General features: G+C 41.5%; 1 protein-coding gene and 1 long non-coding RNA gene across 8 annotated transcripts in view; one reads left to right on the top strand and one right to left on the bottom strand.

Moving 5' to 3' along the window:
* The first annotated feature begins 34,622 nt into the window (after window positions 1-34,622).
* On the top strand, window positions 34,623-107,870 carry LOC110537449 (uncharacterized). Of its 7 annotated transcripts, none has more exons than XR_016485031.1 (4): window positions 34,623-35,093; window positions 85,489-85,540; window positions 105,097-105,151; window positions 105,703-107,870. It is a non-coding gene; the product is annotated as an uncharacterized LOC110537449 (long non-coding RNA). The 7 variants fall into 7 exon arrangements; XR_016485028.1 differs by lacking the exon at window positions 34,623-35,093 and adding an exon at window positions 84,438-84,704; XR_016485034.1 differs by lacking the exons at window positions 105,097-105,151; window positions 105,703-107,870 and adding an exon at window positions 103,447-103,552.
* A 34,705-nt stretch (window positions 107,871-142,575) lies between these two features.
* Window positions 142,576-144,179, bottom strand: part of LOC110536848 (sialate:O-sulfotransferase 1-like) — a 25,646-nt gene continuing 24,042 nt past the window's right edge. Inside the window, exon 9 of the mRNA XM_036937400.2 lies at window positions 142,576-144,123. Coding sequence (XP_036793295.2) covers window positions 143,777-144,123 — 347 coding nt within the window. The 3' untranslated portion in view covers window positions 142,576-143,776. The remainder of the gene's footprint in view (window positions 144,124-144,179) is intronic.

Raw genomic sequence — 144,179 nt, forward strand, 5'->3', positions numbered from 1 at the left:
TGAAGGTTATATGCTGCTTTTTGACGAATCGCTCAACAAACCACATCAGCTCAAACAAATGGATGTCCACAAGATTTTTTGACCCCACAACCAACAAGGTTACCCTTCATGGGACATGGCACAGCTAAGGACTGTCTTTCTCACTTCACAGAGTTGATTGAGAGAGAAACTTAACATGTCCCATACTCTACAAATTTGATTGATGGACCAAAAGTTATACACAAGTTTTACGAGAATTCACATCTGTCCTTGCAGAAGCCACAGATTTAGAGCTAATTGACACTGGAACATGTTCCTTGCAGTGTCCATAAAGCGTTTCAAAATGCATTTGACTTCATAAACTGGGGTGTAAAGGGCACTTTAAATACTTTCTATAGACTGATGATGCATGACGTTCCATCAAGACGGGATGATATTATGACAATCGCAGGTTCCTCAGTTTTCCCTAAAGTTTTGTTGACATTGCTGGGTAGAAAACAGAAGTTGCAACTAGAGCCTTAGAGGATTTGCCAAACCCAGTAACAATTGTACAAATGGTCGAAAGCGATAAATCCTACAGAACACCGACATGCATTACATTCACAGCTGTAAAATAAGCAATAGCAGACCAACTTCTCCCAGCAACCAGTTTGGCACCTTCAAAGCTACCAAACTGAGTCCCATAATCACATTCCTGACAGGAGACTGGGCAGACTTATTGACCAATGTCATGAGTAGAGTCTTGAAGAAAGAGGTGAGACACACTGACACAGCCCCCAAAACTCTCAAAATGCTCTGTGACAGAGGTTGATGTCGTGGACATTGGGATTTCTACATGTAAGTTGCTAAAACAAGTAGCTAGCAAAGTGAGAGGATTACTTTTTTTGTTTAAGTGACACAAAGTACCTCTTTCAGTTGTTGAGGCTCAAAACCACAATCAAGACCAGTTTTGTGAGACAGGCTGCTTGTCCCGACCCACAACAGATGGCATGGAATCTTGCATTTTGAGAGCAAATTCAAACATCTTTTCACACGCTTCATTGACCTGAAGCGTTTTCCTCAGACATGATGTCACGATGCCCAAATGCAGGTGGAGTGTTTCATACAGCAGGAGGTGTTGAGACATCACAGACATCGCGAGTATGATCTGCAGAGGACTTCTCTGGACACCTTTTTTTTAGAGCATCTGAAGGGTAAGGAGAACTACAGAGACCTATGACAAGTAAATTGTCAAATTGTCCTTGTGCTCTTCCACGGACAGGCCTCAGTAGAAAGGGGGTTTGCAGTCAACTCCGCTCTCACTGTTGTCAACAAAAAGGAGCAGTGCTACACAGCACAGAGACTGGTGAACTACTTCCGGCGCCGACAGAGATGGCCGCCTCGCTTCGCGTTCCTAGGAAACTATGCAGTTTTTTGTTTTTTTACGTATTATTTCTTACATTAGTACCCCAGGTCATCTTAGGTTTCACAACATACAGTCGAGAAGAACTACTGAATATAAGATCAGCGTCAACTCACCATCAGTACGACCAAGAATATGTTTTTCGCGACGCGGATCCTGTGTTCTGCCTTACAAACAGGACAACGGAGTGGATCCTATGCAGCGACCCAAAAAAACGACTCCGAAAGAGAGGGAAACGAGGCGGTCTTCTGGTCAGACTCCGGAGACGGGCACACCGTACACCACTCCCTAGCATTCTTCTTGCCAATGTCCAGTCTCTTGACAACAAGATTGATCCGAGCAAGGGTAGCATTCCAGAGGGACATCAGAGACTGTAACGTCCTTTGCTTCACTGAAACATGGCTCACTGGAGAGACTCTATCCGAAGCGGTGCAGCCAACGGGTTTCTCCACGCATCGCGCTGACAGAAACAAACATCTTTCTGGTAAGAAGAGGGGCGGGGGCGTATGCCTCATGGCCAACGTGACATGGTGTGATGAAAGAAACATACAGGAACTCAAATCCTTCTGTTCACCTGATTTAGAATTCCTCACAATCAAATGTAGACCGCATTATCTACCAAGAGAATTCTCTTCGATTATAATCACAGCCGTTTATATCCCCCCCCCAAGCAGACACATCGATGGCTCTGAACGAACTTTATTTAACTCTCTGCAAACTGGAAACGATTTATCCGGAGGCTGCATTCATTGTAGCTGGGGATTTTAACAAGGCTAATCTGAAAACAAGACTCCCTAAATTTTATCAGCATATCGATTGCGCAACCAGGGGTGGAAAGACCTTGGATCATTGTTACTCTAACTTCCGCGACGCATATAAGGCCCTGCCCCGCCCCCCTTTCGGAAAAGCTGACCACGACTCCATTTTGTTGATCCCTGCCTACAGACAGAAACTAAAACAAGAGGCTCCCACGCTGAGGTCTGTCCAACGCTGGTCCGACCAAGCTGACTCCACACTCCAAGACTGCTTCCATCACGTGGACTGGGAGATGTTTCGTATTGCGTCAGATAACAACATTGACGAATACGCTGATTCGGTGTGCGAGTTCATTAGAACGTGCGTTAAAGATGTCGTTCCCATAGCAACGATTAAAACATTCCCTAACCAGAAACCGTGGATTGATGGCAGCATTCGTGTGAAACTGAAAGCGCGAACCACTGCTTTTAATCAGGGCAAGGTGTCTGGTAACATGACCAAATACAAACAGTGCAGCTATTCCCTCCGCAAGGCTATCAAACAAGCTAAGCGCCAGTACAGAGACAAAGTAGAATCTCAATTCAACGGCTCAGACACAAGAGGCATGTGGCAGGGTCTACAGTCAATCACGGACTACAGGAAGAAATCCAGCCCAGTCACGGACCAGGATGTCTTGCTCCCAGGCAGACTAAATAACTTTTTTGCCCGCTTTGAGGACAATACAGTGCCACTGACACGGCCTGCAACGAAAACATGCGGTCTCTCCTTCACTGCAGCCGAGGTGAGTAAGACATTTAAACGTGTTAACCCTCGCAAGGCTGCAGGCCCAGACGGCATCCCCAGCCGCGCCCTCAGAGCATGCGCAGACCAGCTGGCCGGTGTGTTTACGGACATATTCAATCAATCCCTATACCAGTCTGCTGTTCCCACATGCTTCAAGAGGGCCACCATTGTTCCTGTTCCCAAGAAAGCTAAGGTAACTGAGCTAAACGACTACCGCCCCGTAGCACTCACATCCGTCATCATGAAGTGCTTTGAGAGACTAGTCAAGGACCATATCACCTCCACCCTACCTGACACCCTAGACCCACTCCAATTTGCTTACCGCCCAAATAGGTCCACAGACGATGCAATCTCAACCACACTGCACACTGCCCTAACCCATCTGGACAAGAGGAATACCTATGTGAGAATGCTGTTCATCGACTACAGCTCGGCATTCAACACCATAGTACCCTCCAAACTCGTCATCAAGCTCGAGACCCTGGGTCTCGACCCCGCCCTGTGCAACTGGGTACTGGACTTCCTGACGGGCCGCCCCCAGGTGGTGAGGGTAGGCAACAACATCTCCTCCCCGCTGATCCTCAACACTGGGGCCCCACAAGGGTGCGTTCTGAGCCCTCTCCTGTACTCCCTGTTCACCCACGACTGCGTGGCCACGCACGCCTCCAACTCAATCATCAAGTTTGCGGACGACACAACAGTGGTAGGCTTACCAACAACGACGAGACGGCCTACAGGGAGGAGGTGAGGGCCCTAGGAGTGTGGTGTCAGGAAAATAACCTCACACTCAACGTCAACAAAACTAAGGAGATGATTGTGGACTTCAGGAAACAGCAGAGGGAACACCCCCCTATCCACATCGATGGAACAGTAGTGGAGAGGGTAGTACGTTTTAAGTTCCTCGGCATACACATCACAGACAAACTGAATTGGTCCACTCACACAGACAGCATCGTGAAGAAGGCGCAGCAGCGCCTCTTCAACCTCAGGAGGCTGAATAAATTTGGCTTGTCACCAAAAGCACTCACAAACTTCTACAGATGCACAATCGAGAGCATCCTGGCGGGCTGTATCACCGCCTGGTATGGCAACTGCACCGCCCTCAACCGTAAGGCTCTCCACAGGGTAGTGAGGTCTGCACAACGCATCACCGGGGGCAAACTACCTGCCCTCCAGGACACCTACACCACCCGATGTCACAGGAAGGCCATAAAGATCATCAAGGACATCAACCACCCGAGCCACTGCCTGTTCACCCCGCAATCATCCAGAAGGCGAGGTCAGTACAGGTGCATCAAAGCTGGGACCGAGAGACTGAAAAACAGCTTCTATCTCAAGGACATCAGACTGTTAAACAGCCACCACTAACACTGAGTGGCTGCTGCCAACACACTGACACTGACTCAACTCCAGCCACTTTAATAATGGGAATTGATGGGAAATGATGTAAATATATCACTAGCCACTTTAAACAATGCTACCTTATATGATGTTACTTACCCTACATTATTCATCTCATATGCATACGTATATACTGTACTCTATATCATCGACTGTATCCTTATGTAATACATGTATCACTAGCCACTTTAAACTATGCCACTTTGTTTACATACTCATCTCATTTGTACATACTGTACTCGATACCATCTACTGTATCTTGCCTATGCTCCTCTGTACCATCACTCATTCATATATCCTTATGTACATATTCTTTATCCCCTTACACTGTGTACAAGACAGTAGTTTTGGAATTGTTAGTTAGATTACTTGTTATTACTGCATTGTCGGAACTAGAAGCACAAGCATTTCGCTACACTCGCATTAACATCTGCTAACCATGTGTATGTGACAAATAAAATTTGATTTGATTTGATTTGAGAATTTGGGTAGACTTTTAAAAAAAAATTTTTTTAAGTCAACCTCACCAATTACATCCTCCTCCAAGGCAGAAATATCAAGACTACCTAGATGCACAGCAGAACCACATGATGGCAGAGAAAATAAAAGAGGAAGAACAAAGACCTGAAAGAAAGAGACGCCTGGAAAAGGACATAGAACTCCTGCATAAAGAAATGGAAAAGGTAGTTGCAGAGGCAGACCTCAAAGTCCAGAGAATGTATAATCAAGTTTAGCAGCTTCTGAAGATTAAAGGTTGAGCTTGGACTGTTGTGAGCACACTCTCTAGTATAATTGTATTAACTTTATTGACATGGATAAAAAATAATGTATTCAGAGAGAGAAAGGTCTGAAGGATCTATCAGGTGAGCGGTGAAGTTGATCTTTGCAATGTCCACACTCTATTCTCGCCTTCATCCACCATTTGCTTTCAAAGTCTTTCAACCATTATGACTATTAGCTAAACAGCTTGTTGCATAGTCTCATCCCTCTGATATACTGTTCAGACTGCCACCTGTTATACTTTATATACAATGTCAAGAATACATCTGAACGTATTTCTCTCTCTTCCCCCTCTCTCGCTCCACTTCAATTAATTTTATTGACATGGACCTTTTTTAGATTGTTGCAAATGGTTAAACATAACATTTTGGTCTGTAACTAGTGCTGAGCAATTAGTGCTTTTTGAGGTTGGTTCGGTTTCAGTCAGATTATAAAAAAAATAATCACGGTTTTGATTTTTGTTTTTTTTAAATAGACATTAAATGCACTATGCATTATGTGAGTTGAATGCTGTAACAACACTGAATAAAACAATTCATAAAAGGCCCATGATGGTGGTGGCTGCCGATTTACTGGTTATCACTTATTAACGATCGTTATTCACATGTAAAAAAATATATTTGATAACTTCATTATTTCGTTCCAAGTCATCTCATCTCTTTAGAGCTGCTGCCTATGCTGTTCTTCAAAGTAAATGAGGAATACTTTTATGATTGTTGAATACCAACTATCAATCACTTAGATCATGTATTTTCAGGCTCACGAAGCAACTGCTTTCTATCCTCGATTGAGCATTCTCTCTCCTCTTAGTCTGTCTGCTCCGCACCGACCAGACAAATTTAAGCGGGCTCGCAATGGATTATGGTCAATGTAGTTAAGTAGCATGTTTTCTGTACTAAACATTGTAGAACATTGGCCTTTTGGAAACTACAACTCTCATCTACATCGTACAGTTCAGGCTTCATCTGATTTATCTGTACAGAAAATGCACATTGTGCTCACAGAAAACCCTCGAAATAAATGGAATTCCAGTAACTGAACTGATGTCGGGTCAATTGGTTGTTTAAAAAAACTAAAAAATATCAAACATTTCAGTTTAATCGCTCAGTACTACTGTATCTGTAACCTAAAATATATATTTTTTCGCTTGCTTGTTTGATTGTTGTCACTGAGTCTTAGTTTAAAAACATATCATGTTGATCTCATTGACTGTCCTGATGGTTGATCCATAGCTCAATTAATTAACTAGAATTCTCCAGCAGCAGTCTGTTGTGGCTTCAAAAATGATTGCGGCTATAGTTTATAAATAGAATAAAACACATATTTGGATATCAATTAAACAATATTACATAGCATGAACACAATTGCATAGTTACCACACTACTTAGTAGCTATTCATTCTTCAGAGTCTAAGATGGGGGGGGGGGGGGGGGGGGGGGGTGCTAAACTGACAAATGGAATTGTTTTCAGATGGTCATACTATGGATTATTTAGCTATTTCGTTTTAATTTTAGGACCTTTAGGTATAAAACATCTACATAGAATTTGGCCTTCTAAAGCCCATAGACACGCATTGAATAACACGTTCATGAATGGCAAAAAGAACAGTAAAGAATAAACCATATATATATATATATAATTTTTTTTTTTTTTTGAGGGGTGGGGATTCAGCCTTTGACTAGGCAAGTCAGTTCATAAAAAAATATTATTTACAATGACAGCCTACCCCGGCCGACGCTGGGCCAATTGTGCACCGCCCTATGGGACTCCCAGCCATGGCTGGTTGTGATACAGCCTGGAATCGAACCAGGGTCTGTAGTGACACCTCTAGCACTGAGATGCATTGCCTTAGACCCCTGCGACACTCGGGAGGTCAATAAGAAATATATACAGTACCAGTCAAAAATTTGGACACACCTACTCATTCAAGGGTTTTTCTTTATTTTTACTCTTTTCTACATTGTAGAATAATACTGAAGACATCAAAACTTTGAAATAACGCATGGAATCATGTAGTAAACAAAACAGTGTTAAACAAATCAAAGTATTTTATATTTGAGATTCTTCAAAGTAGCCACCCTTTGCCTTGATGATAGCTTTTCACACTCTTGGCTTTCTTTCAACCAGCTTCATGAGGTAGTCACCTGGAATGAATTGTTAAAAAATGTTTTGTGGAATTTCTTTCCTTAATGCATTTGAGTTGTGTTGTGACAAGGTAGGGGTGGTATACAGAAGATAGCCCTATTTGGTAAAAGACCAACTCCATATTATGTCAACCATCCAGCGCTATGATGAAACTGGCTCTCATGAGGACCGCCACATGAAGGGAAGACCCAGAGTTAACTGGATCTTAGATTGCAGCCCAAATAAATGCTTCACAGAGTTCAAGTAACAGACACATCTCAACATCAACTGTTCAGAGGAGTCTGGGTGAATCAGGCCTTCATTCACGAATTGCTGTAAAGAAACCCCTACTAAAGGACACCAATAAGACTTAGAGACACGAGCAATGGAGATGTATTTATTTTATTTTTATTTAACCTGGCAAGTCAGTTAAGAACAAATTATTTTTTACAATGACAGCCTAGCAAAAGGCAAAAGGCCTCCTGTGGGGACGGGGGCTGGGATTAAAAAGAACAACAACAAAAAATATATAACAAAATAGGACAAAACACACTTCACGACAATAGAGACAACACTACATAAAAAGATACCCAAGACAACATAACAAGGCAGCATGGTAGCAACACAACATGACAACAACATGGTAGCAGCACAAAATATTGGGCACAGACAACAGTACAAAGGGCAAGAAGGTAGAGACAACAATACATCACGCAAAGCAGCCACAACTGTCAGTAAGCGTGTCCATGATTGAGTCTTTGAATGAAGAGATTGAGATAAAACTGTCCAGTTTGTGTGTTTGTTGCAGCTCATTCCAGTCGCTAGCTGCAGTGAACTGAAAAGAGGAGCGACCCAGGGATGTGTGTGCTTTGGGGACCTTTAACAGAATGTGACTGGCAGAATGGGTGTTGTGTGTGGAGGATGAGGGCTGCAGTAGATATCTCAGATAGGGGGGAGTGAGGCCTAAGAGGGTTTTATAAATAAGCATCACCCAGTGGGTCTTGCGACGGGTATACAGAGATGACCAGTTTACAGAGGAGTATAGAGTGCAGTGATGTGTCCTATAAGGAGCATTGGTGGCAAATCTGATGGCCGAATGGTAAAGACATCTAGTCGCTCGAGAGCACCATTACCTATAAATGATGTCTCCTTAATCTAGCATGGGTAGGATGGACATCTGAATCAGGGTGAAAGAGGTGCAATTACGATAGAGAAAACCAAGTCTAGATTTAACTTTAGCCTGCAGCTTTGATATGTGCTGAGAGAAGGACAGTGTACCGTCTAGCCATACTCCCAAGTGCTTCTATGAGGTGACTACCTCAAGCACTAAATCCTCAGAGGTAGTAGACATACCTGTGGGGAGTGTAGCATTCTTCTTACCAAACCACATGACCTTTGTTTTTGGAGGTGTTCAGAACTAGGTTAAGGGCAGAGAGCTTATTGGACACCAAGAAAGCTTTGTTGTAGAGCATTTAACACAAAATCCGGGTAGGGGCCAGCTGTGTATAAGACTGTATCATCTGCATATAAATGGATGAGAGAGCTTCCTACTGCCTGAGCTTTGTTGTTGATGTAAATTGAGAAGAATGTGGAGCCTACTCCCTTGGTGACAGGCAGTGGCTGAGACAGCAAATGTTCTGACTTTGTACACTGAACTCTTTGAGAGAGATAGTTAGCAAACCATGCCAAAGACCCCTCAAGAGACACCAATATTCCTGAGTCTGCCCACAAGAATGGAATGTTCTACCGTATCAAAAGCTTTGGCCAAGTCAATAAAAAGAGAGAGAATACTACAGACATCAAGAAAGCCAGTCAGTTGATTATTGACACGTTTTTCCAACACTTTTGATAAACAGGGCAAAATAGAAAAAGGCCTATAAGAGTTAGGATCAGCTTGATCTCCCCTTTAAATAAAGGATGAACCGTGGCTTCCTTCCAAGCAATGGGAACAGGTACAGGCCGATGCTGATGGAGGACGATAGCACCCAGCAACATTCAACAAAGAGCTATTTGAAAGTTTAATGCTTAAAGCCATCAAATCAAATTGTCTGGGGACAGACTTGGTGGAGACAAGCGAGCACTGAAGGTGATCCTTGGTAAAGATTGCCACTCCCCCACCTTTGGAAGATCTGTCTTGCCGAAAAAGGTTATAACCAGAGAGATTAACATCCGTATTCAAAACACTCTTCCTTAACCACATCTCAGTAATGACCAACACATCTGGATTGGAGCTGTGAACACACACCTTCAATTTGTCATTTTAGGTAATAAGCTTCTAGTGTTAAAACTTATTTGGGATAGGGGGCAGCATTTTCATTTTTGGATGAATAGCGTACCCAGAGTGAACTGCCTCCTACTCAGTCCCAGATGCTAATATATGCATATTATTATTAGTATTGGATAGAAAACACTCTGAAGTTTCTAAAACTTGTTGAATTATGTCTGTGAGTGTAACAGAACTCATATGGCAAGCAAAAACCTGAGATAAAATCCAAACAGGAAGTGGGAAATCTGAGGTTTGTAGTTTTTGAACTCACCTTTATCGAATACACAGTGGGATATGGGTTATTTTGCACTTCCTGAGACTTCCACTAGATGTCATCCGTCTTTAGAACTTTGTTTCAGGCTTCTCATGTGAAGGGGGGCCGGATGGGAGCTGTTTGACTAAGGGGTCTGCCTGCAGCCTCGCCCTCAGTCATGCGCTTCAACATGAGAGCGACCTGCGTTCCATGGCTTTTCTACAGACAATGGAATTCTCCTGTTGGAACATTATTGAACTTTTATGATAAAAACCTCCTAAAGATTGATTCTATACTTAGTTTGACGAGTTTCTTCGACCTGTAATATAACCTTTTGAATGTTTCGTCCGACTGGACCAGATCGCGCTTTTTGATTTGTTTACCAAACGCCCTAACAAAAGAAGCTATTGGACATAAATGGACATAAATGATGAACATTATCGAACAAAACAAGCATTTATTGTGGAACTGTGATTCCTGGGAGTGCATTCTGATGAAGATCATCAAAGGTAAGTGAATATTTATAATGCTATTTCTGTCTAATGTTGACTACCCAACATGGCTGATATTTCTCTGGTTGGTTTGGGCTCTGCTTTTAACCGCTGTGTCTTTGTGAGACGCAGAGTAGGTGAACGGATGATCTCCTCATGTGTGGTTCCTATCGTGAAGCATGGAGGAGGAGGTGTGATAGTGTCACCAGCAAAGCACCCCCACACCGTCAGTGATTTATTTAGAATTCAAGGCACACTTAACCAGCATGGCTACCACAGCATTCTGCAGCGATATGCCATCCCGTCTGGTTTGCACTTAGTGGGACTATCATTTGTTTTTCAACAGGTCAATGACCCAACACACTTCCAGGCTGTGTAAGGACTATTTGACCAAGAAGGAGAGTGATTGAGTCCTGCATCAGATGACCTGGCCTCCACAATCATCAGACCTCAACCCAATTGAGATGGTTTGGGATGAGCTGGACGGCAACGTAAAGGTGAAGCAGCCAACAAGTGCTCGGCATATGTGGGAACTCCTTCAAGACTGTTAGAAAAGCATTCCTCATGAAGCTGGTTGAGAGAATGCCAAGTGTGTGCAAAGGGAGGCTACTTTGAAGAATCTAAAATATATTTTTCTTCCATGTAGAAAATAGTACAAATAAAGAAAAACACTAGACTGAATATGTGTCCAACTTTTGCCTAGTACTGTACGTTTTGAGATCCTTTACTCAGTACTTTGTTGAAGCACCTTTGGCAGCGATAACAGCCTCTTGGGTGTTACGCTATGCAGTGCCTTGCGAAAGTATTCGGCCCCCTTGAACTTGGCAACCTTTTGCCACATTTCAGGCTTCAAACATAAAGATATAAAACTGTATTTTTTTTGTGAAGAATCAACAACAAGTGGGACACAATCATGAAGTGGAACGACATTTATTGGATATTTTAAACTTTTTTAACAAATCAAAAACTGAAAAATTGGGCGTGCAAAATTATTCAGCCCCCTTAAGTTAATACTTTGTAGCGCCACCTTTTGCTGCGATTACAGCTGTAAGTCGCTTGGGGTATGTCTCTATCAGTTTTGCACATCGAGAGACTGACATTTTTTCCCATTCCTCCTTGCAAAATAGCTCGAGCTCAGTGAGGTTGGATGGAGAGCATTTGTGAACAGCAGTTTTCAGTTCTTTCCACAGATTCTCGATTGGATTCAGGTCTGGACTTGGACTTGGCCATTCTAACACCTGGATATGTTTATTTTTGAACCATTCCATTGTAGATTTTGCTTTATGTTTTGGATCATTGTCTTGTTGGAAGACAAATCTCCGTCCCAGTCTCAGGTCTTTTGCAGACTCCATCAGGCTTTCTTCCAGAATGGTCCTGTATTTGGCTCCATCCATCTTCCCATCAATTTTAACCATCTTCCCTGTCCCTGCTGAAGAAAAGCAGGCCCAAACCATGATGCTGCCACCACCATGTTTGACAGTGGGGATGGTGTGTTCAGCTGTGTTGCTTTTACGCCAAACATAACGTTTTGCATTGTTGCCAAAAAGTTCAATTTTGGTTTCATCTGACCAGAGCACCTTCTTCCACATGTTTGGTGTGTCTCCCAGGTGGCTTGTGGCAAACTTTTTATGGATATCTTTAAGAAATGGCTTTCTTCTTGCCACTCTTCCATAAAGGCCAGATTTGTGCAATATACAACTGATTGTTGTCCTATGGACAGAGTCTCCCACCTCAGCTGTAGATCTCTGCAGTTCATCCAGAGTGATCATGGGCCTCTTGGCTGCATCTCTGATCAGTCTTCTCCTTGTATGAGCTGAAAGTTTAGAGGGACGGCCAGGTCTTGGTAGATTTGCAGTGGTCTGATACTCCTTCCATTTCAATATTATCGCTTGCACAGTGCTCCTTGGGATGTTTAAAGCTTGGGAAATCTTTTTGTATCCAAATCCGGCTTTAAACTTCTTCACAACAGTATCTCGGACCTGCCTGGTGTGTTCCTTGTTCTTCATGATGCTCTCTGCACTTTTAACGGACCTCTGAGACTATCACAGTGCAGGTGCATTTATACGGAGACTTGATTACACACAGGTGGATTGTATTTATCATCATTAGTCATTTAGGTCAACATTGGATCATTCAGAGATCCTCACTGAGCTTCTGGAGAGAGTTTGCTGCACTGAAAGTAAAGGGGCTGCATAATTTTGCACGCCCAATTTTTCAGTTTTTGATTTGTTAAAAAAGTTTGAAATAGCCAATAAATGTCGTTCCACTTCATGATTGTGTCCCACTTGTTGTTGATTCTTCACAAAAAAATACAGTTTTATATCTTTATGTTTGAAGCCTGAAATGTGGCAAAAGGTCGCAAAGTTCAAGGGGGCCGAATACTTTCGCAAGGCACTGTAAGCTTGGCACACCTGTATTTGGGAAGGTTTTCCCATTCTTCTCCGCAGATCCCCTCAAGCTCTGTCAGGTTAGATGTGGAGCGTTACCCCATGCCACCGTATGTGTGTGTGACTTCTCAAGGCCATTAATACTTGATGAGGAACATAGTGGTGAAATCATCATTCAACTTATTTCAGCGTGCATCACACATTCTTGTCTTGATCCTAAGAATATTGGATCTATAGGCTACTCTCATCCAAGTGCTCATGTTTTTTTACAGAATTATCTGGTGATTGACTGTCTACACTAGGACTGTATGTGAGTGACCACCTAAGAAAGGCATTTTGTTATCTGCTCTCTGAACAGCCTTAAAAAAATGGCCAATCATTTCAGGTCCAGTACCATTGTTGGGCCACGGGTGTGAAAGATTCAGCAGACTGCTGACATTACACATCATGCCAGCAGCATACCACCCTGCATCCCACTGCTGGCTTGCTTCTGAAGCTAAGCAGGGTTGGTCCCTGGATGAGAGACCAGATGCTGCTGTAATTGGTGTTGGAGGGCCAGTAGGAGGCACTCTTTCCTCTGGTCTAAAAAATATTATAATACCCCAGGGCAATGATTGGGGATAGTCACTTTTATTGATAACTTTGACACCTTCTGGAAACAGAAGATACTCTACAGGAATGACGGAGTCCATCCAAATCATCTTGGCTCCTGGACTCTGTCCACGCAATGATCCAAGACCAGCTCAGTTAATCCCTACCATTGTGACAATGAGTTGTCATAATGCTGCATCAAATGTACATGATCTTAGGGGCATTGGCAAACACAATGTAAGTAATTTCATTTATGTACCCCTAATTGCACCGTATTCATCTGTTTATCCTCCAGCTATTGTAAGCAGTAATCATGAGCCTATAAACCAGAGTTACACTGTTAGCACTGGCACGGTGTGCAATAGTAGGAAGACCACTTTATGCAGCTCACGCTGTTCTATCAGCTCCAATGTAAATAACATGAGTAAGTCTACCTCTGATAAGCTTCCCAGTAAAGCATTAAAAACAATCAAGCAACCCAGAAAAGTGCTAAAAAATAGACCATATTAACATATGTAGCCTAAGAAACAAGGTCCATGAAGTCAATAACTTGCATGTAACATATGCCATTAATACTCTATCTCTGAAACTCACTTACATAATACCTTTGATGATACAGTGGTAGCAATACATGGTTACAGTGCCTTGCGAAAGTATTCGGCCACCTTGAGCTTTGTGACCTTTTGCCACATTTCAGGCTTCAAACATAAAGATATAAATCTGTATTTTTTTGTGAAGAATCAAAAACAAGTGGCACACAATCATGAAGTGGAACAACATTTATTGGATATTTCAAACTTTTTTAACAAATCAAAAACTGAAAAATTGGGCGTGCAAAATTATTCAGCCCCCTTAAGTTAATACTTTGTAGCGCCACCTTTTGCTGCGATTACAGCTGTAAGTCGCTTGGGGTATGTCTCTATCAGTTTTGCACATCGAGAGACTGACATTTTTTTCCATTCCTCCTTGCAAAACAGCTCGAGCTCAGTGAGGTTGGATGGAGAGCATTTGTGAACAGCAGTTTTCAGTTCTTTCCACAGATTCTCGATTGGATTCAGGTCTGGACTTTGACTTGGCCATTCTAACACCTGGATATGTTTATTTTTGAACCATTCCATTGTAGATTTTGCTTTATGTTTTGGATCATTGTCTTGTTGGAAGACAAATCTCCGTCCCAGTCTCAGGACTTTTGCAGACTCCATCAGGTTTTCTTCCAGAATGGTCCTGTATTTGGCTCCATCCATCTTCCCATCAATTTTAACCATCTTCCCTGTCCCTGCTGAAGAAAAGCAGGCCCAAACCATGATGCTGCCACCACCATGTTTGACAGTGGGCATGGTGTGTTCAGGGTGATGAGCTGTGTTGCTTTTACGCCAAACATAACGTTTTGCATTGTTGCCAAAAAGTTCAATTTTGGTTTCATCTGACCAGAGCACCTTCTTCCACATGTTTGGTGTGTCTCCCAGGTGGCTTGTGGCAAACTTTAAACAACACTTTTTATGGATATCTTTAAGAAATGGCTTTCTTCTTGCCACTCTTCCATAAAGGCCAGATTTGTGCAATATAAGACTGATTGTTGTCCTATGGACAGAGTCTCCCACCTCAGCTGTAGATCTCTGCAGTTCATCCAGAGTGATCATGGGCCTCTTGGCTGCATCTCTGATCAGTCGTCTCCTTGTATGAGCTGAAAGTTTAGAGGGAAGGCCAGGTCTTGGTAGATTTGCAGTGGTCTGATACTCCTTCCATTTCAATATTATCGCTTGCACAGTGCTCCTTGGGATGTTTAAAGCTTGGGAAATCTTTTTGTATCCAAATCTGGCTTTAAACTTCTTCACAACAGTATCTCGGACCTGCCTGGTGTGTTCCTTGTTCTTCATGATGCTCTCTGCGCTTTTAACGGACCTCTGAGACTATCACAGTGCAGGTGCATTTATACGGAGACTTGATTACACACAGGTGGATTGTATTTATCATCATTAGTCATTTAGGTCAAGATTGGATCATTCAGAGATCCTCACTGAACTTCTGGAGAGAGTTTGCTGCACTGAAAGTAAAGGGGCTGAATAATTTTGCACGCACAATTTTTCAGTTTTTGATTTGTTAAAAAAGTTTGAAATATCCAATAAATGTTGTTCCACTTCATGATTGTGTCCCACTTGTTGTTGATTCTTCACAAAAAAATACAGTTTTATATCTTTATGTTTGAAGCCTGAAATGTGGCAAAAGGTTGCAAAGTTCAAGGGGGCCGAATACTTTCGCAAGGCACTGTATAACATCTACTGAAAAGACAGAAATGCCAACGGAGGCGGTGTTGCGGTCTATATTCAGAACCCCATTCCTATAAAGTTTAGAGACTATCTAATGTTAAATAAAGTAAGTAATAGGTTACAGGTTCATCTGCCTCACCTAAAGCCCATTCTTGCGGGAAGCTGTTATAGACCACTAAGTGCTAACAGTCAGTATCTGGATACTATGTGTGAAATGCTTGATAATGTATGTGATATCAACAGAGAAGTATATTTTCTGGGTTATTTAAATATTGACTGGCTATCATCAAGCTGCCCACTCAGGAAAAAACTTTAAACTGTAACCAGTGCCTGCAATCTGGATCAGGCTGTCAGTCAACCTACCAGGGTAGTTACAAACAGCACAGAAATTAAATCATTAACATATATTGATCACATCTTTACTAACGCTGCAGATATTTGCTTTAAAGCAGTATCAAAATCCATAGGATATAGTGATCACAATATAATAGCCATTTCCAGGAAAACCAAAGTTCCAAAGGCTGTGCCAAACATAGTGTATAAGAGGTCATACAATAAGTTTTGTAGTGATTCATACTGATGATGTACAGTGGCTTACGAAAGTATTCACCCCACTTGGCATTTTTCATATTTTGTAGCCTTACAACCTGGAATTAAAATTGATTTTTGGGGGGGTTGTGTCATTTGATGTACACAACATGCCTACCACTTTGAAGATGCAAAATAACAAGAAATAAGAAAACTTGAGCATGCATAACTATTCACCCCCCAAGTCAATACTTTGTAGAGCCACCGTTTGCAGCAATTACAGCTGCAAGTCTCTTGGGGTATGTCTAAAAAGCTTGGCACATCTAGACACTGGGAGTTTTGCCCATTCTTCAAGGCAAAACTGCTCCAGCTCCTTCCTTCAAGTTGGATGGGTTCCGCTGGTGTACAGCAATCTTTAAGTCATACCACAGATTCTCAATTGGATTGAGGTCTGGGCTTTGACTAGGCCTTTCCAAGACATTTAAATGTTTCCCCTTAAACCAGTCGAGTGTTGCTTTGCAGTATGCTTAGGGTAATTGTCCTGCTGGAAGGTGAACTTCCGTCCCAGTCTCAAATCTCTGGAAGACTGAAACAGGATTCCCTCAAGAAGTTCCCTGTATTTAGCGCCATCCATCATTCCTTCAATTCTGACCAGTTTCCTAGTCCCTGCTGTTCTCGGGGTGATGAGAGGATTTGGGTTTGCACCAGATATAGCATTTTCCTTGATGGCCAAAAGCTAAATATTTGTCCAGAGTACCTTCTTCCATGTGTTTGGGGAGTCTCCCACATGCCTTTTGGAGAACAGCAAATGTGTTTGCTTATATTTTTCTTTAAGCAATGGCTTTTTTTCTGGACACTTTTCTGTAAAGCCCAGCTGTGTGGGGTGTACGGTTTAAAGTGGTCCTATGGACAGATAGTCCCATCTCCGCTGTGGAGTTTTGCAGCTCCTTCAGGGTTATCTTTGGTCTCTTTGTTGCCTCTGATTAAGCCCTCCTTGCCTGGTCCGTGAGTTTTGGTGGGTGGCCCTCTCTTGCCAGGTTTGTTGTGGTGCCATATTATTTCCATTTTTTAATAATGGATTTAATGGTGCTCCGTAGGATGTTTAAAGATTCAGATTTTTTTTATAACCCAACCCTGATCTGTACTTCTCCACAACTTTGTCCCTGACCTGTTTGGAGAGCTCTTTGTTCTTCATGGTGCCGCTTGCTTGGTGGTGCCCCTTGCTTAGTGGTGTTGCAGACTCTGGCGCTTTTCAGAACAGGTGCACAGTATATATACTGAGATCATGTGACACTTAGATTGCACATAGGTGGACTTTATTTAACATAATTATGTGACTTCTGAAGGTAATTGGTTGCACCAGATCTTATTTAGGGGCTTTCCAGCAAAGGGGGTGAATACATATGCACTCACCACTTTTCCGTTTATTTAATTTAAAAAAAGTATAAACAAGTCATTTTTTTCATCTCACTTCACCAATTTGGACTATTTATTGTATGTCCATTACATGAAATCCAAATAAAAATCTATTTAAATTACAGGTTATAATGCAACAAAATAGGAAAAACGCCATTGGGGATGAATAGTTTTGCAATGCATTGTAAAGAATATTTGCGGTTCTGTTGTGTGTGATGAGGAGCAACATGATTCTGCACTTGACGCATTTATGAAACTACTTATTCCATCTACTAATAAGCATGCACCCATTTAGAAAATGACTGTAAAAACTGATAAATCCCCTTGGATTGAAGAGGAATTGAAAAATTGTGTGGTTGAGAGGGATGAGGCAAAAGGTATGGCAATTAAGTCTGGCAGCCCAACTGATTGGCAAATGTACTGCAAGTTAAAAATTAATGTGACTAAATTAAAGAAAAAGAAAAAGAAACTACACTATGAATCAAATATAAATTATATAAATAATTATAGTAAAAAGCTTTGGGGAACCTTAAATGAAATTTTGGGAAAAAACCCAACTTCGCTCCATTCATCACAAAGCCCACTGATATTGCAAACTACTTGAATTACTTTTCATTGGCAAGATAAGCAAACATAGGGATGACATGCCAGCAACAAATGCTGACACTACACATCCAAGTATATCGGACTAAATTATGAAAGACAAGAATTTTACTTTTGAATTCCGTAAAGTCAGTGTAGAAGAGGTAAAAAATGTATTGTTGTCTATCAACAATGACAAGCCACTGGGGTCTGACAATGTGGATAGAATATTACTGAGGATAATAGCAGACAATATTGGCACTCCTATTTGCCACATCTTCAATTTAAGCCTACTAGAGAGCGTATGCCCTCAGGCCTGGAGGGAAGCTAAAGTCATTCCGCTTACCCAAGAATAGTAAAGCACCCTTTACTGCCTCAATAGCTGACCAATCAGCCTGTTACCAACCCTTAGTAAACTTCTGGAAAAAATGTGTGTTTGAAAGATGCAGAGCTATTTCACAGTAAACAAATTGACAACAGAATTTCAGCATGCTTAAAGGGAAGGACACTCAACAAGCAATTTACACAAATGACTGATTGACTGAGAGAAATTGATGATAAAATGATTGTGGGGGCTGTCTTGTTAGACTTCAGTGTAGCTTTTGACATTATCGATCATAGTCTGCTGCTGGAAAAACTTATGTGTTATGGCTTTACACCCCCTGTTATAATGTGGATAAAGAGTTACTTGTCTAACAGTACACAGAGAGTGTTCTTTAATGGAAGCCTCTCAAATTTAATCCAGTTAGAATCAGAAATTCCCCAGGGTAGCTGTTTAGGCCCCTTGATTTAAAAATAATTTACTAATGACATGCCACTGACTTTGAGTAAAGCCAGAGTGTCTTTGTATGCAGATGACTAAACGCTATACATGTCAGCTACTACAGCGACTGAAATGACTGCAACACTCAACAAAGAGCTGCAGTTAGTTTCAGAGTGGGTGGCAAGGAATACGTTAGCCCTAAATATTTATATAACTAAAAGCATTGTATTTGGAACAAAACACTCACTAAATCCTAAACCTCAACTAAATCTTGTAATAAATAATGTGGAAATTTAGCAAGTTGAGATGACTAAACTGCTTGGAGGAACCCTAGATTGTTAACTGTCATGGTCAAAACATATTGATGCAGTTGTAGCTAAGATGGGGAGAAGTCTGTCTATAATAAAGCGATGCTCTGCCTTCTTAACAACACTATCAAGAAGGCAGGTTCTACAGACCTTAGTTTTGTCGCACCTTGAGTACTGTTCAGTCATGTGGTCAGGTGCCACAAAAAAGTTGCAATTGGCTCAGAACAGGGCAGCACAGATGGCCCTTGGATGTACACAGAGAGCTAATATTAATAATATGCATGTCAATCTCTCCTGTCTGAAAGTGGAGGAGAGATTGACTTCATCACTACTTTTATTTATGAGAGGTATTGACATGTTGAATGCACCGAGCTGTCTGTCTTAACTACCGGCACATAGCTCGGACACCCATGCATACCCCACAAGACATGCCACAAGAGGTCTCTTCACAATCCCCAAGTCCAGAACAGGCTATGGGAGGCACACAGTACTACCTAGAGCCATGACTACACGGAACTCTATTTCACACCAAGTAACTGACGCAAGCAGTAAAATTTGATTTAAAAAAAACTGATTTACGGAACAGCGGGGACTATGAAGCAACACTAACATTGGCACAGACACATGCATACACACACACACGATAACATACACACTATACATACACATGGATTTAGTACTGTAGATATGTGGTAGCGGTGGAGTAGGTTGCCTGAGGGCAAAGTGTGTTGTGAAATCTGTGAATGTACTGTAATGTTTTAAAAATTCTACAAACTGCCTTAATTTTGCTGCTTTGGCAGCAGCTAATAGGAATCCATAATAAATACAAATACCAAATTTGAGCTGGTGTTGCATTTTTCCTTTTGTGAATTTGGTGATAATTAATTTCAGTGAAAAACATTAATATGATTCCTTATTATTTCTGCTTTAAAAAAAATCTAAATTCATTAATAAAACAGTTGGGCTTTTAGGTGTGTGGTTAAACATTGACATTAGCATTACGCTATTTTCTATAGAGAATTAATGCACTCATGCCACTAGTAATTGTGTGTCGCATTTATGGGGTCTGGGATTAATCACACTTCCTGGAACACTTCTTGTTGTTGAGGGTTTTGTTATCCTTTACCCATTTGGTTTGCATTAGGCCTACTGGCTGAGCTTTTGCATAATAACACCTACTGTGTAGGGGGAAGAGGAGGAGGGTGCACGCTGCCTGCCTGCCACCTGTTTTTCTGTTTGTTTTTGAGAGAGCATGCATTCACGTTGTAATTAATCTGATGCAATGAAACAGGACCCTCCGTAAGACAGACAGTGTCTCGGCAGCTATGGGTTTATGACCACGTTGCGTTTGAATAAATGAGCAGTAAATAAGCCCTAGTCTGTCGCCCGCCCGCCTGCGCCAAAACACTGGCTACCAGACAGGCTGCATCATGGCTGGCACCTAGCCTAGCTATTGTGCTGGTCCCTGCCACAGTGAGCCAAGCACTGATTGTCCAGAGAAGGTAGGAAGCACATAAGCAGACAGTTCATGATAGATGGCAGGAGAAAACAGTGGTCTATTCTGTTTGTCTGATACATTTGATACCACTTCTACCTATTCAAGCTGAAGTTCCAAAAAAACTCAACTACTCAACAAGGATGCCACATGTGTTTTTATTAAACCATTTATTTTTGCACGAGTCACCTTCCATCTTGGCCTCGACTGGCTGAAAAATTTGCAAAGAAAGAGATTTATGAATCTAGCCGTAGCACCAGATTCTTTTGTGGGAGCACAAGGCTATTTAAATATTGGCAGCTTTGTGTTCACGCCGCTGGCAATCTGCAGAATAGAAAGCAGCAGAGGACATTCTTTTCAAAGCCATTCAGCGCAGATATTTTCTCTTTTTTGTTCACTGACGTCTTTTTCTTCCATGAACTGAATATCAATCAACCGACACCTCTTTAGTCGGTATAAAGCTTGAGAATATTACTCAGCCCCCCCCCCCCCCCCCCAAAAAAGACTTGGATGGAAGAAAAGAAAACTAGAGCTCAAATTGCTGTCTGTTCACTTAGCGCTTAATGATGCTTTCTAAGAGCTTTCTCTCGTAGGTCTCTGTTTTACAGTCTGATAAAAGTTACCAGGGGGAAAAATGCCGTCTGGGCCCGGTGCCAGGGCTGGTGTTTCATGGCAGCCTCTGCCTCGCACCAGGGTGTGCTGGGAATCTGGGTGAAGAGGGGATGGGGTTAAGGAACAGGGAGGCGAGGAAGGAAATGATGGCGGGTGGCAGGGGGAGCAGTTGACCCTCCTAAGGTACCACTACCATGGAGACACAGCTGGGCTGAACAAGACTCCCATCAGTGGACAAAAGTGAGGCAGCGCTGTCGGCAGAAAATCTAGCTACCTGGCCCGGCACCCTGCTCCAACCCATCGCTCAGCTCCACGTCAATCCCAGCCAATCACTGACTTCACTGAGGAGGAAGCTCATTTACATCATGCGGTAATAAATTATGTTTAGCATATTGCCTTTCTCACATAGATTACACTGTGTCTATTAGTTGTCCAGCTGGTCGGGGTAATCAGCATCTCAATTTTATGTTTGTCCCATTTTGTAAATTCTTGGTTGGTGAGCGGACCTCAGACCTCACAACCCATAGAGGGCAATGGGTTCTATAACTGATTCAAATATTTTTTAGCCAGATCCTAATTGGTATGTCAAATTTTATGTTCCTTTTGATTGCATAGAAGGCCCTTCTTGCCTTGTCTCAGATCATTCACAGCTTTGTGGATGTTGCCTGCGGCACTGATGTTTAGACCGAGGTATGCATCATTTTTTTGTGTGCTCTAGGGCAACGGAGTCTAGATGGAATTTGTATTTGTGGTCCTGGCAACTGGACATTTGGAACACCATTCTTTTTGTCTTACGGAGATTCACTGACAGAGCCCAGGTCTGACAGAATTTGTGCAGAAGATCTAGGGGCTGCTGTAGGCCCTGCTTGGTTGGTGACAGAAGCACCAGACCATCAGCAAACAGTAGACATTTGACTTCAGATTCTGCTAGGGTGAGGCCGGGTGCTGCAGACTGTTCTAGTGCCCTTGTCAATTTGTTGATATATATGTTGAAGAGGGTGGGGCTTAAGCTGTATCCCTGTCTCACCCCATAGCCCCATGGAAAGAAATGTGTGGGTTTTTTGCCAATTTTAACCGCACACTTGTTGTTTGTGTACACCTGATTTTAGAATGTTGTATGTTTTTTCCCCAACACCACTTTCCATCAATTTGTATAGCAGACCCTCATGCCAAATTGAGTCAAAAGCTTTTTGAAATGAATCAATAAAGCATGAGAAGACTGCCTTGGTTTAGGTCTGTTTGTTTGTAAATTACGGTGTCCAGGGTGAATTAGTGGTCTGTCGTACAGTAATTTAGTAAAAAGCATTGACATCTGCTTAGTACATTATTTTCACTTAGGAAATTAACTAGTCTGCTGTTAATGATAATGCAGAGGATTTCCCCAAGGTTGTTGTTGACGCATATCCCACAGTAGTTATTGGGGTCTCAAGTTTATCTATCTCTAAATCTATATTTTTGTAAAAACATGCTGAAAAATGCAGGAGCTCATCTGCTCATGATCTCTCTCTCTCATGACCTTATCTCTCTCCATCACCTCAGTCCGTAGAGCAGCCAGCTCTCTCAGACAGCCGTCTATCTTCACCTTCTGCCCTCGGGGTCTTGTTGGGGGTGGTGTTGTTGTGCTGGTCTGTTTTGTGGGTTTGTTCTGTCTCTGTATTGTGTGGACTTGCTCTCTGAACTCCACCATGTCTCTCTCCAGCTTTATGAAATTTTCCCTCTCAATGATGGAGGAGCAGTGCAGTTGTGGGACCTGAGTGTGTTCACTGCTGGTGGGATGACTATCCTCGTATTTCTCTCTGTGTATCCTCTCTCCCCCTTCTCTTTTTCTGCATTATCTCTTCCCCTGCTCTCTCTCTCGCTCTCTCTCTGTGTATCATGTCTTCTCCTCTCTCTATTTATGTATTCTCTACAACCACTACGATTATTATTTGACACTGATGGTATTCTAAACTCAGCAAAAAAAGAAACGTCCCTTTTTCATGACCCTGTCTTTCAAAGATAATTCGTAAAAATCCAAATAACTTCACAGATCTTCATTATTAAGGGTTTAAACACTGTTTCCCATGCTTGTTCAATGACCCATAAACAATTAATTAAAATGCACCTGTGGAACAGTCATTAAGACACTAACAGCTTACAGACGGTAGGCAATTAAGGTCACAGTTATGAAAACTTAGGACACTAAAGAGGGCTTTCTACTGACTCTGGAAAAACGGCAAAAGAAAGATGCCCAGGGTCCCTGCTCATCTGCGTGAATGTGCCTTAGGCATGCTGCAAGGAGGCATGAGGACTGCAGATGTGGCCAGGGCAAAAAATTGCAATGCCCGTGCTGTGAGATGCCTAAGACAGCACTACAGGGAGACAGGACAGACAGCTGATCGTCCTCGCAGTGGCAGACCATGTGTAACAACACCTGCACAGGATTGGTACATCCAAATATCACACCTGCGGGACATGTACAGGATGGCAACAACAACTGCCTGAGTTACACCAGGAACACACAATCCCTCCATCAGTGCTCAGACTGTCTGCATATAGGCTGAGAGAGGCTGGACTGAGGGCTTGTAGGCCTGTTGTAAGGCAGGTCCTCACCAGATATCACCAGCAACAACGTCACCTGTCGGCACAAACCCACCGTCACTGGACCAGACAGGACTGGCAAAAAGTGCTCTTTACTGACGAGTCGCGGTTTTGTCTCACCAGGGGTGATGGTCGCATTTGCGTTTATCGTCGAATGGAATGACCGTTACACCGAGGCCTGTACTCTGGAGCGGGATCGATTTGGAGGTGGAGGGTCCACCATGGTCTGGGGCAGTGTGTCACAGCATCATCGGACTGAGCTTGTTGTCATTGCAGACAATCCTAACGCTGTGCGTTACAGGGAAGACATCCTCCTCCTTCATGTGGTACCCTTCCTGCAGGCTCATCCTGACATGACCCTCCAGCATGACAATGCCACCAGCCATACTGCTCATTCTGTACGTGATTTCCTGCAAGACAGGAATGTCAGTGTTCTGCCATGGCCAGCGAAGAGCCCGGATCTCAGTCCAATTGAGCACATCTGGGACCTTTTTGATCGGAGGGTGAGGGCTAGGGCCATTCCCCCCAGAAATGTTCAGGAACTTGCAGGTTCCTTGGTGGAAGAGTGGGGTAACTCACAACAAGAACAGGCAAATCCGGTGCAGTCCATGAGGAGGAGTATCTGGCCACACCAGATACTGACTGTTACTTTTGATTTTGACCCCCTCTTTGTTCAGGGACACATTATTCAATTTATGTTAGTCACATGTCTGTGGAACTTGTTCAGCTTATGTCTCAGTTGTTGAATCTTGTTATGTTCATACAAATATTTACACATGTTAAGTGAGCTGAAAATTAATGCAGTTGACAGTGAGAGGACGTTTCTTTTTTTGCTGAGTTTATGACCGTTTGAACATCTTGAAGAACGATCTGGCCTTAATGGCAATGTACTCTTATAATCTCCACCTGGCACAGCCAGGAGAGGACTGTCCACCCCTTAGAACCTGGTTCCTCTCTATGTTTCTTCCTAGGTTCCTGCCTTTCTAGGTGTTTTTTTCCTAGCCACCGTGCCTCTACATCTGCATTGCATGCTCTCTGGGGTTTTAGGCTCGGTTTCTGTATAAGCACTTTGTTACAACTGCTGTTGTAAAAAGGGCTCTATAAATACATTTGATTGATATGCTCTCTCTCTCTCTCTCTCTCTTTCTCTCTCTCGCTCTTTCTCTCTCTGTGTGTACCCTTTCTTTCTTTCTGTAATAATGTGCCTCAGTCTGGACTATGGGAACTTACTTGAAAAGAAATAGTATAAAAGTGCCTCCAGGTTTGCCTGCCTACACACTGTTCATGCGCTCCATGCAATCAGTCTATGTAGAAAGCGGGCCAGTGGGTGGTCACCCATAGATAAGACTTCAACAAGATGCAGCACTGACACCAGAGGATGGTCACAGTCAGGGGTTTCTATGTTTATGATAGTCAGCCACCTTTGCATTTCAGTTAGTTAAATACTTTCCACATGCTTTGTGTAGTAATTTCTATCTATTTTATCTCATAGAAACACGTTAGGCATCTATGTGAAGAGTTTGGGCCAATGTTAAAGAAAACACTATTTGTACTTGCCTTTGATAACAGATATTCTAAGAGACTAGGACCATTATACTGGCAGTCATTGTGGTTCAGGCATTTCGAGGCACCATCTGAACCATATTTTTGGTTTGGCATTTTTTTGTTCATTTAGCTAGATGACATGCATATTTCAATCCCAACTTTGTGACGATAAGTGGGCACTGGTCTCTTTATGTGCTGAGTGTCCTCAGCATTCGCCCTGCTCATGAGTATTGACAGAGACTGAGGTAAAGAGAGCGAAGGACAGGGAAAAGGAGTGACAGAGAGAGGCCCTGTCATGGGTAGGTTGCAGGCAGAGCAGGCTTCAGACCTCAGGCATGCCATTAACCATGCAGCCAAAGCCAGAGTTATATTCAGCAGAAAATGCCTCGATCTGCTTCTTCATGTCAAGCCAGCAAACGAGAAATGTATTTAACGTATGAAGAAACATTCATTTCAAACCGCAGGGTTATAAATCGTTATCTCAAGCCCCTTCAGTTAGTTTTTTCAACTCCATTAATTTGCCCTCCCCTAGCTCCCGTCTCAGATCAGAGGGACTCACTAAGAGCATTGTTTCCCCTGCCAAATCCCTTGGCATATCTAGTTTTATGTATAACCCGTGAAATATTTGGCAGGAGGAGCGAATAACTTGCATTAAAGGTATTTATGAGATTGTCCTCAAGAAACCTTTCTTTATATCAGCAGTTTGACTGATCTAGATGACAGTGAACTTACTTTTTGAGAAGGTTTTGAAAACCCCTTTCTACAGTGAGTAATGTCTGACGTGTCCTTGCCAAACCTAAATGTATTAATTATGATACGTTTACAAACACAGGCGCTCTCCACGAAAGAGCGTTTGCATATTTGGCGTCTCCTTTTTTGCCCACACTCTTATGCATTACAATTTCCAACAGTTTTTATTAAATCAAAATATATGTTCTATTTGATCCTCACCCTTACCTGGAGCATAGATTTACACTGGATGTGATAGAATTCAGAGCAGAGTATGGATAAGAACTTTACTGTGGTTGAGTGACTTCTAAACTTTACACTGGAAGGGGAAAAGATTTAAAAGTGAATGATGCATATTAACGTGTTCACTGTGAAATTCCCTTTGGAAAATCCTATTATTTGTAACATAGACATACTGTATATCATGACTTATTTGTTTCATGTTCTTAATTTTATTTATTGGTAGTAGTTTGTCTTTTAAGCAGCTTATAATTACAGTATTTGCTAATCAGATGTATGATTTATATCATTAAAGAACTCTACATACTGTAGTACTGCCAGCTTCAACGGCAAAGAAACTGGTCGTGGCCAAATGGAGAGCAACATTTGCCATCATTCCTCTCCCTAATTTGCAGTTGACATGTCATCCAAAAAACACAGAGACTATGGGGTTAGTGAGTTAGCTGAGTTCATTCAAGCAGCCGGTTGTAATTGTCCCTCATTTTCATCCGAAGGTTTGGATGCAGCCTGAGCCCTGCGTCTGCGTCATCCACTCATACCCAGTGAGCTGTGTTATTAATCTATCAGCAGCACATTTCTCCTTGGCTGGAAGCATGCGTGTTTTTGCCTTGTTTATAACTTTGATAGGTCAGACTGAATAAAGACAGGACTGAGGAGCCATCCCCCTCCCCCATTTCAGGGAGTTCGCAAAGTAAATACCTAGTTTGGTAGACGACTCTGTTTTGTTTTATCTATGCACCCTCTGTAACTACTCAATGGAAAGCAAAGGGCGTAAGTACAGTGTCTTCAGAAAGTATTCATACCCTTTGACTTATTCCATTTTGTTTTGTTACAGCGTGAATTCAAAATGGATTAAATATTTTTTTTTCCTCTCACCCTTCTACACACAAAACACCATAATGACAAAGTGAAAACATGTTATCAGACAGTTTTGCAAATGTATTGAAAATGAAATACAGAAATATCTAATTTAGTATTGAGCTTTGGTGCATCCAATTTCCTTTGATCATCCTTGAGATGTCACTACAACTTGATTGGAGTCAACCTGTGGCCAATTCAATTATTTGGACAAGATTTAAAAAGAAACACCGATGTCTACAGTTGTGGCCAAAAGTTTTGAGAATGACACAAATATTAATTTTCACAACGTCTGCTGCCTCAGTTTGTATGATGGCAATTTGCATAAACTCCAGCATGTTATGAAGAGTGATCAGATGAATTGCAATTAATTGCAAAGTCCCTCTTTGCCATGCAAATTAACTGAATCACAAAAAAAACATTTCCACTGCATTTCAGCCCTGCCACAAAAGGACCAGCTGACATCATTTCAGTGATTCTCTTGTTAACACAGGTGTGAGTGTTGACGAGGACACGGCTGGAGATCACTCTGTCATGCTGATTGAGTTCGAATAATGGTCTGGAAGCTTCAAACGGAGGGTGGTACTGGAATCATTGTTCTTCCTCTGTCAATCATGGTTACCTGCAAGGAAAAACATGCCGTCATCATTGCTTTGCACAAAAAGGGCTTCATAGGCAAGGATATTGCTGCCAGTAAGATTGCACCGAAATCAACCATTTATCGGATCATCAAGAACTTCAAGGAGAGCGGTTCAATTGTTGTGAAGAATGCTTCAGGGCGCCCAGGAAAGTCCAGCAAGCGCCAGGACCATCTCCTAAAGTTGATTCAGCCTGCGGGATTGGGGCACCACCAGTACAGAGCTTGCTCAGGAATGGCAGCAGGCAGGTGTGAGTGCATCTGCATGCACAGTGAGGCAAAGACATTTGGAGGATGGCCATTGACCTCATCCCATCAGTAGAGGATGCCTGGTTATTCTTTAAAAGTGCCTTCCTCACCATCTTAAATAAGCATGCTCCATTCAAAAAATGTTGAACTAGGAATAGATACAGTCCTTGGTTCAATCCAGACCTGTCTGCCCTTGACCAGCATAAAAACATCCTGTGGCATTCTGCATTAGCATCAAATAGCCCCCGTGATATGCAACTTTTCAGGGAAGTTAGGAACAAATATACACAGGCAGTTAGGAAAGCTAAGGCTAGCTTTTTCAAACATAAATTTGCATCCTGTAGTACAAACTCAAAAAAGTTCTTAGACACTGTGAAGTCCATGGAGAATTAGAGCACCTCCTTCCACCTGCCCACTGCTCTGAAGCTAGGAAACACTGTTACCACCGATTAATCCACTATAATTGAGAATTTCAACAAGCATTTCTCTATGGCTGGCCATGCTTTCCACCTGGCTACCCCTACCCCGGTCAACTGCCCGGCACCTTCCACAGCAACCCGCCCAAGCCCCCACCATTTCTCCTTCACCCATATCCAGATAGCGGATGTTCTGAAAGAGCTGCAAAATCTGGACCCCTACAAATCAGCCGGGCTAGACAATCTGGACTCTCTCTTTCTAAAATTATCTGCCGAAATTGTTGCAACACCTATTACAAGCCTGTTCAACCTCTCTTTCGTATTGTATGAGATCCCCCAAAGATTGGAAAGCTGCCATTGTCATCCCCCTCTTCAAAGGGGGTAACACTCTAGACCCAAACTGCTACAGACCTATATCTATCCTACCCTGTCTTTCTAAGGTCTTCGAAAGCCAAATTAACAAACAGATAACCGACCATTTCGAATCCCACCGTACCTTCTCCGCTATGCAATCTGGTTTCAGAGCTGGTCATGAGTGCACCTCAGCCACGTTCAAGTTCCTAAATGATATCATATCCGCCATCGATAAGAGACATTACTGTGCAGCCGTATTCATCGACCTGGCCAAGGCTTTCGACTCTGTCATTCACAATATTGTTATTGGCAGACTCGACAGCCTTGGTTTCTCAAATGATTGCCTCGCCTGGTTTACCAACTACTTCTCTGATAGAGTTCAGTGTGTCAAATCGGAGGGCCTGTTGTCCAGAACTCTGGCAGTCTCTATTGGGGGGACACAGGGTTAATTTCTCGGGCCAACTCTCTTCTCTGTACACATCAATGATGTCGCTCTTGCTGCTGGTGATTCTCTGATCCACCTCGACGCAGACGACACCATTCTGTATACTTCTGGACCCTCTTTGGACACTCTGCTAACTAACCTCCAGACGAGCTTCAATGCCATACAACTCTCCTTCCATGGCCTCCAACTGCTCTTAAATGCAAGTAAAACTAAATGCATGCTATTCAATCGATCACTGCCCGCACCTGCCCGTCCGTCCAGCATCACTACTCTTGACGGCAACTACAAATACCTAGGTGTCTGGTTAGACTGTAAACTCTCCTTCCAGACCCACATTAAGCATCTCCAATCCAAAATGAAATCTAGAATCGGATTCCTATTTCGCAAACAAAGCATCCTTCACTCATGCTGCCAAACATACCCTCGTAAAACTGACCATCCTACCGATCCTCGGCTTCGGCGCTCTACTCAACAAATTGGATGCTCCAGCAGGTATATCTCACTGGTCACCCCCAAAGCCAATTCCTTCATTGGTCGCCTTTCCTTCCATTTCTCTGCTGCCAATGACTGGAACGAACTGCAAAAATCACTGAAGCTGGAGACTCATATCTCCCTCGCTAACTTTAAGCACCAGCTGTCAGAGCAGCTCACAGATCACTGCACCTGTACATAGCCCATCTGTAAACAGCCCATCTATCTACCTCATCCCAATACTGTATTTTTTATTTATCTTGCTCCTATGCACCCCAGTATCTCTACTTGCACATTCATCTTCTGCACATCTTCCATTCCAGTGTTTAATTGCTATATTGTAATTACTTCGCCAGCATGGCATATTTATTGCCTTAACTCCCTTATCTTACCTAATTTGCACTTACTGTATATAGATCTTTTGTTTTATTTTTTCTACTATATTGTTGACTGTATGTTTTGTTTGTTCCATGTGTAACTCTGTGTTGTTGTATGTGTCGAATTGCTATGCTTTATCTTGGCCAGGTCGCAGTTGCAAATGAGAACTTGTTCTCAACTAGCCTACCTGGTTAAATAAAGGTGAAATAAGAAAAATTAAAAACTGCAAATATTGACTCTGCATCAACTTCATGTAATTGTCAATAAAAGCTTTTGACACTTATGAAATGCTTGTAATTATACTTCAGTATTCCATAGTAACATCTGACAAAAATATCTTAAAACACTGAAGCAGCAAACTTTGTGGAAATTAATATTTGTGTCATTCTCAAAACCTTTGGCCACGACTGTATATATGTTCCCACAGTTGACAGTTCATGTCAGAGCAGAAACTATACCATGAAGTCCAAGGAACTGTCAGTATATCTCAGAGATTGTGATGAGGCATATATCTAAGGAAGGGTATAAAACAATTTCTAAAGTGTTGAAAGTTTCCAAGAGCACAGTGATCTCCATCATTGGGGAATGGAAAACATTTGGAACTATCCAGACCTAGAGCTGGCCGTCCAACCAAACTGAGCAACCAGACAAGAAGGACTTTGGTCAGGGAGGTCACTAAGAACTCAATGACCATTCGGACAGAACTATAGAGTTCCTTGGCTAAGATTGGAGAACCTGCCATAAGGACCAACAGCACTTTACCAATCTGGGCTTTATGGGAGAGTGGCCAGACGGAAGCCACTCCTGAGAAAAAGGCACATGACGGCATGCCTGAAGTTTGCAAAAAAGACGTGAAAGATCATAAAGCTTCCCATCTAACTTAACAGAGCTTGAGAAAATCTGCATGGAAAAATCTAATCAAAGTTTATTTGTCACGTGCGCCGAATACAACAGGTTTAGAGCTTACAGTGAAATGCTTACTTACAGGCTCTAACCAATAGTGCAAAAAAGGAATTAGGTGAACAATAGGTAAGTAAAGAAATAAAACAACAGTAAAAAGACAGGCTATATACAGTAGCGAGGCTATTAAAGTAGCGAGGCTACATACAGACACCGGTTAGTCAGGCTGATTGAGGTAGTATGTACATGTAGATATGGTTAAAGCCACTATGCATATCTGATGAACAGAGAGTAGCAGTAGCGTAAAAGAGGGGATGGCGGGTGGTGGGTGCCGGGACACAGTGCAGATAGCCCAGTTAGCCAATGTGTGGGAGCACTGGTTGGTCTGCCCAATTGAGGTAGTATGTACACAAATGTATAATTAAAGTGACTATGCATATATGATAAACAGAGAGTAGCAGCAGAGGAAAAAGAGGGGTTGGGGGGGCACACAATGCAAATAGTCCTGGTAGCCATTTTATTACCTGTTCAGGAGTCTTATGGCTTGGGGGTAAAAACTGTTGAGAAGCCTTTTTGGCCTAGACTTGGCACTCTGGTACCACTTGCCGTGCGGTAGTAGGGAGACCAGTCTATGACTGGGGTGGCTGGGGTCTTTGACAATTTTTAGGGCCTTCCTCTGACACCACCCAGTGTAGAGGTCCTGGATGGCAGGCAGCTTTTCCCCAGTGATGTACTGGGCCGCACGCACTACCCTCTGCAGTGCCTTGCGGTTGGAGGCCGAGTAATTGCCGTACCAGGCAGTGATGCAACCAATGCTCTCAATGTTGCAGCTGTAGAACCTTTTGAGGATCTCAGGACCCATGGCAAATCTTTTTAGTTTCCTGAGAGAGAATAGGCTTTGTTGTGCCCTCTTCACGACTGTCTTGATGTGTTTGGACCATTCTAGTTTGTTGTTGATGTGGATGCCAAGGAACTTGAAGCTCTCAACCTGCTCCACTACAGCCCTGACGATGAGAATGGGGGTGTGCTCGGTCCTGTGGGGGTGTGCTCGGCCTTGTGTATGTTGACCTGTTTAAAGGTTTTACTCATGACGGCTACGGAGAGCTTGATCACACAGTCGTCCAGAACAGCTGATGTTGATGTGCATGCCTCAGTGTTGCTTGCCTCGAAGTGAGCATAGAAGTGATTTAGCTCGTCTGGTAGGCTCGTGTCACTAGGCAGCTCGCTGCTGTGCTTCCCTTTGTAGTCTGTAATAGTTTGCAAATCCTGCACATAAGACTAGCGTCGGAGCCGGTGTAGTATGATTCAATCTTAACCCTGTTGACGCCATCAAACGCTTTGCCTGTTTGATGGTTCATCGCAGGGCATAGCAGGATTTCTTGTAAGCTTCCGGGTTAGAGTCCCTCACCTTGAAAGCGGAGGCTCTACCCTTCAGCTCAGTGCAAATGTTGCTTGTAATCCTTGGCTTCTGGTTGGGGTATGTACGTACAGTCACTGTGGGGACAACGTCCTTGATGCACTTATTGATAAAGCCAGTGACTGATTTGGTGTACTCCTCAATGCCATCCGAAGAATCCCGGAACATGTTCCAGTCTGTGATAGCAAAACAGTCCTGTAGTGTCTGTAATAGCAAAACAGTCCTGTAGTTTAGCATCTGCTTCATCTGACCACTTTTTTATAGACCGAGTCACTGGTGCTTCCTGCTTTAATTTTTGCTTGTAAGCAGGAATCAGGAGGATAGAGTTGTGGTCGGATTTAACAAATGGAGGGCGAGGGAGAGCTTTGTACGCGTCTCTGTGAGTGGAGTACAGGTGATCTAGATTTTTTTTCCCTCTGGTTGCACATTTAACATGTTGATAGAAATTTGTTTGAACTGATATAAGTTTCCCTTCATTAAAGTCTCTGGCCACTAGGAACGCCGCCTCTGGGTGAATGGTTTCCTGTTTGCGTATTTCCTTATATGGCTGACTGAGTGCGGTCTTAATCTGTCTGTGGTGGTAAATAAACAGCCACGAAAAGTATAGCTGAAAACTCTCTAGGCAAGTAGTGTGGCCTGCAATTTATCACAATATACTCTACTTCAGGCGAGCAAAATCTAGAGACTTCCTTAGATTTCGTGCACCAGCTGTTGTTTACAAATATGCACAGACCGCCCCCCTCGTCTTACCAGAGTGTGCTGTTCTATCTTGCCGGTGCAGCGTATATTCCGCTAGCTGAATATCCATGTCGAGGTGAGTGATCCTGATATCCAGAAGCTCTTTTTGCCGTAAGATACGGTTGCAGAAATATTATGTACAAAATAAGTTACAAATAAAGCGAAAACCCTCACATAATAGCACAATTGGTTTGTCGCCTGTAAAACTACTGCCATTTCTTCCTGTGCCATTTTAGAGAAAATCAATTGTGGGAGAAAATCCCCAAATACAGATGTGCAAAGTTAATACAGACATACCCAAGATGACTCAAATCTGTAATCGCAGCCAAATGTGCTTCTACAAAGTATTTCCTCGGGTTTGAATACTTATCTAAATGAGATATTTCTATATTTAATTTTCAAGAAATTTGAAAACAATTCTAAAAACATTTTTTCATTTTGTTATTGTGTGTAGATTGGTGAATATATTTAAAACATATTTTAATACATTTTGAATACAGGCTGTAACACAACAACATTTGGAACAAGACAAGGGTATGAATACTTTCTAAATGCACTGTAGTTTGTGAAAATCTTAGTATTAGGTAGTAAAGTTGAATTGTGAATCATAGTGATGTTAAACTGACTGTCTTGCAGTAAATTAGGTCTGGGACGATGCCAGTATCGCAATATGTGTTAGTTTGGTGGCAAGGAAGCAACACAAAGTGGATTAACTTTAGGAAAACAGTCCTAATGTTGGAAACGAACATCATTATGTTGTCATCCAGAGTCACATTTATTTTCCAGGCTATTGCACACAATATTTACATACAGCAGATTTTTAAAGGACTAAATAGTTTGGTCTGCTTCGTGTTTTCATTTTTGCCATTAAAAAAATATTGCGATACTGGTATCGTCACAGCCCTAATAACCATGCTTTAACCATGTGAGTGATGCTAGTAGTATTTACGTCTGCTGCTATGAGAGTAACTAGAAACCGCTTTATCTTTGTTAAGTGGCTCTAGGTCAGGTTATGCGATCTCATGAGGCAAAACTGGCCACAGAGATTTTAGTATACTCTTACTCGCACGCACGAGCACACACACACACACACACACACACACACACACACACACACACACACACACACACACACACACACACGCTCACACACACGCTCACACACACACACACACACACACACACACACAGACACACACACACACACACTTCAACCCCCTCTTCTCCATTCCCACCTCTCCATTGCTCGCTTGCTGTGTCTGACCCTTGGGTCACTGTGCAGTGACTCTGAGGCTTGTCTAACTGGGCCTCTTGAAACTCTGGCCTTTACATTCCAGGGCCCCAAGGAGGGGGTCGTAGCCAGGCTTATTAACAGAGAAGGAGAGGGGGGAGCGAGAGGGAGTGTGGGGGAGAAGGAAGTCTCTGCCGGCAGGGATTATGTGCTGTTTCCTTGCCTGGAAGCTCTTGCCTTGTACCCTCCCACTCTCTCTCCCAGCTGAGCGGTTCTCCCGCAAACTAAAGGAAACGGCAAAAACGTAAACCTGCTATTCTCCAGCTGCCACTGCCTTTTCACTGACTGCCCTACTTGTTTTATTTTGTGCTCCCTCTTTCCCTCCTTCTTTCCCTCTCTCTGTGCTGGTGTGTGTGTGTGTGTGTGTGTTTGTGTGAGGGGATCACTTTGTTTCCATTTTCTGCTGTGCCGCAGGCGCACATAGTGTAGAGGATTGGTGAAGATACTGATGGGGATGCACAGCTGCACGTAGAAAGCAGAAGCCGGTTCTCACTCTTCAGCTCCCCATCCCCACAACGGGACTACCGCCATCCTCCCTCTCCGAAGACAGGGGGGGGGGGGGTTGCCATATAGGGGCTCAGAAACATGGAGTGGATCCGAGGAGGGAGAGGGGAATCTTTTCACTCCTGGTGTTGGATGTCATGCTCTGCTCTGCGTAGTGGTAAGTGTTTGTTTCTCTCTCCTTCTTTTTATTTTTCTTACTCTATGGAACAGTTACTTTAGCACCTAATTGTGCTCTTAGGAATGCGCGGGTTCCGAAACTGATGCTTCATATTCTTGTTGTTCATTATTTGTTGTTTATTTGTATTATCTCTATTGTCTTATCATCATATTTTATTTTCTTATCATACTTTTCGATCTTTTCCTTTTTCTGTTTTGATTTCTAACTTTTCTTGGTCTCTAGTCGGCAGAGAACTGTTGATGTATTATGTGTTTGAATTGCAGTGTTACAGTGAAAATAGGGCTTTGTGCTTTTGAATTGTGTTGGAGGGTCAAGGTAGAAGGTGGGGGTGTACAAGGTAGGGTGATGGGGGAAGGGAATGTGTGTGAGGGGGTTGTGTGTTTTAAACAAACCAGATTCATAATATCAGGTCAATAATAATGGCATAAACTCAGCAAAACTGCTGCTTGTCTTTTTCCTCATCACTGCCCACAGTGCTTGTCAACTAGTGCTAGTGCTTGTTCTAGTGAAACATGCTTTCCTTAAACTGGAAAAGGACTGAACCTCAACTGTGGCTCATTGGTGTTATCTTTACTGGTGCCATTGTCATTGATTTATCGAAAGCATTTAGTTTATCATTCTATCTTACTAGGAAAACTTAAACATTGGTTTCACTAACAGATCACTAAACTGGTTCCATGCAATAGAAAATATGTTTTCATAGAACACAAATCACAACTTCTTGTACTCAGTAGAGGTGTACCTGAAGGCTCAGTATTGGCCCCCCTTTTCTCTATATTCATAAATTAATTACTTCTAATTTGTCAGAATACACATGTTCACTTATACACTGATGATACAGTGCTCTATACATCAAGTTTAAATATTTTGCAGATTTTACCGCAACAAAAATGGTGTCTTGCAAAGATGTTGGTTTTAAATAAAACAAAGTCCTTTTTCATGCTTTTTGGTACACAGCAAAGAAAAAACTCCACAACTGGCATTTTCAAAATCCTTGCAAGTGATAGAAAAATGTTGATACCTGAGTTAGAGGATAGATTCTGACTATCTTTTGGAAAGCATATTGATTATATTACTAAAACCTTAGGTTACTATAAAGATCGAATAATTGTTTACTGTATCCATTAGAAAGACCTTAGTAACCCAACTACTGCTTCCTAGACTATGGTGACATCATCTATCACAACGCAACTAAGACTGTCTTTTATTACAATCTTTGCAGATGCATTCTTGTTTGCCATTATAAGACACATTGCACAATGTATGAATCAATAAATTGTCTGTCACTCCCAAACAGAAGATGACTGCATTGGTACCAATTTCTTTTTAAATGTGTCAACTTAAATTTCATCATATATATTATGGAACACCTTAATTTACAAGACTCACACAATAGCAATGGCAGCAATGACAAATTCCAAGGGCACATCATGTCATTTGGAGTAAGAGCTTTCAAACAAAAAGGCCCAATTGACTGGAATAATTTACCTACGGAAATCTGAGAATTAAAATCACACAGTGAGTTTAAGAAAGCGCTTTTTGAAATGTTAAGAACAAACTGTCTTTTTAACTAATAGAATCATCACAATGTGAAAATATTTGTAAATATGCATGTATATTTTATAGGTTCTTAGTTTTATTCAGTATTTTTTCAGGACACCTATGTCCAAACAGTAAAATGTGTAAATTGCAGGAAATTTGCTTTAAAAAAATGTTTTTTTTTAAATTGTCACTGCTGCCAGCAGGAGGGCCTCTAAAATATTCGGTCAGCGAATGCACCATTGGCCACGCCCTCGCCACGCGCCACAACCTACGTCCCATTTTGATCCAGAAATTGCCCTGGTTTTATTATTTGTATTAGTAGTTGAACAAGTTGTTATTAGTTGTAGGCCTATTAATAGTTGTACAACTACTACTTTTTTATGCGGTTGATATAATTTTTTTGTGTTTTAGAATCTCATTGTTATTATTATTATTATTAGACAGGCATATTATTATTTTTACTACGTTTTTTTACTAAGTATTGTTTTGATTTGTTTTATTGTATTTGGACTCTTGAAAATGAGATGGTGCAACTCAAGAGATTTCATCCTGCAAAAGGCAGAATAAATAAATAAATTGTGTTGCAGCTCATTGAGCTAATTTAGAGTGTGCCATGTGCACTGTGTGGTTCACTGTTTGTCCACAGACAGAGGCATAATCCTGATGTTGTCAGGCTCTGGACTGCTAGTATGCCTCATGAATCCTGATTTCAATAGAAAGGCTGCTTGTTGGCAGTTTGTTTGGGGTTCGTCTTTATGAAGTAGCGTCTCGTAACTGGTTATGAGGAAAATAGGGCTTTTTGTTCAGAGGAACTTTGCTATTTTGACATTAAAGGATTTCATAACCCCTTTTTCGTGGTTAGTCTTGTCCCATCGCTGCAACTCCCGTATGGACTCGGGAGAGGCGAAGGTCAAGATCCTCCAAAACTGAACCCAGACTTCTTGACACACTGCTCACTTAACCCAGCCTGCCACAGGAGTTGCTAGTATGCGACGGACAAGAACATCCTTGCCGGCCAAACCCTCCCCTAACCCAGGTGACGCTGGGCCAATTGTGCAACCGATCTCCCGGTTGCGGCTGGCTGTGACAGAGCCTGGACTTGAACCAGGGTCTACTAGTGGCAGTCAGATGCAATGCAGTGCATTAGACCACTGCGCCACTCGGAAGGCCCCTGTGAAAACTATTTCTAAGATACATACTTTCAGTTTTTCTGAACTCATTTCACTTGAGTTCAGAAAAGAGAGAGGCTTGCACTACCGGTGTTGGCACATGCGAAGATCAAATACACTGCTGGAATGCCGATTAAGCTGTTTACATGCCCTAATAATTCGAAAGATTTGTTCAGAAAACCAGGTTTTTTAATCGGTGTATGCTTACTTTAGTTTTGACCTTACTCCGATTTAAGATAAGCAAAGTGTGTTTACATTAATATTTCCATACTCAGCCTACTACCATAATAAGTTTAATATCAAATTATTAGTATGCATGTAAACATACTCATTGTTGTACATTATATTTTTTATAAATTGGCTGTGACATTGTTTAACTTCCCAGGATTATAACAGGGTTTGATTCTCCGAATGTCAGATGTGATTGGCTGACAGCCGTGGTATATCAAACCATATACCATGGGTATGACAAAACGTTTATTTTTACTGCTCTAATTACATTGGTGACCAGTTTCTAATAGTAATAAGGCACCTTGGGGGTTTGTGGTATATGGCCAATATACCACGGCTAAGGGCTGTGTCCAGGCACGACGCCCTTAGCTGTCGTATATTGGCCGTATACCACATCCCCTCGTGCCTTATTGCTTAACTACTGTATCCTCGCTCAAAGGGATCAATCAATCTGATTTGTCTGACTGATTAGAACTATGAAACAGATTGAGTTGGTTCTTCTCACTTCTCATTAAACTATATGAAATCGCATTAGACTATATCAAGAACCCTCTCATTTGACATGTAGACACAGGCTTTTTAACGTGAAATAGCTACTAGCAATACTCTGAGAATTACAGTCGATTTTTCTCTGAATGACGCAGCAACTCTATTTAGCCTACACACAGAATATCTAGCCTCCTTGATGGAGTTCTCTGCTACACTCTTTTAGAAAAAAACGTTCGGAAAAGGATATTTGGCTGTCTATAGGGGAACCTTATTTTGGTTCCATGTAGAACCCTTTTTGTTTCCAGGTAGAACTATTTTGGGTTATTTCAAAGTGTTCTCCTATGGGGACAGCCAAAGAACCCTTTAAGGTTCTAGATGGCACCCTTTTTTTAAAGAGTGTACACTACTGTGGTGAACAGCACAACCCACTGTGAATGGAGAGACCTGGAAATAGCTGTGCAGCGACGCTCCCCATTCAACCTGACAGAGGAAAGGATCTGCAGAGAAGAATGGGAGTACAGGTGTGCCAAGCTTGTAGCATCATACCCAAGAAGACTCGAGGCTGTAGTCACTGCCTAAGGTGCTTCAACAAAGTACTGAATAAATGGTCTGAATACTTATGTTAATGTGATATATAAATATTTTTTTTATAAATTGGCAAACATTTCTAAAAACATGTTTTTGCTTTGTCTTTATGGGGTATCGTGTGTAGATTGAGGCAAAAAAAAAAAAAATGTGGAAAAAGTCAAGGGGTCTGAATACTTACCGAATGCACTGTATGTTTTCATTGCCAAAACAACTGAAATAGGCAATAAACAAAAGTGAAATAAATAATCAGAAATTAACAGTAAACATTCATCACAAAAGTTTCAGAAGAATAGAGACATTTCAAATGCTCTCCTCTCTCTTTCCTGAGTGTCCATCCATCAGATGTCCCTGTGACACAGGAATGAAGTGTTTTGACAGGCGTTAATGGACTGCTTTCTCCTGCGAATGTTGGTATTTCAGAACATGGCCCCCGGCATGGAAAAGGAAAGCAAAAAAACGTGTAACGCTAGCATGATTTTATTTTGGGCTCCGCTCGCTGTCACTGCCAACGTCTTTTTCTGGGGCACAACTTGAAGTGTTCGTATGAAGAGAGGCAAGATATCAAGGGCATTGACTGTCTGTCATCCCAACACTTTTATAAATACACACAAAGTATGTCCTCTACAGAATCTAGTTCTCTATCTTGGGCATGTAGGTCACTATCTCCTGAAGTAGCAGAATCACACACCTTCCCTAACGAGGCCTGATGATGAAGTCATTGTGGTTTTATTTTGGGCAGATAGAAGTGGCTGCTGCTCCACATTACAGGCCCTTCAGTCATACACCTACTTCTCTCTCTCGTTCTCTTTCTCTCTCTTTCTCTCTCTCGCTCTCTTTCTCTCTCTCTCGCGACATGGCTGTCTGCTTTCAATCTGTCCTCCTTTAATCCCAGCTATCTATCATATCCCACCAGCTATTCTTGGTGTGAAAGTAACCTGAGACAAACTGAACTATAGGTGCCTTCTAGGAGATGTGCGCTTCTATAATACAGCAGAGTAGCTTCAACTAATTTCTGGAAACACGGTGGCAATAACCACCAGACTTGTGAAGCCAGAATGATTTCTTTCTGGCTGTTTTGGTGGAGATCTGGTGACATCTTTTACCTGTGTCCGGTTGGGGTAAGTGTCTTATTAACCTGTGTTGTACCTTAAGCTTATGTGTTGCATCCTCTGTAAAAGTAAGTTGTCTGTATCTGTACCAGGTCATGTCTTTTTATATGCCTTGGATAGGCATCTGTTTATCTATAATGGTGTTTAGCCTGTGTCTGTATGTCTGTCTGTGACAGGTTACTCAGTGTGTCCCTCCCTCAGCCTCTCATCATTCTATATATTAGTCTCATTGCTGTATGTGGGGAATGGAAGGAAAAGCTCAATTAGCCCTAGTGTTTTATTAACTGCTAGCCTGCTGCCAACTGCTAGTTGCTAAGTGACTGACAGAGGTACCATTCAGGATGAAAACACAACCCAGAGACTCTAACAGGAACCAAGATTCAGATTCAGGAAACAGCTTTTCTCAGAACAGCAGGAAAAAGAGAGGCTTGTGTCGTGTACTGTATGTTGCCATGGTTTGAAGGTGTTGTGAGTTATTTTGTGTATGGACTGATTTTTATTAATGTCATTTTTGGTGCACGTGATGCTGAGCCATAGTTAAGGGGTTTGAACAAATGACTAGATGTGAACACTGATGTCATTATCACACTCATTGATTTGGCCTTGTATAAATCATATTTGATATGTTACAAGCCCATATTCCTTATGGAAGAAATTGGTACAGTTAGTAGGTCTATGTCAATTAAATTGATAGGGCATCCAAATCAAATATATGCAATGCACTCAGCACATATGCAGACACACACATGTGGATAGAGCTCTCCCACTACTGGTTCCCATCGGGTTGGTTGTACAGAGAATGATGTCATGTCTGCCATGGTGACTGTGTGTCCCTCCACCACTGATCCGTTTCTTATCCAGCTGTCCTGACTGACACAAAACAGAGAATGAAAGGGGGGGGTTGTATTTTCTCCCTCAATGCCACCCACCACCATTCCCAATTCTCAAGCAAATGTATCCCTTTTTTATTTAGCCAGCTTTACATAGATAAATGTATTCACGACTAATAAAAGAGATTAGGGCCAGACTAAGAGACTCTGCCCAAACTTGAACGATTCCAACACGTTATTTATGTAAAGTGCTGATGTTTCTTCTGTGGCTGGTTGCTTTCCGATTTACGTATTGTAAAATTTCAATTAAATGCAGATTCTCAAATCGCCACCTGTCGCTTTTAATAGCCGGGCAATGGCACACATTCCAGCAGATAAACGCCTGTTTCAAATAAATGCCAGGTCTAAATGAATTGTTTACGAGGTTTAATGTGTTGATTTGTTATATTAAATATTTCAGTAATGACTTTAAATAATTATGTCAATCATCCATTTTTATCACTAGTAAGAAACTACTAGACATTGGCTGCTAACAGCTGAGAACTGCTAGCTTACTGGCAAGCATGAAAACAGTCAAAAACTTTGGAAGTACAGACTCCTAGAAATCGTATGATCTCCCTCTAGTGGTGAACTGCTGAAAATTCACAGTCAAAGATGAGAATTATTATTCTGTCAAGAAAAAGTTATTTTTGTATTTTTCTTTATGGAGGCATATTAAGACAAAATAAATGTGAAAGTGTGTAAATAACACATTAGTGCAGGAAATTAAGAAATTGATTAAAATGCTGGAATTAAACAATTAACAATGCAAATAAGCAAAAGCTGTGTGCATTAAGGAAATAGAAGCCTGGCTCTAAGAAGCTCCTGTTGTGTTCAGTAATTTAAACAAATAAACACCTGGGCTATTAATTTAAGTTTTACAGTATTTTCCATTGGGCAGAACTAAGTTGTCCAATTTAGTTTTTCATCAGTTTAAGAGCAGTTTATTTTGGGCAGTTACCCTGTGTTTGAGGGTCAAGAGATCATGGGGCAATTTGTCTCCTCTCCTTTGGAGCTGACAGGAGCTCATCCTCTGTGTTTGCAAGGGAGGCTTGTTTCATTGGCTTGTGAGTTGTGTGTTGGGCTGACTGGTGTGAGCCACATGACACTAGCCTCTGGACCATTTTAACCACCTCTGCTCCAGGCCAGCCTTTTGATGGGCCAGTCATACAGACAGACAGACAAAGGTGGGGGTGAGTGGGAGGGGACTGAGAGGGGGAGGAGTGGACGTGCCGTACTTAGGGGGTATATTTGGAAATGGCTTCCATAATTATATTTTCTGTCTCCATCTTGTGTGTGTGTGTGTGTGTGTGTGTGTGTGTGTGTGTGTGTGTGTGTGTGTGTGTGTGTGTGTGTGTGTGTGTGTGTGTGTGTGTGTGTGTGTGTAGAGGGGGTGGGGTAGAGGTGGAGGATAATGCAGGCACAAAAGGCTAAGGCAAACATTGGCTGTAAGACAAAGGACTGCCCTATGCAGGTCACCGGGGGGCTAACTCGTCCCATTGTCTGACACTAGTGATCTTAATTGAGGGAGGTTTTAAACCCCACTGGCAAATTAGGGACTCTGCAACTGAGTGCTGAGACACTGGGGTGTAGGGTAGGGTCATGGTCAAAGCCTGGAAGATGGGGAGAGAGAGGAAGGCTGTAGTTTGGGACAGCAGTCAGTCAGACACAGCACCACACAACATGGGGTTGGGTTAACACAGAGCCTGAATATTCACTATGGTATTATCATAGCCAGGCTATTTACTCAGACCAGGGGAGCCAACATAATATTACACAGTTACAATTAGAATAGTACACGTTTTAAAGGATACAGTTCTCTAAAGAAAAGATGCTTTGACTGTAAATTCAAAATCAGAAAATATTATTCTTGATTCTTGGTGACAAAACAAATCATGCTTATGTCAGACCATAAAGAAATGACCCTAACGTATAAATTACTTTCATACTTTTGGTTGAACAAATGTTTTATTATCCAGTTATCTACTGATCTAATCAGCAGTGTTTGCCCCATAATGATGATAGTTTAGTTGAGCATTTACAACAACGGTAGTAACTATTTATTCAGTAACGACACACTTTACCACATGAAATGCTTTACCATAACATGACAATGGCGTGGTTATTATGTGCTAGCAAAGCTAGAGGAGAAAACATTCTTGCTATTGTTTTTTTAGATTCTTCCTCATATTTTTTTACTAAATGTAAATCTACTATAAATTGGGTTTATTTTAAGAATATGCATTTTAGGAACCATTTTAATTCTAGAGAAATGTGAACATTCCACTCAAATCAGGTACATGACAATTATCTATTTACTATTTTTTTAAAGTTTCAAGTGAAGGTGTGTGTATGTGTGTTATTCTGCGTATGTGTGACTAAAGGGCTGTAGTGAGACAGGTTTCGAAGCTTTTAAAGAAGATCGGGGGAGTGGAAACCTAACACTGCTTGGCTGTTGCTCTGTGTACATGAACCTTACAGCTGCTGGATAGAAAGAGGGAAGACGGAAGAGAGTGAGGGAGTGTGGTGTGCGCAGTAATTAGTTGTCTGGTTTTCTATTGACCAGTCTGGTGCGGGGGCCTTGGGGACTGTTAAATTTGCCATTAAAAGTGAAAGGATTACGCACCCAAAAGAAATAAAAGAGCCAATGAATAGATGGTGGGCCAAATGGAGGACTGCTGTTTTCCCCTCTCTTTTTCCCTCCATCTGTCCTGACATATTTTTCTGTTAAAACCAGAAACCTGGTGAAACCTCATTCTTTTATGATGAGTGAATAAAAAACATATAGGTCATGATATGTTTATGTAGTGGTTATGACCACCATTCTTTAAGGAGAACTAAAATAGTGTTTCTATAATAGTATGTTACGGGTGATTCCTCACGACATTTAATCAAAAGGGTGCTTTGGAGGAAGTATTGTTGCCATATGTTTGACATTTGTATCTTCTAGTATAATTGATAAATAATTAAATGTGGAATATTTGTGACATTTTTTCCTTACTCAGGCCTCCTTTATGATTCATGACAACATAATGTTTTATTTGTAGGCGCTAAAGCAAACATTGGTGTCATATTACCGCTTGCTCTATAACAGGAGTATTATTTTTATTTCAATAACAATAACAAATATTGAAAAAATACTATTTTTGATTTGGCAATATGTTCCATAGATTGTTGAACATAATATACTCTACGGGCACATCAAAGTTCCAGAGTGGGATCTCAGCTGCTTTCAGTTAGGATCCAATTTGTAAGCTTCACCAACAATGTGAATGTGAAAATGGATTTTTAAATGGTCGCACTATGCTGGTTATTTGCAGGACGTGCAATGATACAAGTAAAAGAAGGGCTGTGATTGGTTACAGTGCCTACTATGCCAATTTTTCTGTGTAAAATGGGCCATACCTTTGAAATTAGCAGAGATCCCACTCTGGAACTTTGATATACCCATAGAGTATACTATGTACAATAATATATCGACAAATTAGCCAAATATGTTTTTTACTAATGTAAGAAAACAAAATACTACTAATATTAAAGGGAGCTGTAGTGCTTCATATAACACACATTCCTGCTATGTAGCACCTACATATGAAACATTATGGAGTAATTATGGGGTAAGGCCAAAATGTCACAAATGTTCCAACTTCATTTCAATATCAAATATGTCAACAAGGACCATTTTAAATGTCATGAAAATCCAACAAATCCTGGTATTTTTCTTGTTCTAGTTTCATGAGGAATCACCCTAAACCAGAGATCATCAACTAGATGTTTTTTTCATGAGTGTTTTATTCTGTTTTCTGGAACATAATTACAAATCATTTGTAGACTGACATAGTCATTTCAAACCTTGCTGACATATGTATACTATCAGATGTGACTTTCCATTATGTTGGGGAATATTTGGGAACAGATTTCTAAAATTCAAATCACTTGCAGCTGGTTTCCGGGTGGGTTTTTTTTTCTCCGAATTTAGGGGGCCAAATAAAACCACCCGTGTACAAAATTTGGCAGGGAACCCTGCCCTAAACTCACTGTCAAAGTTTCAAACATTGGGAAGCGCATGTTTGTCATAGAAGAATATTTCAAAATAATTTCCTGGTGTTCGCCATGAACAGCGCGACATTAACTGTGCGGGCCTGCGTGCATGTGTTCAAATGTGTGTGTTCAATAAAACTCCTGCTGTGATTGGTCTCACTTTCAGAGAGAGAGAGCTCAAGACAGACAGACAGAACATCTGCCCTAGTCACTGGGCCCACAGAGAGAGAGCTAGAGACAGACCGACAGACAGACGGACAGAAAAGAGGGAGACCAAAAGAGACTGTTCTCGGTTGCTGCTCACTTACAGTCCAGACCGGTCAGTCCGCAGCGGGGGTGAGCTCTCTGTCACCAGACATATGGGGGTCTGGCGTGGTGGGGGGTCAGGAGTGCGGCTAGGGGGAGGGGGGTCAAAAGCCCCAGACCAAGCAGTAACACGATCTCCTTGTGATGACTGCCAAGGTCTGTTTGAGAGGGATGGACGGTGGCGGTACGGCTGGTTGAAGAAATGGTGCGTACAGTATGAGGGATCTGTCATAGTGAGTTAACATTAGCCTTCTTGTGCGTAGCCTGCTGAACTGTAAGCCTTGAGCATATCTTTGGGATGACAGAGGAATGATGTCATGTTCTCTCTGTGTTTGTCTAGCTGGTACAGCTGAGGAGAGGCGGTGGATGACCTTACTTACTCTATGACTCAGTTAGGACACACACAGTTTGGGCCATCAGGACACTATCCAAACAAGAAGATAAAAACCACAGGCCTTTTTCTCTTTTGGGTTTTGTAACTCTCTCACCACAAAACTCTATGGCTCGATTAGAAGAAGAAAAAAATGACTTCAAACAACTTTTTTGTTGCCTTTGTTGGATTGTATTTTTCCTTTGATTGGGTTTGACATGATTTGAACTCTGAGTTTGTTTAAACTGGATGATTTTATCAGACTTGGCTCATATTTCTGACAGGCAGCTTTTTGATCCAGGCGAGAGTGAGCACCCTTGTAGATAAGACACCCAATCTGGTTGAGATCCCGGTTTGATTACCCCAGTGTAAATACAGCAGAGAGACTGGCCTACAGTTGGCCAGGCAGGGAGGGCCTGAAGGGAATCAGACAGACCCAAATATCCAATATGACTTTATCATTGTGTATCATACGTTTTAATGTGTTTGATTCCATTCCATTTATTCTATTCCAGCCATTACAATGAGCATGTCCTCCTATAGCTCCTCCCACCAGCGTCCTCTGGTGTATGAGTGTCACAGAAGAACAATTAGAAGAATAGAAGGCATGAATCCCAGTTTGTTACAGCATATCAATATCATAAAAGAAAAATAACAATATCACAATGAGTACGTGCACACAATAATGCGATTTATTGTGGATAGTCAGATTAATATAATAGTTTGATTAAAACGTTTACATGTTTTGCAAAATGAACCATTTCCCTAATAATCCTGTTTACATGGACACATCTGAAATCAGGTTACCTGATGGCATTCGGACATATGAAGTTTGTATGTGAAAACTACTTCTAAGGCACATATATTCAGTTGTTGGCCCGCTCAGCTGGTGCTATCACATGCGTAAATCAAATACACGCCGATTAAGGTGTTTACCAGTGGCGGTCAGTGCCATTTAAGGGAATACTTTTTTTTTAATGAGCATATCCTTATTTCTATTACAGCACATTGGATGACTGTCATTCATATTCCATTCAGCCAGCTCAATGTAACAACGACAGGTTTAGGCTAATACATGATACTAATTTTCCCTATACCCATCATGAGGTTACTACAACCTATCCTATGAATGAAACTTACGTGCACAGGTTGAGAGAAATGTAAGTAATCAAGGTAACAGACACTGACACATTGAATACGGCCTTGCATACTCTTGCCTGCATCTAGCTGATCTAGGGTGTAATAATTTGTCAGAGGGGATGGATGCTATTTCACAGGTTCCTAACCAACTGTGCTGTTTTGTTTGTTTTTTTGCATTGTTTGTAACTCCTTTTTTTGTATAATGTTGCTCCTACCGTGTCTTATGACTGAAAATATCTTCTAGACATCAGAACAGCGATTACTCACCTTGAACTGGAGAGGATTATTGCTTTAATGAGTCCGAGGCGAAGGATATTCTGCTTTGTCGAGACAAGTCCCAAATCTACGTCATCCGCGTGAAGAAAGGATAGAGAAAAAGGTGGAGGAGGGCGGGGTGCCTGGGAAGAATTTGCAGACGAGTAGATAAACCACCAATACCCTCTGTATTATTGTCCAACGTGCAATAATTTGAAAACAAACTGGACTATCTACGATTAAGAATATCCTGCCAACGGCACATTAAAAACTGTAATATCTTATGTTTCACTGAGACGTGGCTAAACAACGACACAGATAATATGGAGCTAGCTGGCTTCTCCGTGCATTGACAGTGCAGAGCAGCTACGTCAGGTAAGATGAGGGGCGGGGGTGTGTGTCTATTTGTCAATAACTGCTGGTGCACGATGTCTAATATTAAAGAAGTCTCGAAGTATTGCTCGCTTGAGGTAGAATACCCCATGATAAGCTGTAGACCACACTATCTACCAAGAAAGTTCTCATCTATATTATTCGTAGCCGTCTATTTACCACCACAAACCGATGCTGGCACTAAGACCGCACTCAACGAGCTGTATAAGGCCATAAGCAAACAAGAAAATTATCATCCAGAAGCAACACTCCTAGTGGCCAGGGACTTTAATGCAGGTAAAATGAATTCCATTTTGCCTAATTTATACCAGAATGTGCAAACAGAGGAGAAGAAAACCTCCAAACACAGAGATGCATACAAAGCACTTCCTCGACATCAATTTGGCAAATCTGACCATAATTATATCCACCTGATTCCTGCTTACAAGCAAAAACTAAAGCAGGAAGTACCAGTGACTCACTCAATACGGAAGTGGTCAGATGACGCGGATGCTACGCTACAGGACTGTTTTGCTAGCACAGATTGGAATATGTTCCGGGATTCATCCAATGGCATTGAGGAGTATACTACCTCAGTCACCGGCTTTGTCAATAAGTGCATCGACGACATCGTCCCCAGAGTGACCATACATACATAGCCCAATCAGAAGCCATGCAATACAGCCAACATCCACACCGAGCTAAAGGCTAGAGCTGCCGCTTTCAAGGAGCGGGACACTAACGCCCTCAGACGAACCATCAAGTAGGCAAAGCGTCAATAAAGGACTAAGATTGAATCCTACTACACCGGCTCTGACTCTCGTCGAATGTGGCAGGGCTTGAAAACTATTACGGACTACAAAGGGAAATCCAGCCACGAGCTGCCCAGTGACACGAGCCTACCAGACGAGCTAAATGCCTTTTATGCTCGCTTCGAGGCAAGCAATACTGAACCATTTATGAGAGCACCAACTGTTCCGGACAACTGTGTGATCACGCTCTCCGCAGCCGATGTGAGCAAGACCTTTAAACAGGTCAACATTCACAAAGCCGCGGGGCCAGACGGATTCCCAGGACGTGTCCTGAAAGAATGCGCGGACCAACTGGCAAGTGTATTTAATGACATTTTCAACCTCTCCCTGACCGAGTCTGTAATACCTACATGTTTCAAACAGACCACCAGAGTCCCTGTGCCCAAGAAAGCAAAGGTTACTTGCCTAAATTATTACCGCCCTGTAGCACTCAGGTCGGTAGCCATGAAGTGCTTTGAAAGGCTGGTCATTATTCACATCAACAGCATCATCCCAGAAACCCTAGACCCACTCCAATTCGCATACCGCCCCAACAGATCCACAGATGATGCAATCTCAATCGCACTCCACACTGCCCTTCCGCACCTGGACAGAAAGAACACCTATGTGAGAATGCTGTTCATTGACTACAGCTCAGCATTCAACACCATAGTACCCACAAAGCTCATCACTAAGCTAAGGACCCTGGGATTAAACACCTCCCTCTGCAACTGGATCCTGGACTTCCTGACGGGCTGCCCCCAGATGTTAAGGGTCAGCAACAACACATCTGCTTCGCTGATCCTCAACACTGGGGCCCGTCAAGCATGCGTGTTTAGTCCCCTCCTGTACTTCCTCTTCACCCACGACTGTGTAGCCAAGCACAACTCCAACACCATCATTAAGTTTGCTAACAACACATCAGTGGTAGGCCTGATCAACGACAAAAATGAGACAGCCTATAGGGAGGAGGTCAGAGACCTGGCAGTGTGGTGCCAGGACAGTAACCTCTCCCTCAATGTGAGCAAGACTAAGGAGCTGATTGTGGACTATTGGAAAAGAAGGGTCAAACAGTCCCCCATTAACATCGACGGGGCTGAATGGGAGCGGGTCGTGTTTCATGTTCCCTGTTGTCCACATCACCAACAAACTATCATGGTCCAAACACACCAAGACAGTCATGTAGAGGGCACGACAACACCTTTTCCCCCTCAGGAGACTGAAAATATTTGGCATGGGTCCCTAGATCCCCAAAAGGTTCTACAGCTGCACCATCGAGAGCATCCTGACCGGTTGCATCACCGCCTGGTATGGCAACTGCTTGGCATCTGAACGTGCCGCAGAGGGTAGTGTGTATTGGCCAGTACATCACTGGGTCCAAGCTTCCTGCCATCCAGGACCTATATACTAGGCAGTGTCAGAGGAAGGCCCTAAAAATTGTCTACAACTCCAGTCACCCAAGTCAAAGGCTGTTCTCTCTGCTACCGCACAGCAAGCGGTACCGGAGCGCCAAGTCTAGGAGCAAAAAGGCTCATTAACAGCTTCTCCCCCAAAGCCGTAGAATGCTGAACAATTAGTCATATGGCCACCTGGACTATTTACATTGACCCCCCCGCCTTGATTTTACACTACTGCTACTCGCTGTTTATCATCTGTGCATAGTCACTTTACCAATTACCTCAACTAACCTGTAGCCCCGCATATTGACTCTGTACCGGTACCTCCTGTATATAGCCTCGTCATGGTTACAGCATGTACATTTCTTGTGTTACTTGTTGTTGTTTTTTACTTGAGTTTTTTTTTGAAACGGCATTGTTGGTTAAGTAAGTAAGTAAGTAAGTAAGCTTCTCACGGTAAGGTACCTGTTGTATTCGGAGAGATGTGACAAATCAAATTTGATTTGATTTACAGTTGCAAACAAAATTTTCGATTGGACAAATTCAGGTATGTTTATTCCCGTTTTGTTCTGTTTGCTTCTGTTTAAGAAACGTTTTTCAACATAATCAGCAAAATTAATACACCACTGATTACACTTAAGCACAGTTCACTTTCATAGCAGCCACATACAAACAGCATGATCCCTTTGGTCATTGTATAATTACTTCTCACATCTATGTGCTCTCCTCCGCTCACATTTTCCCTTCACTTGTGGACTTCAGTGTACAACACACATGATGTCTGTGACCAGGCGAAAAAACCTTTCCAAGCCAAACCTCCATATCATAACCGCTAACCGCTTCACACAACCTACATGGCTGTCACCATATTAACGTCATAGTCAACATAGCTCCTAGAAATAAAGCATTAGTAAACGCGCTACAATCATGCAGTACTATGTACAGTCTACAGCAAGCAATTTAGCAGTTACAACGGCGTGCCCAGGTGCCATTGATCATCAACTTGATTGCAGTCCACCTGTGGTGAATTCAATTGATTGGACATGATGTGGAAAGGCACACACCTGCCTATATAAGGTCCCACAGTTGACAGCGCATGTCAGAGCAAAAAGCAAGCCATGAGGTCGAAGGAATTATCCATAGAGTTCTGAGACAGGATTGTGTTGAGGCACAGATCTGGGGAAGGGTACCAAAACATTTCTTCAACATTGAAGGTCCCCAAGAACACAGTGTCCGCCATCATTCTTAAATGGATGAAGTTTGGCACCACCAAGACTCTTGCGAGAGCTGGCTGCATGTACTAACTGAGCAATAGGGGGAGAAGGGCCTTGGTCAGGGAGTTGACCAAGAACCCGATGGCTACTCCTACAGAGCTCCAGAGTTCCTCTGTGGAAATGGGAGAACCTTCCAGGAGGACAACCATCTCTGCAGCACTCCACCAATCAGACCTTTATGGTAGAGTGGCCAGACTGAAGCCACTCTTCAGTAAAAGGCACATGAGAGCCCGCTTGGAGTTTGCCAAAACGTGGCACCTAAAGGACTGTCTGACCATGAGAAACAAGATTCTATGGTCTCATGAAACCAAGATTGAACTCTTTGGCTGAATGGCAAGCATCACGTCTGGAGGACACCTGGCACCATCCCTATGGTAAAGCATGGAGGTGGCAGCATCATGAAGAGGGGATGTTTGTCAGCGGCAGTGACTGGGAGACTCGTCAGGACCGAGGGAAAGATGAATGGAGCAAAGTACAAAGAGATCCTTGATGAAAACCTGCTCCAGAGCGCTCAGGACCTCAGACTGGGGTTCACCTTCCAACGACCCTAAGCACAGTCAAGACAATGCAGGAGTCTCTGAATGTCCAGAGCCCGGATTTGAACCCGATCAAACATCTCTGGAGAGAACTGAAAATACAGTTGAAGTCGGAAGTTTACATACACCTTAGCTAAATACATTAAAATTCATTTTTTCACAATTCCTGACATTTAATCCTAGTAAAAATTCCCTGTCTTAGGTCAGTTAGGATCACCACTTTATTTAAAGAATGTGAAATGTCTAAATAACAGTAGAGAATATTTTTTTTCAGCTTTTATTAATTTTATTACATTCCCAGTGGGTCAGAAGTTTACATTCACTCAATTAGTATTTGGTAGTATTGCATTTAAAATATTAAACTTAGGTGAAACGCTTAGGGAAGCCTTCCACAAGCTTCCCACAATAAGTTGGGTGAATTTTGGCCCATTCCTCCTGACAGAGCTGGTGTAACTGAGTCGGGTTTGTAGGCCTCCTTGCTCGCACACGCTTTTTCAGTTCTGCCCACAAATGTTCTATATGATTGAGGTAAGGGCTTTGTGATGGCCACTCCAATACCTTGACTTTGTTGTCCTGATGCCATTTTGCCACAACTTTGAAAGTATGCTTGGGGTCATTGTCCATTTGGAAGACCCATTTGCGACCAAGCTTTAACCTCCTGACTGGTGCTTCAATAAATCTACATACAGTGGGGCAAAAAAGTATTTAGTCAGCCACCAATTGTGCAAGTTCTCCCACTTAAAAAGATGAGAGAGGCCTGTAATGTTCATCATAGGTACACTTCAACTATGACAGACAAAATGAGAAAAAAAATCCAGAAAATCACATTGTAGGATTTTTAGTCCCTTTTAGTCCCAGTCCCTCCTGCAGCAAAGCACCCCCTCAACATGATGCTGCCACCGCCGTGCTTCATCGTTGGGATGGTGTTCTTCAGCTTGCAAGCCTCCCCCTTTTATCTTGAAACATAACGATGGTCATTATGGCCAAACAGTTCTATTTTTTTTCATCAGAACACAGGACAAAAAGTATGATCTTTGTCCCCATGTGCAGTTGCAAACCGTAGTCTGTCTTTTTTATGACAGTTTTGGAGCAGTGTCTTCTTCCTTGCTGAGCGCACTTTCAGGTTATGTCGATATAGGACTCGTTTTACTGTGGATATACTGTAGATACTTTTGTACCTGTTTCTACCAGCATCTTCACAAGGTCCTTTGCTGTTGTTCTGGGATTGATTTGCACTTTTCGCACCAAAGTACGTTCATCTCTAGGAGACAGAACGCATCTCCTTCCTGAGCGGTGTGACGGCTGCGTGGTCCCATGGTGTTTATACTTGCGTGCTATTGTTTGTACAGATGAATGTGGTACCTTTAGGCATTTGGAAATTGTTCCCAACGATGAACAAGACTTGTGGAGGTCTACAATTTGTTTTCTGAGGTCTTGGATGATTTCTTTTGATTTTTGCATGATGTCAAGCAAAGAGGCACTGAGTTTGAAGGTAGGCCTTGAAATACATCCACATGTACACCTCCAATTGACTCTAATTATGTCAATTAGCCTATTAGAAGCTTCTAAAGCCATGATATAATTTTATGGAATTTTCCAAGCTTTTTATTATGCACAGTCAACTTAGTTTATGTAAACTTCTGACCCACTGGAATTGTGATACAGTGAATTTTAAGTGAAATAATCTGTCTGTTAACAATTGTTAGAAAAATGGCTTGTGTCATGCACAAAGTAGATGTCCTAACCGACTCTCCAAAACTATGGTTTGTTAACAAGAAATTTGTGGAGTGGTTGACTCCAACCTAAGTGTATGTAAACTTCCGACTTAAACTGTAGCTAACCTGACCTAACAGAGCTTCAGCGGATCTGCAGAGAAGACCATGAGAAACTCCTCAAATACAGGTGTGCCAAGCTTGTAGCGTCATACCCAAGAAGACTCGAGGCTGCAAAAGGTGTGTCAACAAAGTCCTGTGTAAAGGGTCTGAATACTTATTTTTTTTGCAAAATGTTTATAAAAACCTATTTTTGATTTGTCGTAATAGGCTATTGTGTGTAGATTGATGAGTGGGAAAAAACAATTTAATCAATTTTAGAATAAGGTTGTAACGTAGCAAAATGTGGAAAAAGTCTAGGTGTCTGAACACTTTCCGAATGCACTGTCTATGGAAGGGGGTAAGAACCACGAGCCTCCTTGGTTTTGTATTGAAGTCAATCTACCCCGAGGAAGACGGAAGCTAGCTGTCCTCAAGCTACACCATGCTGCTACCCTACAGAGTGCTGTTGAGGCTACTGTTGACCTTCATTGCAAAACACTGTGTTTTAATCTGTTATTTGGGCACATGTGAATATATTTTGTTTAGTTTCATCTTAAAAGGATAACTTTTTTTAATGTCTCGCTGTTTTTCTAAGGATGGTTCACTAAGGATGGTCCTCCCCTTCCTTCTCTGAGGAGCTTCCACTGGTGTTTACATGTTCTAATAATTTGAAAGATTGCTCAGAAATTCAGGTGTTGTAATCAGTGTATGCTTACTTCAATTTTGACCTTAGGCAGATTAAGATAAACAGAGTAAGGTGTTTACATGACTTTTGCATAATCAGCATGCATACTGGCACAATCAAATCAAAACACATTGTATTTGTCACATGTGCCGAATATATATACAGGGGTACCGGTACAGATTCAATGTGGAGGCTATATACAGGGGTACCGGTACGGGGGCACCGGTTAGTCTAAGTAACTGAGGTAATATTTACATGTAGGTAGAGTTAAAGTGACTATGCATAGATTATAAACGTAGTAGCAGCAGTGTAAAAGAGGGGTCTGGGTAGCCCTTTGATTAGCTGTTCAGGAGTCTTAATGCTTAGGCGTAGAAGCTGTTAAGAAGCCTTTTGGACCTTGACTTGGTGCTCCGGTACAGCTTGCCACTAGGGTGGCTGGAGTCTGACAGTTGTTAGGGCCTTCCTCTGACACTGCCTGATATAGAGGTCCTGGGTGGCAGGAAGCTTGGCCCCAGTGATGTACTGGGCCGTACGCACTACCCTCTGTCGTGCCTTGCGATCGGAGGCAGAGCAGTTGCCATACCAGGCAGTGATGCAACCAGTGCTCTCAATGGTGCAGCTGTAAAACCTTTTGAGGATCTGAGGACCCATGACAAATCTTTTCAGTCTCCTGAGGGGAATAGGCTTTGTTGTGCCCTCTTCACAGCTGTCTTAGTGTGTTTGGACCATGATAGTTTGTTGGTGATGTGGACACCAAGGAACTTGAAGCTCTCAACCAGTTCCACTATAGCCCTGTCGATGAGAATGGGGGCTTGCTCGGTCCATCTTTCCCTATAATCCACAATCATCTCCTCTGTCTTGTTTAAGATTGAGTTTAATATTGAATTATTCTGGTTCATGTAAATGTGTGTCACAGAAAGTACACTATCACAGTTCAGAGATTGTGACTATGTTATAATATCCAGACTGGCAATAGGCTAAAACCTAGAATGAATCAATGTCTCAGCGGGATTCATTGTAAGTGGTATCCTTTGCTAGTATGGACGTTGGAACCTAGCTCCAGTGTATCCACCACCAGAGGAAAGGAGGCTGTCTGTCCTCCCTGGATGAGGAGCCTATATCCTGGCCTCCTGATTGGCTCCTTCTAAATAGAAAACACACACAATGCTCACTGTGTGCCAACGATGCACAGCAACAAATATTTCTGATACTCTCTCTCTTGCGCGCGCGTGCGTGGGACTTAGGCACGTGTGGATTGAAGCCTGGTCTGCTCTGAGTCCTCCTCAGGAAAACACTGATGTGAGAGAGAAAAATAACAGAGATGGAGGAGGAGAGCTTCACTCCCGCCAAGCGCTCAGCGCAGCCAAGTATTTACCGTTTTATATGAATGCAATTAGCTAGCGCCCAGCTTGTTTTTAACCAAATCACACTGCGATATTATCATAGTGGAGTGCTGCTTGCTTTGCACTGTGTTGATTGTTTATGATTACTGCCGTACAGGCCAGCTTGCGGCTTGCGCTACAGCCCCTCCATCAGACAAGGAGAGCACAGTGTCGTCGTTTCCACACAAGCTTTAATGTGGTTGATGACCTGAATAAATGAGTTTTTTTTTCCTTTTAGATACTGTGAAGTTTAACTTAACATAAGTCTCCCAGCCAGGATTCATCATCCACTACATCAGGTGGTGTGTGTCTGTGTTTGTGTGATGTTCTACTCTTACTGTGCGGTCTGATCCAGTGGTGGAGGTAGGCTGGCGGTGGCTCTGCACTGTGCTCTGTGGTGGTCATAAACCATACAGGCTAATCTCTCTTGTGTCTGCATAGAGGAGCTATGTACATCACCACACGTTTCCTATGGCCAGTCCAAGTTTGTGAATGTATTCATTATTGCAAGTGTATGTCCGTAATCATTTTTTTGTATACATATGTGAGAACAAAGTTGTTCAGATTTTTTCTCGGTTTGTTTGTGTCTATCCGGCATGTGTGACTGTTTGAAATATCAGTGTGAGTCGCTAGCGTTGTCGCTGTGCTGCTTACTGCTCCTCGCTGTAGAGTCACTCTGGCTCCACTCTTTGTCTAGATGAACTCTGTTACTGAGGTGCTGGGGTGCAGCTTGGGCGGAATTTTAAGTGTGTGTGTATGAGTCTACACGTGCGTATGCATTAGTGTTTTGATTCACAAGCTGCTGTGCTGACAATGGGTTGACCTTTGTGTGTGAGTGCACGCACGTCTGTCCGTGTGTGTGTGTGTGCCTGTGTTCGCTGTTTACGACGTGCATATGGCAGGGTCATCCACATGATCTGAGAGCTGGGGAGGTGCAAGGGGTCTGTGAGCTATGTATTATCCAGGGGAGAAAATGTGTGTTTTCCCTCCTTGCGTCGCCTCCTTGTTCTAGGGATCCTGCGGTTTCCTTAGGCATTCATATGTAAATGGGGGGTAGGTTCTCACATTAACTTGATGTGGTAATGAATGGCAGCCAGTGCTGGTTTAAAGCTGAGATCTGCATTAGGGGAAACAGTACCACTGACCGCCACAGGCACATTTGTTATTGTTTTTGTTTTGTTTCTTAAAACCCGGAGAGGAGCTCGAGCATCAAGAATATTTTTGTTTAATCTACTCTAGGGTTGGGGCGTATCCAGATTTTTATTTCCTCATACGTCCTTCTCTCACACCGGGATTTACGGTATTACTGATTTAGAACACAAGGGGGCGCACACAAAAGTATGCAAAAAAGCCCATTGGGCGTCTATTACCAGAATGCTAACAAAATTAGCACAAGTAATATTACATTTCCATGGACACTGCTAGCTAAATATGCTAATGAGCACAAACGAAAATTGCAAAGACAGGCATTACAGCTCATAAAGTTATACATAAATAGGTATATAAAAAAAATTACCTTGCTGTGTTTTGTAAACACAGATCTAAAATGCTTCTTATTTGAATTTCAGCTCAAACAAATGTTGTGCTTCAGTTGCATTTCTCCACTCCAATGAAAATTCACAAATGGACATTCTATCAAAAGACAGGCTGTGTATCAACTTTTCCCTGGTTCTTTTCTTTATGTAGCCTGCCTATTTTTCCCTGGTTATTTTCTTTGTGTAGCCTGCCTACTTTTCCCTGGTTATTTTCTTTATGTAGCCTGCCTACTTTTCCCTGGTTATTTTCTTTATGTAGCCTGCCTACTTTTCCCTGGTTCTTTTCTTTATGTAGCCTGCCTACTTTTCCCTGGTTCTTTTCTTTATGTAGCCTGCCTACTTTTCCATGGTTATTTTCTTTATGTAGCCTGCCTACTTTTCCCTGGTTATTTTCTTCATGTAGCCTGTCTACTTTTCTCTGGTTATTTTCTTTATGTAGCCTGCCTACTTTTCTCTGGTTATTTTCTTCATGTAGCCTGTCTACTTTTCTCTGGTTATTTTCTTTATGTAGCCTGCCTACTTTTCCCTGGTTCTTTTCTTTATGTAGCCTGCCTACTTTTCCCTGGTTATTTTCTTTATGTAGCCTGCCTACTTTTCCCTGGTTATTTTCTTTATGTAGCCTGCCTACTTTTCTCTGGTTATTTTCTTCATGTAGCCTGTCTACTTTTCTCTGGTTATTTTCTTTATGTAGCCTGCCTACTTTTCCCTGGTTATTTTCTTTATGTAGCCTGCCTACTTTTCCCTGGTTATTTTCTTTATGTAGCCTGCCTACTTTTCCCTGGTTCTTTTCTTTATGTAGCCTGCCTACTTTTCCCTGGTTCTTTTCTTTATGTAGCCTGCCTACTTTTCCCTGGTTATTTTCTTTATGTAGCCTGCCTACTTTTCTCTGGTTATTTTCTTCATGTAGCCTGTCTACTTTTCTCTGGTTATTTTCTTTATGTAGCCTGCCTACTTTTCCCTGGTTATTTTCTTTATGTAGCCTGCCTACTTTTCCCTGGTTCTTTTCTTTATGTAGCCTGCCTACTTTTCCCTGGTTATTTTCTTTATGTAGCCTGCCTACTTTTCCCTGGTTCTTTTCTTTATGTAGCCTGTCTACTTTTCCCTGGTTCTTTTCTTTATGTAGCCTGCCTACTTTTCCATGGTTATTTTCTTTGTGTAGCCTGCCTACTTTTCTCTGGTTCTTTTCTTTATGTAGCCTGCCTACTTTTCTCTGGTTATTTTCTTTATGTAGCCTGTCTACTTTTCCCTGGTTCTTTTCTTTATGTAGCCTGCCTACTTTTCCCTGGTTATTTTCTTTATATAGCCTGCCTACTTTTCCCTGGTTATTTTCTTTATGTAGCCTGCCTACTTTTCTCTGGTTATTTTCTTTATGTAGCCTGCCTACTTTTCTCCTGTAAAATGCAAGATTAACTTTAAGCAAAACATTAGGAAATGTAGCTGGTTACATTCTTTCTATGATAAACATTAGAAATTTCATGGCCATGCATCGTTTTTTTGCAAAATAATACCTTGCTTTTTCATTTAGTTGTGTGGCTGCCAGCCAAATAGTGTTGCACTTCTGTTGTCATCGGATGACAATTAAGCTATTTGCTGCAGATTGTGTGGCACTAATGTATTTTCTGTGAAGGAAAACTATAGTTGCACGTCCCTGATCACTCTATTGAAGCAGAAAAACACTGACTTTCAAAATAAAACGTGACCCTGTCAATAGACAGCTAGACTCACCTGCTCCCGCTTTCTCCCGTTTTGCTATTTACAAACAAACATGTGACTGGCTTGATTGTTTTGGGGAACTACAGTAAGCTTCATAATGTAAAATACTGTGACAGGTGAAATGAAGAACGCAATCTGCTTTATCTCCTAATGTATTGCACAAGCTTACTGCATGTATTTACTTAAAAAAGTAGCTACAAATATATTAAAATCTATTGAAAAACGTAAAAAACAAAATGTTTCAAAGGTATTGACGGTTGAAAAACCATCCTGTGGCTATTTCCAAATACCCGGTATACGGTATACCGGCCAAGCCTAATCTCCTCTGCTGTTCTATCACGCATGCACTGATGTGCAATCAGAAGAAAAGTAAACAGTGTTCGTTGTTTGAAGTAATGTCTTTGTTGGGGTAATATCGCAAACGGACGTGGCAGTTTCACCACTACGGATTCCAGCTTTAATGCCGCTGGCGGGCTTCGGCTCCCGGACCAGGAGAGAGCTGAAAGGAAAGCACATTCCAACAGCACAATACACACTCACACATTCTGGAACTCACACACACTCAAACTCATACATTCGCACACATATGTGCGCGCACACACACTCTCACCAACAGACACTGAAACTCGTTCTCATAATGTACACACACTTGCACAATTAGGTACACATGAATATACAGTAGACGGATAGTCATGCCCCAAGATTCGTCCTCTTCTGTCATTTCGTATCCTTTCCCCTCCTTACGCTCTCTCTTTCGTGTGTTGACCAGCCAAACTGTTAGTATGGCTCTATGACCATGATTCTCCTTGACTTAGCGGATGTATTGCCCTATCCTAAGAGGCCTTCATTTCAATTTACATTTTGATTGGTTTAAAGTTTTCACTGTTAAGCCAAATAGGCAGTTTTTTCTGCCTTAATACCCAACAATATTACAATGAAATACTGACCAATTTCAAAGTTCTTTCATTTTTTTTCTATTAGATCAATTGAATTTGACATTTGTTCAGATTTTGCGTTATTAATTTTAGTTATTGTATTTGTTTAAATTGTGTATTGCACTCAGTTTGGTTAAGCAATATTTTATGTGTAAAAGGTCATTCAATATCCTAGGCTTCTTGCCAAAACATACTGTGGCTGACTAAAGACGAATGAGTCACAATGTATAACCTCAAATGTTCTTTAATTCAATTCCATGGTAATTCGTAAACAAAAGAGTGTGTTTTTATTTGTATTATTATATGTGAATTTAAATAATATTTCAGGACCTCCATCTTTAATACATTTAATACATTGCATTTCCTTGTATGTGTTCCTGTCATACAAAGTAAAGTCATCTCCAGACTGAACTATATCAGCAAGGTTCCATAATGAGATTTTTCTCAGTGGATATGCTGTTTTTTGTCCTACAGGATTAAATGCTATCACCCGATTGGCTGCTAATATTACTCTGTGTTGCAAAATGGTTAAACACAGACAGGGTGCTATGTTTGTGCACTTATGTATTTTAAACATTTTAAAGAGAGATATACTTATTTGTTTCTTAAAAATAATGAATAGCTCATTATTTAAAAAATATGGAATCACACATTGAAAGAAATGTTCTTTATTCAAACATTAATTGGCAGTCTATTCCCCCCACGTGTCAAACAAAATCATCGTTACATATTAAATAATAATCACACATTTTCACATAACTTTGATTTATTTTTCATCTGAGAAACTTAATTTAAAAACATGTTTACATAAATTATATAGGTTTTAGTAATTATGGCTGCTCAGAAAATGAGAGAAAATGGTCTGCCTTGTGTTGCCTTCGGAAATCTATAGGCTGATAAAGCATGTGTAATTTTTCCCTGAAATAGTCATATGATTTTTAGATTTTTGGGGGAAATATATATTTAGTTAATTTGCATGTTTATTTAGTCAGATGTATTTAGTAATATGGGAGTATACAGTTCCCTGACCGTATACCATTTAATCATATCATTTTGATCTTGATATTTACCGTTTTCTTTATGACATTTTCAAGACTGTTATCAGTTCATTAGCAGTGATGTGTAGTGCATTAGGTAAAAGACACCATAGTGTGGTGATCACTAAAAGAGCAACCACTCTCCTAAATGACTGTGTGCTGCTGTTTTGTTTCTCCATTAGGTCTAATTTAAACAACAATTGAGCAGGACAAGCAGACGGTGGGCTTGTTAACACACACAGGCTATTTGTAAGGCGGCGCGGTGTGTGTGTCTTAGTGAGAGGGACGCTCCTTCGGTGGCGTTATGAGGACGAGTGTCTTTCACTGACAATCCACTCCACCACCACAAGTGTCCTCTTCTCTGTGAATAGGGAGGATTTGTTGCTTTCCACCTAATTAAAGGGCCGTCTGAGTTGTGGTAATGGGACTGGCTTCTTTGTTCTGAGGCAACAACAGCATCTTCTAAAGCTAGTGTTTTTCTGTGGTGACAGAAGCAGGGTATGGCTGGCTTTCACACTGCTTTTGTGATTATCTCTCACACGGTGCATAGGTTCTGTATCCTAAAGTAGTCTACTGCGTAGCCTATCCTATTACAAATTATATACATGAGTTATATCAGTTTAATTTGTCAAACTAAATTTGTTGAAATGAGAGGCTTTTCTGTGTTTGTATGTACTACACAACTGTACCAATCTACCGCAGTCATTATCCTAGCTTCTGTGTTTGTGAGAGAGTCGTTACAAAAATGATATTTTGCAGTCAACTCCAGAATTTGTGAACAATAAAATCATAGAAAACATTTCTGAGCACTGCCAAATATGGTATGTGTGTAATACAGTATTCTGTCAGAGTTGTGGATTTTAGGAAAATGTACTCATATGACAATGTCAGCTCATGTTATTTGCTTTAAAATGAACGATTTAAATGTAATTCGTCAGCTTGTGTGATTCTCTTTTTAAATGAACTTTTAAATGTTGTGGTAATTTTGGGCAACCATCAAGAGCCAGATTACTAATGATGTTTTCTGCTGTTGCCTGACTGCCTGCATGCCTTAGGCTAGTGTTGGAGGGCCCTAACTACGTAGGATGGGGAGATTATGATGCACTCAATGCTTTGTGTGGGTGCCTGTGGGCTTGACCTGAGAGAGGGTGTGACAAGCCTTTGTGGGTGTTTGAGAGGGGAAGAGGGATTGAGAGCGACAGTGTCGGTGTTAAACTAGTGTGTGTGTGGGGTGGGGGTGGGGGGCGTGTATGTGCCATAGTACGTGGAATGATGGTGGAAAGCAACAGTGTCAGTGAGGGTCCCCTCCCCAAAGCACACAGTACCGGGATCAAAACTTCAACGCAGAGATGTCACATGTTAGGTTATGAGTCACATGGTATGCTGCCCATCCAATCGCCATTCATAAAGGCAAGAATGGTCTAGACACGACCAAAACGTAGGGGACAGACAGAGTTATCTATCTGACAACTGAATGGACTGTGCATTTCTCCAAGTTTTGAAAATGTCTAAAGTTTCCCTTGTGGCTCATTGACATTCTCTGCTCTTAACGATGTGTAATGGCTCTGTGCTAGGATCCTTGGGTCACCTCTCTGCTGCTCTGACATTGCGTCACTAGATTGTATTGTAGTGTGTAGTTTGCTGATGCTGCTGCTGTCGCTAGGCAGGGCCATGGTGACGGAGCTGCTTTTTTGCGTTCAGGTCACGGGCCAGGCTGACCATCGGAGATGGGCTTGTTGATGAGGATAGCTGGTGGGGGGTGGGGAGGGGGGGGGGGTGTAACTAGGCCCGAGACAGTGACTTGCACCGAGGAAATCAAAATATGTCTCGTTACCTTTTAATCGATTTCTGTTCTGCTGTCATTCAAATGTGAGGAGCCAAATGTGATGGATGGTTTACAATATGTGCAATATCAGGCTGGACCCGCTTGGTCCAATGCTGAAAGCTTGCTTTAATTCTGCTCGGCTTTTCATTATAAGTGGTAGTCAAGCTTAAGTTGAAAATTGTATTGAACTGAATTGTGTCTTATCATGATGACATGACTGATTTTTTTCCAGCACTTGCTGTGGCTTGACTATTTTAGGAGAAGATACTCATTGCTTTTAATTCTATACAAAATTTTATATTTTATATTATGGCAATACTTTATCCCATGCAGATCCCATGCATTAAATAGACTGAGACTGCAGAGAGTAAATATAATACATGAATTGCTTCTAGAATAACTGAATTCAATGTTATTAATAATAATATAACGAATGCAAGATAAAGTATTTGCTGTTTTTTATCATTGGGTTTTATGTGTGTGTGCCAGCATGTTTGAGTGTGCCTGTCTTCATGTTGCCCTACACAGTGGCTGATTTTGTCAGTCTTACCGTGTCGGTGCGGCACATATCTTCACAGAGAGGTTTAAACTCGAACCCTCCGCGCTCTGTGACCCAGTGCCCCTTCGGTGGCTATTGTTCCCACCGAAGGGGCACTGTCTGTGTGGCAGTCCTTATGTCCTCTCCTGGCCAATGAGCCCCAGTCACATACTTATCTACCTCCCTATCTCCACCCCTCTCTCCCTTTTAGTTTCTTTAGACTTCAATACACATTTGTCTCCTCAGATGTCTCACCATATCTCTCACAACTCACTCTTTCACCCTTCAGACTTAAATTGTTCATACGTTGTTATGCTCTCATATAAGGCATGTCATTTGCTTTATTTCAAGCAGTTAAATTGAATTAGCAAAGTACAACTTCTTTGTTAATGATCTATTATTTACATTCATACATTTTCATATAAAAGTCAAACTAGTTTTTGGTTATAAATTCTCACTAACCGCACTTATCCTACAAACTGAAGCTCATATACTGAATATTGAAGGGGTTTTATTTGACCAAGAAATACCTACTTTAATGAATTTATAACCTGATGTTTAGTTTTCACACAAGTTGAATCATAAAAGTAACAGAAACAATGGTTAAATTGTTTTAGTTTGATTGGTATTATTTGAAACTAATTCATAATAAACGATTCATTGTGAGTTTATAATACTATATAATATCTAATGTAGCCTAGATTATTATCACAATATTAATATGACAGAAATACAAAAGGTTGGCTTCAAATAATATAATTTCTTAAACTCAGCTTCCAAAAACATGTAAAATCATACTTAAACGGATGTTATGTGTACATGTCAGTATGGTGTATTTCTATGTTAATATTTTAAATCCATTGTCATAGTTGTATGCACTCTGTCGTTTGTATTTTGATTCAAGTTTTCAATTATACTAATCTATTAGTCCATTTTACCCACAATCTACCATTCCATTTATTCCTTGCCACAACATGCCGTCTTAGCAATTTACATGTATTCATCATATGCATTTAGATGCTTATGTTCACCCAGGTTTCACATAATTGCCTGGATGTGTTTTTTCTGTAGCTCAGAACAAAGTGCTTAGGAAGTGCATCTGTTCTCTTTTCTATCTCTGTGGTATAACCCCAACACCAGCCCTCTCAGTCTGTCTGTTAAAGTGATGTGGTTGTGTGTTTATGCACTGTTTCCTTTGCTGTGTGTTGCTCTGTGGTGGATGTGGGCTGTGGCAGCAGTAGAAGTGGTGGCAGCAGCAGTAGCAATGTGTTTCAAGGCAGGCTAGTGTTCATTATGGAGGCCTTGATTGTTTTAGGGATCCTGAGGACACAATGCCTTTGTCTTCTCACTCCACACATTATTTTCCTTCTTCTGCCTTTGAATTTGCTCATTTTCTGCAGCGTTTTGTCCCGCTTATGCCCTGCCTCCACCTCCTCCATAGCAAAATGTCAAATGGACAGCAGTAGATAGCTACTTCTCATTGCAAGGCTCTAGAATTTAGAACTACAAAAATCAACATAATTATGTTTAGCAAGTTTTCTCTCCTGAATTAGATTTGTCAATGTTCTATTGTAATCCCATTTTATTGTGTAAAATAAGCCATCATTACCAGTGACAATAGACATGGGTCGTATGTTTAACTCGGCATTAAAAAATATGTTACATTTACAGACGTATTTAGTTGTATCCCTGACAACGTGCGTAGCATACCAATATATTCAAGACAATAGAGTAAATGGAATAGGAACTTCTCAATAAATGTCCTCAATTATATTCACATAGCAAAATATATATTTTTTTGTTGCACATTCGCTTCTAAACAAAATCTATGTAAAATAAGTCACTGATTAATTAAGGAAAACAAATCAATAACCAATATTTTTAAACAATTTAGATCTAAAAATAAATCAAATTGTAACATGAGGAGTAAAATAAAATACACAAGAATGGAGCTATATACAGGAGTTACCAGTACCAGATCATTGTGGAGCTGTATACAGGGAGTACCAGTACCAGATCACTGTGGAGCTATATACAGGGAGTACCAGTACCAGATCACTGTGGAGCTATATACAGGGAGTACCAGTACCAGATCACTGTGGAGCTATATACAGGGAGTACAAGTACCAGATCACTGTGGAGCTATATACAGGGAGTACCAGTACCAGATCACTGTGGAGCTATATACAGGGAGTACCAGTACCAGATCACTGTGGAGCTATATACAGGGAGTACCAGTACCAGATCACTGTGGAGCTATATACAGGGAGTACCAGTACCAGATCACTGTGGAGCTATATACAGGGAGTACCAGTACCAGATCACTGTGGAGCTATATACAGGAGTTACCTGTACCAGATCACTGTGGAGCTATATACAGGGAGTACCAGTACCAGATCACGGTGGAGCTATATACAGGGAGTACCAGTACCAGATCACTGTGGAGCTATATACAGGGAGTACCAGTACCAGATCACTGTGGAGCTATATACAGGAATTACCAGTACCAGATCACTGTGGAGCTATATACAGGGAGTACCAGTACCAGATCACTGTGCAGGTGTACGAGGTATTTGAGGTAGGTATGTACATGAAGACAGGGTAAAGTGACTAGGCATCAGGATAAATAATAATAATAATAAGAAGAAGAACAAAAAGAGTAAAAATAAAGAACAGAGTGCCAGCAGCAAATTATGTGTGTGTGTGTGGGGTGTGTGCGTTTGTGTGCGTGTGCGCATATACTGTATGTGAATGTGTGTAGGTTTTGTGTAGGCCCTAGTCACACTTTTACAATAATTGTTCTTGCCTAGAAGTCTATTCCTACTTTTTACATTTTACTGCAAACTCATTAGTGAGTCAAAAATAAGAGGTAAAAAGTTGTGGCAAAAATGTAATACATGTGCAAGCAGAGCTTGTGCTGATGGGGCTGCAGATCATTGTGAACACATCCTCAAGTGAGCAACGGTGAAATGTTGACATTGATCTTCTCACTCTTTTGCTACGGCTATTGGTGAGTTTGGGAGAGCTAATCCACCTAATGCACACACACACACACACACACACATAAACATACGCACAGCAGGAGGTTCGTCTAACTGAAAACACAAACTACATAAATGTCAGATGTAATTTTGTTTGTGTTGAAACCATCATTATCTTGAGTTGTTTAAGTCTGGGCTTTTATGTTGGGATAGACTGCCATTTGTGATTTACTGTTGATTGCGTAAAGCCGAAAATAGTTATTATTTAAGCGTTGTTTCCACATTTTTTATGATGCAAACAAATAATACTTATAAAACATCATTAAACAAAGTATAATAAAAAATGTTCATATGCACAGTATGAATATGCAATCATTAACGTACTCACCTTTTTAAAATATGAACGAGGCAAAGGAGATACAATATCACTTTAAATTGATGTGACCATTTTGAAAACAAGCTAAAGAGTAAAAATGTGAAGTTAGAAATCTTTTCAGAAGTGATGATGTTTTAATGAATACAGAGGACATAAAAATATATATATTTTTATAACTAAAATATTTTTTGTAAATACATACAATTCCAGCTATTTCTCTGTACTTCATCATAGTGATAATAACTGATGCTAATGAGTCATTTTATTTACCATGGATTCATAATTATTCATCTACATTAATGGTGGGAGAATGCATTAAAATCACAATATCAAATCAATAGATATAGTGGAGAACAAATTATACCAGTGAGTTGTACTGAAATTATTATTATCTAAATCAGTTATAACAAGCTAAAATAAGGTTAGTCAATGATTGAATAATGGTTCTGTTGGAGCATCAGTAAAACGAGATTGAAAGGAAAATTAGTCTTATAAGAGAGAACGGAAAAAATAACACTGATCTGGCCCACAACACGAACCAGACCTGAGCAGAAAAAAAATGCTTGCTAAGCTATCTGTTTCACACATGCACGGACAGAAGGTTCGATATTCATTCGATCGATGAATGAAAAGGCACAATGGCAAAATCGGACGGGCTCCTTTTCAAATCCACGTCTCCGATGTCCCCCCCGCCACCCTTCCACAGTCTGCAGTCGCTCGGCGGCTGGTGTGGCAGGCAGAGTGGAAGGAGAGGAGAGAGAAAGAGTGAGGGGAGAGCAAGGGTTACATCAAGGCTGCTCCCTGGACCGTGCAAACAAGTCTAGACCAGTGACCTGTTCAATGGCTCCTTTTGAGGAGCGGTACAAGTTCGGTCAGGGCGAGGAGAAAGCCAGGCGGGCCCTTCTTTTCAGTGCCGGAGCAGCTCAAAGCCTGCGGCTGCCAGGAGGTAAGGAGGGCCGGGAGGGCAGGCATCTGCTTCCATGGTTACGGGCCGGGTATGGGAACCCCGCTATTGAGGAAGCTCCGTTCTCATGCTCCCTCTGAGGCAATGTCACGCATTTTAAAATACGGGCGGGCCGGGCTGGGGCGAGGACCATATCCACAGCAGCAGCAGAGTGGTAAATAAAATTTAACACATGGCATGTTTGAGGAAAAAATAGGAGTAGGGGGATATGTTTGGGGATGGGGGCAGCGGGGTGCGTAGTAGAGAGAAAAGGAAAGTGCGTCACATGATCACTGCGAAACAAAATTCAAGGTAAAATATTTTGTGATGAGGAGGTGAGATATAATTTTTCTTCTTCTTGCTTTTAAGCGGCTTTGCTTTTGTTTGCGGGAAGGGTATTGTTCTGTGTAAGTCAGCAGCGTAGATGATTTATCTTCTCAGAGAACAAAGGTCAAGGTTTATGTGGTGAACTCTTTTTTTGAAAGGCAGGGATAGCTTCTTAATGAGGATTCATCCCCAGCCTTTAACTTAAAAGTTTTAGCCTCAGTTTGTCAAATACAATTAATAGATTCATAATGTGAGCAAATGACTGCGGAACTGGCTGTACTCTTTAATTGTTTCGTTTTTTTATTGTCTAAAATGGATGACCAACTTTATATATATATTTTAATTTGTATTGTATAATACGACATTGTTATTGAACCAGATGTACAGTGGCAAGAAAAAGTATGTGAACCCTCCGGAATTACCTGGATTTCTGGTCAAATTTGATCTGATCTTCATCTAAGTCACAACAATAGACAAACATAGTGTGCTTAAACTAATAACACACATTAATTATTGTATTTTTCTTGTCTATATTGAAAACATAATTTAAACATTCACAGTGTAGGTTGAAAAATGTATGTGAACCCCTAGGTTAATGACTTCTTCAAAAGCTAATTGGAGTCAGGAGTCAGCTAACCTGGAGTCCAATCAATGAGACGAGATTGGAGATGTTGGTTAGAGCTGCCTTGCCCTATAAAAACACTCACAAAATTTGAGTTTGCTCTTCACAAGAAGCATTGCCTGATGTGAACCATGCCTAGAACAAAAGAGATCTCAGAAGACCTAAGATTAAGAATTGTTGACTTGCATAAAGCTGGAAAGGGTTACAAAAGTATCTCTAAAAGCCTTGATGTTCATCAGTCCACGGTAAGACAAATTGTCTATAAATGGAGAAAGTTCAGCACTGTTGCTACTCTCCCTAGGAGTGGCCGTCCTGCAAAGATGACTGCAAGAGCACAGCGCAGAATGCTCAATGAGGTTAAGAAGAATCCTAGAGTGTCAGCTAAAGACTTACAGAAATCTCTGGAACATGCTAACATCTCTGTTGACGAGTCTACGATACGTAAAACACTAAACAAGTATAGTGTTCATGGGAGGACACCATGGAAGAAGTCACTGCTGTCCCAGAAAAACATTGCTGCACGTCTGAAGTTTGCAAAAGTGCACCTGGATGTTCCACAGCGCTACTGGCAAAATATTCTGTGGACAGATGAAACTACAGTTGAGTTGATTGGAAGGAACACACAACACTATGTGTGGAGGAAAAAAGGTACAGCACACCAACATCAAAACCTCATCCCAACTGTAAAGTATGGTGGAGGGAGCATCATGGTTTGGGGCTGCTTTGCTGCCTCAGGGCCTGGACAGCTTGCTATCATCGATGGAAAAATGAATTCCCAAGTTTATCAAGACATTTTGCAGGAGAATGTTAGGCTATCTGTTAACCAATTGAAGCTCAACAGAAGTTGGGTGATGCAACAGGACAACAACCCAAAACACAGAAGTAAATCAACAACAGAATGGCTTCAACAGAAGAAAATACGCCTTCTGGAGTGGCCCAGTCAGACTACTGACCTCAACCCGATTGAGATGCTGTGGCATGACCTCAAGAGAGCAGTTCACACCAGACATCCCAAGAATATTGCTGAACTGAAACAGTTTTGTAAAGAGGAATGGTCCAAAATTCCTCCTGACCGTTGTGCAGGTCTGATCCGCAACTACAGAAAACGTTTGGTTGAGGTTATTGCTGCCAAAGGAGGGTCAACCAGTTATTAAATCCAAGGGTTCACATACCTTTTCCACCCTGCCTGTGAATGTTTACACGGTGTGTTCAAAAAGACATGAACACGTATAATTGTTTGTGTTATTAGTTTAATAAGACTGTGTTTGTCTATTGCTGTGACCTAGATGAAGATCAGATCAAATTTTATTACCAATTTGTGCAGAAATCCAGGTATTTCCAAAGGGTTCACATACTTTGTCTTGCCACTGTATAGTTGTTTATTTGAACCTTCTCTAATTATGTAATAACATACATTTTTACGTGAAAATATTTTTTAGTGATAAGTCACATACCTAAAAAATAGCAATCACATTTGTTTGTTTTAGTTTTTTAGGGTCTGGGCTGTGACCATTGAGTTTGTTTTGTTTGATGTCTTTTAGAGGGCAGGGGGATAGGGGTAGAGTGGGAGGCAGGCAGGCAGGGGGAGTGTTGGAACGTTGAATTTGGTCATGCAGCTGATGCTTGCCCCCTAACACACACCAAACAGAACGGACAGATGGCCGCCCCTGAGGAAGGGCTCGGGGCGGAGGATTTGCTCCCGGACCGTGGGAAAGTCTTTGGCTGACTTCACCTGCTCAGGGAGCTGCGACCGGATTAAATACCAATGAGAGAAATGAACACTAACGTAGAGAAAGGGACTCAACGCTAGGCTCTGTGAGCACACCTTAATACTGCGTTTGGTTTTGAGCTGCTTAAAGTGGTGTTGGTAATCCATGGGAAATATTTTCTTTCAATCTTCTTTTCAAATAATTTAAGTATATTGGAATTATTATTATATTTTAACTTGCTAGATTTGCATGGTAACTGTGTGGAGCTGCATGACATTTTTCTTATCGTAGGTACAATATACTTCTCTTCTGGCATGTTTTCTTTGTAATCCTTCATTGGAAGTGGTTGCGTGAGAACACCAACTTGGCTTTATCAAATATTAGACATGATACATTGTGGTTTGTGAGGGCATAGATAGGTCTGTGTAAACAGATGTGAGAAGTAAATATTATTTATTTTGTTGATGTAAGCAGTATATCGTAACATAAAGAATAAAAGGTTTGATGTAAATTGAGGTATATAGTGGCAAATAAAATCATACATTTTACAATTATGTGCTATATAATAAGCATGATTAGAGTACTTTAAAAATTCCATGTAGCCCTATACATCAGCTGTTTCTGTCAAGTCATTCCATGGTATTTTCTACTTGTGGAAACTTGTGGAAAAATTGTTGGGCATTTCAGTATCCATTCCATTAGCTAAAACAAATAGTTTGGACAGTTAACACACTGTTAATAATTACATGTAGAATATTCTGGCATACTTGAGCCCTTTGGTTTTGGGTCAGGCTTCATATCCAAATGTTGGGTTAAGCAGGGCCAGCTCCAGGCATAAGCGGTCGCTTAGGGCCCCAGGCTGCTATGGGGCCAAGACCCAAAACACAAAACAAAAATGATTCCCACTGGGAACTAGGAGCTTCCGATAGCACTTGAAATCAGTCATAGCAAATTGTATAGAATTGCAGAAAATTTGCTTTAAAACTGAAATTATCTCCATCCCATGGCGAAATGGGTAGAATTTCAGAAAATTTGCTGTAAAACAGATACATTTTTCTCTGACTCATGGAAAAATGAATAGAATTGCATAAATTGTGTTATAAAATTGCTACATTTTCTCTCTGCCCCATGGCGACATGTGTAGAATTATAGAAAGCGTACTTTGAAATGACAACCTTTTCTCTACATATTGTGGCAAAATGTGTAGAATTGCAGGAAATTTAAAATGACTTTATCTCTATTACAGCAACCACTTTAGTTATTATTGATCTTGTCAATGCTTTAGGCACTAAAATGAAATGTGCTGTTTGTTTGTGGAACTGTCAGAAGCTTTTGATACTGTTGATCATGCGATTTTATTGCACAAGATGTCCTTGATAGACCTGAGCTCTGACGCCTGTTCATGGTTTCATGATTATCTTAGTGACAGATCTCAGGCCATCATGATTAATGGGGTTAAGTCTTCTTGATGTACATAAAGGTGTACCACAGGAGTCGATTTTGGGACGTATTCTCTTCACTATTTATATAAACACTATTGGTCAATCTGTTAAAAACTTCATATATATGCAGATGACCCTATTACAGTATGTTTTTTATTTTATTTTATTTTACCTTTATTTAACCAGGCAAGTCAGTTAAGAACAAATTCTTATTTTCAATGACGGCCTGGGAACAGTGGGTTAACTGCCTGTTCAGGGGCAGAACGACAGATTTGTACCTTGTCAGCTCGGGGGTTTGAACTCGCAACCTTCCGGTTACTAGTCCAACACTCTAACCACTAGGCTACCCTGCCGCCCCGGCTGTTGATCTGACTGTGTCAAAACTACAGTCAGATTTTATTGCTATGCAGGAATCCCTTGCTGATTTTAAAACTTTTGCTTAATACGAGCAAAACGAAATACATGTTGTTGTCAAACTCTCGTAAGAATGTTTCAGATGAACTACATGTTCACTCATTAAATGGTTCTCTAATTGAACATGTTCCTGCTTATAAATAATTAGGAATTTGGATTGATCTGGATATGATGTCTAAAAAACATATAGATGAGCTGGTTAAGAAGCTAAGATCTAAAGTTGGCTTTTTCTACAGAAACAGATTGTGCCTTTAAGCAGCAGGAAGCAAATTATTCAGTCAACCTTTTTATCTGTTCTTGATTATGGTGATATTATTTATCAAACTGCAGCTGCTACTACTCTTAAACCTTTGGATTCCATCTACCATAGTGCCCTTCATTTTGTTACAGGTGACAGTTTTTATACTCATCACTGCATCCTGTATCAAAACGTTGGCTGGACTTCGCTAACGACCCATAGATCTCTACATTACTAATTGTATACAAGGCCCTGCTTCATAAACGTCATTCATAACTAACTTTGCTGTTGAAGTATAGACATCTGAGTTGCCTAACCCTTCACATGACTGGTTAACTCTTAAGGTTCCTAGGGTCTCCACTGAGCTAGGTAAATCTGCTTTTAGTTTTAATGCATCATATTGCTGGAACAAAATTCAGAATACATTTCATCTTGATGTTCTGGTGCCATTCGGACAATTTAAAGTATTGATTTGGGACTTATTGTGGAGGAATATAACTGTTCTTCTGGGTGATATGTGATGATTTATTTGTGCTTCCCATTACTGTTTTTGTATTTTTTTTATATATACAGTACCAGTCAAAAGTTTGGACACACCTACTCATTCAAGGGTTTTTCTTTATTTTTACTATTTTCTATACTGTAGAATAATAGTGAAGAGATCAAAACTATGAAATAACACATGGAATCATGTAGTAACCAAAAAAGTGTTAAACAAATCAAAATATATTTTATATTTGAGATTCTTCAAATAGCCACCCTTTGCCTTGATGACAGCTTTGCACACTCCTCGCATTCTCTCAACCAGCTTCATGAGGTAGTCACCTAGAATGCAATTCAATTAACAGGTGTGCCTTTTTAAAGTTCATTTGTGGAATTTCTTTCCTTCTTAATGCGTTTGAGCCATATCAGTTGTGTTGTGACAAGGTGGGGCGGAAGGTATACAGAATATTGCCATATTTGGTGAAAGACCAAATCCATATTATGGCAGGAACCGCTCAAATAAGCAAAAACAAACGACAGTCCAACATTACTTTAATACATCAGTCAATATGGAACATTTCAAGAACTTTTAAAGTTTATTCAAGTGCATTCACAAAAACCATCAAGCACTATGATGAAACTGGCTCTCATGAGGATTGACACAGGAATGGAAGACCCAGGTACAGAGGATAAGTTCATTAGAGTTACCAGCTTCAGAAATTGCAGCCCAAGTAAATGCTTCATAGTTCATGTAAAATACACATCTCAACATCAACTATTCAGAGGAGACTGTGTGAATCAGGCCTTCATGGTCAAATTGTTGCAAAGAAACCAGTACTTAAGGACACCAATAAGAAGAAGAGATTTGCTTGGGCCAGGAAACATGTGCAATGGATGTTAGACCGGTGGAAATGTTTCCTTTGGTCTAGAGTCCAAATTGGAGATTTTTGGATCCAACCTCCATGTCATTGTGAGACACGGTGTAGGTGAACAGATGATCTCCGCATGTGTATTTCCCACCGTAAAGCATGGAGGAGGAGGTGTTATGGTGTGAGGGTGCTTTGCTGTTAACACTGTCTTTGATTTATTTAGAATTCAAGGCACACTTAACCAGCATGGCTACCACAGAATTCTGCAGCGATATGACATCCCACCAGGATTGGGCTTAGTGGGACTATAATTTATTTTTCAACAGGACAATGTCCCAACACACCTCCAGGCTATGCAAGGGCTATTTGACCAAGAAGGAGAGTGATGGAGTGCTGCATCAGATGACCTGGCCTCCACAATCCCCTGACCTCAACTAAATTGAGACAGTTTGGGATGTGAAGAGTGAAGGAAAAGCAGCCAACAAGGGCTCAGCATATGTGGGAACTCCTTCAAGTCTGTTGGATAAGCATTCCAGGTGAAGCTGGTTGAGAAAATGCCAAGAGTGTGCAAAGCTGTCTTCAAGGCAAAGGGTGGCTATTTCAAGAATCTCAAATATAAAATATATTTTGATTTGTTTAACACTTTTTTGGTTACTACATGATTCTATGTGTTATTTCATAATTTTGATGTTTTCACTATTATTATACATTGTAGATAATAGTAAAAATAAAGAAAAACCCTTGAATGAGTAGGTGTTCTAAAACTTTTGACCGGTAGTTTGTGTGTGTGTACCAAACTATATATATATATTGATAGTTTGGGTATAATGTGTATATTTAAATATAGTTTGAGTATAATATGTATATTTATGTTGTAAATAAAGGGTGCATTTGTAAAAGATATGTCTTCCCTGTTAGAATAAAAGTTAACTATAATGAACAAAAAATTCTCTCCACCGTCAAGTAGGGGGTTCACTAAGATGTTTTGCCAGAGAGGTGGAGGGTGACCCAACCAAATCTTGCTTAGGGCTCCCAAATGGCTAGATCTGGCCCTGCAGTAAAGACAAAATGACTTGGATAGACAGAGGACCCTGATTGCTATTCCAGGTTCCATGCACGAAAAAAAAGGTCCATCACAGTTGCCAGCGAAAAGGCATTTGGTTCAATAGTAGTTAAAGGGTGCCATTGGGTTGGAGACAAGTGCACTCCAACTGAAAACGGGGTTGGTGTGTGGGTGGGGGAATGATTGTAGAGATCAAAACAGAGAATTGGTTATGCATACTGCAGTGCAGTAATGTAAATAGTATTTGACTTGCAATGTGAACTTCACTTATTTCAAGAATGTTTCAAAAGACCTTCCAATAATTCTGCACAGAGCAGTGCAGTGCAGCAGTCACAGGGGTATTGTGTAGTCCAAGTCTGGCCTCTAAAGCCAAAGCTGTTCTTCTCCTCTGACTGAGAAATATTGGGTCAATTAGAATTAGTTTCTTTGTGTACATCCATTTTACAATATTACATGGGTTATCTCGAAATGACAAAAGAGCGTGAAAATCAAAGGAATTGTCAGAGCTAACCAATTACTTTTTAAAATATGTTCTGCCAAATACATTTGCACAGCCATTGCATTATAATAGTCTATCATATTTCACTTCAGCTCATTTCACACTTAAATACTTAGCGTTTTGAATCATTGAACAATTATATTGTTCTTCCAATAATTAAAATAGATTTCTTTACTCTCAAATTTGTCCAGACTGACCCATTTGAAGAACTTCATACCAAAATCTTTTGAAATTCATTTGTATATATTCAATTATGCTATATTCTCATAACAATCATTTAACTTACATTCATATAAGTCAGACATTTAAACACTTGCATATACACAAATATACACACTCACACAGAACCACACATTGACATACATTACAGCACATATATTGTTGTGGTGTGTGTGGCTGAGGGGGAAGCACTAATTGGCCGCCGTTATCCGTATGTGCTCTGTACACTGTATATAAATACAGATTGGGAGACATTTTGTGCTCAGCCCTGTTCACATCAGCTGCTATTTTTAAAAAGGGTAATCTGCCATTGGCCCAATGTACTGGTTTTGGCTGTTGCAGGGGCCCACATCATCAATCATGGAGGGCATTACTGCAGTAATTACACTTTCTACCAGTCACTTTGTACCCACAACACCATGCACAGCTCTCTGTCTTTAGCACACACACACCACACACACACACACACACACACACACACACACACACACACACACACACACACACACACACACACACACACACGCACACACACGCACACACACACACACACACACACACACCTTGATAGTGCAGCAATTAGACTTTTCCTGTAGTGTCCATCATTTTGCTTACAAGCACACACACACAATCATGTCTTGGAGAGTAATTCTGCGGTGTTGACACATTCTTGCAGAGCACACATATACACAGATTATACACTCACACACAGAATTCCATAGGGCACTAATGCAGTAATTCTGTTTTGTACATAGTTACCCAGAGCACAGCTTACAATGCTCCAACCCTCACACTAAAACAAATCATGAACAATCATGAACAACTGTGAGATACCACTGAATACCCTCTGTGTGTTCTTATCAATGACTGTGGGTGTTGATTGAGTGCCTATTGTCTTACCAGGAGAACACTCCCTTCTTTAGGGGTGCGTTTGTTGTAAGAGGTATTTACGACGACTTGAGGCAGTTCATAAGAATAACAAGTGAATATACAAGCCTCCCAGGAAACAAAAAGGAGGGGGGGAATCAGTGGCAATACTATGTAACCCCTTTAAGATCATTGTTCCATGCCAAATGGCCCCCCGGGGTGTGTGACACCAGCCTGAATGGGCTCTTCCGTGGGATTTAACGGGTTAACAGCAGACAAAAGGAGCTGTGAACATGTAGCACAGCAGGGGAGGCCCCAGTAGAAGCACCAGGGCTGCAGTATAATCCTCTGCTCTGTCCCATCCTGTTTGCTTTGCCTTCAACAAGGGGCCAGGGTTCCGGTCTGGAAGCACGCTTTTCTACTGCACCTACAGTCTTGCTTCAATACTGCAGTTTAAAGTCAGACTCAGAAAGACAATTCTCATAGATGGCCCCATAGAGAAGTCAGATTAGAAAATTCAGAATAAGACAATCGTAATTACCTTTGCACAAAACATCCATTGAATTATTCAACTAATTATCGCTGAGGCCAAACTTTTTTATTTAATTTTTATATTATAATTTTTTACTCACAGCCGAAGATACTGTATAAATATTTTATATTCATCCAATGTCTGCCATGCTTTTGGATGAAGTGATGACGTCATTGCTGCTCGCTCTGCTCCCTGTGCGCACTGAGTGCTAGTGCACATGTGAAGTTGGGCCGAGTAAACCGAATGCAACCCTGATATAGATGGTCCAGGAATCGGCATTTGCGAACATGAATAGATTACGTTGAAAGCAACGGTCGGCCATCTTGGACTCATTCTCTAGTTCTTTTAAACCTCAATGGCCTGGAATCATCGTCCATGACCTGGGCTGACTACACTGACTGACTAAATCACGTGCTACTCTGCTCTGCTCCTTCTGTCTCTTCCTCCCTGCATAGGCTACTGTATATGGCTTTCTTGGTGAGGAGCCACATGTTATGTTTTAAGCAGGAACACTTATTTCTGACTGCTCCCCCGCTATACCAGTAGCTCCAGGCCATGCATGGATGTCAGTCACCTTGGCTAAAGCCAGGCCAGAGAGATGTCATTAATTCTACACGTCATGTAGAATTAAGTTATATACTTTATGCTGGTTGATGCAACAACATTTCTCAAAATAGTTAAATTACTCTCATTTTCGTTTTACAAACATTTCTCCTTTATATTTTGAGAGCTCTTTTTTTTTTTTTACATTCCTGAACTCAATGGTTTACCACACTATATTCCTGAAGAATTAGCTGAAATAGTATTGTTCCTGTCCCTTATGGAAAACAATTTCCCACTTATCTTGCGGATAAAAATCATTGTGATTTTATTATCATGAATGATTATATATTTTTTTTGCAGTGCAGAAACAAGGTGAATTTGTCATACAGTGAGAGTTGTGTGGGGTTATTTGTTAAGGAAAAGTTCAGCAATATCTGACAAATTCTGTTGTGTAAGAGTTGAGAAACATAACGTAGACCATCAAAACATGAAGTAGTTGTGAGATGTAATGCATATTGCATGAGTATTCAAATCAGGGAGCATTTAGAGGTAGGAGCTTTATTTTCACATCCAACATTATTGTGGTATTTTCAGACAGCGCAGAGAGATTGGTGCTGAAATAAAAACCTGAATCCAATCCTCTCTGTAACCTACATTATTTGTGGGTTTTGTAAGACTTTCAGGCAGCTTGCGATATACAGTGTACATATTTTGGTCAATGTTTTTGACAGTAGACGGTGAATTATTGTTTTTGTGTGTCCAAATTATTTTTGCATTTAAAAACTAGAATCCTTAATTTAAACAATAACAAAGCCGCCACCCCACCACAGTTTCGGTAAAAAATAAAGTGTTGGGCCTGGAGAAATGAAACAACTGTCAAATTCATAGACCAAGCTATGGAGGTAGACTACACCAAAACCTGGCTGTAGGAATGTACATGTAATAGTTATTTGGCAACCTGAGAAATTGTGCCAGCAGCAACACAGTAATGTTAAACATTCTGATCATACCTACAGAACGTCCTCAGTCGAAGGCACTAAGACTGCCAATTACAGCCTAATGGTTTTCCTCATTGTGAGGCAATACAGCTGATTCACCTGCAAGTCACCTGGCTGGCTGCTCATTACCACTTGTTTTGGGAGAATAATTAGCCTAGAAACTGACTGCAGCAGCTGGAAAGACTAAGGCCCTACTTAAACAATGGGCTTCACATTACAGGGGATTGGGGAAAAGGCATCTAATAGCACAAATAGTCATTTCAAAACAATAAAATATTAATTAATCTCCCCTCGGCTTGTGAGTTTTACCTTATTGACTGGTACTTCCTAATTGTGTCTGATTGCTTTGCAAAGAGCCTAATTACAGTCTTAGATGGGTAATATTTTTCTCCAAAGGCGTACACTGATTTGTGTCATTTCCAGTGCTCCTTTTTCCATTGTCAGTCAATTGCTTTGATAATGAGAGTTTGTGAAGGGGATTATCTTTGGGGAAAGCATTTGGTTAGGACAAGCTGAGAGAAGGTGTCATTATGGAAACGGCCTACTCTGCTTGCCAAATGAAAAGTTATCCTTAATAGAGTAGATTACAGCCTGTTTGTTGTCTGTCTGTCTGCCTGGAGAGGCATGTGGAAAATATCTGGTGGGATAAAGAAGTGAACGGTGTTTGATGTTTTAAACATATTTTAAACATTTTTCTCTGGACTCCAGAAAGGAGTCAATGGGTTGAAATAATTGACACAATCTTACAAACAGCACCTGTTTAACGCTACCACAATAGGACCTTCTAGGATATGGGATAGCTCTAGTAACAGTGTATGATTTTAAAGATGAAATATTTTTGTGATAAGAAATGTAATACCATTTCATTAATTATTTCCAATGTTCCATATGGAAGTGCCATAGCACATTGCCTGCCCAAATTTTTTTGTGACGTAAAAAGTTGTAGTCATCTTGGTAAATCTTTCATCACTCTATCCTGCAGCAGCATCTCCCATATCTCCATATTACCGGGCAGACTTGGCCCATCAGTCTGGAACTTTGTAACTACATTGCATACGGTGGCAATACGGGAGTTTTATCTCAATCCTTTCGTAATTCCATCAGGCCTACCACTTTTTAAATGTTAAAGGCCCAATGCAGCTGTTTTTATCTCAATATCAAATCAATTATGTGTAACAAATAAGTACCTTACTGTAAGTGTTTTTTCAATTAAAATTGTAAAAAGAAACAAATAGCTAGGACTGTCTGGGAGTGGTCTGAGTGGGAAGGAAAAAAAGGTTTGGAACTCTTGTATTATTGGTCTATTTATTTGCTCTTACACTAAAGCTCTTACACCAAAACGTCATTTTCATAATTTTCACAATTTCACAGTATTATTCCAACTTCATAGTATGAAAATATATATAAAACACAGGAAAATCACATTTTTGATTGCACTGGGCTTTTAAGCCAATGGCTATGTGTAAATATTAGCTATTTCCAGTGTCCTTGTTCTAATGTTGTAATGCCTGAGAGCTGTGATATGAAGCCTTGGTAATTAAAACGCAATGCCAGTTCATGAGGGGAGTCAGCGACACAATGTAAAGCTCTCAGAGATCCCAGGATGAAAGGGGCAATAGAAATCCAATCAATTTGAATTGTCTTTTGAATTAATTTGAAATGGCTCAGGTCAATTAAGACGATGCATTTCTCCAGCTTTGTGTTATGCCGTATCCATCGATCCATTGAGAGGACTTTGTGCATGCACGTGTAGGACATATTTGATTTCCAAACTCCTGGTGTTTGGAATTCATTAGGTATTGATCATTTTTAGTAACGCTTGTATAAAAGCACAAGGTCTGATAGCGGTCCTATCTGAAGGCTTGCCCAGCCCAGGCCAGGTAATCAATTCGGTGCTATTCAAAGACTGATGCCCTTTCATTTTGTTATTGTTTGGCTGCCTTCAACAGTTGCTGCCTTTGCAAAAGCATCCACTATCTCTACATCCGTGTAATGACTTTAACTCAAAGCTATTACTGTATAGCGTATCTTAATTGGATACCATCCCTTCCCCAAAGACTAGGCTTTGTTTTAGGTGAATGTCATTTTATAGGGACTATCAGTGGACATTTACCACTAGAGACACCCTGTGGCCCCGGACCAATTCATTGTTAGACAACCTACCCTGAATTATTAATGTCTCATTTCAGTGAAAAAAAACTTGATAGCAGGAAACAGAAAGTCATTCTGTCAGGAAGAAAAAGTCCAGATTGATTGTTGTTCCTGTCGCGTGATATTTCCTTCTTTCGGGGCTGTACCTATCTAGGTTGGTTGGTTGGATTTTTTGTGTGTCTGTTATCTCTGCACAACTCTCTTCCTCTCCCCACCACTCAGAATCCTGGTCCGTGTCCTTCATCCCTCCCCTCCCTGCTGATTGGCCCCAGAGAGGGCAGCTGCAGCCAATGAGGCTTGTCGAAAGTGTCAGTGTTTAGTCTGGCGCTAGGCAGCAGGATCGACTGACAGGCAGGTTAGGCAAAGTCATCGTCTTGGCTGACTGCCTGGCAAACCTCTGTTAGCATTTAAGAAGAGGGGCCAGAGCAAGGCAAGGCCTCTGCAGGGAAAACAACCTCAGCCTCTTTCTCTGTCTCAGACAGTCTCTCTCTTTCTCTCTCTCTCTGCCTGAGAAGCTGTCAGTCTCTAAAAAGGCTCAAGAGAAAGGCTGCTGATTTTTTTTTTTTTCAATGCTCGAACAGATTTGATTGCTTTGTTTTTTACACTGCAGCCTCTCCCTCTTGCTTTAACGGTGAGGGAGCACAAAACAGACCTGTTGCCTGTGCTGTAACCTATGCTAACCACACATAAACCAACGTGGACCTCTGTATAGAGAATGATTATACAGTACAGTCCTCTCCTCAGCCTGACCCAGTCAGAGTACAGGACAGGACAGTGTGAACCTTCACCTGGATTAATCTGTGGGCTGTATGTTTTCTGTCATGGCTGGAGACATCATTAAATTAGTGGTGATAAGGGTGGACTCACTTGCTTTGAGACATAAATAACACTGTCCATGGTGAGCCTTTGGAGAAGGCTGCCTGTAGCGCTGGCTTGTGGTGAAGATTAACAAACCGTGTAAAAAATAATGTTTGACATTTCACTCTCACACCAAATGGCATGCCTCAGAAATGTGCTGATGTGTTAAGGGTAAATTAGTATTTCACCAGAGAGGCTTTTTGTAAGTACAAGCTCACTCACATAATGTATAAGGTTTGATCAATATAGTCGTCTTTTAACAATCTTGTGATATTGTTTTGGTAGTTCACATCAAATGAATTACATTTAGAGAAATGCAGTGAATGTCAAAATCCGCATCTAATGGTTTCCTCTCTCCAATGGTGGAAAAAGTTCTCAATTGTCATACTTGAGTAAAAGTAAAGATATAGTACCTTAATAGAAAATGACTCAAGTAAAAGTGAAAGTCACCCAGTAAAACACTATTTGAGTAAGTCTAAAATATGTATATTTTTTAATATACTTAAGTATCAAAAGTAAATGTAATTGCTAAAATATACTTAAGTATCCAAAGTAAAAGTAGAAGTAATTTCACATTAAGCAAACCAGACTGCACAATTTTCTTGTTTGTTTAATTTACGGATTAGCAGGGGCACACTCAGACATCATTTACAAACAAAGCATTTGTGTTTAGTGAGACCGCCAGATCAGAGGCAATAGGGATGACCAGGAATGTTCTCTTGATAAGTGTGTGAATTGGACCATTTCCTGTTCTGCTAAGCATTCAAAATGTAACGTGTACTTTTGGGTTTCAGGGAAAATGTATGGAGTAAAAAGTCAATTTTTGGGGGGGAAATGTAGTAAAGTAGAAGTTGTCAAGAAGATAATTAGTAAAGTACAGATACTCCAAAAAACTATTTAAGTAGTACTTTAAAGTATTTTTACCCAAGTACTTTACATCTCTGCCTCTTTCCCACATTTCAACCCTCTTCCCTGCCCTGAAGCTCAACTGTTTCACATTACTGTCTGTCCGTCTGATTTTTCACCCCTGTCTGGTTTGCGATGGTATATTCCATCCAAGGGAAACCTTTTTTTCCTCCCTGGTCTCATTTGAACTTTGATCCTGGCCTCCTGCCTCTCAGGATATGAGATGACCCCCTCAGTGGGGATGAGGGGCACGATGGTGGGGGGGTGAGGGGTATGTTTTGGACAGTTTCAGCTTAGTCTGTTTGGAACGGAGCTCAGAGCAGATGAGACCCTGGTTGGGCCCTGCATGGCCCTTTGTTTGCAGTTCTTATTAATACTGAGGTTATTATTAAAGGTCCCAGCCACAACACTGACTGACCCATCAGCTGATGGACTGGAGCCATTAGAAATGATAGAGCCTAGACCCAATGGCTTTTTAATGGATAAAATTATCAGTTTATAGGTGGTTTCTAAATCTGTAATAAACCATTGTATTACATTGGTTAAAGTTGTGTGCTTGACGTTTAAGTGTCAAATACTTAGCTTATATGGCAGCACTGGCAATAATAACAGTATTATGAGTTGGCACTACTCATGCATTTGTGTGTGTCGGCCCTATTTGATATTCATTTTTTTATCATCGTCACCATGTACTACATGTTACTAGACAGGCTGGGAGATATCATCACCATGTTACTACATGTTACTAGACAGGCTGATGTTACTACATGTTACTAGACAGGCTGGGAGATATCGTCACCATGTTACTTACTACATGTTACTAGACAGGCTGGGAGATATCATCACCATGTTACTACATGTTACTAGACAGGCTGATGTTACTACATGTTACTAGACAGGCTGGGAGATATCGTCACCATGTTACTTACTACATGTTACTAGACAGGCTGGGAGATATCATCACCATGTTACTACATATTACTAGGCAGGCTGGGAGATATGAAGCCATATACTTTTACCTCCTGAAAGAAAAGGGGAAAAAAACATTTTGGCTTGGTTTTGGCACTCCCTCTCTCCCTCCCACCACAGCCAGCCAGTCAGTCAGTCAGTCAGTCAGTCAGTCCCAGACAGTCTCAGGCTCTCAGCGTATGTGTTTTAAAAAAATCATTACCGGAGGTGTGGAAACATGGCAGATGCTCAGCACTTTTGATTTAAGGCTACGTTATGTGAGGGAAACACATGTAAAATAGGCTTTTGGGGCATAAATTACAGCTCCTCCCTGGTGGATGGCTGGCTCTGTGTGAGTCAGATGTCATATGCATGAGTTATTGCCTTGAACCGCCTGACTTTGTGTGTGTGTGTGTGTGCGTGTGTGTGTGTGTGTTTACTCCTACTGTACTGTACGAAGGAGGACCCCATGGCCAAATTGTGTGTGTGTTCCTACTGTACCAAGGCCTCCCTGTGTGCATGTGTGTGAGAGAGAGAGAGAAAAAGGGGAAACTTTCCACACTGCTATTTATTCATGGAACTTTTACAGGAGAGACACAGCAACATAGGATAGTTTTGACTTTATCTGTACATTCCATGTACATTCCCAGCCACAGCAACAGGCTTGCTGTTTGTCGTGATAGCTGGAAGTAGAAATGGTAGAAATGTCATTTTACAGCTGAGAACATGAGGAGAAGAGCTGTAGAAGGACCAATGCCCGGTTACACATACCAGACAGACAGCAGAGAAGACCTAGTACAGATGATATTATACATGAATGTTAAGGCTTGTAGATAATGTATATTCCAAGCTCTCTGTGTGTGTATGTGTATGTGTGTGTGTGTGTGTGTGTGTGTGTGTGTGTGCGCGCGCGCATGTGCGCAAGGGATAGAAGGTGTCATCTGTGGAGCCCTTTTTGTTTATTCTATCAAAAAGGCAACTGGTACCGTATATGAGGCGAAATGGAAGGTCCCAACATGAACATTAAATTGACTTTGGAAGGCTCCAGGCATTCCTGCTCGACACCACATTAGACCCGGCTACTCCCCACCTCGAGATGATGGGCAGCCTGCCAGGTAGGGGTTGCCATGACTCCTAACACCACCCCTTCCCTCTGCACTCCCTCTCCCTTGAAGGTGCCAAATTTTCGGGCAGGCTGGGCTGGCCAAGGTTTTGATTTAGACAAAAGATGTCTTCACAATGTCAGCAGAATGCTTTATGGAAATGCTGTGGCTTTCTGGTAGGAAACCATGTGACCCCCTCGGCCAAGGTTTTGTTATGGTGCAAGGAGGAAGAGAAAGAGAGAATGCGATGCCAGCAAAGGGTTATGCTTTCTTTTTTTTGTCTTTCTTTCATTCTTGTGTTTGCTTAGAAAATGGCGGATGGTGCGGTGCTGAAATTAACCCGACTTGCCAATGGAGATGGGCACAAAAACATAGCTTGACTTTTATTTTATCAGAAGCGGATGCTTTTTGCATGGCACCCACGTTTCATCTATTTTTGATTCAAGCTCAATCCTGCTTCCTGTCTGTCTGTCTCCGGCCGCGTACAAAAGAGAGGTCAGAACAATCCAAACCAAATAGAGATGATGAATGCCAAATGGTTAGTAGAGATCTGGGGGTAAGTGGCACTGGCACTGGCACACTCGCACTGTTCCGTTTCTATACCTGGCTTTGTCGCACTGCGGCCATGCAGCCACGGCCAGGAATATTCTGATGTGTTTGGAACTCTGAAGTTGGCACCGTTAACCCTAGGTGACCATGGCATGCTCCATTACACTGGCATCCCATTCGCCATGGCATCCTGTTCACCCGGGCAGATTTATTCAGCTCCTTGCCATGATTTTCTCGATTGCTGCTGCTATCTAGGCTTAGTTGGGCTAACCTATCCTATCTTCTTGCCACAGCCTACGCCTCAGTGCTGCATGATGGCCAGGAGGAAAGCAGGACTCCCTGGCGTGTCTCTCTGGGGACTAGACAGGGAGATAAATCTCCTCCACAACATTATTATTATTCTCACTGAAAAATGGAATTCCATGCAAATGTTCTATCTGGGAGGGAACTGCTGAAGCATTTGATGCTCCTTATATGAGCGGCTGAAACTGTAAATGGAATCGGCTTTTATATGATTTGACATTACCAGTATAAGAATGGAAAGAATACTGTTGCAATACAATTGTCGGTACTATCAGGGTTTTTGTGAAGCCATTCTGTCTTTTTCTTTCGTTGCTTTATTATTCACCAACATGTATTTTCAGTTGCAAATATTTTGTTAGGTAATTTATTGTACTGTTGCTATTGATTTAATCCTGCCATTTCAGGAACCACGAGGCCGTGCAGTAGGGTGTGAAACTGCCGGTTTTGTTCAAGCCTATTAATGTTGTTATTTTCTTTTGTGTTTTCAGATAGGAAGAGAGTGAGATTACTCCATACCCTGTAAGGCACACAATCAACAAGGTAAGTTACCTTCAGAAAGAAGTTATCCTCTACAATACATTGTGTTATGTGTATCCTGATTTACCAAAATATCCAACAGCAGTTTCTTTAACTGTGGGCCTTGGATGTGGCACAGACATTGTGTTCCCCTCCTCAACATGGCCTCTGTGACATGTCTATAGGCCAGACGAAAATCTGTGGAGTCATTCTTTATCTTTGCCGTCTCGTCTGTACATTCAATCAATGTATAATTTACGTTATTTCGGTTTTGTAGCTATATTCATTTTGATCTTACTTAGTTTAGACAGGTACAGTATGTTTTCAGATCGTTTCTGGGAGATTCGTCCTTGCGGTCTTTTCTGGTCCATTCCATTGTGCTGTTCCAGCTTAATTCCTGTGTTGTAGCCAACAGCTCTCTGCTCTGCTCAAAACACTTCAGATTCAATGCTTATATATACGATTCAACACATTTATCTGAATTTATCCACTTAGAGATTGAGAGCGTTTATTGTCCTCACTTTATTGTTGATTAGGATAGTGTAAGGATGACATACCAGAGGTATTGGTGGACATCAACCTATCGACAACATTATTTTGATTTGACGGCTTGTTGCATGTATGGTACAGTAGACTCATACATAAAGTAACATCTTTGGACACAGTTTGGCCCAGGTTTGTGGCATAGGGTAATGTTGTATTTTTCTGTGTAATTTAACATATTTATTTTGATACTTTCCAACTAACTACTTGGCAAAAACCCGTAGATCCGATCTTGTGGCAAATCTGACATCACAAGTCCGCCTCTGTGGGTCTCTGTCATTGTGGTGTGAACAACATATTTTTTGAATGGTAACTTTTGTCTCTTTGATGTCCTTTATTTATAAAATGACTAATCCTGCGGTAATAGATATTTGGTGTCCTGTGTGGTGTTAAGGAGTTCCAGGCAGAATAGAACATTTTGATTATTCTAACAAAGCATGAACCATAATGTTTCAGTTTTATTTAATAGCATATTCCAAACTTTTGCTGTTAATGGAAGCAACCGTATCCTCCAGAATGGAAAAGGAGACTACAGTACAATTCAGAAGATACTATTGTTCTTCGTTTGGACAAGAACAATAAGACAAGACAAGAAGAAGGCCTACTGAAAATGTGTGCATCCGGGTTGAGGTAGTAGGTTGTATGGTTTAGAATGACACCCTGGGAGTTAACTGTACAACCTTCTAGCTTTCCTTGGAGCACACTCATGACATCAAGCAAAGAGATGACCCTCATCATGTCTTTCAAAGCATAGCGTGGCTTGGTTTACATTAGCCAACTGTTTTTGAGGGCCATGATGTCAAAATCTCACCGTCAATGTTTTTTCTCTGTGCACTATTTTAATTTAAGTGTGCATGATAAAAGATGATAAATATAGGAAGTAAATTACCTAAATCTATTACATAATGGGAAAAGAGAGAGTTATGTCTGTTTCTTATTTTAAATGTGCAGCTGTTTGAAGAAAACACAAATATCAAGTCTCATGATGATCCACAATTAGATAGTATGCTCTCAATAGAATGAATTGTTGGAGTGTTTTGTGAGGTGACAATGGGTATCGTGTCATAGCCTTTCCTTTCCCTACACAGGCTTCTAATTGACCTTTCATGCCAGTAGACCCTTTAGGGGCACAAAACCTTCAGTTAGTGTTAGGTTGAAAAGTTGTGTATTTTTGGAGTGGTTGTCATCCACTCTGGTAGGGAGGGAGGAATGACCACACTGCGTCAATCACACAGGGGATCTGTAATGTTAGACATCCACTGTATAGTATCTCCAAAGCACAAAAAAAGCACACAGCAAACAAAGGATTTTTAAAATTGTTCTTTCACTATCCATGAATATATAGCATATTAAAGGAATTACTGATTTATCTGCAGAGGGAATACAGTGAATGCACGATTCTTCATGCTTTTGAAAATGAATTATAGTGTCTTGCTATCGTGTGGATGTGTTTTTTGTAAGGCCATTATGTAATAGATCTAATATCATTTGTATTCTGTTAAAACAGCAATTCACTATTTACTGCTGGTGATGGAGTTCGCAGCAAGCGAATCTGTTACGTTTTACATCCTAATACTGTCAAGCTATTCTGTTATTGCTAAAGGTCAATTTCAATTTCTCACCAAGACATAATTTTGTGGTGGAACCTATTTCACACAACCAGTTTCCCCTGGTTTCATATTGCTCCCTGAGTCATTTGAGCGTTCCTGTGTTTTCGTAGCCTCTGTCAGTCAAGGCGACTCCAGTGCAGGCCAGGGCCTTCCCACATGAAAAAATACACTGAACAAAAATATAAATGCAACATGTAAATTGTTGGTTCCATGTTTTATGATCTGAAATAAAATATTCCAGACATTTTCCATATGCACAAAAGCTTATTTCTCTAAAATGTTGTGCACTCATTTGTTTACATCCCTGTTAGTGAGCATTTATCCTTTGCCAAGATAATCCATCCACCTGACAGGTGTGGCATATCAAGAAGCTGATTAAACAGCATGATCATCACACAGATGGACCTTGTGCTGGGGACAATAAAGGCCACTCTAAAATCTGCAGTTTTGTCACACAACACAATGCCACAGATGTCTCAAGTTTTGAGGGAGCGTGCAAATGACAAGCTGACTGCAGGAATGTCCACCATAGCTGTTGCCAGAGAATTTAATGTTAATTTCTCTACCATAAGATGCTGACCACACCACCCACGTTGCGTGCGCGAGTGTTTCAACATAAATGTACACATACATGTTATTCAATAATTTAATCCAAACTACTCGAGCGTCTGTGTAGCCAGGCGCTAAAATAGACCTTGGTTCTATTTTTGATGCTTGATGCGCTGCAAGTCTTGACTCTCCCATCTCCTCATTGGTTTTTAGGAGTACAGTATATTCTGTACCCACGTGGGGGATTGAAAGATGATCTGAGGTTCACACAGTCCAGTTGGTGGCGGTAATGCACCTTCAAGTTGGTTGCCAACTGCTATATAAAGTCAGAAGAAGACTGAAGGAGGAGAGATTACTAGAAACTAACTAGGTTTCCTCTTATCTGTGGATGAATTATCGGAGTAGAGAAGACACAATTTTGGTGACTCAAAATGGGTAAAAATTCAACAAGAAAAAAAGACGTGGTGCTTTTCAGGTAAAATAACAAACCAATGTCTGTATCGCAGGACAAATTAGATAGCAACAGCAAGCTAGCTAGCTGAATGTCCATGAATGTTTAATGTGTTTTGATCTGTCCCCCAATTAATATAGTTGGTTCAGAGTTAATTTAGCTATTTCAACTTGCGTGTCCTGATTGCGTCTGGTGTGGATGGACTAAATCTATTACCGTGACAAGATCCTGAGGCCATTGTCGTGCCACTCATCCGCCACCATCACCTCATGTTTCAGCATGATAATGGACGCAAGGATCTGTATACAATTCCTGGAAGCTGAAAATGTCCCAGTTTTTCCATGGCCTGCATACTCACCAGACATGTCACCCATTGAGCATGTTTGGGAAAGGCTGGATCGCCGTGTACAACAGCGTGTTACAGTTCCCGCCAATATCGAGCAACCTTGCACAGCAATTGAAGAGTAGTGGGACAATATTCCACAGGCCACAATCAACAGCCTGATCAACTCTATGCGAAGGAGATGTGTCGCACTGCATGAGTCAAATGGTGGTCACACCAAATAATGACTGGTTTTATGATCCACTCCCCTACCTTTTTTATAAAGGTTTCTGTGACCAACAGATTGCATATATGTATTACCAGTCATGTGAAATCCATAGATTAGGGCCCAATGAATGTATTTCAATTGACTGATTTCCTTGTTAATTGTAAATCAGTAAAATATTTTAGGTCAATATACTATAGTTTACTATAGCACTATCTGTACTATTTGTGACATAAATTGAGTATGTAGTATGCTTATTGGTCATAGTATACTTAGTATGCCAAAAGATCCCGAATGTCGTACTGAATTCGCCAAAATATGAAGTATACAAGCAGTGGAAACTATTTTGGAGCTACAATGTAGTATAGTATTTTACAGTATACTACAGAATTCTATAGTAAGTATTTGTTCATGTGGGTTGACATTATCACAACCAATCTCCTGTGAGCTGAGTGGCGAATCCCAGCCACACTTTGAGGCCTAGATGGTTAGACATAAACATCAAGTATGAAATGTAATAATCATAATAAATCTGAGATTCTCTGTTTAGCAGATGCTTTTGTTCCAGAAAACAACTGACATCGCCCACAGCTTTTATTACATATCCATTTGCACTGCAGAATATAGTTCCCAGGTTCAACCAGGTTAAGTGCCTTTCTCAAGGGGTTTAGTGGCTTGATTATCCCACCTAACTACCTGCCTGGAACCAAGGCCATTCCCCAAACTGCTTCAGCAGACAGAGAGACTGCTGTAATGTTTAAACTATTCAGCATGGGAGGGAACAGTCTGTATGTTTATATGTTTCCATGCACTGAGACTTAGTTATAATCTATGGGCCCTTGTCCTCTACAATGACGTTGGGGAGGAGTAGTGATATGTGGTCTGGTCTGTGGTTTAAACCTGCCCCAGCCTTGGAAGGTCTGTCTACTAAGATCAGGGCTCTGATTCTGGCTCTCTCTTTCTTTCTGGCAGTCGTTCACAGCTTGTAAAATGAGTCGGATCACCACAAAGGAGAACAAAATGCATATGTGGATCCATTTTCTTAGTCTACAGTACATTTCATACTGAATTAGAAATGTACTGAAAGCGGGACACTAATCCGGACGCTTATAAGAAATCCCGCTACGCCCTCAGACGAACCATCAAACAGGAAAAGCGCCGATACAGGATTAAGATTGAATCCTACTACACCGGCTCTGACGCTCGTCGGATGTGGCAGGACTTGAAAACTATTATGGACTACAAAGGGAAACCCAGTCATGAGCTACCCAGTGATGTGAGCCGACCAGAAGAGCTAAATATATTTTATGCTCGCTTCGAGGCAAGCAACACTGAAGCATGCATGAGAGCACCAGCTGTTCTGGACGACTGTGTGATAACGCTCTCGGTAGCCAATGTGAGCAAGACCTTTAAAAGGTCAACATTCACAAAGCTGTGGGGCCAGACGGATTACCAGGATGTGTACTCAAAGCATGTGTGGACCAACTGGTAGGTGTCTTCACTGACATTTTCAACCTCTCCCTGACCGAGTCAGTAATGCCTACATGTTTCAAGCAGACCACCAGAGTCCCTGTGCCTAAGAAAGCGAAGGTAACCTGCCTAAATGATTACCGCCCGTAGCACTCACGTTGGTAGCCATGAAGTGCTTTGAAAGGCTGGTCATGACTCACTTCAACAGCATCATCCCGGATACCATAGACCCATTCCAATTCGCAAACAGATCCACATATGATGCAATCTCAATCGCACTTCACACCGCCCTTTTCCACCTGGACAAAAGGAACACCTATGTGGGAATGCTGTTCATTGACTACTGCTCAGCATTCAACACCCTAGTGCCCAAAAAGCTCATCACTAAGCTAAGGACCCTGCAGCAGTATCTCAACAGCTAGCCTATAGGGCCTCCGAGAGCCTCTCAGCTGATGGAGCCTCTTATCAACACAGGCTGCCCAGTGAAAGGGACTTAGCAGCTATCAATTAGGGGCCAAACAAATGTAGAGTGATATTAATGGGTGTTCAATGGCAGAGCGTGAGAGGCCTCTCCATGTAGGCTCAACGACCCCCCTCAGCCCCAGACGACTCACAATGCCAACAGGTTGACAGTGTGTTGTTTAGCTTGATCCTGCTAAAACCCTGGAAACCCCAAGAGGAAGGGCCTTTTATCTGCATGGGGCCTCCTAGCTGACTCTCCTGCTGGGGTGGGATCTCTGTGTGGTGACTGCTCTGCTCTGTCCAGGCAACCACCATAGTGTTGCACTTCAGTCAGTCTAGCCCTCTGGGGCTCAGACTGAGTGAAAGGATCTAGGTTCATGTTCTGAATGATGTGGAGAACGTTCAATTAACCATGTCTGAATTTTTGGAAGAGACCTAACGTGAAATACTGTATGTCTTAAATTCCAGTCCCAATTTATAGACACATTGTTGATCTATCTTCTCACTTTTCACTTGAGTTTTTCAGAAACAAATATAATTATGTTGTAGTATGTCCTATACACATACGCTTTCCAAATTACAGCCAGGTACTCAAAAGCCTTGGTTGGCTTCATACTGTTCCTCCTCAACCCTCCACACACAGTTATTAAACAGACTAGAGGAGCCAAGCTGCGTTGGGCCGGAGCCCAGAGTTTATTTTAAGAGTTCAGTTTTTCTCCATCTTTCCTCACCTCTGAACTGAATGGGTCGTCCAGATGTATCTAACTAGTGGGGCCGAGGCGAAGAGGACGTGGTCCTGGAGAATTCTGCTGCCTCAGCACTCCCTGGTCCAGCTGGCTTAGCGGCCAGGCCAAGCAGGGTAGGAGTCATTGGTTCCAGCTGCGCCTCCATTTATGGGAGGTTGGACAAATAAATCATGGGATTAGATAGGAGAGGAGAGACTTGGAGAAAGAGAGATTATGCTTTCACTGCACCAACCAAGGCCTCCTTAATAACAGAACAGCACACTGACTGAGAGAGCTCTGTAACAAGCCAGTTGCTCCAAGATCCTTGGACTGATTTCATTGTATTAAGGATATATCCTGCATCCTAGGTCATGCTAGCAACATTTATTTACTTAATTTGTGTTATGCCAGGCAAAATTGTAAAGATGAAATGTTTTCCAAGCAAATTATATTAGGGAGGAGGCATGTAATTGTCTTCTAATGAAATGCAACTTACCATCAAAACAAGTTATCTTTATTTCTTGCCACATACGGTATCAATTTAAGGTTATTGCTGCGCTATCCTTGGGATGTCCCTACCCTAAGCCCTAACCTTAACCCTAACCTTAGCTCTAATCCTTACCTTAATGATTTTAAATGTAAACTTCAATGTGGTAGGGACATCCCAAGGAACTGAGATAGCGAGGACCCTCAATTTTATGTCATCTGTACACAGGAATGAAATGTGTGAATATCAAATCTCTCTTAGCTTAAGCCAGGTCCAGCTGCATTAGCAAAAGTAATGTTAGGCTCTTGATGTCATCGTTGTGGAATATTTTTTAGCCACTACGCATGTGTAAAAAAATCAACCCTATTAAGAGAAGTGTATCTTGAGTATTTTCAGTTAGTCTATTGTTGGACATAATACCCATGCACGCACACACATAAGCAAACTCAATTAATTCATGCTTTTGTCTGAGTGAGGGTCCTTTCAACAAGGCCATTGGTCTGCTGGTTCTGCCCTCAGTGAACACCAGAGACGTTGATAGAAAATAAAAACATGAGGGACTAGATCCTGCTACTGGTGTCACTGGCCAGACAGGTAGCTACTAATTCTCTACAAATTCCCCACTTCATATGGCTGTAGCAGACTGTGATTTGGTGAGGTCTCTGCATGGCTGCTAGTATTTTTCCTTAAGACGAGATATCCCCTTAATGTGGTTAGTTTAATGGCAAATGAATAACCATAACACATCCATGGCAGACGGGTGTGTCATTGATCTGTCTGGATTCATTCAGCCCCCCCCCCTCCTATCCTCTCATCCTCCTCTTCTCTCCTCGGCCTGCTGCTGCGTCAGCCACTCTCCCCTATCGATATGCTCTTGCCCCTTGACCCCTGGGACAGATCAATGGTATTGATCGAGAAGAGCAGGGGCAAGGGCAGGGTCCTCTGACGGGTCCCACCAGCCCGCCCGCCTCGACTGCCAGTCAGCTAGTGTGAGAAGACATGATCGTCATTAATGTCCCGCTGGCTGATGAGATGAGGGAAAGGCTAGGGAGGCGTTGTGCATCTCAATCTCTGGCCTCTCCCGCCCCCCACTGTGCTACTCACATTCCCTGTTCGCCACCACTGGTGCCGCCTGCCTGCCTGCCTGCCTGCCTGCCTGCCTGCCTGCCTGCCTGCCTGCCTGCCTGCCTGCCTGCCTGCCTGCCTGCCTGCCTGCCTGCCTGCCTGCCTTCCTTGTCAGTCTGTCTGTCTTCCTGCCTGGAAACCTTTGTGATTGACGCGTGTCGTAAGACACTGTCATCTGATTTCAGACTTACTGTATAATGGGTAGTGTCATAGCGTTTTGATAGTGCATAATGGTTCTCAAAGTCATTGTCTGCACTGCCTTCCGCTGCAAGTTCTTTTTGGGGTTCTTTGAGACATAGAACAGTCTGGTTATTTCTGTGGTGTAAATCATTGTACTCCTGTCATGACAACATTCTCTTTTATATCAGTGCTGCATCATAGAGGCTTGAGGAGATGTATTTATTGTACCAGCCTGCTACTCACATTCCTTCATCTTTTAGATTTTTACTTTAACTTATTAATGACAACCCAGGGTCATTCATGTTTATGACATTGTACACGTTTCCTCAGCCAGTTAAAAAATGACCAACCGTGGTATTCCAAGATTCGCTATACAGTCTAGACTAGAAAAATTGAGAGGATATGGGGAAACGGGAGGAGAGGGAATAGGAGGAGGGGGAAGAAGAGGAGGGTCAAAGCGTGATGTCTAGCCGTGTGTGTGTTGGAGGGGGGTTAGCTCTTCGCTGATTGGAGCGTCTAAGGAAGCACGGTGGTGTGTGTATGTGTGTGTGTGTGTGTTGCGAGGCGGGGCAGCGGTAGTTCCAGACTTTACAGTGACACGGCTGTAATGAAGCTGATTGATCACCAGTCCTCTCTCCCCTCTCCCTTCCTCCCCTCATTCTCTCTCCCCTTCTTCCTCCCACCCGTTGTTCTCTCTCCCCTCTCTCATACACCCCTACCCCCAGCATCACCATTGCCATCACCAGGCCTGCTATGAGCCAATGGACTAACCATTACCCACTCGCATATAGACTTCAACCTTGCCATGGTAGTGACGTTGGCTACAGAAGGAAGATAATGTAATATACCATATTTTTTTAAACCGCTGACGTTCTTAGTCTTGACCTTGTTCTGAGCTCAAATACAGATGCCTGTGTGTGAAGCAACAGAGTGATTTTTCTGAAGGATCTCTGCATTGCAGCAAAGCCATGACGTGGGGGTTTCGCAGTTTTGAATAAAAGCAAAAAAACAATCAATGATGATATTTGCAGGCCCCCTTTACCGTTCCCCTCTTTCTCGTACGGAGTCACAACCCTAATCCATCCAGGGTGTTGAGGTTGATAGATCGGGGGCTCTGAGTTTAGGATGAGCCGCCAAGGGCAGATCTCATTCAGATAGAGAGACAAAAACACGTTGTCTGTTCCTTTGTTTTGCTCTGTCTTATGACTTCGTTCCATTTGCTGTCTCATATCATTTTAGTGTTTCGGATGGGGAGGACAGTGAAGCTTGAACGCTGTTGGAGTGTGCAGGACAAAGACGTACAGATAGCCTATGTGAGACTATATGTCTCTAACTAATCAGTATTCAGCAGGGCGTCTACAGTATGACGGAATGGTTTTCCTAAAGGTCCTCCTTTATTAACTGCAGCACTGTAGTGTGGATGTGGTGTGGAGTCTTAAGGGCATAGATAGACGGGCTTCTAGAAAGAAAGAAACAGATAGCCACTTCTGTCCAAAACCTATCCAAGCAGAGAATCTCACAAACAATCATGTCCTGTGATTTCTGTGATTTTTCTCTGCTTGTGTGTCATTCAGCATCTCTATAGGTGTATGCTGTTAATTGAGTATCTATTGAATATTTTTATAAAGCTATTATGGTATACTTTGTATGGTCTGACTGATGAAATACAGTCCTGTCAGACTGTCATCTGACGGTGTGCACGCTTCAGCGCTTAGGTCATAATATTATGGCAGTGTCAGTTTTCAGTGTTAGGTGACCCTGTCATTGTGTGTCGGTGTCTGTATCTTGTGTAATGGGGGACTGTGACAGTATCTCTTGGAGTTTTTGGTCTGTTGTCCTTGTCAATTTGTCTGTGTACTACTGTTTTGTCGACGACTGTGTCTGAGTTTTGTGTTCACATGTCTGTGATGGCGTCCGTACTCTGTGTTATATGTCAGTATGCCTTGTGTTGTGTGTCTGTTGTGTGACAGCATGAGCCACTTTAGAGCATCCTGCTCCTTGGCCAACCAGCCAGGCGTTGGAATTGATCATCAGCACAGGTGGAATGTGTGCGCCAGCCGAGGTTGTATGGGAGTGAGAGAGAGAGAAAGAGAGAGAGAGAGGGAGGGCTATAGCTGCAGACTCCCGCTGCCGTAGCGTAGTACCACTCTGGGCGAGTGAGCAGCCACAGACGGGAGTCACAGAGACGAGCAGACAGGTAGAGACCCGGGGATGGGGAGGAGGGGGTGATGGGAATAGCATGTGGGCAGTGTTTTGGGAGACAAAATGTTTTGGCATCACCATTTTCTTTTGATGGCCCTGTTGTCACTGTGGTGTTGGTGTTGGACCTACGTGGGAAAAAACAGGGTAGATCACTGTCACGGCACGACTGGTGGTCCTGGAGCCTAAGGGGGGAGGTGAGATGGAGCTGATGATGCAAGTGGTGAGGGGAGGGGGAGAAGGGGGAGAGGGGTGGAGGAGGGGGAGGAGAGGTGTCCCACCTCACTGACCTGCGTCTGGCTCAGCCCCGGACTCCTCAGCATCTCCCTTTCTGTTTTTCTTTTTTCCCTGCTACTTTTTCTCTCCTTTTCCCCCTCATCCCTCGCTTAAAGATAGATGACAGGGGCGTAGTCGGCAGAGACACGGAGGAGTATGTGAGGCGAGGCGCGAGAAAGAACACTCACGTTTCCGGAAACGTCCGCTTTGCTCCGCGTTCCCCTGAGAAAGGCATCTATCTAACTATTAGTGGGAGGAGTTGGGAGGGGGAGGGGTGAGGAGGGTTTGTATAGGGTGAACAAGGGGTGAAAATGACATGTAAATGTTTTGGTTGCGGTGCTTTGTTAAGATTCATGACAGGGCAGTTTGGTTTCTTTCATGGCAATATGATTGTGTGGCTCTGGTTACCACCGCCTGTGTCTGTACTCTGTGTGTGTCTGAACTCTGTATTTGTGATGAGAGGAAAGCTCTGTGACTGAATGTGGCTTCTTGTTCGGCTCTGTGGTGGTGACAACTTATTTCTGTACCGTGCACAGCTCGCCACCATGGCAGTGGGGCGAGGGGGATTGGGTGAAAGCAGGGGGAGACTGTTAGCAGTAGAGACAGCAGTGTGTGTGAAGGGGGAGGGGGGTGCAGTTAGAGGCGTGGAGTGGGGGAGCACGAGTTCTGGAAGATGCGCTGCTCTGTGTTTCTTTTGTTATTATCTTACTCTGGTTAGTATCGCTTTTTACCTGCCACTTCCGCAAAAGCTGGTCAGCCAAGAGAGTGGCGGCATCACGTAATGATACATTTTCTCATTATTTCATTTATGACTGAGGCTATCCATGGAGGGGGGATTAGAGTCTCCGGGTCACCCCCGTAATGGAAGCCCTCAGACTGGGGCCGTCAGGTGGTCAGCTCTCCTCCCTGGTGGTGGCTGTGGTGATCAGCAGTGGTCAGTGCAGGCGACGGGTTGGAGGGTCCGGTGCAGTGGTCAGTGCAGGCGACGGGTTGGAGGGTCCGGTGCAGTGGTCACTGCAGGCGACGGGTTGGAAGGTCCGGTGCAGTGGTCAGCACTGGGGCCATCCATCCCAAGGGGGAGATGGAGATGTAGACTGATGATCCGCGTGCATGTCGACGCTCAGAGGACAAAGAGGCGAGACTGTCTGCCTGGCTGGGGGGCTTTCCTCTGCCAGCACAAAGGCTAGTTAGCGCAGAGCAGAGAGTGCTTGCTCGCCTGTCTGAGGCTGGCTCTGCCCTGCGACTTGGAAAATGTAACTCTGATCGTCTCCAGCAAACCTTATTCCTCTCTTTTCCTCTCTTTGACCTCTCTCATATCTCCTTCTTCATCTTTGTCTCTGCTATTATTAGCGCGTTACAGTTTATTGTGTTTGTGGCGTTTGTGTGTTCTGATACATCTGTCTATGCCTTTCTTTGTGTGCGGAGCATTCAGCTTATCTTTTACTCGAGCTCTCTGAAATGAAGGAATAAGTTATCTGCAGTGAAGGAGGGGAAAAATGGGGACTTTTTTTCTTCCACAGCAGGCGACTGTTGTTTGACGAAGCCTTTCAGCACATTACCTAAGTGGTCAGACCGGACAGGACACTGGCCAGACAGACACGTGGAGGTGGTTTTGGGGCAGGAGGGAGGCACCAAGGGGTGGTGGTAGTGAGAGAAGGGTGCCATGCTGCTCACACCCCTGTCCGACTGACTGTGTGCGGCTCCTCAGTGCCAGAACCCTGTTGTACTTCTCCTGCTCCCTGAGACCCTAACTTGTGAGCTCTCTTCATGAAAAATCACGGGTTAGGCTCTTGGGACGCTGGCGGAGGGCACGAGCGACTACAGTAGCAACCCAATGTGCCTGCCAAGGGTGGAGTCGGGATGGAACAGCTGCTGACATCAATGTTACACACATCAGGATGTATGGGGAAAGGGAGGAAGGGGAAGACAGAGAGAGAAAAGGGGGATGAGGAAGGGGGACCGAAACAGATCATTGGTGGTAGTGAAATTAAAACGTAGGTTTCTTTCTTGATGAGCATTACCAACGACTTAGCCCTCGCTCACATCCCTATGTGTACAATGTATGATCGCCCTTACAGTGGGTCCTCACTTAGTAGTTACGTCATACACTGCGGTATGCCACGGTACGGTACTGCACGTTATAGTGCGTGACGTCATAGTATTTTGTTGTCAGCCACTGTTGCCGTTAATGCTTGTGCGAACCATCAGAGGGCATCTTTGAGCACATCTACTCCAGCCTGGCGGGCCTACAGTAAGACTACAAAATAAAACCATGTTGACGACAGTTTTATGAGTTTAACCTTCTGAATTATTACATTGAAGAAAGATTTTTGTCTTTGTTTTCCGTTTGTCTACTGTAATGTAGCCTATATTTTTTTTATCTTAAATGATTGTCAGGGGCTCCCCTTTCATCGAACATAATGTGTCAAAATAAATTATAATTTTGTGACAAAACTGCATAATGGTATTTGCTTTATGAAAACTAGCCACTGCAAATGACGCAGAGTAAAATAGGCTACTTGTTACGGGAGAGGAGGATGCTGCAGCGGGAAAGAGTGATAGCCCCTCATCTATATAAAGTGAGTTTCTGAAACACAGAGTCATTCTTTGCTGATGCGAAGAAGAAACTGAATGAAAGAGAGTACAGGGAGGAAAAAACTACAGGCAAGTCATCTGTATGGGCCTCATTTACGCACATGGTGGATACGGAGGGGAAAAAGGTTGCCCATATTTTCAAGAGCTATTCAATATATTTGTTTTATTTATGAAATGACTAGTTTATTTAGGCAATAAATGTCTTGGTACTTTGTAAAGTTCATGGCGTCATTAACCTTAACAAGGGCCGAGGACCAGTGGAAGCAAGATAGTCCTATAACATCAAAGATCCACCACCATATTTGACTGTAGGTGTATGAAGAACTTTTCTGCATATGCTTCGTTTTTCGATGCCAAAGATCTTGGCCATGTCAGATGACATGAAAATAGAACCCTTGGCCACGCACACCAGTGGTGGGTTTGGTGTCGAAAATCGGAAGAATATGCAGAAAAGTACCTCATACATACAGTAAAATATAGTGGTGCATCTTTGTTATGGGGCTATTTTGCTTCCACTGGTCCTGTTGGCCCTAGTTAAGGTCAATGGCATCATGAACTTTACCAAGTACAAGGACATTTTAGCCAAAAACCTGGTTGCCTCCGACAGATATTCCAGCAAGACAAAAACCCCAAGCACACATCAAAATTCACAAAGAAATGGTTAATTGACCACAAAATCCAAATGTTCAGTCTCTGGACTTGAACCCCATTGAAAACCTGTGGTGTGAAATGAAGAGGGCAGTCCATAAGGGTAGATGAAGGATATCAAGGATCTGGAAAGATGATGATCTAAGATCCCTCCTGATGTGTTCCCCAAACTCATAGCATTTAAAAAAAAAGTTTGTGTTGTTATCTTTTTGACATGTATTTTATTATTTGTTGTATTAGTATAAAAATGATATCATTTCACTTTTTTTGTATGCATTATAGCTCAGTATTTGTATTATTTATTTTATACAGTATTTTTTGCTCATCTTTATCAATTGTGCCAATAATTATGGACCTGACTATATAGCAGACAGATATTTCTTCAACTTCATCTTTCAATGCTGTATGAAGTCATCTGAAAGCATGCTTTAATTTGACCATCCCTGTAACTACTTTATGATTTGAAACTGAATTGATAGAAATAAGTTCCCCTGAAGACTCAAATACATGTTAAGAACCACAACCCAGCAAACCTGAAGTTAGGAATAACAATACTCTTCAATTACTATGCAATTGGAAACATTTTCTTTCATCAATGTTAACTGTATGAGACAGAGCATTTTTTTTTTTAAATAAACAGTTTTTATGAATTACTGTGTTGGCACTGTAAATTATACACTATATGGAATTGTAATAGACGTTTGTTCAGCACATAACATTGTTTATCCATGTAAACAGTTTACCATAATGTTTTCTAAATTGTTTTTATTTATTTACCAACATTATACATAAAGATCTACAAGATGATTATGGAAACTAGGTGATGTTCAAGCAGTTTACCTATATATTATAATAAAAAATACAAAAATAAGTATTTTGCATTGCATAGTTGATGAATTTCTAGCCCTCACTTATTTCAGTCATGTTTCATTCATGTGTAAAGGCTTTTTAAAAACCTTATTCCATGTCAAATGACCGACTTCCTTGAAATGAAGGAAAGGCCCTCAGGAATTCATCTTAATTTAGGGAGATGGAGAAGATTTCAGATAGGATGTCAAATGAAAACACATTGTTTGTCGCTATACAAAATCAAATCATTTTTGACCAAGACAATCCAATTACAAACTCCCCCTGTCCTTAACACTGATCTCACTGTTAAAGAGGTGTAAATTAATTCACCCTAACAGCTGACCTCATTTTTTAACTTTCTGCTTTTCCCGAGGCAGCTTGCTTTTATAAAAAAACACATTTCTGCTAAATTACCCACATTAGAAATGCAGTTTCAAAACAATTGATTTTCTCTCTATGCCCGCTCTCTCTCTCTCTCTCTCTCTCCTTTCTCTCTCCCTCACACACACACTCACTAATTATGTTTTTTCCCTATCTACTCCCTGTTTGGTGTTCATAGTGAACAGTGCTGATGCCAACTAATCAGTCTGTGTCTGTGCCACAGAGCCCCCAGCAACAGCTAAAGGAGTGAGTGCCATGCCCCATGAATACCAAGCAGTCAGACACGACGCAGCGAGTGCAGAGCTGGTGCCCACAAAACAGTTAGACAGTTTTATTAGGATGTGTCTGACACGTGGCAAAGCCTGGCAGGCACGGAGGCAGCTAGCACTCATCGGAAACCCACTGATGAAATCTTCAACTCAGCGCTAGGCTGCTAGCTCCCACAACACTAACAAAGCAGGCTGGCTGCCCTGCTCTTCTCAACCCATATTCTCATCTGAAGGAGTCAATACATAAATATATTACACAGTGAAATCATCTCAGCAACCCTCAGGACTTTAGCATTTAACACTGTTCAATAGGGAACAGCCTAGCCCTAGAAAACTTTTGTGAAATGTCAAGTTATTTTACAATTAGAAACTGGTGCAAATTAGATGGATTTATTTAGCATTGAAATGCAGTACAGTAGCCTCAAAGGCTAAAATACTGTACTACAGCATGAAGAGAATCCAAAAATAGAGTAAAATAAAATTCTGGATACGACTTTTGGTCATCTCCAGGCTACAAGTTGCAAATTATATCTTTGGTCTTCCTCTATTGTCTTCCTCTGTTTAGTGGATTCTACAACATCAAATGAGAACGAGGGATAAAGATAGAATTTAAGACAGACACATTGAAATAAATGAATAGCTCAAACATTGCAGGTTTTTGAGATGTAGTGTAAAATCCCTGTAAATTTAGACAATTCACAATTCAAACAATGAACTCTCCCTCCCTCGTCTCATTTTGATATGTTGACGGTTGATGACCTCTGATGGAGAAGTGTGTGTTTACTCTGCAAAAAGAAAATGAACAAAGAAAACATTGAAAATGAGCAGGGGAAAACTATCAGTGCTGACAAATAAGAAACCACCTCACACCTTATGGCACTTTATGTGTATCATTAGACATCAGCAATTTGTTTCCCAATTGTTTATATTATTTATGTAAAAAAAAAAGAGGTATGCTAATTCATTCCTTTGAAGCAAATATAGACAGAAGGTACAGTAGGACAGAACTCTTGTCCGAAGCTGGTTTTGACTTTATGTAATGAGATATCTTGAACCACTGTGGAGGTGGGTCCTCAAGTTAAAGAGGTAAAATACTGTCTTATAATTTCTCCCATTGATCATCAGCAACAGCAGTTCTACATTGTGTTATGTCATGTATCAAAATCCCCTCTTACCATTTTGCCATATAGAGCAGTGGTTTCCAACCAGGGGTACTAAGACTTAGTATCAGGTTTCAGGTAAGACCCAAGTGCAGACTGTGTTGAAGTAACAATGTTTATTGCAACAGGGGCAGGCAAACGACAGGTCAAGGCAGGCAGGGGTCGATAATCCAGAGTAGTGGGGCCAAGGTACAGGACGGCAGGCAGGCCCAGGGTCAGGTGAGGCAGAGGTCGGTAATCCAGAGTAAGGGCAAAGGCACAGGGCAGCCTCAGCGTCAGGCCAGGACAGGCCAGGCAAGGGTCAAAACCAGGATGCAAAAAAGAGCAACTGGAGAAAAGCAGGTGCTGATACAAACCACTGGTTGACTTGAACAAACAAGACAAACTGGCCCAGACAGACAGAAAACACAGTTATAAATACCCAGGGGATAATTGGGGAAGATGGACGACACCTGGAGGGGGGTAGAGACAAGCACAAGGACAGGTGAAACAGATCAGGGCGTGACAGTTAGGTAATCCCTAGTTACCACAATCACAGACACAGTCATACATATGACTAAATCCTGCCTATTTCTACAATTGATCTTCTTAAAATCTGATGTTAAACCTAACCCTAACCACACCTTATGCCTAACATTAACCTTAAATTAAGAAATCATGCATTTCTTTTGTAGATATTGTCAATTTTGACTATGTGGCTGTGGTAACTAGTGACAACCGAAGACTCATGACACCATAGGCTTACTGGTAAAATGCTCATGAGGGGGTACTTCAGGGGTACTCCGGGCAGAGCAAAATTCAGTTGGTGGTACAGTAACCGAAAAAGGTTGGGAACCACTGCTTTAGACTAATTAAACCATATAAATCTCTAGTAATATGGATAGCAATTGGACATATTAGGATACATATTAGTGCATTCAGACATTTAGGAAGAGGCCTGGATAGTGTAGTTTAACAAAAAGGAGATCAAATATGCCTCTGACACAATAAATGTATTCAGTGAAACTCCAACCATCTATCCATTTCTATTTCCGTTTAACAACCAGTGTGACATTTTGTACAGCATTCAAATTCTCTGGCTCAGCAAAAATGTGTGATATACTGCGAACTACATTCATCAAGGCATTTGTTACATAAATATCTTTCAATATGTAGTTCCATGGTCTCTGTTAGTCATCAGTTTCTTGCAGCAGAAAAGATTGATTCCATCCCTGACCAGCCGTGGATAAACCCTGGTTCCAGATTATTCTAAATTAAAGAGTGTTCGCCGACAGACCAAGGGTGTGTGAAGAAAAAGATTGCATTCTATTCTAAAGAGGGCACATTTTGATTGGACAGAGTTGACACAGAAATCAGATGGATTAAAAGGAATTATCGTCTTGTTTTCTACCCTTGATTGTCAGGCATTGTGGAGCTGCAGCCCAGCGGATCTCTTATCTCAGGTAGATGGGGGGGAACAGCAGGTGTGTATGATTGCATGGTGAGTAGGGGGGGTGGAGGGGACGGACCACTGAGGCACGGGGTGTGGCGGGGGAGGGGGGGGGGGCACTATGTCTGAGTTTCCAGACACTGCGGCAGGAAGCCAGCCAGTCACCTGAACACACAAATGACGCTTCCCCGCACACACCCCGGTATTCGTCCCCATGAAAGCAAATGTAATATTCTGTTATAATCCATTTGGGGGGGGGGATGTAGTGCTAAAGACAATATACCATTTAGCACTTTAGACAATATAACCATAATCAACGGCACAAAAACACAAAGGGCCAAGTTATGCTCAGGCCAGCGGTGGCCAGGAATAAAGTTAATTACAGTAAGTTGAACATTGGTGTGTGAACACACTATCGAATGGACAGTATCTACCTCTGGCTGCACTGAGACATCGTTTTAACCAAAGGCATAGGGATGGAGTATAGAGACACTGATGTCTAGACAGTGGTATTGGATATATGGTTATTGTTCACTAACAGACCTTAGCATGTCCACTGGCACTTTAAGTTTGCCTGAGTGTGTGTCTGTGTGTGCATGTGTGAGTGCATGTCTATGTGCATGTGTTATGTGTGCATTCTATCTATGTAAGTACGGCCCATGATGGTGTTCTAGCTGGGTACCCCCCCATTCCCTCCCTCCTCCCCACATCCACGGTTGCCTCCCTGCCTCTCACTTCGTCAGAGGTGTTGCCACGGAAACGCGGTATCTTGCTGCAGGCTTGCTGGAGTTATTGAACCGCAACTGGCTGGGATAATTAGACACTGGGACTTGAATGTGACCTACAGCTGGCTTGGCTGTGTCGCCACAGAGAAATGCTTTTAACCCGTTGGTTAGTTGGCCACCAGACACTTGGGCCAATGAATGTACCTTTTACACGGCAAGGACGTGGTCAATAAAGAGACTGTAGACTTTGGGACTCTGGGACTACAGTATCTCTGTAGTCCCAGAGATACTGCACACAGACCTGCACAAACACACATTCATACACACACACACACTCAAATCCTGCATTCTGGCTTCCTTTGTGTCACTACAAAGAAATCATGACAGAGGAAGTTCCTTGTGTTTTCTCGAGTGCACTGCACTGCCCAACCCATGCATAGTTGGTCACATGGACACACAATCTGTTTACTCATATTTCACAGCAGGGGCGGCAGGTAGCCTAGTGGTTAGTGGTTAGAGTGTTCAACTAGTAACCGAAATGTTGCAAGATCGAATCCTTTAGCTGACAAGGTAAAAATGTGTCATTCTGCCTCTGAACAAGGCAGTTAACCCATTGTTCCTAGGCCGTCATTGAAAATAAGAATTTGTTTTAACTGACTTTCCTAGTTAAATAAATAAAGGTAAAATACATAAACTTAAAATAAACTCATATTTCACACACTGAATGGTTATGATGTGAATTACTCTGCCTGAATGTTTGTGTGACTCAGATATGTGAATCCAAATGACTTTTTTCCCCGGAATGGTCCTGAAATGTTCGTCCTCCAGTCATTGTTAACATCCTTTTTTCCTGGTTTTCCTCCTCCCACTAATTGCTGTCATTATCCTTTCTTGTTTAGGTACTGTGGAGTCCCCCCCCCCCCCCCTTCTCTCTCAGTGTATGCTCACTCACAGGTAAGACCAAATCACAGTCACAGAGGTCTGCCAAGAATAAGGACACTATTTACTTCATTAACATCTCGAACCTTACCCTCAGTTTAGCCATATTATTATTTTACATTTGGAGACATTAGTCTCTGTGTTTTAATTATATTAGTCTCTGTGTTTTAATTATACTTTCCTCCATTTTGGTCCACATTGCGCATTGTCTCGCCATGAGTCAGTAGAAATGTCAGGCGTGTTGGCTGCTGCTCTGCCAGACAGACAGCCTGGAGCTTGGTAATTAGCCAGAGTCGTTTGGGGCATGTGGCTCTGCAGATCTAGATGCCCACTGTGCACAGGGAGACACCAGACAACCTTTTAGTCTGCCCTGTCCCACTGCAGTCACTTAAAACACTGATGTATGTCCCCCCTCTCTGCCTCTATCTCCCTCTCTCTCTCTTTTCTTGTTTCTATTTTTTTAAATCTACCTCTCTTTCTCTCTCACTCTTTATTTCACTCTCTCTTGTGTTCTCTGTCTCCCTCTCTCTCTCTCTCTTTCTCCCTCTCTGTCTCTGTTTCCCCAGGACGAAGAGAAGTAGGTAGTCGAGGAGTAAGGGACGGGGTGGCTGAAGGGCGGCGTTCCTCAGACGGAGCAGAGCAGAACGCTCTCTCCTCCTCTCCCCTTGTCATTGGTATGCAGTGGCTGTTCCCCAGGCGACAGGGCCACTGGGTTCGGGCTGAGCTTACTGCAAGAGGAACGTCAGCGACACAGAGGAGAGGAGGACAGCAGGTAAGGGTAATGAGAACAGGCATAGAAAGGAAAGGAGGAAAGAGAGAAGGAGGGAAGAAGAGGACAAGCGAAAGGAGGGCAAGATGTCCCAAGGGGCTTTGGGGGTGAGGCACCCCCTGACCCTTCGCACTCCGTACACTGTCCAGACACTAACACACACACACACACACACACACACACACACACACACACACACACACACACACACACACACACACACACACACACACACACACACACACACAAACTATTTTAAAAAAGGGTTCCAAAAGGGTTATTTGACTGTCCCCATAGGAGAACCCTTTTTGGTTCCAGGTAGAAAATGTGGAAAGGGTTCTACATGAAACCCAAACGGGTTCTACCTGGAACCAAAAATAGTTAATCAAAGGTTTCTCTAATAGGGACAGCCAATGAACCCATTTAGGTTCTAGATAGCACCTTTTTGTTTCTAAGTATACAGTGCATTCGGAAAGTATTCAGACCTCTTCACTTTTTCCACATGTTGTTATGTTACAGCCTTATTCTATAACGGATTACATTTTTTTTAAATTCCCCTTATCAATCTATACACAATACCCCATAATGACAAAGCAAAAACAGGTTTTTAGACATTTTTGCAGACAATGAGTAAAAAATATCGCTTTTACAGAAATATTCAGACCCTTTACTTACTTTGTTGGAGCACCTTTGGCAGCAATTACAGCATTGAGCCTTCCTGGGTATGACGCTACAAGGTTGGCACACATGTATTTGGGGTGTTTCTCCCATTTTTCTCTGCAGATCCTCTCAAGCTCTGTCAGGTTGGATGGGGAGCATCGCTGCACAGCTATTATCAGGTCTCTCCAGAAATGTTTGATCACTTTCAAGTCTGGACTCTTGTTGGGCCACTCAAGGACATTCAGAGACTTGTTCCGAAGCCACTCCTGCATTGTCTTGGCTGTGTGCTTAGGGTCTTTGTCCTGTTGGAAGGTGAACCTTCACCCCAGTCTGAGGTCCTGAGAGCTCTGAAGCAGGTTTTCATCAAGGATCTCTCTGTACTTTGCTCTGTTCATCTTTCCCCCGATCCTGATTAGTCTCCCAGTCCCTGCCACTGAAAAAATATTGCCACAGAATGATGCTGCCACCACCATGCTTCACCGTAGGATTGGTGCCAGGTTTCCTCCAGAAGTGACTCTTTGCATTCAGGCCAAAGAGTTCAATCTTGGTTTCATCAGACCAAAGAATGTTGTTTCTCATGGTCTGATAGTCTTTAGGTGCCTTTTGGCAAACTCCAAGTGGACTGTTATGTGCCTTTTACTGAGGAGTGGCATCCATCTAGCTACTCTAACGGCCTGATTGGTGGAGTGCTGCAGAGATGGTTTTCCTTCTGGAAGGTTCTCCCATCTCCACAGAGGAACTCTCACGGAAATACTTTCCGAATGCACTGTATATGTATTAAAGGTCCAATGCAGTTGTTTTATTCTCAATATCAAATATAATTTGTAGGTAACAGTTAAGTACCTTACTGTGATTATTTTTTAAGTAAAATGGTCAAGAAGAAAAAAAATGTGCTTTTTCGCAAAGAGCACTGGGCCTTTAATGCCAAAACACCCGACTAGACACTTTATGTCAAGCGCACATCATGTATCCAAAAAGCAAGAACAAATGTATTCTCTCTCACAAACACACAAGGGGAGTTTGGGTAATGTTTGGTACTTTTGGCTTTTTTCTTTGTAAGAGCCTTTATGACTATATAGTGATAATGTAATGCTTCTTGAGATACATATGTTATATCTTGAGCTTTACAGCATATGATTTTGTCCAATATATTGTGTTTTATTATGTTGTTACGTAAACATGTTTTTTTTCTTCAAATAAATGTTTTACATTTTTGAGAATAGTGTTATAAAGAAAGCAAATGATTGAATGCAAACTGTGTAAAATGTCATTACAAATTGTGTTAAAATAAACAGATTAATATTACACATTTGTCTGTGTCTTTTGGTATTTCTAGGGATCTCTATAGCCTACTGTATATTTTCAACCCTGGTCATATATACTGAACAAAAATATAAAAGTAACATGCAAATTTCAAAGATTTTGCTGAATTACAGTTTATATACGGAAAACAAATAAAATATTATTTGTCACTTGCGCCAAATATAACCTTACCATTCTGAAGTTTTTTTCCCTCTGGTTGCATATGTGACATGCTGGTAGAAATGATGTAAAACGGATTTAAGTTTGCCTGCATTAAAGTCCCTGGCCACTAGGAGCCCCGCTTCTGGATGAGCATTTTCTTGCTTATGGCTTCATACAGCTCGTTGAGTGCGGTCTTAGTGCCAACATCAGTTTGTGGTGGTAAATAGACGGCTACAAAAATATTGATAAAACCTCTCTTGGTAGATAGTGTGGTCTACAGCTTATCGTGAGGTACTCTACCTCAGGTGAGCAATACCTCAAGACTTCCTTAAAACTAGACATTGCGCACCAGCTATTATTTAAAAGTAGACACACACCCTCACCCGTGGTCTTACCAGACATAGCTGTTCTCTCCTGCTGATGCACGGAAAACCCAGCCAACTGTATATTATCCATCAATTGAAATAAATTCATTAGGCCATAATCTATGGATTTCACATGACTGGGAAGGAGAGCAGCCATTAGTGGGCTTGGGAGGGCATACAGTTGAAGTTGGAAGTTTACATACACCTTTGCCAAATACATTTCAACTCAGTTTTTCACAATTCCTGACATTTAATCCAAGTAAAAATGTCCTGTTTTAGGTCAGTTAGGATCACCACTTTATTTTAAGAATGTGAAATGTCAGATAATATTAGAGTGAATGATTTATTTCAGCTTTTATTTCTTTCATCACATTCCCAGTGAGTCAGAAGTTTACATACACTCAATTGTTTGTTTAAATTGATTAACTTGTGTCAAATATTTAGTGTAGCCTTCCACAAGCTTCCCACAATAAGTTGGGTGAATTTTGGCACATTCCTCCTGACAGACCTGGTGTAACTGAGTCAGGTTTGTAGGCCTCCTTGCTCGTACACGCTTTTTCAGTTCTGCACACAAATTTTCTATGGGATTGAGGTCAGGGCTTTGTGATGGCCACTCCAATACCTTGATTTTGTTGTCCTTAAGCCATTTCACCACAACTTTGGAAGTATGCTTGTTTCTTTAGATTTTCCAATGGTGTCAAGCAAAGAGGCACTGAGTTTGAAGGTAGGCCTTGAAATACATTCACAGGTACAGCTCCAATTGACTCAAATTATGTCAATTAGCCTATCAGAAGCTTCTAAAGCCATGACATAACTTTCTGGAATTTTCCAAGCTGTTTGAAGGCACAGTCAACTTAGCGTATGTACATTTCTGACCCACTGGATTTGTGATACATAAATTAAATAATCTGTCTGTAAACTATTTTGGAAAAATTACTTGTGTCATGCACAAAGTAGATGTCCTAACCGACTTGCCAAAACTATAGTTTGTTAACAAGAAATTTGTGGAGTGGTTGAAAAACGAGTTTTAATGACTCCAATCTAAGTGTATGTAAACTTCTGACTTCAACTGTAGACCCACCCACTTGGGAGGTATTTTTACCTACAGTTTTTTCCCCTGACAATCCTGCAGGTAAAAAAGCCAGATGTGGAGGCCCTGGGCTGGCCTGGTTACATGTGGTCTGCAGTTGTGAAGCTGGATGGACGAACTGCCAAATTCGCTGGAGGCGGCTTATGGTAGAGAAATCAACATTAAATTCTCTGGCAACAGCTCTGGTGGACATTCCTGCAGTCAGCATGCCAATTGCATGCTCCCTCAAAACTTGAGACATCTGTGGCATTGTGTTGTGTGACAAAAGTGCACATATTAGACAGGCCTTTTATTGTCCCCAGCATAAGGTCCACCTCTGTAATGATCATGGGGTTTAATCAGCTTCTTGATATGCCACACCTTTCAGGTGGATGGATTATCTTGACAAAGGATAAGATTCTCACTAACAGGGATGTAAACATATTTGTGAACAAAATTAATGACATTTGTGAAAAAAAATTTTTTGTTGTTGTGCGAAACATGGGACCAGCACTTTACATGTTGCGTTTATATTTTTTGTTCAGTGTATAGAAACCCTTCAAGTTGTATATCCCCTGAGCGTGCATTGGTTGCCTAGGCAACACCTGGTGGAGGTGAATTAGGCACACATATCCTAGGTTTGTGTGTGTGTGTGTGTGTGTGTGTGTGTGTGTGTGTGTGTGTGTGTGTGTGTGTGTGTGTGTGTGTGTGTGTGTGTGTGTGTGTGTGTGTGTGTGTGTGTGTGTGTGCGCACGCGCACGGCCAGACTGTGTTCAGGGAGCAGTGCGGCCAGGCTGCAGATATCATCCATCTCCCTGTCACTGGCCCAGGGGCTGCTGGGAAGGCAGCAGACAGCTCCTCGGCTCTGACGATGGGAGCTGCATCCTAATTCTCCAACTCTGATCGCTCGGAACACTCGCTCCTCCGCCGCCACCCAGGGTGATACATCTGGGAACAAAGCACAGAGCTTAGCCAGTCCACCAGAGCCTGCTGCTAGCATCATCTCCATTACTCCTAATGTTTAACCATTTCTCACAGATCACACCCTCACTGGGCATTGTGTTGTTACTGAGGTGAAAGATAAGAGTGTTTTTTAACCCTAGATTATAGAAGAATCTCAGTAAGAATATAAAGTAATTGTCATAAACATCCTTTAGATATACAGTATCTCAAGCATCATAAACTTCTACTTGTTCATATCATGCGTACAGTGGATATGTTCTAAGATACCCAGAAGAACCTCTTTATACACAGTTCCACAGTAAATTTGACTTGGTAAAGTATTCATATACTACATACAAAACAACAAAGACCTTGTAAGTATTACAAGACACAAAGCAGTCATATCTTCACATTTCTAGGCTACATGCTTCAATGTGTCATGAACACATCACCTAGTGAGGTAACAAATTATTCTCCATGAGTGATCAAATCATTCATGAATAACAGGAAATGCATATCTCTAAAGTTGATTGTACAGAACAAACTGTTAAAGGTCAATTCCGTCACTTTTCAACCTCATATTCATTATCTCTAGCACCATACCAACGTCTACATCCCAGCCAACATTTCCATGTGGTGCCCATATGGGTTAATGGAGGGCTGTCCCACGGGCCCTATGAGGGATACCCAACAGGGACCCACAAAGTTTTGTCCTCAACATCCATATTGGCCCCACATGTGGTTGCCATGTTGGAATTTATGTGGGTTAATGTTGGGCTTCATAAGTTGCCCTAGTGGTTTACCCAAATGTGTTACATCTGGGTAAAGGATGGGTGTGTAGTGAGACCTATATTGGCAATAATTAGGCTGTGCATGTGATTTTTAATTGGGCTGCCCAAATGTAGATAAAGCTAACCAACTAGGTTCAATGTTAGCTAGCTAGCTAACATTGAACCCAGCTGGTTAGCTTTAGCTACATGCAGATTCATACTACAGCTTTGACAATCAGTTTGTATTCGCGGTAGTAGTATGAGTTGGAATTATGCAAGTTCAGTGTTTATCTAGCAAGCTATATGTCTAAACAAAAGACTCCACTTCGCCAGATGATTACATGACCCATCAAGTTAGCCAGGTGGGTCTGGGGGAGATTATGGCCGTTAATTATATTTCCTGAACATGTGTACATGTCTAGACAATTGTGACCCGTCCACTGCTAAAATCAGGGCATCAATGTTGTTAAGAAAAGTTGTAAAACTTTTGTAGTTCTTGATGGCTAACGTTATATCTTTAAAAAAAGCTGCGGTAGGAAGGATTATCAATACATACTGAGCAGCTCACGTTATAAACAGAAGCATGCTACATGGCAGACTATTCCAAACGAATCTCCCTGCATGTCCAGCCCATCCATTATCTCAGCCAATCATGGTTCCTGTTTTTTCCTTGGCTAAATCAACTAGGCTCGTAATTTAACAATTTAATTCATATTTACAGATGGGGGCAGGTATTTTCTTGGATCCCACGTCCCCATAAACCTCATAGTGTTTGAAAATCAGTTTTTAAAATGTTTAAACCTTTGATTATCTCATCAGGTAGAACTTCTAAACTTTATATTTTTTCTACAAAAGATAGAGATGTGCCATTTTCACATATGTAGACACGGTATTGCGCTGGAGATAATGACAGTTGTGGTGGAGTTGCCCTTTAAAGTTATGTTTTATAATCTACCTTACGAAGTATGTATGTAACAATAATGAAGTTGTACAGTATTACCAGCCAGTAAATAACAAATAGCTCTTATTCTTCAAGCTGTTGAGGCGCTCCACTGAAGATGGTGGGCTCTTTCATTCCTTTGAATCGTGGTGGGAGAGAGAGAGCTCACAGAGGGCTTCTGCCGTCTGTTTTTTGAAATGTTGTTCTGAACTCAAAAGACCCTCCTGTACTAGCAGGCTGGGGAATCAAATCCTGCTCCACACAAAGGAGACTGATTTCTGATGAGTAAAGCAAACACCGTGCTTGTACATTTTATCAGAATCTGCTGACAGTTCTCTTGAAGTTTTGGCCACAAGGGATCTCACATAAAAAAACAACAAGACATCATCTGCACATGGCAAAACACAAGCTTCTCACTGTTACAAATGAAGCTAAAAAGAAAAACTCAGCCAAAGCAAATAACCGTGAGAGGGATAAGATCAGTGTGTGTGTGTGTCTGTGTGTGTGTCTGTGTGTGTGTGTGCGTGTGCGTGTGTGCGTGCGTGCGTGTGTGTGTGCGTGCGTGTGTGTGTGCATGCTCACAAACAAGCAGTTTGAAAGTACAGTACAATAACACTACCAACCCCTGGTCTATTCAACTTACCTTTGACTTTGCATATCATAATTCAATGGAGTTGAAGTTGGGGACAATTAAGCCCACGGGCCTCCTGCATCCCACACCTTTGGTTGCTGAGATCATCAACCATAGACAAGTAACCTTTTAATGATCTAAAAACGCAACTTAAGAAATAAAGGAGGCTTTATTAAACATATTGTGCTCTATCGTGTACCCCAACTGCACCAAAGCCATAGACACAGAGCCTTTCGATTAATCTTTATTTCACAAAAAAAAAAAAAAAAAATGCAACTCAGCTCACATAACAATGATGGTTAACATGCATTTAGCTGATCTAGGGGGTAATCATTAGTCCAACAAGTTGTAAACAAGAGATTCTATTGGACAAATTCAGGTATGTTTATCCCTGTTTTGTTCTGTTTGCTTCCGTTGAAGAAACAACCGATTAATCGGAAAGGACGATTAATTAGGGCAGATTTCAAGTTTTCATAACAATCGGAAATCGGTATTTTTGGGCACCGATTTGGCCGATTTTAAAAAAATAAAATAATAAAAAATGTACACCTTTTTTTAAAAACCTTTATTTAACAAGGCAAGTCAGTTAAGAACACATTCTTATTTTCAATGACAGCCTAGGAACGGTTGGTTAACTGCCTTGTTCAGGGGCAGAATGACAGATTTTTACCTTGTCAGCTCGGGGATTCAATCTTGCAACCTTACAGTTAATAGCTAGTTAAGCCTACTCAAACAACCAGCTCAAACATAAAGGGATGTTGTGTTAACTAGCTGGCTATCCAACACTGGAACTCTTCCAAGTCAAGGTAAGCTTTTGGTTTTATTAATTTACTACCACCGGAGCCCTCCTCTGTAACTGCTAAACTGCTTGCTAACTATTCTGCATGATTGTATCATGTTTACTAACACATTAGTTCTTTAAGATATGTTGACTTTGACGTTAGCTAATATGGTGATAACAATGTAGACTGTGTGTAGTGGTAATTAGAAGTTGACCGATTATGATTTTTCAACGCCGATACCGATACTTGGAGGATACTTGGATACTTGGAGGATTGGAGGACTTGGAGGATTATTGGAGGACCAAAAAAAGCCAATACCGATTAATCGGCAAATTAAATTTTTTAAAATTTGTAATAATGACAATTACAACAATAGTGAATTAACATTTATTTTAACTTAATATTATACATCAATAATATCAATTTAGCCTCAAATAAAATGAAACATGTTCAATTTGGTTTAAATAATACAAAAACAAAGTGTTGGAGAAGAAAGTAAAAGTGCAGTATGTGCCATGTAAAAAAGCGTTTAAGTTCCTTGCTCAGAACATGAGAACATATGAAAGCTGGTGGTTCCTTTTAACATGAGTCTTCAATATTCCCAGGTAAGAAGCTTTAGGTTATAGTTATTATAGGAATGATAGAACAATTTTCTCTATACGATTTGTATTTCATATACCTTAGACTATTGGATGTTCTTATATGCACTATAGTATTGCCAGTGTAACAGTATAGCTTCCGTCCCTCTCCTTGCCCCTACCTGGGCTCGAACCAGGAACACATTGACAACAGCCACCCTCGAAGCAGCGTTACCAATCGCTCCACAAAAGCCGCGGCCCTTGCAGAGCAAGGGGAACAATCACTCCAAGTCTCAGACCGAGTGACATTTGAAACGCTATTAGCGCGCACCACGCTAACTAGCAAGCCATTTCACATCGGTTACACCAGCCTAATCTCGGAAGTTGATAGGCTTGAAGTCATAAACAGCTCAATGCCTGAAGCACAGCGACGAGCTGCTGGCAAAACGCATGAAAGTGCTGTTTGAATGAATGCTTACGAGCCTGCTGGTGCCTACCATCGCTCAGTCAAACTGCTCTATCAAATCATAGACTTAATTATACCATAATAACACACAGAAACACGAGCCGTAGGTCATTAATATGGTCGAATCCGGAAACTATCATCTCGAAAACAAGACGTTTGTTCTTTTAGTGAAATACGGAACCGTCCAGTATTTTATCTAACGGGTGGCATCCATAAGTCTAAATATTCCTGTTACATTGTACAACCTTCAATGTTATGTCATAATTACATACAATTCTGGCAAATTAGGCAGCCCAAACTGTTGCATATACACTGACTCTGCGTGCAATGAACACAAGAGAAGTGACACAATTTCACCTGGTTAATATTGCCTGCTAACCTGGATTTCTTTTAGCTAAATATGCAGGTTTAAAAATATATACTTCTGTGTATTGATTTTAAGAAAGGCATTGATGTTTATGGTTAGGTACAGTCGTGCAATGATTGTGCTTTTTTCGCAAATGCGTTTGGTCAAATCATCCCCCGTTTGGCGAAGTTGGCTGTCTTTGTTAGGAACGAGCCAGGTCACACAGTTTGCAACGAGCCAGGTTAGCAGGCAATATTAACTAAATATGCAGGTTTAAAAATATATACTTGTGTATTGATTTTAAGAAAGGCATTGATGTTTATGGTTCGGTACAAATTGGAGCAAGACAGTCCTTTTTCGCAAATACGCACCACATCGATTATATGCAACGCAGGACACGCTAGATAAACTAGGAATATCATCAACCATGTGTAGTTAACTAGGGATTATGATTGATTGATTGTTTTTTATAAGATAAGTTTAATGCTAGCTAGCAATTTACCTACTGCATTCGCGTAACAGGGAGTCTCCTCGTGGAGTGCAATGTAATCAGGTGGTTAGAGCGTTGGACTAGATAGCAGCATTCACTAGCTAAATTAAAGATAAAAAATATTCTCACTCTCGCTAGCTCTCTTGCTTCTCCTTAATTTTTAAATCAATTAATTTATTCCTAACTGTTCATCTATTGTATTTCGTCTCTTTGAGTCAAATACTCACCAAATATTATGCACTGGAGTGCTAGCTAGCTGTAGCTTATGCTTTCAGTACTAGATTAACTATCTGATCCTTTGATTGGGTGGACAACATGTCAGTTCAGGCTGCAAGAGCTCTCATAGGTTGGAGGACTTCCTCCGCAAGTTGTCATAATTACTGTGTAAGTCAATGGATGTGGGTGAGAACGATGAGCCTCCTAGGTTTTGTATTGAAGTCAGTGTACCCAGAAGAGGACGGAATCTAGCTGTCCTCCGGCTACACCATGGTGCTACCCTACAGAGTGCTGTTAACTTTATCGAACAAAACACACATTTATGGTGTAACATGGAGTCCTGGGAGTACCATCTGATGAAGATCATCAAAGGTTAGTTATTAATTTAGTCGCTATTTCTGACTTTTGCGAGGGCTCTCCTTGGCTGGAAAAGGGCTTTATGGTTTTCTGTGACTAGGTGCTGACCTAACATAATCGTTTGGTGTGCTTTTGCCATAAAGCCTTTTTGAAATCGGACACTGGCTGGATTTACAAGAAGTTTATCTTTAAAATGGTGTAAAATACTTGTATGTTTGAGGAATGTTAATTATGGGATTTCTGTTGTTTTGAATTTGGCGCCCTGCAATTTCACTGGCTGTTGGCAAGGTGGGACGCTACCGTCCCACATATCCCAGAGAGGTTGGCTACTGTAGACCTTATTTGCTGAACAGTATGCTTTAATCAATTATTTGGTGATGTGATTATATTAATATAGTGTTATCTAAAAAGGATAACTTTTTTAATGTTTCACTGTTTACATTTTTATGAAATTCACTGAGGATGGTCCTTCCCTTCCTCCTCTAAGGATCCTCCACGGTTTTAAGCGGACCACCATAGTCCCTGTGCCCAAGAATACAAAGATAATCTGTCTAAATGACTACAATTCGTATACCGCCCCACAGATCCACAGATGATGCAATCTCTATTGCACTCCACACTGCCCTTTCCCAACTGGACAAGAGGAACACCTATGTGAGAATGCTGTTCATTGACTACAGCTCAGTGTTCAACACCATAGTGCCCTTTAAACTCATCACTAAGCCAAGGACCCTGGGACTGAACACCTCCCTCTGCAACTCAATGACAGCAAGACAAAGGAGCTGATCATGGACTACATGAAACGGAGGGCTGAGCACAGCCCCATTTACATCGATAGGGTTATAGTGGAGCGGGTTGAGAGCTTCAAGTTCCTCGGTGTCCACATCACTAAGGATCTATCATGGTCCACACACACCAACACAGTTGCAAAGAGGGCACAACAACACCCCTTCCCCTTCAGGAGTCTGAAAAGATTTTGCATGGGCCCCCAGATCCTCAAAAAGTTTTACAGATGCACTATTGAGAGTATCTTGACTGGCTGCATCACCGCTTGGTATGGCAACTGCTTGGCAGGGGATCAATCTGTAGAACCCAGTTCCTACATTGAAAATAAAAATAGATTTTATCAAACAAAACTATGCTACATTTTATCTATGGGACCCTCAGGATGACAAATCGGAGCAAGATTAATGATTTGAGTACATTATTTACATGATTTACCTTCAGAGGTGAATGTTTCAAACCAAATGCCGTGATAAAAGTGTTGATGTTGTGCACTCTCCTCAAACAATAGCATGGTATTTAGATCAGTGCAGTTAGATCAACACGAATTTAAGCTTTCTGCCCATATAAGATATGTCTATGATCTGGGAAATGTTCTTGTTGCTTACAACATCATGCTAATCACATTAGTGCATGTTAACTCAACCGTCCCGTCCCGTAGAGGTTAACCAAATAGCCACCCAGACAATCTGTCAGACTATCTGTGTTGACCTTTTTTGCACTAACGTTTTTGACTCATCACGTAACCAGCTGCTACTGTTTATTATCTGTCCCTTATTCCTAGTTGTATGTCAAATACATGTTACATTTATCATTACCCATTGTGTATTTATTATTACTTCTATATTACATGTTACATATTTTATATTACAAATATTACATATTTACTTTTCTAATATTTCCCTACATTCTTTCTCTCTGCATTGTTGGGAAGGGCCCATAAGTAAGCATTTCACTGTTAGTCTACAGCTGTTTACGAAGCATGAGGCGAATAACATTTTATTTGATTTGATGGACACGGTTTTCCGCGTACTTGTGTCTTGTGTGTGTGTGCATTTGATGTGCTCTTACCATGCGCTGTGCGCAGCAGCTTGTAGGAACAGAATAGTTGGATATACAGATGTCTCTGTCCTTCACAGGCTCACTGAGGCCTACTGTACATCCAGTCAGTGCTACTGGAGACAAGACAAAGCAGCAGTACTGTTCATACAACGTACTGTACGGTTCAGAGCAGATTATTACTGTAGTGGATAGCAGTGGTTTTTTTAATACGCCAAGTGCTTGTGCTGGCGGGACTGGATGTATAATGACACATAGGATGATGCATTCAAATGTGTTTAAGTGATGCCTTTGACACACATCATGATTTATAATGTTTTGAACAAAAGGCCCAAGCATAATTCCCTAAAAGACAACCTATGGTGACAGTGGCATGAGTGGATAAAGAGGTATAATGGCACGGAAATGGGTTAGTGGTCAGAGGGTTAATTCACTGTTGAAAATATGTCAGGGTAATAACTTCAGAAAAAAGTTGGGATCTTCCCAATTAGTTGTGATGAATACAGTTGTGCTGGTTTTTGGTGCAGTGCGCTATGCATAACTTTCACTCTAAGAAAGAGCTCTGGCGCCATCTTGTGCAAGTTAAATATATTGCACTCAACATGTTTTGACAAACTCTTGGCATTTGAATACCACACAATGCACACAATTACCTAACATAAATGTTTTTCTGAGACTGTATAGAACCCCAAATATGTAAGACAAGCACTTTTCTTTCATTGAAAGTAATACGGGTTATTCTCATTGAGATAAAGTATAGGCCTACAAGGCAGCAGGTAGCCTAGCGGTTAGAGAGGGTTGCCAGTTTGAATGCAGGGTCTGACAAGAAATACTTGTCTGGAAGTGAGCTGGCAACTGGAGGGTTGCTGGTATCAAATCTTAGATGCCATTGCCTGCTGTTGTGCCCTTGAGCAAGGCACTTAACCCCCCAGAACAACTGCTCCACGGGTGCCCAGTGTGGCAGCCTCCTGCACCAACATCTCCAACCATGTATCTGTGTCTTTCTGAGGGGTTGGGATAAAGCAGAAGTCATATTTCGGTTGGACCTTGTGTACAATTGATTCATAAATATATCTTAATTTTAGGAGATGGCAGTTTAGAGTGTATTTTGTTTAGACATTTTGGGGCCATACTTGTGTACATTAGAAAAAGTTTAAATTTAACCTGGACCTCTGCCTCAAAATGCGTCTGAGCCAATTAAAATTGTCAATTTACTTGCACGTGATAGAACGCTACATTGTGTACAGTAGCTGGTCCCATCAGATAACCTGGCACACATTAGCCCTATGCAACCTCACCAGGTGGAAGTGATTGTAACAAATTCAGCGTCGGCCTATCAAAGATCTTAAACCTTTTCTTCACAAACCAATGGCATTTCTTAAGATAGGTTAACCTGGCCACCAGAGGGATATATTTAAAACTCCAAATTCAAGGTTTAATTTTGTTCCCCTTCACTTAGTCTGTCTCAAGTGTAGAGAGTGACAATATTGGTCCTTGGTCATAATGCACTATTAACGCTAGCGGGAGTTTATCGCTCACCCCCAGCTCCGGTATCTGCTCTATGCAAATTGTTTGAGTTAATTATGCAAACTCTGAATTATTGATTATTGGAGATCTCAATCTGGACTGGCTGATGCCAGCATTGTTTAAATTAAAATACATTTGTAACGAACTAAATCTTACTCAACTAATAACTATACCTACCCGTCCTAATCCAAAAGACCCCCAAAAAATCTACATTAATAGACTTTATCTTAACAAATACATCTCACAAATATATAGCTAGTGGGTTATTTGCTAATGACATCAGTGACCACTGCCCTGTTGCATGCATCAGAGATACTAGGCTAAAAAACCCTGACCCTCGTATAATTCTAAAGAGAAGCTATAAACACTTCTCAGAGCAAGCCTTTATCCATGACCTTTATTATTCCAAGCTTTTATCCGTAAACTGCATAATGGACCCAGTTTTAGCGTTCTCTTTCTTTTCATAAATTTTTACCTTCATGGCTGATAAACACGCCCGTTAAAGCGACTTAGGGTAAAAAAAACTGTGATTTGAAAATCCTATTTCTGCAACCAAATCAAGCATGAGCCTTGGCGAGGAAAACTGGCGAAACAGCTGATTGGCTGCTTTTTAGGCAATTGAGAAATAAATGGACCGGAGGAATAAAGATGGCAAAATCTAGGTATTTTCTGGATGCTACAACAGAGTCTGCTGATGATCCCGCTAAATTCTGGAAAACTGTTAACTCACTTAAAAGAGGAAATTCCTTGACTTCCCTGCCGAAGCAAATTACATCGGAATCTGGGATCATCAGTGACCGAACTGAAATTTGTGATGTTTTTAATAAGCATTTTATTTCTGCTGGTTTTCTTTTTGAAAGAAAAAATGGCCAACATGATCCTGACCGGTCTATTGTTTCTGTCCCTTGGCCTTCAGCTGATGTGGAAAACAGTAAGCCGGTTTTTCATTTTCAAAAAGTGACAGAAGATGAGGTCTTATCTGCACTATCTGCTATGGATTCTAAGAAATCATTAGGCGCTGACAATCTGGATCCATATTTACTCTAGTGTGCGGCACCTATTATTGCTGGTGTAGTGACGCATATCTTTAATCAAACAAAAATTCCTAAATCTTGGAAAACAGCTTTTGTTTTACCACTCCTCAAGGGAGGTGATGGTAGTGAATTGGATAATTATCGGCCCATCTCTAAGCTCTCCTGATCGGCTAAAATTCTAGAGTCACTGGTGAATAGGCAACTACAATCTTTTTTAACTGTTAACAATACTCTTTCTAGTAATCAATCTGGCTTCAGACCTAAACACAGTACTATTACGGCCACTGTACGTGTTGTAAATTATATTACTAATGCCCTAGATAATAGAAAGTACTGTGCCGCCTTTTTCATAGATTTATCGGAAACTTTTGACACTGTAGACCATGCAATACTTTTGGGTAAGCTGTCATCAATAGGACTGGGATTGGATGCCTGTCGTTGGTTTCATGACTATCTAAAGGATAGAAGTCAGACTGTTAGAGTCGAAGACATCCAGTCAGAGCCATTGGAGTTGGTTAAAGGGGTCCCACAAGGTTCTATACTTGGTCCATTACTGTTCACTCTCTACATAAACAATATCGGTGATGAGATAAGGTGTCAAATTCACTTACATGCTGATGACACTGTCATGTACTCTATCGCTTCAACGGCTGACCAAGCATTATCATTATTGGAGACATATTTTAAGATATTACAAGGGTCTTTTATACAGCTGAAACTTGTTTTAAATGCAAAGAAAACACATTTTATGATTTTTAATTGGTTCAAAAAGTTGGTTGAAAATACACTTGCACTTACGAGTTTAGATGGTTCTCAAATTAATCAGGTCTCTGCATATAAATACTTAGGGATATGGTTGGATGATAAACTGTCTTTTAAAATGCATATTGATGAACTTTGTAAACGGCAAAAAATCAAGGTACGCTTCCTCTATAGAAACAGGACATGTTTGTTCTCGACAAATAAAAGACAAAGTGTGCAAGCTACTTTTATGTCTGTTATACATGCATGCTACGGCATCAACACTTAAATTGCTGGATGCTACTTATCATTGCGCACTTAGGTTTATTACGGGTGCTAGCTACAGAACTCACCACTCACCACCAAAATGTGGGTTGGACTTCGCTGTCCGTGAGACGAGAACAACATGCTCTCGTGTTTGTCTATAAAGCACTTCTGAATATGTTACCTTCTTATTTATCATCACTCATCAATATTATAATTAGAATTCCTAAAACCAGGTCTCAAGCATGGATTATACTTGAGGCCCATTGGGATTTCCACAGAGTTGGGTATGGCTGCCTTTTCCTGTTACGCTCCTTGCCCATGGAATAGCCTGCAGACTAAAGTTAAACTTGAGACCCATTTAAAATATTTATTGGAGGATTTTTATTTTTGTATTGCTTGTATTGCTTTAACTGTTTCGGGTAATGCAAGTTCTTATGCTGTTAGGGGAATAACCTGTGTGTAAATGTAATCTGTTGCTGTATTTTTGTTGTGTTATTTGTGAGAGTTTTGTTTGTCTTGTTTCATTTCTTAATCATTGTACCTAAACTGTATGTGTAAAAATGTATACACAGGGCCCAGCTGTAAAAGAGACCTTGATCTCAGTCTGTGCTCCTTGTTGAAATAAAGGTATAATAATAGCATGATCATTGAATCCTTGACTAGGCTAGTTACTAACGTTACGTTAGGCAAACTAGTTTTCAGATTTATGACAAAATCCCACGTTTTTGCCTATCCGTTTCACACACATTCATGTTCTTTCACAGCAATAAAGCTGCAGGTGGATTATACTGTACATGATGCAAGTTCATCGTATAAAATGCTGTAAAATCTTGTAAAATAGATGTCATTTAATTTATACCTGAGTGGGGTGAACTGAGTGTGGCTAATGCAGAGACGGAAGAGAAAGTGAGATGTTACGCTGCCTCCTTCCTCATAGGAAGTAATCCATCCACGTGTACTTAGACCATCAATCTACAACTTCACAGATGTAGCTTCAACCCCACCCCCTCCTCCCTTCTCCAGGCCATCTCTGGAGATGTTCTCCCATTCCTCACTTCCCTCATCCCTGACCACTGTCTGCATACCCTCTGACTTCAAACTGTCCGGAGTCGCTCCCCTCCTCAAGAAACCAACACTCATGTCAAAAACTACAGACCGGTATACTTTCTTTCTTTTCTTTCCAAAACACTTGTGTGTGCTGTCTGACAAACTCTCTCGCTATCTCTCTCAGAACGATCTTCTTGACCCTACCCATGTTGTCTGACCAACTCTCTCACTATCTCTCTCAGATCAATCTTCTTGACCCTAACCATGCTGTCTGACCAACTCTCTCGCTATCTCTCTCAGAACGATCTTCTTAACCCTAATCAGTCAGACGGGTGGCAGGTAGCCTAATGGTTAGAGCGTTGGACTAGTAACCAAAAGGTTGCAAGGATGAATCCCCGAGCTGACAAGGTAAAAATCTGTTGTTCTGAACAAAGCAGTTAACCCACTGTTCCTGGGCCATCATTGAAAATAAGAATTTGTTCTTAACTGACTTGCCTAGTTAAATAAAGGTAAAAAGAAGACTTCAAGATGGGTCACTCAACCAAGACTGCTCTCCTTTGTGTCATGAAGGCTCTCCGCGCTGACTCTGTCTTCTCATCCTCCTAGATCTATCTGCTGCCTACCTTTCTCCTCCACCCTTCTGAAACCCAGGTGGTGACACGCATCCCTGCATGCCTTGCAGATATCTCAGCTTGGATGTCAGCCCACCACCTCAAATTCAACCTGGACAAGACGGAGCTGCTCTAACTCCTGGGGAAAACTGCCCTCTCCAAGACCTCTCCATCGCGGTTGACAACTCCACGGAATCACCCTCCCAGAGTGCAAAGAACCTTGGCTTGACCATGGACCACACCCTGTCATTCTCTGCAAACATCAAAGCAGACTCAATCCTGCAGGTTCATGCTCTACAACATCCGTAGAATATGACCCTACCTCACACAGGAAGCGGCACAGGTCCTAATCCAGGCACTTGTCCTCTTTCGTCTGGACTACTGCAACTCGCTGTTAGCTGGGCTTCCCGCTTGTGCCATCAAACCCCTGCAACTTATCCAGAATGTCGCAGCCCGCCTGATGTTCAACCTTCCCAAGTTCTCCCATGTCACCCTGCTCCTCCACACACACCACTGGGTTCCAGTTGAAGCTCACATCCACTACAAGATCATGGTACTTGCCGACAGAGCAGCAAGAGGAACTGCCCCTCCCTACCTTCAGGCTATGCTCAAACCCTACACCCCAACCTGAGTACTACATTCTGCAACCTCTGGCCCTACGGGAGGGCAGCTCCTGCTCAGCCCAGTCAAAGCTCTTCTCTGTCCTGGCACTCCAATGGTGGAACCATTAGAGTCCCTGCCCAACTTCCGAAAACATCTGAAACCCTTCCTCTTCGAAGAGTATCTTAAATAATCCCACAGCACCCACCCCCCAAAATGCCTTTTGTGAGTTTACACTCGCATTTCACCTTTTTCCCCCCTACAAGCACGGACTTTCCTGATAGCTACTTTATTGAGGAAAAATGTACTTACTATGACTGAGATATGTGGTTGTCCCACAAAGCTATCTAGAGGTAAGTCACTCTGGATAAGAGCGTCTGTTAAATTACAAAAAAATGTAAATGTAAGGCTACTCTGAAATTTCTATTTTGGCTAGCCATGTGGTGGAGAAAGAGATTGTTGTTTGGTTTGGCCTACATGGAATGATGTGGACCCTTTGATAGACATTTTGATGTATTGCACACGTTGGTATCACAACAACTGAACGACCAAACAACTCTGGAGCTGGCCGGCCCAGATTGTCAGTGCTGTCAGTCAGAGCTGGAGAAGGTAACATGCCTTGTACCCAGATTTGACTTGTACCTGTACAAATGGTTGTAGAAACTTCACTATTCCAGCAGGTGGTAGCAATGCAGCACACTCTTCAATCCAGAAACCACAGTGATCATCAGCTGTTCAGAAATTAAAGCCTTTGGTCCATAAATGAAAAGTAACTATTCAAAGATGTAATTTGAAAATGTCCTAATAAGAAAGATGCAAACTGTTGTTCAATTTACCTTAGAAGTGTGAAAACATGAGATCATTAAAAGTGCATATGGATATCTTCCAATGGAGCAACACGTGGCTCAGACGGGCTGCTCCATTAGCCAAGTAGGCCTACATCCCCTAATAAAGAGAGCATCCATAATAGGGAGAGAGGACGTCCATTGTGTTTGAGTCATAATGTCCTGTGACTTTCCCTGGTACAGAGGCAATCTCAGTGCATTTAGATGAAACTGCTCTGATGCCTCTCAGTGCACACAGAGAGAAAATGAGGTCCGCTGGGTTCAGCGCACACAATTACTCTGTCTGCTATGGATGCCATCCATTCCACTGCCTACTTGTGCATGTCATGCACGATTGGCCATTTGCAAGTTTTCTGGACGCAAATACTTTTTCATGGCCAATAGCGCTTTAGGGAAAAGGGATTTGAATGGGAATTGTATTTTCCATCGCCACATTTTACAAACGCTATGCTCATTTTATTTTGTTATAGAAGTGATACATTTTGTTATAATCCATTTATCAATTCAGGTGGGAATTTCATTGAATCAATTAACAGTCAGTGCATTCTATTTAAATTAGGGTGTCTTATGTCCTCTTGCCTTCCACTCTAGTGTGCGGCGCCACTGTTTTTTCACTCTGGCTAGCACCTTTTCGAGGTTATCTAGCTATGGAATAATAGGCTGGTCATATAGAATGAAACACCTTTTCATAGTGACAGAATGTGGTGATGAAATAGAATGCCTGCCAATGTGTTCTGGAAAGATCAAGGTCATTATTAGATAGGATTCAAGGTCTTAACACTATCTTTCATCCACTGCACTCCGTTAATTAAGTGTATGTCTACTGTTTAAGACATGACACAAAAGTCCCCTTTTCCAAGGAAACCAACCACTTTGTAAATAACAACAATATATTCCGTAGTTTAACAGCTTTCTTCTGGGCGTTCAAGGCACACTAGAAGGCAGCAAGTTTGAGATTAAAAATACTACTTTCTTGGCGTTTCTAAAGAACTTGTTAAATATAGACAAGCAATCAAAATGCCAATGTGTTTCAGCACAGCCCGTTTTTGACATAAGGCCTACATCATTTACCTTTTCGTTTCTACTCAAAAGGGCTTCAATAAAGATAGGCTATTCAGAAAGATTGGGTTAAGGACTAATAAACAGTTTTGAGAGAACACAAAGTCTGAATATCTCAGAGGAAGCACTCAAATGGCTGTCACTTATGGCTGGAGATGGGGGAGTAGATTGAAATTCTGTTGATTCTATGGTGAGGATCTGTTATGAATTGAAAACTGGTCAAGGTGTGGAGAAATGCCGGATGCAAAGATAAGGCTAACAACTTCTATATTTAAAGGTTTAATAGACAAAGACAGACATGCATATGGGGAGACAGACACGTTCCTGTATGAAGTTCACAGCATCTACCACCCTCCAGAGGTGAGAACAGAACTAGACTATACATTTTAAACATCTTTATCACTTAAAGGGAAGATTGCAGAATTACTGTTTAACATTCTGATTGGTTTCATCCTTCAAACTAAAAGTCCCAATATGACATATCACTTTACATTTGTATTTTGGGAGAAATGTATATTTGATCTGAATTTGACTGAAGTCATGTCAGAAAAGCATTTGAAAAAGTGACGCAAAGAGAAGAACAAGCGTGTGAATCCACAGCAGGAGTGGAGCCACTGTCCACATAAGACGGTAAAGACCCACATCATACCTAGTCCTCATTGTTTAAAATAATATATTTTGACACTCTTAATAAAGACAACATATAATTTGACCATATCCTGTGATTTCTTTATGATGTATCAGCTAAAAATGTTTTAATCACTTATACAGCGGGCAGGCTTTCAGCATAGCCCCTTTCAGACCCATGCTAACCACTAGAAGCCTTGAAACATGTCACTTATTAGCGGTTCAGCATATCAGAATGTTACACAAAATCTGTTACACAAAATCAAGATAAACCTTAACCATCATAGTAGACATTGAACGTCTATAACCAAACTGGCCAAAACTCTGCTGTTGGCAAATAGTAGCTATAGCTAGCATGATGCTAAACTGAGTGCTAATGTTACTAACGTTACTAGCAGCAGTAACAAAGAGTAAATCCAGGTATAATGGCCAACACAAACATTGGCTACCATCATACCCTTTAAGTTATATTGGCCAATAAAGATCAGGCAGTTCAGCAAAAATAAAAGCTTACCTTAAAATAAACAGACATTAATCCGATTGGTAATTGACCATTCATTTCTGCAAAGTGTGCAGTGTTGATGAAGTTGTTGTAGCTTGCTTGCTGGATAATTCCATCCCCCAAAACCATGCTAGATCCAAGACGGCCAGTTCATTTTGCATGGTGTACTTATCTTCGTTTTTTTCATCTACTAGCAACATAACATTACAAAACTCTTTGGGCACTTTAGTACCGACTTACCTGATTCACCTCCATCACCAAAGCCACCAGCAGGCTATTCCTTTCTTGATGCCAAAGCCGCAATGTATTGTTGGTATATGAGGTTTTGATAAATGTCATTCAAATTGCAAAAATAGAAGTGTATAATCATTTTTTTATTCACTTTTGCATTAAAACTGTTTACGTTGATCTCTGGTCTTAAGGGCAGTCCACACCAAGGAAGATAACTATAAAGATAACTATAATGATAAAACAAAAAATCTTAAACAGGGGTGTTCACACTACAACAAGAGTGAAGAACAATAACGAGAGCTATCATTTGGATCACTTTCAGAAAATTTTTCTCCCTGTCCCGCCAACGATAAAACAATTGACAACCAATCAAAAACATGTTCCGTTGAAGAGTTCTTGCTTCTAGGTGCACGAGGCTGCTCAGAGAGAAGGTTGAACGCAAGGTAAGTTTGCCTGAATAACTGGGCATGTGTGAGCATATTGGTGGCCACATTAATAATAGGATGACTTGGGAGAATGATGATCCACGACAAACAGCCTATGAGAAAGCTGGTAGGCCTATCTGTTAACACCAATACATCCTGACAAAATACACACTATGACTGGCATGCTAATATGCCGTTCTGGACTTTAATTTACACTTTTCAGGTCTAGAGATTGGGCTGGCCATGACAGGGTCTAGTGGTCCCCCATCCACACCTTGATTTACCTGGCTATGTGGCATGGAGCATTGTCCTGCTGGAAAAAACTATCCCCAGAGTTGGGGAACATTGACAGAGCAAAGGAGGCACGTTTTCTTCCAGGACTACCTTGCATGTGGCTTGATTCATGCGTCCTTCACAAAGACAAATCTGCCCGATTCCAGCCTTGCTGAAGCACCCCCAGATCATCACCGATCCTCCACCAAATTTCACAGTGGGTGCAAGACACTGTGGCTTGTAGGCCTCTCCAGGTCATGAAATTTGGTTGAGGATCGGTGATAATCTGGGGGTGCTTCAGCAAGGCTGGAATCGGGCAGATATGTCTGTGGGCTTCCAACTAGAGATCAGATCCGGAGGTACCTGCGCCTTCGTCCTCTGTTCTTTCTCCCTCTCCGGTGGATTCTACCTCGGGTTCAGATCCTCAGAGCTTCCCCTTCATCGGATCGTGAGGCTGTTTGATACTCCGGCCCATTCATCATCCATGATGGTTACTACAGCTGGCTTGGGAATGCAGAGGTTGTTCTTTAATGGAAGCCTTTCCAACATAATCCAGGTAGAATCAGGCATTCCCCAGGGCAGCTGTCTAGGCCCCTTACTTTTCTCAATATTTACTAATGACATACCACTGGCTTTGATTAAAGTGTCTGTATGTGGATGACTCAACACTATGAACATCAGCTACTACAGCTAGTGAAATCATTGCAACACAAAGAGCTGCTTGGAGTAACCCTGGATTGTAAACTGTCATGGTCAAAACATGTTGATGCAACAGTAGCTAAGATGGGGAGAAGTTCTGGCCGTAACAAAGCGCTGCTCTGCCTTCTTAACAACACTATCAACAAGGCAGGTCCACAGGCCCTAGTTTTTTCTCACTTGGACTACTGTCCAGTCGTGTGGTCAGGTGCCACAAAGAGGTCTCAGATCAGGGCAGCACGGCTGGCCCTTAAATGTACACAGAGAGCTAACATTAATAATATGTCAATCTCTTATGGCTCAAAGTAGAGGAGAGATTGCTAAAGCTGAAAACAGCATGATCATTACACAGGTGCATCTAGGTGGTGGGGCAATAAAAGGCCACTCTAAAATGTGCCGTTTTGAGCAAGTTTTGAGGGAGCGTGCAATTGGCATGCTGACCGCAGGAATGTCCAACAGAGCTGTTGCCAGATAATTCAATGTTCATTTCTCTACCATAAGCCGCATCCAATGTTGTTTAGAGAATTTGGCAGTACATCCAACCGGTGTAACCACGCCAGTCCAGGACCTTCTTCACCTGCGGGATCGAGGGGGGATGCTGAGGAGTATGTCTTTTGTGGGGAAAACTCATTCTGATTGGCTGGGCCTGGCAACCCAGTGGATGGACCTGGCTCCTAAGTGGGTGGGCCAATGCCCTCCCAGGTTCAACCATGGCTGCCCCCCTTCCCAGTCATGTGCAATCTGTAGATTAGGCCTAATGGATTAATTTAAATTGACTGATTTCCTTCTATGTACTGTAACTCAGTAAAACCTTTGAAGTTGTTGCATTTGCGTTTATATTTTTGTTCAGTATTTTTATGTATAATTTATCATTATAGTTATTGCTATAGTTATCATCCTTGGTGTGGATGGTCCTATAGCAAGGGTACCTACAGTACAGGCCAAATTCCAATAGGGAATGATCATCAGAAAATAGTATTCTTAAACGGTCCGTTTGGTGTGGATGCTTGCCAACGTTTACAGTTATGTATAATTTATCATTATAGTTATCGTTGTAGTTATCATCCTTGGCGTGGATGGTCCTTTAGAGAGGGTACCTCTATGCCAAATTCCAATATGGAATAATCATCAGACAATAGCATTCTTAATAGATGTTAATGTTGAATGTGTATTGAGTGTGCTGAGAGTTGGGAAGCAAGTACAGGGAGTGAGTGTTTTAATAAATAAACAAAATAATAAACACGAAACACAAACAACACACCTACATGAAACAGAGTCAATAACACCTGAGAAAAGCACCAAGGGGAGTGACAGATATAGGGAAGATAATCAAGGAGGTGATGGAGTCCAGGTGAGTGTCATGAGGTGCAGGTGCGCAAGACGATGGCGACAGGTGTGCGGGATAATCAGCAGCCTGATAACCTAGGGCCGGAGAGGGAGTATATGTGACAGAATGATTGTTAGAATGTCAGAGGAATGCTAACTTTGATTTGAGCGCAATCATAGCCCACTACTTGTGCTGGAATATTTTGTTTATATATACCTCACCTTCGACCCGTAATATGACTATTCAATTAATATGAACAAAGCCTATTAAATTGAATTATATGACTCCATATTAACAGCAATGTGCAAGCATGACTATTGTTGAGCTACAGTCATTTGTATTTGTATGTATTTGGGATCCCCATTAGCTTTTCTTCCAGTGGTCCAGCAAAATTAAGGCAATTTTACAATTTTAAGAACATTACAATACATTTCACAACACATTAAGTGTGTGCCCTCAGGCCCTATCATGAAAGAATATAAAATTGCATTGTAAAATAAGTGATTACATTATACAAGTCATAACCATAATTTTCAAAGCAATACTGGCATTAACAAAGCAATCACATTCTAGACATGAGAGAGAGAGTTCATGGCCTGAAAGTCCACAGGGAGTATAGAGAGAGACAGTATAGGTCAGCAGGTCAGGAACAACAGAGAAGAACACAATGAATCTGAGACCTTCTTATAACATCTGACTGTTTGGATTCAAAATATGAGTTGTTGACCAATAGCATGACTGTAAAGTTAACTTCCAATCACACCATCAGACCTATAGGATGTCAACACAACATAACCTCTGCTTTCCATAAGTGTGACAGAATGGGGGATAGTGAGAGCAGCAGAGATAATTCTGCATTCCTGAGAAATACAAAATAATCCTTGCATATAGTTGATAAGAGTCAGGTCTGGGGCACGGCCACTACTACATCACTGAAAGAAAAGGTAGCCTGGCGGGTAGGAGAGTTGGGCCAGTAACAGAAAGGTTGCTGGATCGAATCCCCAAACTGACAAGGTAAAAATCTGTCATTCTGCCCCTGAACAAGGCAGTAAACCCACTGTTCCCCGGGCACTGTGGACGTTGAGTAAGGTAGCCCCCTGCACCTCTCTGATTCAGAGGGGTTGGGTTAAATGCTGAAGACATGTTTCAGTTGAATGCATACAGTTGTACAACTGACTAGGTATCCCCCTTTGATAGATGTGGGCAGTAAAAGGGTAATGTTTGTTCACTCAAGCCCCATTAACAGGTGGATTATATTACTGGATGCAATGAAGGAAAGGAAAAGCATTTTGGCAATACACATTTATAGTTGTAATAACAACTGTGACAGGTGTGTATAGAGGCTTTCAGTAAAGCTCACCTCTGAGAGAAAAATGCTTTTCTCAGTTCTCACTGCTTCTGTTGTCATCAAGGTAATATCAGTTAGAAACAGTTTTTGTTCATATCAGGTATAGAATATTTCCATAAAGGTCCATCTTGAATGTTCTTAGACAAGTGTTTTGTTGACTTGAACTAATACTAAATTAACAGAGCAATACGTTTGGGTTCTTCTTCATTGTGTCAGGTTCAGAGAAAATAGTTGAGGTCTTATATCCATAAAATGGAGCCTAAATGTTGGTCAAATTGATCAGCCATCCGTCTCTCCTGGTATTATCTGTGTGGGGGGTAAAATAGGCGTAAGCGTGACTGGACACCTTGTCCTGATATTTAAACTTTGAGTGATTTATGATAGTCACAATACATGTTGAGCCTGTCACTATCAGGGCTCCCATGGCAGCAATGACCAAATTATTTAATAAAGCACTGATAATGACAGCCCCCACCCCATTCCAAAATGACAAAAGTCCAGTACAGCCCCCACCCCATTCCAAAATGACAAAAGTCCAGTATAAGGAGATTGTTTTTCATTTTTTTTATTTGATGAGTTAACGATTCTGTTTGGTTTTATTCTCTCAGTGAAAGCTGACACCATGCTGACCAGCCCACTACTCAAACTCTACTTGCGTAAGGAATATATTTACAGCCCAGTATAGCGACTTCTCATTCAGATGTGATATCATAAAAGTATTTTATTGCCAATCTGTCTGGGTGATGATACTCTGAGCAACAAAGAAGGAAGAGTCAGCCCACATCTAACAGTTGTATTATTTTGTCTGTATTTGTGGCTTATCTTTATCATTTTGCTGCAAACATGCTGATTTATCTTTCTGGGGAGAGGAAGAGGGAGAGGAGAGAGACGATAAAGGACGAAGGTCGGATTTCACTTGAACATTGGCCATCCATGGAAACACAACAGGCTGTGTCTAATTTGCCTCAGGGCAATTGTAACCGACCTATTGTAACTTTGCAGCTCCGCGTTTCACACAGGAGAATAATGTTTATGGATTTGAAAAGGTCCAGTTGAGACCAAAGAGGGTTGTATGAATGCATTATGAGTATTAGAAGTGTCTGAGTTACCATGCGTTAATTAGCGTTTATTCCAACTGTTGGATTCTAGCTTGAAATACACTTATTCATGTTACCATACTAGATCTTATTGATTACTTTACATTTATAATTAATGTATATGTTGGGGTCAATGGAGGGTGGATAAGAACTAGGTGTATGGAAAGTTATTGAGGGAGACAATGGAGGGAGGCAGGAAGTTAACATTCTGTCAAACATGTTATTATTAAATCTCATGGATCCTATGGAGGGATGAAAATGACAACAGTCTGGTTTCAGTCACTAATAAGATAGGACAGCCGTGGATTAGGGAAGAGTGAGGTCATGCCAGATGAAGTGAGGAAGAACAGTCCTGTTACACACATGTTTACATCCCCACAAAGGTTTATAGCAGGATGCAGGGCCATGACTACACCAGTGAGAGGAACCAATTAGGTTCCTGACTAGCATCATAGATGTGTTGGCTATCTAGAGATGCAAGGAGGTGACTCATCCTAGTAGGAGGGTATAAATATATGTGCTTGTGTAAACATGTATTTGTCTTTGCAGCTGTTTGATCCAGTGGGTGAATAAACTTGGTTTGAGCTTTTCCTGCTAAGGTTTTTTGTAGGCTGAGTGGCCTGACTTTTTGACACATGGGAAGTGTAGGTTCTCCCAGTTCATATTACTCAACTTCTTCAAAAATATTCCCCTAATATTTTTTCCTTGGTGCAAAAATAATGGCCATTGTGGAATTAAATGTACCTGTTGTATTGTAGACCAACATAAATGCTGTTACGAATGAGGAATGGGGACTTTGAGGAAATTTGCATACTGATAGATTTGTGTATACAGCTGTATAAGTAAATATAACAGTATGAAGACTGAATGAGAGACTGTAAATGGAGAATCCTGTACTGTGAAAAGCTGTCAAGCGAAGTTAAACAAGGTTGTCCACTATCTCCATATCTATTTGTTATGGCCATCAAACTGTTAGCTATTAAAATCCGATTGAACAATAACATCTATAGGTTCAAAATCCAGGGCTTAAAAGTGTCAATGTATACCGATGACGGAAGTTTTCTTTTAAATTCGCAATCTGGATTACTGCAAGGTCTCATTGAGGATGTTGATCATTTCTCTATCTATTTGGACTAAAACATAGGCTGGGATTCAATCAAACTTGCCATAGCAAAGTTTACACAGTGTGTTTATTTTTGTAATATTCATCCTGTGCCTAAACTTCTAATTCTGAAAAGTGAACGCATACCTGTGAAAGGAGTTGCCCTGGCAATAGTTGTAGGTTTTTATACAGTACCGAATACCAGTCTAATACCAGTCTAGAATACCAGTTAATTTGAGCATTGGAAAAAGATCTACTGCGTAACTACTGCAATGCGGGTTTGATTGAAATGAGCTCCTAATTATGATGTGTACCATATTACATATTGGATTGTTAACTTTTACAGTACCCTCTAATTTACCAATAAACTGGTCTGATGGTGAAGTAGACAAAATTAACGAACTCACAAAATTCTATAGAAAGCTAGCAAAAATAGACAAGATCTTGCAACCATGGTGAGGTAAATACCAGTCTATTTATGGGAAAATCACACCGATGAACTCTTAAGTCATATCACAGTTTACTTATTTACTTATGGTGCTGCCTATGTGGCCGATGTGAAATGGCTAGCTAGTTAGCGGTAGTGCGCGCTAATAGTGTTTTAGTCGGTGACGTCACTCGCTCTGAGACCTAGAAGTAGTTGATCCCCTTGCTCTGCAAGGGCCACGGCTTTTGTGGAGCGATGGGTAACGATGCTTCGTGAGTGAGTGTGGTTGATGTGTGCAGAGGGTCCCTAGTTCAAGCCCAGGTTGGGGCGAGGAGAGGGACGGAAGCTATACTGTTACACCTACTGCAGATTACTTGTTTTTTTATAAGCAACAATATTTCACTTTATTTTGTATTTTGTTCGGCCAAGGCAGCAGCTACTCTTCATGGTGTCCACACAGGAATAAAACAATTACATCATAAAAAAACAATATATCATACAAGAACTTATTACATTATTACTCCAATATTGCACATTTACAGTATAAATTTTACAACACTACAATATTACAATGTGTGTGTGTGTGTGTGTGTGTGTGTGTGTGTGTGTGTGTGTGTGTGTGTGTGTGTGTGTGTGTGTGTGTGTGTGTGTGTGTGTGTGTGTCTCTTCACAGCCTGTGTTGTGCCCTGAGGTGTTGTTTTATCTGTTTCTAAATCAGATTTTACTGCTAGCTTTCACTTTATTTGGAACAGTAAGCCAGACAAAATTAAACATGCATATTTACGTATATAATAAATATGAGTTTGGGGGGCTAAAATTATTAAAAATGAATGCATTAACCTTTCTGATCTCCCCATCCCGGATCCGGGTTCGTGAATACAGACTCAAGCTCATTACCATAACGCAACGTTAACTATTCATGAAAATCGCAAATGAAATGAAATAAATATGCTAGCTCTCAAGCTTAGCCTTTTGTTAACAACACTGTCATCTCAGATTTTCAAAATATGCTTCTCAACCATTGCAAAACAAGCATTTGTGTAACAGTATTGATGGCTAACGTAGCATTTAGCATTAACATTCAGCTGGCAACATTTACACAAAAAAACAGAAAAGCATTCCAAAAAATCATTTACCTTTGAAGAACTTCAGATGTTTTCAATGAGGAGACTCTCAGATAGCAAATGTTCAGTTTTTCCTGAAAGATTATTTGTTTAGGACAAATCGCTCCGTTTTCTGCGTCACGTTTAGCTATGAAAAAAACCCTGTATCCAGGATTGTGTAAATCTATCAGCAAGCTCATTAGCATAACACAACGTTAACTATTTATGAAAATCGCAAATGAAATGAAATAAATATGCCATCTCTCAAGCTTAGCCTTTTGTAAACAACACTGTCATCTCAGATTTTCAAAATATGCTTCTCAACCATAGGAAAACAATAATTTGTGTAAAAGTAGCTAGCTAGAGTTAGCATTTCGCGTTAGCATTTAGCGTTAGCATTAGCGTTAGCATCCAGCACGCAACATTAACAAAAACATAAAAGCCTTCAAATAAAATCATTTACCTTTGAAGAACTTCTGATGTTTTCAATGAGGATACTCTCAGTTAGATAGCAGATGCTCAGTTTTTCCAAAAAGATTCCTTGTGTATTAGAAATAGCTCCGTTTTATACATCACATTTGGCCACCAAAAAAAATCCATAAATTCAGTCCTCAAAACGCAAACTTTTTTCCAAATTAACTCCATAATATCGACTGAAAACATGGCAAACGTTGTTTAGAATCAATCATCAAGGTGTTTTTCACATATCTCTTCATTGATACATCGTTCTTGGACACATGCTTTCTCCCCTGAATCAAATGGTAAAGTGGAAGCAGCTGGCAATTGCGCACCGAATTCGACGCAGGACACCAGGCGGACACTTGGGAAATGTAGTCTCTTATGGTCAATCTTCCAATGATATGCCTACAAATACGTCACAATGCTGCTAAGACCTTGGGCGAACGACAGAAAGTGTAGGCTCATTCGTTGCGCAATCACAGCCATATAAGGAGAGAATGGAAAACAGAGCTTCAGAAATTCTGCTAATTCCTGGGTGATGCATCATCTTGGTTTCGCCTGTAGAATGAGTTCTGGGGCACTTACAGACAAAATCTTTGCAGATTCTGAAACTTCAGAGTGTTTTCTTTCCAAAACTGTCAAGAATATGCATAGTCGAGCATCTTTTCGTGACAAAATATCGCGCTTAAAACGGGAACGTTTTTTATCCAAAAATGAAATAGCGCCCCTAGAGCTCTAAGAGGTTAAACCTTTCACTAAAAGCTTCAGTCATACAAAAATGATACTTAAACCCGATCAGGTTATCCAGTAGATTAGTAAGAATGGGTCACTTTTTTTTAAATGTCCCTTTTGCCTTTATCTAGATTACAACCTCAAATTTTTGGGTTAATTGAAATTACACCTTGTTCAACATATCGCCTTTTCTAAAACAAGCCATACACAGCTGGTTAAAATTTCAACTTAATCCTCTAGAAAAGACAGAACAAGTATTCCCCAAAATTATTATGTTTAAAATCAAATATACAGATTGATGTTTTTTTTAAACATAATTTATGGAAAATAGGTGTTTAAAAATATATATTAATGATATTATGCATAGGAATGGTGGAGTTATGTCACACGTGTAGCTAACAAAATATATGGGAATGTTTGTTCTATCAAAGTTACAACCAAATGATTGCAGCACTATCGCAAAAATGGCAATGGGAAGGGGGAGAAGGTAGGGAACTTGTTTGTCTGCCTTATATTAAAGACCAACATTTGCTGAAAATTGTCATAAATAGAAAAATATACCAGATTAATTTCAGGACCAAAATGTTGATAGCTGCAGGTTGCAAAATAACTGGGAAGAGAATATAGATGTTCAGATTCTATGGCACATGGTTTATTAACTGATACACGAAACAAATCTTGTTTCAACAAGTTCTTCAATTAAAATTATTATAAAAAATGATTTCCACCAACAGAATGTTATGTGCAGTATATGGGGTATACAACCAATTCAGCTCTGCATATTTTGCTGTGAAGAAACAGATAATCATTCGATAATTTATTCTGGTATTGCCCCCATGTAGCATGTTTATGGTCACAGGTTCAGCAGTGGCTGAAAATTACAACATTCACCTAAAAACCTAACCCTACAAATGGCGCTGTTGGGCAATTTGGAAAGCCATTGTCAATCAATAACCTAATAATATTCTTAACAAAAATATTGATCTTTAATTTACAATCTGTGGATACTATGAGATTAGAAAAACACCACAGCACAGTTGAAAAATAAATGCACATGGAAATCAAGAGAGGGGGAATCCATGGAGATAGGTGGGATGGGCTGAGTGTGGCTGAGGGCTGGGATTAAAAGCTCATGATCTGTAATAGCCAGGACCGAATACACCATATCATGTACACCAAATATGTCTGAGTACCATTTAATGTGTAATGTGTATATCAAACTATATGTACTGTGTGTCATGTTATACTGTGCATAAAAGTAACATGTATGTAAAAGGCATGAATAATGTACTGTATAAGTAACAAAATAGGTAAAAAATAAATACCACAAATTCAAACAAAGTTACTTTTGTCCTCCGAAGCAGTAGATGGGCCAATACATTTTTTGTATAATCTATTTGCAATGAAAATAAGAATCCTATATCCACAATGTGAGAAACTAAAGGAAATGCTCTCTCTGGCTGTGGAGAAAGGGATTGGGAAGCGTTTTGTTGTCACCATGTTGACTGTTCCTGTGGGTTTTAATGTCACATATTATTTAGCAGATGGAGTCGTCCGTTTGGACCGTCAATTCAACACAGACCCCCTGTCAGTCCAATAGAGCTGTTTGACAGGCTACCACACAGGGTTCCATTATGCCTTCACGTCACTATGTTAACCTTATTATTCACACTGTAAAGTGTTGCTGAGAGAAAGAACAGTGAGATGACAGACAGACATGTTCTAGTAGGTAAGGCAATCAACATGACGGCCAACTATACACTTGTCACTCTGGACGCAGAAATTAAGAGCTGTCAGTGTTATAAGGAAAAACGTGGTTTAAGTTTGGATATCATTAATTACTATACTTCACTTTGCATCCCCCTGAGAAATGCTTCTCATACTTTACTTTTTTCCAAATATGCATAATTTATTAGACTTACCCTGGGCAACTTTTCTCTTTTCTAACGTTTTAGAGTAGAGTATCCTTAAAGCTAGAATCCTTGAAACAATAACAATGTGTTTTGGTAAAAAGCGGAGGGGTGAGCCTGGAGAATTCTAACCACTCTCAAATTTATAGACTGAGCTATGGATGCAAGGACTGACCATCCATGATGTCAAAATTATATGTTTTGAGGCTATACTGTGTTTGTTTATATTTACATTGTTTACAAACATTGGAGTAAAACAAGCTTGTATGTGGGGTTCTGATTTGGTATGACAGTTGAACTAAGCTCACAAGACATTAATGTTATATTCTTAAAGTACTTAATTCTATAGCTAGAGGAGTCCTGATATCTCCAGGAGTGAAAAGTGTATTTATATTGTCTTCATCTGTTGTTGTCTAGTACTGTCTTTTTGCTAACTAGGGCCATCTACTTTAAGTGCCGCTTGACTTCCCAGAAGCCTACTTGGTGTGAGAACTGCTGACTGCTCATAATTTGCAGATAGTTGTTGACTCATCAACTAGGATCAAGAGGCAGGGCAATTTGTGTCTTGTTTTGGTATTCAGCGGCTGAATTGGAGGGGGAGTCGTTTCACCTCTCCTAAGCAATCAGCAATTAGTACAGGGAGGCGTGCTCTCCACCTCTGCTAGGCAATTAGCAATTAGTGTTAGTCCTTCAGTCTCCCCTGGTTCCTCAGTGGAAAACTAAGACCGTCGCCGAAACAAAGACGGTTCTGCGGAGTTGTTCAAGGAGGGAAAGAGAGGAAAGCTCCACTCTCTCACTTGAGTGTTTTATAGATCTAATTTTGGTATTTTGTAGCTTTAACATCTATGTGTGTGTTTTCTATACCTGTTTGCACCTCTCCCTGTAGGCTTTACAGGCGTTCCCCATCCCTTGGCTGCAACCCTTCTAATTTAGTGTACCCTGCGTGCACAACCTGTGTGGAATTCTGGGTCTCTGGCAGCATTTGGAACTGCCGAACTGCGGTCAAGAACACAGTTAATCTCGGCCAATGCTGCCCTTCAGTCCCTTTTACTTTTTGGCCCTGACAGAGACATGGATCACCCGAGAGAACACTGCCACCCCCAGTTGCTCTCTCTTCATCTGACTATTTTCTCTCATAGTCCGAGAGCATCTGGTCATCATGGCGATGGCACAGGTCTACTCATTTCTCCTAAGTGGAGATTTTCTCTTCTCCCTCTCTCAAATGTCCATCTCTTCATTTTAATTCCATGCTGTCACTTGTCCACTCAAGCTTAGCATTATTGTCATCTATTGCCCACCAGGTGCCCTTGGAGAATTCCTCAATGAGCTTGACACCTTGATAAGGTCATTTCCTGACGGTGGTTCACCGCTCTTTGTTCTTGGCGACGTCTGCCTTCGATTCATTTCCTTACAAGGTCTCTTTGGCCTCACCCTTTCCCAATATCATCCAACTCACAAGGCAGGCAATATGCATTTTTACTAGAGGCTGCTCGCCTACTAATCTCACTGTAACCCCCCCTCTAGGTATCTGATCACTACTTTGTTTCCTTTTGTCTCCCTTTCCACCAACCCTAACCACTCAGCCGCTACCCAGATGATCATGCACCGTCGCAATCTTAGCTCTCTCTCCCACTTTTGTCTCCTCTTCTATCCTATCATCTCTCCCTTCTGCTAAATCCTTCTCCCTCCTATCTCCTGAATCTGCCTCTTTTGACCCTACTCTCCTCCCTTTCCACATTCTTTGACTCGCACTGTCCCCTTTCCTCCCAGCCGGCTAGGCTCTCCTCTCCTGCTCCATTGCTGAGTGACTCATTGCGAGCGTACAGAACAGGACTGCGGGCAGCTGAGCGAAAATTGAGGAAAATTGAACTTCCAGTGGACCTATCATCCTTTCACTCCCTTCTCTCTACCTTCATCTTCCTCAGTATCCACTGCTAAAGCCACTTTCTACCACTCTAAATTTCAAGCTTCTGACTCTAACCCGAGGGAACTAATTTCCAACTTCTCCTCCCTCCTTAACTTCTTGCGTCGAGCAATCCCGTATCCGGGAGCGTAATCATAGCCTCAAGTTCATTACCATAACGCAACGTTAACTATTCATGAAAATCGCAAATTAAATGAAATAAATAGATTGGCTCACAAGCTTAGCCTTTTGTTAACAACACTGTCATCTCAGATTTTCAAAAAATGCTTTTCAACCATAGCTACACAAGCATTTGTGTAAGAGTATTGATAGCTAGCATAGCATTAAGCCTAGCATTCAGCAGGCAACATTTTCACAAAAACAAGAAAAGCATTAAAATAAAATAATTTACCTTTGAAGAACTTCGGATGTTTTCAATGAGGAGACTCTCAGTTAGATAGCAAATGTTCAGTTTTTCCAAAAAGATTATTTGTGTAGGAGAAATCGCTCCGTTTTGTTCATCACGTTTGGCTAAGAAAACCCCCCGAAAATTCAGTCATTACAACGCCAAACTTTTTTCCAAATTAACTCCATAATATCGACAGAAACATGGCAAACGTTGTTTAGAATCAATCCTCAAGGTGTTTTTCACATATCTATTCGATGATAAATCACTCGTGGCAGTTTGGTTTCTCCTCTGTTCAAAATGGAAAAATGCACGCACCTGAAGATTACGCAATAGTTTCGACGGAGGACACCAAGCGGACACCTGGTAAATGTAGTCTCTTATGGTCAATTTTCCAATGATATGCCTACAAATACGTCACAATGCTGCAAACACCTTGGGGAAACAACAGAAAGTGTAGGCTCATTCCTTGCGCATTCACAGCCATATAAGGAGACATTAGAACACAGCGCATTCAAAATCTGGCTCACTTCCTGTATGAAATGTCATATTGGTTTCGCCTATAGCATTAGTTCTGTGGCACTCACAGACAATATCTTTGCAGTTTTGGAAACGTCAGAGTGTTTTCTTTCCAAAGCTGTCAATTATATGCATAGTCGAGCATCTTTTTGTGACAAAATATCTTGTTTAAAACGGGAACGTTTTTCATCCAAAAATGAAATACTGCCCCCAGAGGTTCAAGAGGTTAATTATCCCCTACCTCCCACTGCAGATGACTTTGTCAACAATTTAGAAAAAATGTTGATGACATCCGCTACTCATTCACTCAGCCTATTGAGTCCACTGGTCTCTCCCACACACAGAACTACCCTATGCCTTGACCTCTTTCTCCCTCTCTGTCCAGATGACATTCTGCAACAAGTGAGGTCTGGCTGCTTGACAACCTGCCCGCTTGACCCCATTCCCTCCTCCAGACCATCTCTGGAGACCTTCTCCCATTCCTCACTTCCCTCATCAAAATGCCCCGAGTTTCTCCCCTCAAGAAACCAACACTCTTCTCATCTGACGTCAAACTATAGACCTGTATTCCTTTCTTTCTAAAATACTTGAGTGTGCTGTCTCTGATCAACTTTCTTGTTATCTCTCTTTGAAACAATCTTCTTGACCCTAACAAGTCAGGCTTCAAGACGGGTCACTGTTCTTCTGTGTCACGGAGGCTCTCCGCACTGCCAAGGCTGACTCTTTATCCTCTTTTCTCATCCTACTAGATGTACCCGCTGCCTGCAACACCGTAAACCATCAGATCCTCCTCTCCACCCTCTCAGGTCTGGGTCTCAGGCTCTGCCCACTCTTGGATTGCATCCTACCTGGCAGGCCGCTCCTAACAGGTGACGTGGAGTGGCTCTGTGTCTGTACCACATACACTTTTTACTGTTGTCAAGCAGTGATCAATAACCAACTTGACAGAGTTTAAAGGATTTTGAAAATAATAATGGGAAAAATCCAGGTGTGGAAAGCTCTTAGAGACTTATACAGAAAGACTCATAGCTGTAATCGTTGCCAAAGGTGCTTCTACAAAGCTTCTACAAAGTATTGACTCAGGGGTGTGAATATTTATGTAAACGAGATATTTCTGTATTTCATTGTCAATAAATTTCACAAATGTTCTAAAAATCATGTTTTCACTTATTCATTATGGGGTATTGTGTGTAGATGACTGATAAAAATATCAATTTTTATAAATTTTGAATTCAGGATGTAACACAACAAAATGTGGAATAAGTCAAGTGGTATGACTTTGTGAAGGCACTGTATAATTAATTTAAATGTCCAAAAATGGATATAGAAACTAAGGATTCCAGCTTTAATTCAAAACCCTTGACTTTATAGTGGACAGTGCACTTTGAACTTAGCTATTACTTGGGGCTCTATTAAATTAGATGTGCTTTAGTTGACATCCGCATTGCGATTGTTTAGGCGGTGTCGGAGGAAGAACTGCATTAGAGCTGTCAAATCCACAAGCAGCTCCTGGCATTATACCTAAATCGGACATTGCCAGTGGCTGCACGGAGTTGCTTTAATAGAATTTCCATGTAGCCTTGTTTACAAGTTCGAACACTGGAATTCTTGATTATGCTGATAGAAATCATTATTTCATTGAATTATTTTAAATTTGAGCGTCATTGTTTCTATATTACCTACACTTTCTCGTTCTGAACTTGTAATGTGAGTGGGACATAGTATCGTTGAGGGTTTTGATAGGAAGTGTTTCAACATCTTGACTCAGTGGCTTAGAGCCCATATCACTATGCAAATGCATTGTAACACACCCCCAAAAACTCCACAAATTCTAATTTAAATGATAGGGTTCAATGAGTTGATTATTTTTTCCGTTGCCTTTGTGTGAAATTCTTTATATTCTGTCATCAGCCAAACACAATGGCAGACAGCCAGAGAGTTGCACCATATTTATTTTATAATTAGTCTGTGTTTGTTTTGTTCCACAACTATGCCGCTAATCTACATAAACAGATGCCAGTGCTGCCGTCTGTCTGTGCATGGATCCAGCTTTTAGATTCATTAATATGACCAATTGTTTGTTTGTCTATCTTCAAATACCTTTCTGGCCATTATCTTCCCAATGTGGTGACTTGTTGTTTGCAGTAACAGACTGAACATTAAGCATGCAATTAAAAATTAGAATTTGGTAAAAATATCTTGCACTCAAGTGTCCATATTCTATTCTCAAGCGGTACACTTTCCCCTATAAACATGGGAAAGCTACTAGACCAAATTAGACCAAAGCTATTAGACCAGACACAATTTGTACAAGATATGGTACACAATGCTACGAATGGGCTGTTTACCCAGTACAATGTCACTTTACGTCTCTCAGAGAAATGGAAGCCACTTACAAACTGATACAACTACAAACAAACAAAAAAGCCTGCATAGGACCAGACACCTCAGTTTCACTACCCACTGACTACCACAACAAGATATGAGTCAACCATGAGTCAATCATTCAACCAATAATGAAAAACCTGACAATAGAGCTAAACATAGGACATTTAATTAGCAAAAGTCCAATACAACAACCAGATTACATTGCTGGATGGCATGTTTTCTGTTTAACCGCCCTCTATCAGTAAAACTGATATTAAACATGACAAAAATCACAAACAAATTCAAACGACCTAATGATTCCAATACAAGCTAAAAGCCTCACAGTCTACAATGTTTGATTGAATTGTTTGTGCAGACAGGCAATTGTTCCATACTCCATATGCCTGCAGTAAAAAGGGGAATGTGTCACCTTCAGCAGGAACTGTAATGTTCAGCAATGTTTTCATCCCAGTGAAACTGACAGTTCACACTAAAGTCTAACTCGATGTTACAGCCATTCACAGTGGGTTGGCAATGTCAAGTGCATCATTGGTGTGTTCATACAGTCACTTTCCCTCTGAGCCACTCTTCTGGAAATGTTTTGTAGCTGACAGAATTCTTCAACACATCTAAAAACCTTCACCCAACCATGCTAATTAGTTGGCTGGAGAACTCCCCTTGGAGTGGTGGCAGAGATTGCACCTTCCCACTTCGTTTGTTGTCATGTCCTTTCAGGCTGTAGTGTGGATGAGCTGGTGATCATCTGGGTTAGTATTTGTGTGGCAGGCCGTTGTAGTTCCTGTCCCTCAGGGCCTGGTCCACCGTGAGGATGTAGGAATCGATGGTGCTCCTCATCTCTGCGGTAAAGGGGTCGAAGGAAGGTCGCCGGGCCCCCCCAGAGCGTTTGAAGTGTCCGTCCTGGTTGATTTTAGCACACATCAGCCTCTCCTCCATCATGGTGGCGTTGAGGAACAAGGTGAGGAGGCGGAGCTGGGGGAAGAGCGCCCTCTGCAGGTCCTCGTAGTGTACCACCAGCAGGCGACGGCCAAACTGCAGCCAGCTCAGAGCGTGGGACGCCCACCAGGGGGCGTAGCTGTCAACAAACTCTGGCCATTCTGAAGTAAACAGAGGAGAGGGGGGAAATAGGTACACTTTATATACAAAAGTATGT

The sequence above is a fragment of the Oncorhynchus mykiss genome, chromosome 12 (assembly GCF_057628025.1).
Source record: "Oncorhynchus mykiss isolate SJ-2025 chromosome 12, ASM5762802v1, whole genome shotgun sequence".
In the NCBI taxonomy this organism is placed as follows: Eukaryota; Metazoa; Chordata; class Actinopteri; order Salmoniformes; family Salmonidae; genus Oncorhynchus; species Oncorhynchus mykiss.